We start from the raw sequence: 144,179 nt of genomic DNA, 5'->3' as shown, positions 1-144,179 counted from the left end.
TGTTTCCTTCTTATTGTTCCAGTTTTCATCCTGACTGGTCACGTCCTGATGAAGAAATCAGGTTCTTGGTGAATCTGTTCTGTGCAGCAGCAGAGAGAGAACAGCAGACAGGAGAGAAGACACTGGAGCTGTTATCATCAGTGTGCAGTGAAGAAATGTTTAATGAGATATGCATGGATGATGATGATGATGATGATGATGATGATGATGATGATGATGATGATGAGGAACATCAGCGTAATTTCCTACTGGATCTGTACTCTCAGGTGAAGGATTGTGAAACTAAAACAAGCAGGAGAGTCCTTCCAGCATTACAGTCAGTTTTCCAGTCACCTACAGTCTGGTTCATAGACCTGTCAGAGAGAAAGGCCTCCATCCTGCTGGAAGTGCTGAAACTCCAATCAGAGAAGAGAGAAGTGGAGCTGACAGGCTGCTCAGATGAAGAGAGTGAAGTGAGGAGTTTCCTACAGTGTCTGCCTTATATCTCAAAGCTCAGGTACTTCACATGACTTACAGTTAAGGAGTTGTATAGCTGTATACCTTCAAACAATGAAGTGAGGGATTCTTCAGCCATCTTTTTAGGAGAAGAGTCCCCTTATTCTAATATATGACTTGATCGCCATGTTAAGGAGATACAGTGTATATCACTAATGCACAGATCTCTTTGTACCACTGACATGGGATCATAACAAAATGTTTTCCTCTCATTCCGATTTATCTCCCAGATTTAAAAGTTAACACAATATTATTTGGTCTTATGAAGATGTTGGTGGAGAGCATTGTATTCCACATTGGTCTAAAATCTTCCATAGGTGTTCAGCTGGGTTGAGATCTGGTGACTGTAAAGGTCCGAGCATTTTATTCACATCATTTTCATCCTCACCAAAGCATTCAGTGAGCCCTGGTGAACAGAAGCATCTGCATTTGATATGTTTCTCCACTTTTTATTCAGGTTTTTCCTTTAATTTGTCCCCCGTCCGTAGTATTCACAGAGAACATGGGTTGGAAGTATATGAAATATGTTGTGAGATAAATTGCTTTCCTAGTTTTTGGGAACCTCAGGGACTCTGATATTAAAAGATTTACACACAAAAGAGTCAAACCACCTTCTCTCAGATATGTGGTAGTTTATTTATAATATTTACACACATAATAAACAAAGAGAAATATGAAAATGTGATGAAATGTTAAATATGTGACATTGACAGGATAACCATGTCTCTTCAATAAGGGCTAAATTGCTCAGAATAGTAATGGCAGCCATCTTGGCAGCTTAAAAAGTTCATTGTTCAAAAATAAAAACAAAATGTTCATTAATTAAGAAAAATAAGCACTGCTACATTTACACAGCTGCAAAAATACAGTCATTGCTTTTTTACCTCATGATTAATTATTCTTACTGACTATGATGTAAATTCTACCAACTCTATAGTGAGCAGCAAATTAAGATTTCAGACACTTATGAATGATCATTTTGTGTCTCCACTGACAGATGTAATGTAGCATAACAGTAATTTATACGTCTTCCATCTCAGAGGTAAAGCATGCTGGGATGATATTTTAATTATTATACATAATGTGAACTCTAGATTTAGTTTTTTCACTATTTAGATTTATAAATTCTAAATATATTTTACATTTTAATTACTTAAAGTGAATATAACCTGTAGGTAGCAAATATGCAGTGATTTCACACACAGGATTGGTGTTTGTGTTGTGAGGCAGTAATAGTTCAAAAATGATTTATATTATTTCCTGATTAATTAAGTGTTTTTAATTTAATTTAATTTTATACAGGACAGCCATGTACAAGATAGAGTCCATCAGTAGTGTGTGTTTGTAGTTATGTAGCTGAGATCAAATCCTCACAAAATGTTTCCTTCTTATTGTTCCAGTTTTCATCCTGACTGGTCACGTCCTGATGAAGAAATCATGTTCTTGGTGAATCTGTTCTGTGCAGCAGCAGAGAGAGAACAGCAGACAGGAGAGAAGACACTGGAGCTGTTATCATCAGTGTGCAGTGAAGAAATGTTTAATGAGATATGCATGGATGATGATGATGATGATGATGATGATGATGATGATGATGATGATGATGAGGAACATCAGCGTAATTTCCTACTGGATCTGTACTCTCAGGTGAAGGATTGTGAAACTAAAACAAGCAGGAGAGTCCTTCCAGCATTACTGTCAGTTTTCCAGTCACCTACAGTCTGGTCCATAAACCTGTCAGAGAGAAAGGCCTCCATCCTGCTGGAAGTGCTGAAACTCCAATCAGAGAAGAGAGAAGTGGAGCTTACAGGCTGCTCAGATGAAGAGAGTGAAGTGAGGAGTTTCCTACAGTGTCTGCCTTATATCTCAAAGCTCAGGTACTTCACATGACTTACAGTTAAGGAGTTGTATAGCTGTATACCTTCAAACAATGAAGTGAGGGATTCTTCAGCCATCTTTTTAGGAGAAGAGTCCCCTTATTCTAATATATGACTTGATCGCCATGTTAAGGAGATACAGTGTATATCACTAATGCACAGATCTCTTTGTACCACTGACATGGGATCATAACAAAATGTTTTCCTCTCATTCCGATTTATCTACCAGATTTAAAAGTTAACACAATATTATTTGGTCTTATGAAGATGGTGGTGGAGAGCATTGTATTCCACATTGGTCTAAAATCTTCCATAGGTGTTGAGCTGGGTTGAGATCTGGTGACTGTAAAGGTCCGAGCATTTTATTCACATCATTTTCATCCTCACCAAAGCATTCAGTGAGCCCTGGTGAACAGAAGCATCTGCATTTGATATGTTTCTCCACTTTTTATTCAGGTTTTTCCTTTAATTTGTCCCCCGTCTGTAGTATTGACAGAGAACATGGGTTGGAAGTATATGAAACATGTTGTGAGATAAGTTGCTTTCCTAGTTTTTGGGAACCTCAGGGACTCTGATATTAAAAGATTTACACACAAAAGAGTCAAACCACCTTCTGTCAGATATATGGTAGTTTATTTATAATATTTACACACATAATAAACAAAGAGAAATATGAAAATGTGATGAAATGTTAAATATGGGACATTGACAGGATAACCATGTCTCTTCAATAAGGGCTAAATTGCTCAGAATAACAATGGCAGCCATCTTGGCAGCTTAAAAAGTTCATTGTTCAAAAATAAAAACAAAATGTTCATTAATTAAGAAAAATAAGCACTGCTACATTTACACAGCTACATAAATACAGTCATTGCTTTTTTTACCTCATGATTAGTTATTTTTACTGACTATGATGTAAATTCTACCAACTCTATAGTGAGCAGTAAATGAAGATTTCAGACACTTATGAATGATCATTTTGTGTCTCCACTGACAGATGTAATGTAGCATAACAGTAATTTATACGTCTTCCACCTCAGAGGTAAAGCATGCTGGGATGATATTTTAACTATTATACATGATGTGGACTCTAGATTTAGTTTTTTCACTATTTAGATTTATAAATTCTAAATATATTTTACATTTTAATTACTTAAAGTGAATATAACCTGTATGTAGCAAATATGCAGTGATTTCACACACAGGATTGGTGTTTGTGTTGTGAGGCAGTAATAGTTCAAAAATGATTTATATTCCTTCCTGATTAATTAAGTGTTTTTAATTTCATAGTTTTATACAGGACAGTCATGTACAAGATAGAGTCCATCAGTATTGTGTGTTTGTAGTTATGTAGCTGAGATCAAATCCTCACAAAATGTTTCCTTCTTATTGTTCCAGTTTTGATCCTGACTGGTCAGATCCTGATAAAGAAATCAGGTTCTTGGTGAATCTGTTCTGTGCAGCAGCAGAGAGAGAACAGCAGACAGGAGAGAAGATACTGGAGCTGTTATCATCACTGTGCAGTGAAGAAATGTTTAATGAGAGATGCATGGATTATGATGATGATGATGATGAACATCAGCGTAATTTCCTACTGGATCTGTACTCTCAGGTGAAGGACTGTGAAACTAAAACAGGCAGGAGAGTCCTTCCAGCATTACAGTCACTTTTCCAGTCACCTCCAGTCTGGCCCATAAACCTGTCAGAGAGAAAGGCCTCCATCCTGCTGGAAGTGCTGAAACTCCAATCAGAGAAGAAAGAAGTGAAGCTGACAGTCTGCTCAGATGAAGAGAGTAAAGTGAGGCGTTTCCTACAGTGTCTGCCTTATATCTCAAAGCTCAGGTACTTCACATGACTTACAGTTAAGGAGTTGTATAGCTGTATACCTTCAAACAATGAAGTGAGGGATTCTTCAGCCATCTTTTTAGGAGAAGAGTCCCCTTATTCTAATATATGACTTGATCGCCATGTTAAGGAGATACAGTGTATATCACTAATGCACAGATCTCTTTGTACCACTGACATGGGATCATAACAAAATGTTTTCCTCTCATTCCGATTTATCTCCCAGATTTAAAAGTTAACACGATATTATTTGGTCTTATGAAGATGGTGGTGGAGAGCATTGTATTCCACATTGGTCCAAAATCTTCCATAGGTGTTGAGCTGGGTTGAGATCTGGTGACTGTAAAGGTCCGAGCATTTTATTCACATCATTTTCATCCTCACCAAAGCATTCAGTGAGCCCTGGTGAACAGAAGCATCTGCATTTGATATGTTTCTACACTTTTTTATTTAGGTTTTTCCTTTAATTTGTCCCCCGTCTGTAGTACTGACAGAGAACATGGGTTGGAAGTATATGAAACATGTTGTGAGATAAGTTGCTTTCCTAGTTTTTGGGAACCTCAGGGACTCTGATATTAAAAGATTTACACACAAAAGAGTCAAACCACCTTCTCTCAGATATATGGTAGTTTATTTATAATATTTACACACATAATAAACAAAGAGAAATATGAAAATGTGATGAATTGTTAAATATGGGACATTGACAGGATTAAATTACTTATAATAGTAATGGCAGCCATCTTGGCAACTTAAAAAATACATTGTTCAAAAAACAAAATGTTCCTAAATTAACAAAAAGAAGCACTGTTACATTTACACTACTGAAAAAATGGCATTATGTGATGATATTTTAACTATTATACATGATGTGGACTCTAGATTTTGTTGTTTCACTATTTATATTCATATATTCTACATATATATCACATTTTAATTACTTAAAGTGAATATAACCTGTAGGTAGCAAATATGCAGTGATTTCACACACAGGATTGGTGTTTGTGTTGTGAGGCAGTAATAGTTCAAAAATGATTTATATTCTTTCCTGATTAATTAAGTGTTTTTAATTTTATTTAATTTTATACAGGACAGCCATGTACAAGATAGAGTCCATCAGTAGTGTGTGTTTGTAGTTATGTTGCTGAGATCAAATCCTCACAAAATGTTTCCTTCTTATTGTTCCAGTTTTGATCCACAACGGTCATATCCTGATGAAGAAATCAGGTTGTTGGTGAATCTGTTCTGTGCAGCAGCAGAGAGAGAACAGCAGACAGGAGAGAAGATACTGGAGCTGTTATCATCACTGTGCAGTGAAGAAATGTTTAATGAGATATGCATGGATTATTATTATGATGATGGCCATCAGCGTAATTTTCTACTGGATCTGTGCTCTCAGGTGAAGGACTGTGAAACTAAAACAAGCAGGAGAGTCCTTCCAGCATTACAGTCAGTTTTCCAGTCACCTACAGTCTGGTCCATAAACCTGTCAGAGAGAAAGGCCTCCATCCTGCTGGAAGTGCTGAAACTCCAATCAGAGAAGAGAGAAGTGGAGCTGACAGGCTGGTCAGATGAAGAGAGTGAAGTGAGGAGTTTCCTACAGTGTCTGCCTTATATCTCACAGCTCAGGTACTTCACATGACTTACAGTTAAGGAGTTGTATAGCTGTATACCTTCAAACAATGAAGTGAGGGATTCTTCAGCCATCTTTTTAGGAGAAGAGTCCCCTTATTCTAATATATGACTTGATTGCCATGTTAAGGAGATACAGTGTATATCACTAATGCACAGATCTCTTTGTACCACTGACATGGGATCATAACAAAATGTTTTCCTCTCATTCCGATTTATCTACCAGATTTAAAAGTTAACACAATATTATTTGGTCTTATGAAGATGGTGGTGGAGAACATTGTCTTTCTCATTGGTCCAAAATCTTCCATAGGTGTTGAGCTGGGTTGAGATCTGGTGACTGTAAAGGTCCGAGCATTTTATTCACATCATTTTCATCCTCACCAAAGCATTCAGTGAGCCCTGGTGAACAGAAGCATCTGCATTTGATATGTTTCTCCACTTTTTTATTTAGGTTTTTCCTTTAATTTGTCCCCCGTCTGTAGTACTGACAGAGAACATGGGTTGGAAGTATATGAAATATGTTGTGAGATAAGTTGCTTTTCTAGTTTTTTGGAACCTCAGGGACTCTGGTATTAAAAGATTTACACACACAAAAGAGTCAAACCACCTTCTGTCAGATATATGGTAGTTTATTTATAATATTTACACACATAATAAACAAAGAGAAATATGAAAATGTGATGAATTGTTAAATATGGGACATTGACAGGATTAAATTACTTATAATAGTAATGGCAGCCATCTTGGCAGCTTAAAAAGTTCATTGTTCAAAAATAAATAAAAAAAATTCATTAATTAACAAAAATAAGCACTGCTACATTTACTCAGCTGCATAAATACAGTCATTTCTTTTTTACCTCATGATTAGTTATTCTTACTGACTATGATGTAAATTCTACCAACTCTATAGTGAGCAGCAAATTAAGATTTCAGACACTTATGAATTATCATTTTGTGTCACCACTGACAGATGTAATGTAGCATAACAGTAATTTATACGTCTTCCATCTCAGAGGTAAAGCATGCTGGGATGATATTTTAACTATTATACATAATGTGGACTCTAGATTTTGTTTTTTCACTATTTAGATTTATAAATTCTAAATATATTTTACATTTTAATTACTTAAAGTGAATATAACCTGTAGGTAGCAAATATGCAGTGATTTCACACACAGGATTGGTGTTTGTGTTGTGAGGCAGTAATAGTTCAAAAATGATTTATATTCTTTCCTGATTAATGAAGTGTTTTTAATTTCATAATTTTATACAGGACAGCCATGTACAAGATAGAGTCCATCAGTAGTGTGTGTTTGTAGTTATGTAGCTGAGATCAAATCCTCACAAAATGTTTCCTTCTTATTGTTCCAGTTTTGATCCTGACTGGTCAGATCCTGATGAAGAAATCATGTTCTTGGTGGATCTGTTCTGTGCAGCAGCAGGGAGAGAACAGCAGACAGGAAAGAAGATACTGAAGCTGTTATCATCAGTGTGCAGTGAAGAAGTGATACATGTTAATGAGAGATACATGAAACGTCATGATTATTATTATAGGTATGATAAAAAGGAACATCAGTGTAATTTCCTACTGGATCTGTGCTCTCAGATGAAGGACTGTGAAACTAAAACAGGCAGGAGAGTCCTTCCAGCATTACAGTCAGTTTTCCAGTCACCTACAGTCTGGTTCATAAACCTGTCAGAGACAACGGCCTCCATCCTGCTGGAAGTGCTGAAACTCCAATCAGAGAAGAAAGAAGTGGAGCTTACAGGCTGCTCAGATGAAGAGAGTGAAGTGAGGAGTTTCCTACAGTGTCTGCCTTATATCTCAAAGCTCAGGTACTTCACATGACTTACAGTTAAGGAGTTGTATAGCTGTATACCTTCAAACAATGAAGTGAGGGATTCTTCAGCCATCTTTTTAGGAGAAGAGTCCCCTTATTCTAATATATGACTTGATCGCCATGTTAAGGAGATACAGTGTATATCACTAATGCACAGATCTCTTTGTACCACTGACATGGGATCATAACAAAATGTTTTCCTCTCATTCCGATTTATATCCCAGATTTAAAAGTTAACACGATATTATTCGGTCTTATGAAGATGGTGGTGGAGAGCATTGTATTCCACATTGGTCCAAAATCTTCCATAGGTGTTCAACTGGGTTGAGATCTGGTGACTGTAAAGGTCCGAGCATTTTATTCACATCATTTTCATCCTCACCAAAGCATTCAGTGAGCCCTGGTGAACAGAAGCATCTGCATTTGATATGTTTCTCCACTTTTTTATTCAGGTTTTTCCTTTAATTTGTCCCCCGTCTGTAGTATTGACAGAGAACATGGGTTGGAAGTATATGAAACATGTTGTGAGATAAGTTGCTTTCCTAGTTTTTGGGAACCTCAGGGACTCTGATATTAAAAGATTTACACACACAAAAGAGTCAAACCACCTTCTGTCAGATATATGGTAGTTTATTTATAATATTTACACACATAATAAACAAAGAGAAATATGAAAATGTGATGAATTGGTAAATATGGGACATTGACAGGATAACCATGTCTCTTTAATTGGGGCTAAATTGCTCAGAATGGTAATGGCAGCCATCTTGGCAGCTTGAAAAGTTCATTGTTCAAAAATAAAAACAAAATGTTCATTAATTAAGAAAAACAAGCACTGCTACATTTACACAGCTGCAAAAATGCAGTCATTGCTTTTTTACCTCATGATTAGTTATTCTTACTGACTATGATGTAAATTCTACCAACTCTATAGTGAGCAGCAAATTAAGATTTCAGACACTTATGAATGATCATTTTGTGTCTCCACTGACAGATGTAATGTAGCATAACAGTAATTACTATGTGTTCCATCTCAGAGGTAAAGCATGCTGGGATGATATTTTAACTATTATACATGATGTGGACTCTAGATTTTGTTTTTTCAATATTTATATTCATATATTCTGCATATATTTTACATTTTAATTACTTAAAGTGAATATAACCTGTAGGTAGCAAATATGCAGTGATTTCACACACAGGATTGGTGTTTGTGTTGTGTGGCAGTAATAGCTCAAAAATGATTTATATTATTTCCTGATTAATGAAGTGTTTTTAATTTCATAATTTTATACAGGACAGCCATGTACAAGATAGAGTCCATCAGTAGTGTGTGTTTGTAGTTATGTTGCTGAGATCAAATCCTCACAAAATGTTTCCTTCTTATTGTTCCAGTTTTCCACAACGGTCATATCCTGATGAAGAAATCAGGTTCTTGGTGAATCTGTTCTGTGCAGCAGCAGAGAGAGAACAGCAGACAGGAGAGAAGATACTGGAGCTGTTATCATCACTGTGCAGTGAAGAAATGTTTAATGAGAGATGCATGGATTATGATGATGATGATGATGAACATCAGCGTAATTTCCTACTGGATCTGTACTCTCAGGTGAAGGACTGTGAAACTAAAACAGGCAGGAGAGTCCTTCCAGTATTACAGTCAGTTTTCCAGTCACCTACAGTCTGGTCCATAAACCTGTCAGAGAGAAAGGCCTCCATCCTGCTGGAAGTGCTGAAACTCCAATCAGAGAAGAAAGAAGTGGAGCTGACAGGCTGCTCAGATGAAGAGAGTGAAGTGAGGAGTTTCCTACAGTGTCTGCCTTATATCTCAAAGCTCAGGTACTTCACATGACTTACAGTTAAGGAGTTGTATAGCTGTATACCTTCAAACAATGAAGTGAGGGATTCTTCAGCCATCTTTTTAGGAGAAGAGTCCCCTTATTCTAATATATGACTTGATCGCCATGTTAAGGAGATCCAGTGTATATCACTAATGCACAGATCTCTTTGTACCACTGACATGGGATCATAACAAAATATTTTCCTCTCATTCCGATTTATCTACCAGATTTAAAAGTTAACACGATATTGTTCGGTCTTATGAAGATGGTGGTGGAGAGCATTGTCTTTCACATTGGTCCAAAATCTTCCATAGGTGTTGAGCTGGGTTGAGATCTGGTGACTGTAAAGGTCCGAGCATTTTATTCACATCATTTTCATCCTCACCAAAGCATTCAGTGAGCCCTGGTGAACAGAAGCATCTGCATTTGATATGTTTCTCCACTTTTTTATTCAGGTTTTTCCTGTAATTTGTCCCCCGTCTGTAGTATTGACAGAGAACATGGGTTGGAAGTATATGAAATATGTTGTGAGATAAGTTGCTTTCCTAGTTTTTGGGAACCTCAGTGACTCTGATATTAAAAGATTTACACACACAAAAGAGTCAAACCACCTTCTGTCAGATATATGGTAGTTTATTTATAATATTTACACACATAATAAACAAAGAGAAATATGAAAATGTGATGAATTGTTAAATATGGGACATTGACAGGATAACCATGTCTCTTTAATAAGGGCTAAATTGCTCAGAATAGTAATGGCAGCCATCTTGGCAGCTTAAAAATTTCATTGTTCATAAATAAAAACAAAATGTTCATTAATTAAGAAAAATAAGCACTGCTACATTTACATAGATGCAAAAATACAGTCATTGCTTCTTTACCTCATGATTAGTTATTCTTACTGACTATGATGTAAATTCTACCAACTCTATAGTGAGCAGTAAATGAAGATTTCAGACACTTATGAATGATCATTTTGTGTCTCCACTGACAGATGTAATGTAGCATAACAGTAATTTATACGTCTTCCATCTCAGAGGTAAAGCATGCTGGGATGATATTTTAACTATTATACATGATGTGGACTCTAGATTTAGTTTATTCACTATTTATATTCATATATTCTGCATATATTTTACATTTTAATTACTTAAAGTGAATATAACCTGTAGGTAGCAAATATGCAGTGATTTCACACACAGGATTGGTGTTTGTGTTGTGAGGCAGTAATAGTTCAAAAATGATTTATATTATTTCCTGATTAATTAAGTGTTTTTTAATTTTATTTAATTTTATACAGGACAGCCATGTACAAGATAGAGTCCATCAGTATTGTGTGTTTGTAGTTATGTAGCTGAGATCAAATCCTCACAAAATGTTTCCTTCTTATTGTTCCAGTTTTCCACGACGGTCAGATCCTGATGAAGAAATCAGGTTGTTGGTGAATCTGTTCTGTGCAGCAGCAGAGAGAGAACAGCAGACAGGAGAGAAGATACTGGAGCTGTTATCATCAGTGTGCAGTGAAGAAGTGATACATTTTAAAGAGAGATACATGAATCATCATGATTATTATTATAGGTATGATAAAAAGGAACATCAGTGTCATTTCCTACTGGATCTGTACTCCCAGATGAAGGACTGTGAAACTAAAACAGGCAGGAGAGTCCTTCCAGCATTACAGTCAGTTTTCCAGTCACCTACAGTCTGGTCCATAAACCTGTCAGAGAGAAAGGCCTCCATCCTGCTGGAAGTGCTGAAACTCCAATCAGAGAAGAAAGAAGTGGAGCTGACAGGCTGGTCAGATGAAGAGAGTGAAGTGAGGAGTTTCCTACAGTGTCTGCCTCATATCTCAAAGCTCAGGTACTTCACATGACTTACAGTTAAGGAGTTGTATAGCTGTATACCTTCAAACAATGAAGTGAGGGATTCTTCAGCCATCTTTTTAGGAGAAGAGTCCCCTTATTCTAATATATGACTTGATCGCCATGTTAAGGAGATACAGTGTATATCACTAATGCACAGATCTCTTTGTACCACTGACATGGGATCATAACAAAATATTTTCCTCTCATTCCGATTTATCTACCAGATTTAAAAGTTAACACGATATTGTTCGGTCTTATGAAGATGGTGGTGGAGAGCATTGTATTCCACATTGGTCCAAAATCTTCCATAGGTGTTGAGCTGGGTTGAGATCTGGTGATTGTAAAGGTCCGAGCATTTTATTCACATCATTTTCATCCTCACCAAAGCATTCAGTGAGCCCTGGTGAACAGAAGCATCTGCATTTGATATGTTTCTCCACTTTTTTATTCAGGTTTTTCCTTTAATTTGTCCCCCGTCTGTAGTATTGACAGAGAACATGGGTTGGAAGTATATGAAATATGTTGTCAGATACGTTGGTTTCCTAGTTTTTGGGAACCTCGGTGACTCTGATATTAAAAGATTTACACACAAAAGAGTCAAACCACCTTCTCTCAGATATATGGTAGTTTATTTATAATATTTACACACATGATGAACATAGAGAAATATGAAAATGTGATGAATTGTTAAATATGTGACATTGACAGGATAACCATGTCTCTTTAATAAGGGCTAAATTGCTCAGAATAGTAATGGCAGCCATCTTGGCAGCTTAAAAAGTTCATTGTTCAAAAATAAAAACAAAATGTTCATTAATTAAGAAAAATAAGCACTGCTACATTTACACAGCTGCAAAAATACAGTCATTGCTTTTTTACCTCATGATTAGTTATTCTTACTGACTATGATGTAAATTCTACCAACTCTATAGTGAGCAGTAAATGAAGATTTCAGACACTTATGAATGATCATTTTGTGTCACCACTGACAGATGTAATGTAGCATAACAGTAATTTAAACGTCTTCCATCTCAGAGGTAAAGCATGCTGGGATGATATTTTAACTATTATACATGATGTGGACTCTAGATTTAGTTTATTCAATATTTATATTCATATATTCTGCATATATTTTACATTTTAATTACTTAAAGTGAATATAACCTGTATGTAGCAAATATGCAGTGATTTCACACACAGGATTGGTGTTTGTGTTGTGAGGCAGTAATAGTTCAAAAATGATTTATATTCTTTCCTGATTAATAAAGTGTTTTTAATTTAGTTTAATTTTATACAGGACAGCCATGTACAAGATAGAGTCCATCAGTAGTGTGTGTTTGTAGTTATGTTGCTGAGATCAAATCCTCACAAAATGTTTCCTTCTTATTGTTCCAGTTTTCCACGACGGTCAGATCCTGATAAAGAAATCAGGTTGTTGGTGAATCTGTTCTGTGCAGCAGCAGAGAGAGAACAGCAGACAGGAGAGAAGATACTGGAGCTGTTATCATCAGTGTGCAGTTATGAAACATTCCCTTTTAAAGAAAGATACATGGATTATCAGGGTCATTTCCTACTGGGATTGTACTGTCATCTGAAGGACTATGAAACTGAAACAGGCAGGAGATTCCTTCCAGCATTACAGTCAGTTTTCCAGTCACCTACAGTCTGGTCCATAAACCTGTCAGAGAGAAAGGCCTCCATCCTGCTGGAAGTGCTGAAACTCCAATCAGAGAAGAAAGAAGTGGAGCTGACAGGCTGGTCAGATGAAGAGAGTGAAGTGAGGAGTTTCCTGCAGTGTCTGCCTTATATCTCAAAACTCAGGTACTTCACATGACTTACAGTTAAGGAGTTGTATAGCTGTATACCTTCAAACAATGAAGTGAGGGATTCTTCAGCCATCTTTTTAGGAGAAGAGTCCCCTTATTCTAATATATGACTTGATCGCCATGTTAAGGAGATACAGTGTATATCACTAATGCACAGATCTCTTTGTACCACTGACATGGGATCATAACAAAATGTTTTCCTCTCATTCCGATTTATCTACCAGGTTTAAAAGTTAACACAATATTATTCGGTCTTACGAAGATGGTGGTGGAGAGCATTGTATTCCACATTGGTCCAAAATCTTCCATAGGTGTTGAGCTGGGTTGAGATCTGGTGACTGTAAAGGTCCGAGCATTTTATTCACATCATTTTCATCCTCACCAAAGCATTCAGTGAGCCCTGGTGAACAGAAGCATCTGCATTTGATATGTTTCTCCACTTTTTTATTTAGGTTTTTCCTTTAATTTGTCCCCCGTCTGTAGTATTGACAGAGAACATGGGTTGGAAGTATATGAAATATGTTGTCAGATAAGTTGCTTTCCTAGTTTTTGGGAACCTCAGTGACTCTGATATTAAAAGATTTACACACACAAAAGAGTCAAACCACCTTCTGTCAGATATATGGTAGTTTATTTATAATATTTACACACATGATGAACATAGAGAAATATGAAAATGTGATGAATTGTTAAATATGGGACATTGACAGGATAACCATGTCTCTTCAATAAGGGCTAAATTGCTCAGAATAACAATGGCAGCCATCTTGGCAGCTTAAAAAGTTCATTGTTCAAAAATAAAAACAAAATGTTCATTAATTAAGAAAAATAAGCACTGCTACATTTACACAGCTACATAAATACAGTCATTGCTTTTTTACCTCATGATTAGTTATTCTTACTGACTATGATGTAAATTCTACCAACTCTATAGTGAGCAGTAAATGAAGATTTCAGACACTTATGAATGATCATTTTGTGTCTCCACTGACAGATGTAATGTAGCATAACAGTAATTTATACGTCTTCCACCTCAGAGGTAAAGCATGCTGGGATGATATTTTAACTATTATACATGATGTGGACTCTAGATTTAGTTTTTTCACTATTTAGATTTATAAATTCTAAATATATTTTACATTTTAATTACTTAAAGTGAATATAACCTGTAGGTAGCAAATATGCAGTGATTTCACACACAGGATTGGTGTTTGTGTTGTGAGGCAGTAATAGTTCAAAAATGATTTATATTCTTTCCTGATTAATGAAGTGTTTTTAATTTCATAGTTTTATACAGGACAGCCATGTACAAGATAGAGTCCATCAGTAGTGTGTGTTTGTAGTTATGTAGCTGAGATCAAATCCTCACAAAATGTTTCCTTCTTATTGTTCCAGTTTTCCACGATGGTCATATCCTGATAAAGAAATCAGGTTCTTGGTGAATCTGTTCTGTGCAGCAGCAGAGAGAGAACAGCAGACAGGAGAGAAGATACTGGAGCTGTTATCATCAGTGTGCAGTTATGAAACATTCCCTTTTAAAGAAAGATACATGGATTATCAGGGTCATTTCCTACTGGGATTGTACTGTCATCTGAAGGACTATGAAACTGAAACAGGCAGGAGATTCCTTCCAGCATTACAGTCAGTTTTCCAGTCACCTACAGTCTGGTCCATAAACCTGTCAGAGAGAAAGGCCTCCATCCTGCTGGAAGTGCTGAAACTCCAATCAGAGAAGAAAGAAGTGGAGCTGACAGGCTGGTCAGATGAAGAGAGTGAAGTGAGGAGTTTCCTGCAGTGTCTGCCTTATATCTCAAAACTCAGGTACTTCACATGACTTACAGTTAAGGAGTTGTATAGCTGTATACCTTCAAACAATGAAGTGAGGGATTCTTCAGCCATCTTTTTAGGAGAAGAGTCCCCTTATTCTAATATATGACTTGATCGCCATGTTAAGGAGATACAGTGTATATCACTAATGCACAGATCTCTTTGTACCACTGACATGGGATCATAACAAAATGTTTTCCTCTCATTCCGATTTATCTACCAGGTTTAAAAGTTAACACAATATTATTCGGTCTTACGAAGATGGTGGTGGAGAGCATTGTATTCCACATTGGTCCAAAATCTTCCATAGGTGTTGAGCTGGGTTGAGATCTGGTGACTGTAAAGGTCCGAGCATTTTATTCACATCATTTTCATCCTCACCAAAGCATTCAGTGAGCCCTGGTGAACAGAAGCATCTGCATTTGATATGTTTCTCCACTTTTTTATTTAGGTTTTTCCTTTAATTTGTCCCCCGTCTGTAGTATTGACAGAGAACATGGGTTGGAAGTATATGAAATATGTTGTCAGATAAGTTGCTTTCCTAGTTTTTGGGAACCTCAGTGACTCTGATATTAAAAGATTTACACACACAAAAGAGTCAAACCACCTTCTGTCAGATATATGGTAGTTTATTTATAATATTTACACACATGATGAACATAGAGAAATATGAAAATGTGATGAATTGTTAAATATGGGACATTGACAGGATAACCATGTCTCTTCAATAAGGGCTAAATTGCTCAGAATAACAATGGCAGCCATCTTGGCAGCTTAAAAAGTTCATTGTTCAAAAATAAAAACAAAATGTTCATTAATTAAGAAAAATAAGCACTGCTACATTTACACAGCTACATAAATACAGTCATTGCTTTTTTACCTCATGATTAGTTATTCTTACTGACTATGATGTAAATTCTACCAACTCTATAGTGAGCAGTAAATGAAGATTTCAGACACTTATGAATGATCATTTTGTGTCTCCACTGACAGATGTAATGTAGCATAACAGTAATTTATACGTCTTCCACCTCAGAGGTAAAGCATGCTGGGATGATATTTTAACTATTATACATGATGTGGACTCTAGATTTAGTTTTTTCACTATTTAGATTTATAAATTCTAAATATATTTTACATTTTAATTACTTAAAGTGAATATAACCTGTATGTAGCAAATATGCAGTGATTTCACACACAGGATTGGTGTTTGTGTTGTGAGGCAGTAATAGTTCAAAAATGATTTATATTCTTTCCTGATTAATGAAGTGTTTTTAATTTCATAGTTTTATACAGGACAGCCATGTACAAGATAGAGTCCATCAGTAGTGTGTGTTTGTAGTTATGTTGCTGAGATCAAATCCTCACAAAATGTTTCCTTCTTATTGTTCCAGTTTTCCTCGACGGTCAGATCCTGATAAAGAAATCAGGTTGTTGGTGAATCTGTTCTGTGCAGCAGCAGAGAGAGAACAGCAGACAGGAGAGAAGATACTGGAGCTGTTATCATCAGTGTGCAGTTATGAAACATTCCCTTTTAGAGAAAGATACATGGATTATCAGGGTCATTTCCTACTGGGATTGTACTGTCATCTGAAGGACTATGAAACTGAAACAGGCAGGAGATTCCTTCCAGCATTACAGTCAGTTTTCCAGTCACCTACAGTCTGGTCCATAAACCTGTCAGAGAGAAAGGCCTCCATCCTGCTGGAAGTGCTGAAACTCCAATCAGAGAAGAAAGAAGTGAAACTGACAGGCTGGTCAGATGAAGAGAGTGAAGTGAGGAGTTTCCTGCAGTGTCTGCCTTATATCTCAAAACTCAGGTACTTCACATGACTTACAGTTAAGGAGTTGTATAGCTGTATACCTTCAAACAATGAAGTGAGGGATTCTTCAGCCATCTTTTTAGGAGAAGAGTCCCCTTATTCTAATATATGACTTGATCGCCATGTTAAGGAGATACAGTGTATATCACTAATGCACAGATCTCTTTGTACCACTGACATGGGATCATAACAAAATGTTTTCCTCTCATTCCGATTTATCTACCAGATTTAAAAGTTAACACAATATTATTCGCTCTTATGAAGATGGTGGTGGAGAGCATTGTCTTCCACATTGGTCTAAAATCTTCCATAGGTGTTCAGCTGGGTTGAGATCTGGTGACTGTAAAGGCCCGAGCATTTTATTCACATCATTTTCATCCTCACCAAAGCATTCAGTGAGCCCTGGTGAGCAGAAGCATCTGCATTTGATATGTTTCTCCACTTTTTATTCAGGTTTTTCCTTTAATTTGTCCCCCGTCTGTAGTATTGACAGAGAACATGGGTTGGAAGTATATGAAATATGTTGTCAGATAAGTTGCTTTCCTAGTTTTTGGGAACCTCAGTGACTCTGATATTAAAAGATTTACACACACAAAAGAGTCAAATCACCTTCTCTCAGATATATGGTAGTTTATTTATAATATTTACACACATGATGAACATAGAGAAATATGAAAATGTGAAGAATTGTTAAAATGGGACATTGACAGGATAACCATGTCTCTTTAATGAGGGCTAAATTGCTCAGAATAACAATGGCAGCCATCTTGGCAGCTGAAAAAGTTAATTGTTCATAAATAAAAACAAAATGTTCATTAATTAAGAAAAATAAGCACTGCTACATTTACACAGCTGCAAAAATACAGTCATTGCTTTTTTACCTCATGATTAATTATTCTTACTGACTATGATGTAAATTCTACCAACTCTATAGTGAGCAGTAAATGAAGATTTCAGACACTTATGAATGATCATTTTGTGTCTCCACTGACAGATGTAATGTAGCATAACAGTAATTTATACGTCTTCCATCTCAGAGGTAAAGCATGCTGGGATGATATTTTAACTATTATACATGATGTGGACTCTAGATTTAGTTGTTTCACTATTTATATTCATATATTCTGCATATATTTTACATTTTAATTACTTAAAGTGAATATAACCTGTAGGTAGCAAATATGCAGTGATTTCACACACAGGATTGGTGTTTGTGTTGTGAGGCAGTAATAGTTCAAAAATGATTTATATTATTTCCTGATTAATTAAGTGTTTTTTAATTTTATTTAATTTTATACAGGACAGCCATGTACAAGATAGAGTCCATCAGTAGTGTGTGTTTGTAGTTATGTAGCTGAGATCAAATCCTCACAAAATGTTTCCTTCTTATTGTTCCAGTTTTCCTCGACGGTCAGATCCTGATGAAGAAATCAGGTTCTTGGTGAATCTGTTCTGTGCAGCAGCAGAGAGAGAACAGCAGACAGGAGAGAAGATACTGGAGCTGTTATCATCAGTGTGCAGTGAAGAAGTGATACATTTTAAAGAGAGATACATGAATCATCATGATTATTATTATAGTTATGATAAAAAGGAACATCAGTGTCATTTCCTACTGGATCTGTACTCCCAGATGAAGGACTGTGAAACTAAAACAGGCAGGAGAGTCCTTCCAGCATTACAGTCAGTTTTCCAGTCACCTACAGTCTGGTCCATAAACCTGTCAGAGAGAAAGGCCTCCATCCTGCTGGAAGTGCTGAAACTCCAATCAGAGAAGAAAGAAGTGAAGCTGACAGGCTGCTCAGATGAAGAGAGTGAAGTGAGGAGTTTCCTGCAGTGTCTGCCTTATATCTCAAAACTCAGGTACTTCACATGACTTACAGTTAAGGAGTTGTATAGCTGTATACCTTCAAACAATGAAGTGAGGGATTCTTCAGCCATCTTTTTAGGAGAAGAGTCCCCTTATTCTAATATATGACTTGATCGCCATGTTAAGGAGATAAAGTGTATATCACTTATGCACAGATCTCTTTGTACCACTGACATGTGATCATAACAAAATATTTTCCTCTCATTCCGATTTATCTACCAGATTTAAAAGTTAACACGATATTGTTCGGTCTTATGAAGATGGTGGTGGAGAGCATTGTCTTTCACATTGGTCCAAAATCTTCCATAGGTGTTGAGCTGGGTTGAGATCTGGTGACTGTAAAGGTCCGAGCATTTTATTCACATCATTTTCATCCTCACCAAAGCATTCAGTGAGCCCTGGTGAACAGAAGCATCTGCATTTGATATGTTTCTCCACTTTTTTATTCAGGTTTTTCCTTTAATTTGTCCCCCGTCTGTAGTATTGACAGAGAACATGGGTTGGAAGTATATGAAATATGTTGTCAGATACGTTGGTTTCCTAGTTTTTGGGAACCTCGGTGACTCTGATATTAAAAGATTTACACACAAAAGAGTCAAACCACCTTCTCTCAGATATATGGTAGTTTATTTATAATATTTACACACATGATGAACATAGAGAAATATGAAAATGTGATGAATTGTTAAATATGTGACATTGACAGGATAACCATGTCTCTTTAATAAGGGCTAAATTGCTCAGAATAACAATGGCAGCCATCTTGGCAGCTTAAAAAACACATTGTTGATAAATAAAAACAAAATGTTCATTAATTAAGAAAAATAAGCACTGCTACATTTACACAGCTACATAAATACAGTCATTGCTTTTTTACCTCATGATTAGTTATTCTTACTGACTATGATGTAAATTCTACCAACTCTATAGTGAGCAGTAAATGAAGATTTCAGACACTTATGAATGATCATTTTGTGTCTCCACTGACAGATGTAATGTAGCATAACAGTAATTTATACGTCTTCCATCTCAGAGGTAAAGCATGCTGGGATGATATTTTAACTATTATACATAATGTGGACTCTAGATTTAGTTTATTCACTATTTAGATTTATAAATTCTAAATATATTTTACATTTTAATTACTTAAAGTGAATATAACCTGTAGGTAGCAAATATGCAGTGATTTCACACACAGGATTGGTGTTTTTGTTGTGAGGCAGTAATAGTTCAAAAATGATTTATATTCTTTCCTGATTAATGAAGTGTTTTTAATTTCATAATTTTATACAGGACAGCCATGTACAAGATAGAGTCCATCAGTAGTGTGTGTTTGTAGTTATGTAGCTGAGATCAAATCCTCACAAAATGTTTCCTTCTTATTGTTCCAGTTTTCCACGACGGTCATATCCTGATAAAGAAATCAGGTTGTTGGTGAATCTGTTCTGTGCAGCAGCAGAGAGAGAACAGCAGACAGGAGAGAAGATACTGGAGCTGTTATCATCACTGTGCAGTTATGATGGTGATCAGGATTTCCTGCTGGATCTTTACTCTCAGGTGAAGGATTGTGAAACTGAAATAGGCAGGAGAATCCTTCCAGCATTACAGTCAGTTTTCCAGTCACCTACAGTCTGGTCCATAAACCTGTCAGAGAGAAAGGCCTCCATCCTGCTGGAAGTGCTGAAACTCCAATCAGAGAAGAAAGAAGTGGAGCTGACAGGCTGCTCAAATGAAAAGAGTGAAGTGAGGAGTTTCCTACAGTGTCTGCCTTATATCTCAAAGCTCAGGTACTTCACATGACTTACAGTTAAGGAGTTGTATAGCTGTATACCTTCAAACAATGAAGTGAGGGATTCTTCAGCCATCTTTTTAGGAGAAGAGTCCCCTTATTCTAATATATGACTTGATCGCCATGTTAAGGAGATACAGTGTATATCACTAATGCACAGATCTCTTTGTACCACTGACATGGGATCATAACAAAATGTTTTCCTCTCATTCCGATTTATCTACCAGATTTAAAAGTTAACACAATATTATTCGGTCTTACGAAGATGGTGGTGGAGAGCATTGTATTCCACATTGGTCCAAAATCTTCCATAGGTGTTGAGCTGGGTTGAGATCTGGTGACTGTAAAGGTCCGAGCATTTTATTCACATCATTTTCATCCTCACCAAAGCATTCAGTGAGCCCTGGTGAACAGAAGCATCTCCATTTGATATGTTTCTCCACTTTTTTATTCAGGTTTTTCCTTTAATTTGTCCCCCGTCTGTAGTACTGACAGAGAACATGGGTTGGAAGTATATGAAATATGTTGTGAGATAAGTTGCTTTCCTAGTTTTTGGGAACCTCAGTGACTCTGATATTAAAAGATTTACACACACAAAAGAGTCAAACCACCTTCTGTCAGATATATGGTAGTTTATTTATAATATTTACACACATGATGAACATAGAGAAATATGAAAATGTGATGAATTGTTAAATATGGGACATTGACAGGATAACCATGTCTCTTCAATAAGGGCTAAATTGCTCAGAATAACAATGGCAGCCATCTTGGCAGCTTAAAAAGTTCATTGTTCAAAAATAAAAACAAAATGTTCATTAATTAAGAAAAATAAGCACTGCTACATTTACACAGCTACATAAATACAGTCATTGCTTTTTTACCTCATGATTAGTTATTCTTACTGACTATGATGTAAATTCTACCAACTCTATAGTGAGCAGTAAATGAAGATTTCAGACACTTATGAATGATCATTTTGTGTCTCCACTGACAGATGTAATGTAGCATAACAGTAATTTATACGTCTTCCACCTCAGAGGTAAAGCATGCTGGGATGATATTTTAACTATTATACATGATGTGGACTCTAGATTTAGTTTTTTCACTATTTAGATTTATAAATTCTAAATATATTTTACATTTTAATTACTTAAAGTGAATATAACCTGTAGGTAGCAAATATGCAGTGATTTCACACACAGGATTGGTGTTTGTGTTGTGAGGCAGTAATAGTTCAAAAATGATTTATATTCTTTCCTGATTAATGAAGTGTTTTTAATTTCATAGTTTTATACAGGACAGCCATGTACAAGATAGAGTCCATCAGTAGTGTGTGTTTGTAGTTATGTTGCTGAGATCAAATCCTCACAAAATGTTTCCTTCTTATTGTTCCAGTTTTGATCCACGACGGTCATATCCTGATAAAGAAATCAGGTTGTTGGTGAATCTGTTCTGTGCAGCAGCAGAGAGAGAACAGCAGACAGGAGAGAAGATACTGGAGCTGTTATCATCACTGTGCAGTGAAGAAGTGATACATGTTAATGAGAGATACATGAAACGTCATGATTATTATTATAGGTATGATAAAAAGGAACATCAGCTTAATTTCCTACTGGATCTGTGCTCTCAGATGAAGGACTGTGAAACTAAAACAGGCAGGAGAGTCCTTCCAGCATTACAGTCAGTTTTCCAGTCACCTACAGTCTGGTCCATAAACCTGTCAGAGAGAAAGGCCTCCATCCTGCTGGAAGTGCTGAAACTCCAATCAGAGAAGAAAGAAGTGGTGCTGACAGGCTGCTCAGATGAAGAGAGTGAAGTGAGGAGTTTCCTACAGTGTCTGCCTTATATCTCAAAGCTCAGGTACTTCACATGACTTACAGTTAAGGAGTTGTATAGCTGTATACCTTCAAACAATGAAGTGAGGGATTCTTCAGCCATCTTTTTAGGAGAAGAGTCCCCTTATTCTAATATATGACTTGATCGCCATGTTAAGGAGATACAGTGTATATCACTAATGCACAGATCTCTTTGTACCACTGACATGGGATCTTAACAAAATGTTTTCCTCTCATTCCAATTTATCTCCCAGATTTAAAAGTTAACACAATATTATTCGGTCTTATGAAGATGGTGGTGGAGAGCATTGTCTTACACATTGGTCCAAAATCTTCCATAGGTGTTGAGCTGGGTTGAGATCTGGTGACTGTAAAGGTCCGAGCATTTTATTCACATCATTTTCATCCTCACCAAAGCATTCAGTGAGCCCTGGTGAACAGAAGCATCTGCATTTGATATGTTTCTCCACTTTTTTATTCAGGTTTTTCCTTTAATTTGTCCCCCGTCTGTAGTATTGACAGAGAACATGGGTTGGAAGTATATGAAATATGTTGTCAGATAAGTTGCTTTCCTAGTTTTTGGGAACCTCAGTGACTCTGATATTAAAAGATTTACACACACAAAAGAGTCAAACCACCTTCTGTCAGATATATGGTAGTTTATTTATAATATTTACACACATAATAAACAAAGAGAAATATGAAAATGTGATGAATTGTTAAATATGGGACATTGACAGGATCAAATTAGTTATAATAGTAATGGCAGTCATCTTGGCAGCTTAAAAAATACATTGTTCATAAATAAAAACAAAATGTTCATTAATTAAGAAAAACAAGCACTGCTACATTTACATAGATGCAAAAATACAGTCATTGCTTTTTTACCTCATGATTAGTTATTCTTACTGACTATGATGTAAATTCTACCAACTCTATAGTGAGCAGTAAATGAAGATTTCAGACACTTATGAATGATCATTTTGTGTCTCCACTGACAGATGTAATGTAGCATAACAGTAATTTATACGTCTTCCATCTCAGAGGTAAAGCATGCTGGGATGATATTTTAACTACTGTACATGATGTGGACTCTAGATTTAATTTTTTCAATATTTATATTCATATATTCAGCATATATTTTACATTTTAATTACTTAAAGTGAATATAACCTGTAGGTAGCAAATATGCAGTGATTTCACACACAGGATTGGTGTTTGTGTTGTGAGGCAGTAATAGTTCAAAATGATTTATATTATTTCCTGATTAATTAAGTGTTTTTAATTTTATAGTTTTATACAGGACAGCCATGTACAAGATAGAGTCCATCAATAGTGTGTGTTTGTAGTTATGTTGCTGAGATCAAATCCTCACAAAATGTTTCCTTCTTATTGTTCCAGTTTTCCTCGATGGTCAGATCTTGATAAAGAAATCAGGTTCTTGGTGAATCTGTTCTGTGCAGCAGCAGAGAGAGAACAGCAGACAGGAGAGAAGATACTGGAGCTGTTATCATCAGTGTGCAGTGAAGAAGTGTTACATGTTAATGAGAGATACATGAATCATCATGATTATCATTATAATTATGATAAAATGGAACATCAGTGTTATTTCCTACTGGGTCTGTGCTCCCAGATGAAGGACTGTGAAACTAAAACAAGCAGGAGATTCCTTCCAGCATTACAGTCAGTTTTCCAGTCACCTACAGTCTGGTTCATAAACCTGTCAAAGAGAAAGGCCTCCATCCTGCTGGAAGTGCTGAAACTCCAATCAGAGAAGAAAGAAGTGAAGCTGACAGTCTGGTCAGATGAAGAGAGTGAAGTGAGGAGTTTCCTACAGTGTCTGCCTTATATCTCAAAGCTCAGGTACTTCACATGACTTACAGTTAAGGAGTTGTATAGCTGTATACCTTCAAACAATGAAGTGAGGGATTCTTCAGCCATCTTTTTAGGAGAAGAGTCCCCTTATTCTAATATATGACTTGATCGCCATGTTAAGGAGATACAGTGTATATCACTAATGCACAGATCTCTTTGTACCACTGACATGGGATCATAACAAAATGTTTTCCTCTCATTCCGATTTATCTCCCAGATTTAAAAGTTAACACAATATTATTTGGTCTTATGAAGATGGTGGTGGAGAGCATTGTATTCCACATTGGTCTAAAATCTTCCTTAGGTGTTGAGCTGGGTTGAGATCTGGTGACTGTAAAGGTCCGAGCACTTTATCACTTTATTCACATCATTTTCATCCTCACCAAAACATTCAGTGAGCCCTGGTGAACAGAAGCATCTGCATTTGATATGTTTCTCCACTTTTTTATTCAGGTTTTTCCTTTAATTTGTCCCCCGTCTGTAGTATTGACAGAGAACATGGGTTGGAAGTATATGAAATATGTTGTGAGATAAGTTGCTCTCCTAGTTTTTTGGAACCTCAGTGACTCTGATATTAAAAGATTTACACACACAAAAGAGTCAAACCACCTTCTGTCAGATATGTGGTAGTTTATTTATAATATTTACACACATAATGAACAGAGACAAATGTGAAAATGTGATGATTTGTTAAATATGTGACATTGACAGGATAACCATGTCTCTTTAATAAGGGCTAAATTGCTCAGAATAGTAATGGCAGCCATCTTGGCAGCTTAAAAAGTTCATTGTTCAAAAATAAAAACAAAATGTTCATTAATTAAGAAAAACCAGCACTGCTACATTTACATAGATGCATAAATACAGTCATTGCTTTTTTACCTCATGATTGGTTATTCTTACTGACTATGATGTAAATTCTACCAACTCTATAGTGAGCAGTAAATGAAGATTTCAGACACTTATGAATGATCATTTTGTGTCTCCACTGACAGATGTAATGTAGCATAACAGTAATTTATACGTCTTCCACCTCAGAGGTAAAGCATGCTGGGATGATATTTTGACTACTGTACATGATGTGGACTCTAGATTTTGTTTTTTCACTTTTTATATTATATATTCTGCATATATTTTACATTTTAATTACCTGTGAATATAACCTGTATGTAGCAAATATGCAGTAATTTCACACACAGGATTGGTGTTTTTGTTGTGTGGCAGTAATAGTTCAAAAATGATTTATATTATTTCCTGATTAATAAAGTGTTTTTAATTTCACAATTTTATACAGGACAGCCATGTACAAGATAGAGTCCATCAGTAGTGTGTGTTTGTAGTTATGTAGCTGAGATCAAATCCTCACAAAATGTTTCCTTCTTATTGTTCCAGTTTTCCTCGACGGTCAGATCCTGATAAAGAAATCAGGTTGTTGGTGAATCTGTTCTGTGCAGCAGCAGAGAGAGAACAGCAGACAGGAGAGAAGATACTGGAGCTTTTATCATCAGTGTGCAGTTATGAAACATTCCCTGTCAAAGACAGCTACATGGATGATGATGATGATGATGATGATGATAAGGAATATCAGTGTAAATTCCTACTGGATGTGTGCTCTCAGATGAAGGACTGTGAAACTAAAACAGACAGGAGAGTCCTTCCAGCATTACAGTCACTTTTCCAGTCACCTACAGTCTGGTCCATAAACCTGTCAGAGAGAAAGGCCTCCATCCTGCTGGAAGTGCTGAAACTCCAATCAGAGAAGAAAGAAGTGGAGCTGACAGGCTGGTCAGATGAAGAGAGTGAAGTGAGGAGTTTCCTACAGTGTCTGCCTTATGTCTCACAGCTCTGGTAAGTCAGAAAAATACTGTATTTTTACAAATACTACATAGTTTACTTCAGATAAGGTAAAGATGAATAAAGTTTCAGTTCACTCATCATTCAACAACATACTGTTTTTACTATTTCCCCCTGCTTTATGTTCTTGTTCTGACGAAAGATATCAGACATCAGATGGTTTGTAATGCAGTTTGTCTTCTACTCTTGTACGTTTGCTTTGCTGTTTTCACAATTGATCTATAATATTGTGTTGTAGCTGTGATCCAGAGTTCTTCCAGAGTGTGTGTTCATCCATCTCTGTGAGATCCAGAGAGGAGACCCAGCAGCTGGTCTCTCTGCTGCAGCTCCTGGGGTTCAACCTGCTGTTAACAGGAAAGTTAGGCAGGAAAACCTGCAGGTCTGCAGGGAGAGTTCTCAGACTCTGTGGCTCTGAAGTGAATCTCATCCTCACACCCAGAAAGATGTCTGTCAGAGAAGCCTCGCTCCTCTTTAGACGTACAACACAACTACACAGTCTGAAGTACGTATTCATGTAATTACTGTCTCTCTTCTTTTAACACCAGTTGTCCAATTTAAATGATCAATTAGGGGTTTTCATCACATACTTGGGGACATCTGTTTCTGCATTTTCAGACTGTCCAACAACACAGCCTTGAGACTGTTTGGATGGATAAGAAGAGGGAGAGTGACCTGTCTGGCTGTTGATGAGCTTTCTCTCGTCCCTAAGACAACCCAACTATCAGAACGAGTTTTGTTGAAGGTTGTCAGTAGTTTGGCATCCGTGCTGAGACACTGGTCAGTCAGACGGTTCGACCTGACTGAGCTTAGCATCTTTGCTCAGGGTCTCACTTCACTGCTGCTTCTCGATGGCCCTCTAACAATCAAGTAAATGTCTTTCCTCAGCCTTATGAACACACACTAATTAATGAAAATGTCTAATGTATTAATACTCACCTTTTCTAAAACATATTCATTATGAAATGTGCAGACTGAATGAAGAGAGTTTGCAGCAGCTACTGGACCTCCTCCATGAAATCCAGGACAAGGACTTGACCTGTTCCTCCTTGAGTAAGGTTGGTGGAGACCTGACCTCCTGCTGTCTGAACTGGGAGCTTCTTCAGTATCTGCTTCAGCAGTCGTCAGCTCAGACCATCACTGTGAACCTGAGGAAGAACTGCTTCTTACAGGAGAGAATCACACATCTGCTTCCCTTTCTGGACAGGATTGTATTCAAAAGGTTGTCAAATTGTTTTTCCCCTTTTGTTGGACACAGATATAAAGTTGTTTTCCATTTAATAATTTGTAAATGTTCTGTTATGCCTTCTGTTTCATCATCAGTTTGTTCATTGTTTGACCAGACAGAGTGTTATTGGTAAATACACTGTATGCTTTCAGGCCCAGTCCCAGCTTTGTGTTGACTGCCATCAGAGAGATCCATAAAGCTCAAACCCGTCACATGATACCCAGTTTGCTGAGGTCATTGAATCATGTGATCAACCTGACCTGCAGAGAGCTGGACTCGGTGGACTGTGCTGCTCTGCTCTTCATCCTTCAACACAGTGACAGAGTTAAAGTAAACCTGCAGTGGACCTCCATACCAACAGAGGAAATAGAGTCCATCCTCTTTACACTGGACAAAGTCTCTCAACTCAGGTCAGACATTAGTGCTCATTTCTTAACACTGTAGCTGTATCAGTACTCTCTAACACACAGGATATCATTTATCCATCACTGATAGCGTACTGGGAGAGCACCTTAGATGTTAGAGGATACAGATGAGATAGATTACATACCTCCTATGATTGATGTATTAGACTCAGGGTGTCTTCAGAGGGCTCTGCTGTAAGCTCTGGCATCCAAAATCTGCCTTCAGTCTCTTATTGAACACTTTGCAGTACTGTTGGTTTGGTCTTTACTTAATTCATTACACAGCAGTGTAAGATCACAGCTATCAACCATATTTATTTCAGTGATGTGGTGGCAATAATGCTTCGCTGATTTGCCTAAATACTCCAACAAATGAATCATTTAAAGTATCTTTGGGAGACCCCGAGATACTCGCAGTACACTGCTTTGTTTTGGGCAACGTCTCATTCCCTGTAGACTAATCCAGGTTGTAACCAAAAGTAAGCCTTTTCTTACTTGTAAACCTGCTCAATAACACTTTAGAGTATTTATTGGACTGTTTTTTATGTTATGATTAATTAATGGTATTGAAAGAGAATTCTTTGTTTTTCATCACTCTATCAGTTATGATAACACTGTACTCTTTAATACCCTCTATCTTTTAAATGGATATTATTTGTGTGGAATATTTGTGAGTCTGCTAGTCATATTGGTATCTGAACAATGAAGTGATATGATTGTATTATTTGTGTATAATTTGTTAACTTTCTTACATTTCTGAATCAATTCTACTACCAGTGTTGACAGGAAGCTGTTGCTGAGGTTCATCCACTGCTGTGCTGCCTCTGATGACCAGCAGGGGGCAGCATCAGGCCTGCTCAGGACTCTACAGCACAGGCTGGATCTGTCCTGCTCCTCCTGTGTGGAGCTGACAGAGAAGGATCAGACTGAGCCTCTGAGTCTGACCTTTGTTGACTGCAGGGCCGTCTCCACCATCCTGAGACACAGCAGCCGCGACACACAGCTGGACCTGAGAGACTGTGAGGTGGAAGACAGCAGTCTGGACCTGCTGTTTCCTGTCCTAGACAGAGTCCGTCTCGGGTAGGGAAGAATAACCTAAACCAGAGAAGAAACTTGTTCACAGTAATGTTTCTGCATGGTAACAGTCTGCTCTTTGCTCTGTTCGTCCTGTTCAGAGCCAGTAAAGCTGTCCTCCTCCAGCTGGTGTCACTGGTTCCTGGGAGCAGTGAGAGGGACACAGTGAGACGGGGAGAGTCCCTGTGTAGAGCCCTGGGTGGAGAGCTGGACCTCAGTCACACCACACTGAATCAGAGTGCCTGTGAAGGTTTGGCCCAGATGCTGGACTTCTCTGACAGGCTGACAGAGCTGGACCTCAGTCACTGTCAGCTCACTGACCAGCTGCTGCTCACACTCATCACACATCTGCACAAAGTCCAAGTCCTGGAGTGAGTGTCAGACTGTACAGATACATGTGTTCATGTCACAAATATGTATATAATGCTGTGTCGGCTCTAGTCTAGTCAGTGGCGGAGGTAGTAACTCACAAAAACATATTGCTGACCACAACAGGCAGGTGGAGTTGGTGTGAGATTCAAAACAGACAATAAGTTTAATGAGCTGAGAGGATCACAAGACGGCTTTTCTGAAGAAAAATGTTCCTTCTTAGGGAGGCAAAAAGAGACAGTAACCCTGCTGACAGCTTACAGCACCCCAAGTTTATTATAGAGTTCCCCAAATACACTTTCAAGGGGAGATTATGTTGAATTTAGATTTCAGGAGAGACTGAAGTTCCTGTCAGTGTGTATATGAGAAGACAATTATATCTGTACAGTTAGAGGTTTGGTTCGGTTTAATTCTATCATAAAGCAACCGACACATAACACGCTTTTCCACATATTCACAAAGAAAACAATCAAATAAAAACCCAACACACAGAAACACAAAACCAACAAAATAAATCAAACTATAAACAGTATATAAAACTATTAAAGTGTTAAACATAAAACTGAAGAGTGATGACAGAGGATAAAAACACTAAAAGTTCAAATAAATCATTTCCATAGTGGTCCTGCTGACACACATCATGACAACAAAGACTGCTGCGCCCCGTTTACATTACTGATTGAAGGTGCTGACAGATTTAATTATAGTTGCTACTCATTATACTAATTGTACATATTTACTAAAATAGTAAATACATTCACCATCTCTCCTCTAATCATTTATTTAAAGAAAATGTTTTTACACCTGTTTTTTTACAGAACTTTGTACTACAGTAAACATACTGTACTTTTATAATACTGTCTTTACCTAATAATAGAATAGTTTACATTTAGTTATCTGGGTAAATAAACATGCACACAACTAGTTTGCCATTACTGTGAGTACCATGAGAAGAGCAACAATCTGGCTGCAGATAATCTGTATTCACAGCAGAATTTATTCTGATTCTCCAGAGGAAATGAAGTGTGATGATTTACTTGAAGTAAAAAATATCCTGAGATCTTTGATGGAGTTCATGATGCATCCTGAGGATGATCACTATACTCTGAATTATCTGACTGTTTAAACTTGGAATGGATGTTGAACAGCTCAGCGCTGTGAATTACAGTGTTAGATCATGCAGTAGTGTCAGAAAACTTCAATAATTAATGAAGACACTCAGCTGTGCGATCAAAATGACCGACCGACAGCGTGTACATACCTGCTACTGTATGAAGACGAGAGGTTTTTCACTGACTGAAGAAAAGACATAATCAGGTGGATTTTAGTTTTTATGATCACAGTTTTAGAGGTGTGTGTCTCTTTGTGTTTGTCTGAGCAGACAGAAATGCAAGTCAACATAATCCATTGACAAAGAGAACTTTAGTGCTTCTGCAGTGACGCCCTGACATTTACCTGTACTGCCTACATCAGCCACTGGCTCCATATTATATAATAATGTACCTTTTGTCCTCACTTTTTCTTTTTTGTTTGTGTGCATGTTACAGTCTGAGTCACAATAAGATCACAGATGCTGCGACACACAGGTTACTCCAGCTGGTCTCCATCAACCCTTCCATTGATGCTGTGCGGTAAGCAAACATTAATTAGTGCACCATTATTCATTAAGAATGTTGTAGTCGTAAGATTACAGAGAAATAATTCATAATCATTCAATCATTCATATTATTGTTGGCTGTATGAGTGACATTTGCTCTCTGCTTTGGTATTTTTCTAGACTCTTCAACAACAACATTGTGGACAGAACTCCCTTTAAGAAAGACAAGCGGTTTGAAATATGGTGAACCAGTCATCAGTGTGGTGGTAACGTGGTGATCAGGGAATAATTGTCTTCTTGTGGTCATTGGATGAAAACATGCAAAATGCTGATACAGTATGATAATCATGTATTATCAGTTGACATCAGGAATCTGACTAAATTCCTATATTACTGCAGTCCAAGTACAAATACTGTCTTCAGTAGTTTACAATATAGTGACTTTAGGTTTGACATGACGATCTCTGCCTGAAACTGTTTTCTAAATCTAATGATTAAGAAGACAGTTTATATGGAGGCCAGGAGCAGCCAGCAATACTTGATCAAATTTATCTGGAGATTATGACTCATCTCTTGTTCTTGAGGTACTAAAGATTAATCTTAATGGAGCTGATATTTATGCGTCGCCCTGTGATGATTCTCTTCATGTTTACATATCAGATTATTGTGTTGCGATCATGATTAAATATTTTTTTTTATTGTGGCAAAACAAATAGAGGCCATAAACTATTTATCTTCATGTATTTTTGTGATAATTGTCTCCTGGGATGCTCGTTTTTGCTCCAGGCGGAGATGAATGAGTCTGATGATATCTTGAAGTATTGATGCAATAAAGGTACGATCAGGATATATATCGAGATAACGGTAAATTATCTCAATAATGTGATCTTAAAAATGTAAATATAATTTTTACTTGATATTTTGAATTAGCTATTGCAAGAGATAATGTTTATTTTTTATGCCTATTCTTTTATCTTTTTTTTTTTTACTTTTCCTCTTTAAAATACCAGACTCTGTGTAAATTGCAAAAGCAGACACAGAGACTTTTGATTGTATAAAATAGGTGAAAATATGGCTCTAATGTGAGATCATGGATGTATCGTGGGACTGACAGCGTGAACAGGTGCATTGTGGGAAGCAATCTGTGACACTGTGATCTAGTTATCTTGTTATTGATGAGAGGAACGAAGCTTTCTGAAGTACTGGATCAATATGAAACAATTGCATTAAAAATGGTTCACTGTTTCATCAAGATAACGGTAAATTATCTCAAGAATGTGATCTTAAAAATGTAAATATATTTTTTACTTGATATTTTAAATTAGCTATAGCAAGAGATAATGTTTATTTTTTATGCCTATTCTTTTGTCTTTTTTTTCAGAGACTTTTGATTGTATAAAATAGGTGAAAATATGTTTTAAACTGTTTGCGGCTCAGTGACTTTGTGCCAGAAACAGATGTAGTGAGACGACTCTTGATGCAACAATGCAAAAAGAAAATGATACTCTTTTTTGTTTTTTACCTTCAAATAAAATGACTGTCCTGAAATATTGTGAAATGCACAAATGTAAATATTATCAATAAATAACTGATTAAGTCATATGTCTGTAGTTTTTTATCCTTACATTATAATTAGTCATACAATACATTATTTTTTATGTGTATATGTATTATTTATTACAGTTAAGGTAAGTATGAACTGTATGAAAAAAATATTAGTTACTATTGTAACATGAAAGGTAACAAGAAGTGCAAAGATATTTGTGTTTAAAATTATTAAATATGATCAACAAGACATATTCAAGTTGGAGTAGATCAGTAAAATACTAAAAGAACAAATGTCCTTGGATATTTATTAGTATTCTGCACAGATATTTATTCCTGCAAATCATAAAAGATACTTGACTGTAGATGAATATATTGTATGAAGCTTCCAGATGAATTACCAGCCTCTCCTTAGGATCTGAATTAAACACTTTTTATTCTCATTTTTTCATCATTAGATTTATTAGCAATAATAAAACCAGTAAGATCTTTCCAAAATATTCTAGTGTGAGAACAAATCCAAAAAAAATGAAGCAGTGTTTCAGGCAGAGCTTTACAAAATGAACAATTTACATCAACATCAGCTTTAAACTTTGTTATGTGATGTAATGTTAAGTGATAACATTTGTGAATAACCTTATACTTCACTTCTCTTTTTAGTGATTTGATATTTATGTGGTCATATCCATATACTTCCACTTTAATGAATAACAGAGTTTATTAACTGCAAAAGAACAATTTCTATTTTATTAGAAAGACATGTAAAATACATCACAGGAAGGCATCTGTTTGTATCAACCTGTCTTCACCTTGTGTGTATTCAATAGACGATCTTTGACGCTCAACTGGCTCTAACATGAGTATTATCAATGTTATTCCTTTAACAGAGAAGGTAGGTTTCCATTCCAGCACACCTATGGCAAGCAGTTTTAACATATAATTGCTAGACTGGATATTCATTGCAGATGTCCGTAAATTAATTCTTCCTAGTGAAAATGAACATTTCAGATATCCACAACGTCATTCTTCCTCGGACAAATGATGTCACTTTTGCCATTTATGTGTTTTGGGCTTCCAATTTCAGATATCCACAATTACATTTTGGATATCTAGAATGAATATTCTGGATATCTGCAATACAATTCTTACAGGGCAAAAATCTAATTTTCTTTACTGGCAGAATTAGCCCATGCTGTGTACACCATCATTGGTGAATACCAATCCAACAAAACAATACCACACTGATTTATGATGAAGAATTCAATTTATGGGACCAGTATGAGCCACTGTACATGTTCCATATGTGCACTGTTTAACCATCTCCTCTAACCATCCACATGAAAAAAATGAATTTAACACACTCAGGACTCAAAGTGTCTTGGATTTTTTACTTCTTGTTCACAATTGTTTGTACTGATATCACATATTTTTTCATACTATGTTACACATCTGACATTTATTAGGCCAGGCTGTGCATGTGATCACTGATTAATACAAATTCTAAATTAATTTATTAAATTTTCAAAAACTGGAAAGACCCAGCACCATGTGTGTCCTCTCTATTGAAAAAACTATGTTTCAGTGTGAAAGCCAGTCTTGGTAAGTAGAGTTAGAGACTCCGAAAGCAGACATGTGAAACCCCAGCAAAAGCATTCGAGGTGAGCGACACATCCACAGCTGTCTTCTCTGGTGTCTCACAAGTTCTTTACTCTGGTCCTCTGGAAACTCTGTAATAAAAGGCAATGTTTTGTTAAGTTTAAAACAGATGTCTTAAGTAAAGACTGCATAAAGAAAATAAATGACTTTGAGGTTAATCTTTCCTATTGATGGTGTTTACATCCACAGATGAACAGTGTAGGAATTGTAGTTTTTACTTGTAACAAAAGTCCTCCAATTCTAGCAGACCAAAGATCATTTGACCAACTAAAACAAACGTTATCATGATATCTAACATTTGGTGTCAAACTGTTTTCAGTCACTGACTGTCTGAAGTCTTTGGACACGGTCAGGGATGTTATCAGGCCCAGCAGCTTTATTCATATTCACTCTCAACAAGATTCTTCTCACATCCACTTTGGATACTGACAGTGGCAGGTCCTCTGGAGGTGGAGGGGACTTCACAGCTGACTCTTTGTTGAGGATATCAAACCAAGCATATAATGAGTTAAGCTCATCTGGCAATGTGGCCTCACACGTTACGGGGGTGCTCCTGCTTTTGTAGCCTGTGATGTTCTGTATCGCCTGCCACATATCTTTGGTGTTGGTGGTGTTGAGGTCTCTCTCCAGTCTCTGCTGATGTCTCTGCTTTGCCTACTTGATGCCAGCTTTCAGTCTTGCTCTGGCAATGTTGTATGTTTCCTTATCACCTGACCGAAAGACAGCTTTTTTGGCTCTGGATAGAGCCCTCACCTCTCCATTCATTCATTGGGGAGTGATTTTATTGTCTTTGTGATCACCACATCTCCAACACATTTGCTGCTTTATTATGTCACTGTTGATGTATATTTATTAAGATTGATGTGTTTCTCCTGGGTGGCGGCATCTCTGAACATGTGCCAGTCTGTGCACTCAAAGCAGTCCTGTAGAGCTGCTATATGACCTTCTTAAGTGTCAAAATATATTTTTGGATATTCAATATTACATTAAAGATATCTGGAATGGTTTTTCATTTAGGATATCTGAAATTAAAATTACGACTAGTAAGAATTGGATTGTAGATATCTGAAATGGGAGTTTTTCCTCATAAGAATTCTACTGCAGATATCCAGAATGTTCATTCTAGATATCAAAATATAATTGTGAATATGTGAAATTGAAAGCCCAATACAGATAAATGGCAAAAGTGTTCTAGAAAGAATGACGTTGTGGATATCTGAAATGTTCATTTTGACAAGGAAGAATTACAGATAAATGCAATACATATACAGTCTAGTGATTAAATGTTAAAATTGTCACCTATACTTTTTAAAGATTTTTAGATATCTTAAATGTATTTTTGACAAGTACAATCAAAGTTGTAGGTATCTTGAAATACAAGTTCTACTAGTAGGAATGTTATTGTGGATATCTTTAATTGGCTTTCTGACTAGTTAGAATACGGTTTTGACTAGGAGAAATGCTATTATGGATATCTAAAATGTAATTACAGATAGGAATGTGGTTCGATTAAATGTTAAAACGGCTTTCCATACACACCCAGTATCCAAAACCAGCGCCACACCTGTGTGACGTAAGTAGGCTTCGTATGGAGTGCTCATGTTATATTTAGTATAGGAACATCGTGTCGGGACACTTCTGGTTTGAAAGGTGGATACAGTGTGGAGAAATCTGCTTCTAGTGTAACATCACCATCATTTAGCTGCTGTACATGAGGCTTTGCGGTTGAATTTATAAAAACTTTGAGACATACAGAGAGAAAGCCTAACCCTCAGTAAGTGATGAGGAACTCAGAAACTGTGCTGCAGGCTGCAGGTGAGTATAAGGAAGAGCGTTAAATGTAGATTATGGTTGCACCGAAACTTTAGAAGGAGTTTCTGTGGGTGAAAACAGTTGTTAGGCGCTTTTTGGGGCTTAAAATGTTCAATAACGAAGCCGTATAGCGGGTTGTTAGACTGCGGTCAAGTCAGCCGCCACTCCGGAAATTACAGTCAAACTAGCCGCTACGTAATTTCCTACTGCGCGTACACTTCCGTAATTACGGTAATGAGGCTTTTCTGCTGGGAGGACACGAGTGATCCGTCAACTAAACGTGGTTTGACGTCGCTTTCATTTACTTTACAGTCGACCAACAATATTACAGTTTGATTCAAACAGTGCATTGAAAAAATGCACTATTTATTTCAGTTGTTCACCAAGGAGGCTATGACTCGGGAGAATTCTCTGTGGAATTAGAATCTACAGAGTCTTGACTTCACTCATATAGATCAACAATGTCTCATATTCAGCATATTATGAAAAGGAAACTGTTTGTTTCCAATCAGTGATTCCACTTCTCACACATCCTACAGCACCCCAGCTAGCTGTACAACAAATTCCAGAACATTTCACGGTGGACTTAAACAACAAAGGCTCATTGAAAATATTATACACAAAAATATATTCAAAATTTTAAAAAAGGACCCTAGCTAGCTGCACAACAACTTCCAGAACTTTTCTAAACCAAATGTTTGTTTTCAGTAATGTGCATCGTTACAAACCTTCCCTCTGGGATGAGAACACATCCACCTCCAGTTCGTCTCACCATTTCGATACCAGTTCCGCTGCCTCCTGTGAAGCAAAACACAAGAGGATTGATTAGTGACTGACTGCAGCGTAGTGCAATTTATTTGATGATTTATCAAGTGATATTTATTCTTGAAGTCTATTAAAATGCTGTTTCACAAGAAGCAGCATTCTCCATCCTGATAATGATTTTTTGTAGGGTTTTGGCACAAAAAATAGTTCCACTAATTAATTTTTCAAGCTAGAGCTGCAGCCAACGATTACTTTCTTTATTGGTTAATGTTTTGTCAGACCAACAGTCCAAAACCTAAAAATATTCAGTTTAATGTCATAAAAGACGAAGAAAAGCAGCGATATAGAAGCTGCAACTAGCATTTATTGTTAAGAAAAACAGTGAGCAATTGATTATTTTTTGTCGATTAATCAACTCATTGTTGGTGCAGGTATTAGGGATGTTCCCGAATCTGAATATGATTTTGATGAAGCTCAGTTGATGTGTTTTAGTTTAGTTTATTATTTAAGTTCAAAAGCTACAATCCTGCAGTGAATCTACCTTTCTATCTTTAATTTCACTTTACTTAGACAAAAGTATGTTTTAGACCCTAAAAATGATGTTTTCTGTGTATCATCCATCACCCATCAGAGTGAATATCATAATCAATGAAAAAATCAGACATGTCCTGCACACCAGCTGCTGATGAAACATGGATTAAGAACTTTAAAGTTGATCCAGGGCTGATTTTTGGTGTGCAGTGGCGTTTTATGTGTTAAATCTGAGCCACCTGAAGCCGTGCTCTTTGTAGTGGCTGACGTAGTGCTGCAGGTCAGCCTCTGTTAGCATGGATCTCCAGAGAATCTGGTCTGGTAGACCCACAAAAAGCCCACCTGCAACACAACACAAACAGGCCGTGTTAGCGTTTATTGAGCTGTTTATTTGTTACCTTTCTGAGAGTGAGATGTGAAATAATTATAGCACATAACTCCTCATGAGAAGCTAATCAACAGTCAAACATGAATAACGAGGGCGCTCCAACAACAATCAGTTTTATTTTTTATTTGTGAAGCAGTGAAGAACAAGAGAGGACGGTCATGACATCTCAAAATATGATTTATTTAGTTGAGCTTCAGTGTCCAGAGAATGAAAATAGAAACTCTCTTGAAGTTTGAGCCAAAATCTTTCTTTATCACAACACTCTTTGTATGTTACTGAGCTACATTATCCTGTGTGTGAATGCATATTGGGCAGACTGTAACTTCATGGTATGAAGTGTTGAGTGTGTCTTTGTTGAGACTACCACCAGGGGTCACCAAAGTGATTCCCTTCAAATGAAGCAATATCTGATTGAAATGATGGCTATTTAATTGTATTTAATGATGCATCTCTTTTAACATTCAGACCTTAATGTCTGATCTTTTTCTACAGCTAAATGCTGATTAAACGTATTTGTGCCCCTCGGTTACATCTCTCCATCTGTTTAATCCTCACTGAGGATTTTAGTTGTCATTTCCAACATAAGCAATCATTTTAAACTTCATATTAATGATCTTATATCATATTTTAAATGCAAAGGCCCTAAGATTGATTTTATTGTAAATGTAAATGTTTTCTTTTATTGAATCAGGTAAAAGTCTTGTTGAGATTAAAATCTTATTTACTTACTTACAAGGAAACTAAACTCTCACCTACGTCAGCATGTCGGCATGCTGCAGACAAACTTACTGTTTTCTGGAAGTAGAGCTGGTAGTCGAAAATGGGAACAGCTTTCATTCTCTCTGCAGGATGAACAGAAGGATCCACAGGAAACAGAGGAGTGTTCAGAGACGCTACAGCCCTTCATACACAGTAAAAAAAATCCTCTGGGGATCACTGAATATGTGTGTTTGCCCAACTGACTCTCTCAGGATAATACTGAGCCATGATCCACACCAGAACACCCCCTAGTCACGACCCACCAGGGTGACCTGAGTCATGGACTGGAAATGAGACAAGGAGAAAGGATTTAAATTTGCCTGTTGTTGTTGCACCTATATTTCATATCCAGGAGAACAAAACATGGACAATAATTTAAAGTGAGATCACCACCATATCTGCAGCAAGTTTTAAGTCTTTGCAATGAAATACTTTATATAAATGTCACTATTTTTGGTCTATGAAACACAACCAACAATTATGGACCAATTTTTGCATTGATTTCACACAAAAAGCAGTTTATGTTAAAAAACTAACATGTATTCATGTGTATTAGAGAATTTACAGAACTTTTTTATTTTCTTTACAACAATATTCTAATTTGCTGTATTGATACTGTTTTACAGTATTATAAAGCACTGTATTTTGCATTTACTTTATGACAAGAAAAGAAAAATTATCAAAAATAAAGCCCATTGAAACCTTTCCTGCTGCATTTCTATGACTCGTCAACACACTGGTAAAGTTGACTGTTTGAAAATATAGACTCAGTATTGAACCACGCAGGTTCAGAATAAACCAATGGTGGATGGTGCTACCTTACAGTATATGTCAAAGAAATTGATAATAAATGATTCAATATGCTTCAATTTTTTTTCAAATGTGCAAAATGGACTCTAAATACACAGTTTGGGGGTGACTGAGTTTGAGTGAGAAAACAGTTCATGAATTTTCAAAGATGTTGTCATTGAATGCATTTTGTGTCAAAGAAATGAAAAAGTTATTCATAGTTTAGTCCACATTGACGTCTGTTGTGCTGACTGTGTGAAGAGTTTTTCATTAGGGTGCTTCTGGGGTAAGAGTACCTGTGGTAGAACAAAACATGACCTTGTTTTTTCATAACTTTGACATGTCCCCTTCATGAAATGGATGGTCATAATTTTTTTATTTTTAATGCAAAAGTAATTAAATTTATCAATGAAGTGATTCACCACGTAATCAAAAAAGTGCATACATCATGCCTGCCCTGAAAGAAGGAGGACCAAGTTGATCCCATGTCATTTTCTACCTACTGGATGTATTTACATCGTATTTACACTGATGGTCTACAGGAAGTGTCCCTACACTCCAAAGTGACTAGAATGTCAAAATATGGTTCTATTGTGAATTTATATAAGGCCTTATTATAGGCAGAAATGTAAAACTCACTTCTAATCCTAATCCTGATCTAATAATACTGTAATCAGAACCCAATTATGCTAATAATTCATTTCAGGTAGTCACTGACATTGTCTCATCAAAAACAAGAAGAACAATTTGCCACAAAGCACTATTATTGTGATTATTCAATGAGTTTAACCCCAAAAAGTACACAAAAATGCCTGCCTTGTAACAGGGAATACCAAGTCAATCCCATGTTTTTACCCACTATATATATTTACTGTTGTGTTGTGGTTACCAACAGCACAATAACAACAACACACGGTGAGTTTGTACTTTGCACAGCTGCTCCTTAGAATATTCCTCGATGTCTGTCAGTGGAAAAATGACATAAAAATAAAATAAAATATTCCTGGGTGATGGAGGAAGTATTCACATCCTTCGCCTAAACGCATGCAAGTATTATAGCAAAATGTACTTAAAATATATAAAGTAAAAGTACTCATTATGCAGAAAAATGGGCGTTGTGAGTGTTGTAATATTATACAATCTATTAGTGATGCATTAATTAAACTTTACTGTTTTAATTGATTGAAGTACAGTACAAGCTCAGTACAAACATACACCTGGAGGTGCTGTAGACTCGCCATAAGCTTTCATGTCCAGAGCCAACACCCTGAACTCAGCTGCTGCCACAGCTGGGATCTACCAAAGACAGAGAGAGAGAGAGAGAGAAAGAGAGAGAGAGAGAGAGCCTGTTGCCAACGACAAAGAGGATTTTCCAGTTCTGCTTACTGAAGTCTTTCCTGTCTGTCTAGCAGCTCATGTGCCCTGACCAACTCTGTCTAGAGTGGGTTTTCAGTTTTGCGTCGATCATCAAAACTGATGTTAGTTCCCCCCATCCATGCTGTTCTCACTTCCTGAGGTAATGTAATGTGACTTTGGCAACCAAACACTCACACACACACAAAAATATAAATGTCACGAGTCAACAGAATTGAGGAGCCAAATGCAGACACAAGGGCACGAGGCAAGCAGGTAGGATTAATTTTTAATGTAATTATTAAATGTAAAAATTACACAGAAGTCTTGAAAGAGTGAATCTCAACAAAGAATTATTACTTATGGGTGATTTTAATGTGTACTGGGAGGATAAAACTAAGAGGAAAAACACTAAAAATGATCACAGGGAAATTCCAACTAGAACAACTAGTAAAAGGCCCTACTGGGATTGCAAAATGCTCCAGTACACAAATTGATCTGATATCTACTAACAAACCAGTAAGAATAACTAAAAGTTAGAATTTAATCACTTGCTTATCATATCATAACCTCACCCTATGTGTGAGAAAATTGACTAAAAGTAGATTTGAGACCACGGCAACTAAGCCAATGATCCTTCAATACATACCCAGAGCTAGAAGCAAGAAGAAATTACCAATGAAATTAACAGCTTGAACTGGGACGATGAACTGTCCTCTGATGACTAGGCCTGTGATACTTTTACTCACAGAATCAGTGAGTGAAAAATTTAATGTGAGGATAAAGATAAAATCAAAAAAATAAAAACAACCGTGGTTTAATGAAAATTTGTGGAAGCTAATGAAATCTAGAGATGCTGCACTAAGAAAGGCAATTAAAACTAGAAGAGACACTGACATGCTGATTTATAAAGGTTTACGGAACAAAGTTATCCAAGAACTAAGAGAAGCTAGATCTCGTTTTTATCTCAGTACTTTGAATGAACCAAAAGGCATCAATAAATTGATCTGGAAAAACATCGATAATCTCACAAGGGGGGACCCAAAACTTTTAGGAGATTTTAAACTCAAAGTACTGATCTGTATGAGAGTACGATCATTGTATATGTTATATATGGTTGTTTTGGGCTATACACATAACTTCAAGACGTCTGAAAACAGGGAATTAAAACAGTAAAAGTCCATTAATGGCTGTCGCTGTCCTTCATTTGCAGCTGCCCGAGTGCAAGTGATGAGCCAGAGGGTCCGATACACTGACTCTCGACACTGATTGGTGCGAACAAACACATGCGAAGAAACACATGTACATCAATATTCACAAAAACTTTTGCATCAACCATTTATGGTTGAGTGTGGGTGTGTAGAGGGTGGGATATGAAGCTGATCCACGTGCACACATTTCCAGGTGGACTGTGATTTATAAAGGGCAATAGGCCTATACGTGCATTCGTGTGTACGCAAGGTTTGATGAATCTAATATTTTTTAGTGCACAATGTTTTTGGCTTTTGTTCGCACGTACACTTTTAGTATGGATCCTAAGCACTGTTTTATAAATGAGACCCCAGATCTGGGGAATGTTTTGATTCCCTGCCCTATTGGGTAGCACATTCTTTACAAGGACCAAGTATCCATCTTGGAAGTAATAAACACCATTAGAATTTGACTTAAACTGTTTTGTATAACATAAGCTGCATGGTGTTTAGACTGCCCTGCAGAAACATTTCTTTGAAAACAGTCAACATAACATAATAGTTGATACAGTACAGACAAAATAATTATTTTAATTATGGTTTTATTTAAGCTTGTATTTTGTTCTGGAGATTATTGAAAGTGGGTCGGTGTGCAGAGCATACAGAAGAAAGGAGACATGGCTTGTACATCGCAGTCTGCCTTAGAGTACGTCAAGAGTGCCAGACGCCACCTTGTGGGAGAATTAAAGAGTCTCTCTGTGATTGTGGAGAACTTGTATCAGCAAGGAGTTCTCGAAGATGAAGAGGTCAGCAAAATAAAAGCAGAGACTGATGACTATGATAAAACGAGAAACATACTGGACAAAGTCATAAAAAAAGGGGAATATGCATGCTATGAGTTACTCAAGATTATTGACATGACGAGGAAGAGAACCTTAGGGAGACTATCGCTCCCTGAAAAAAAGAGTGTTACTTCTACTGGGACCAAAAAGTTTGACCTGCACTACTGGATCAGCTGCTTTTCTTTCAAAGACGACACACAAATGGATACAAACTACTTACAAGGTATTTTAAAGGAGCATTCTGATTAATAATTGTCACACTTTTTAATGACTTTTTTTACACTTATTAATGACAAATGTCTTGACTTTATATAATGCAGATGAATGTGTCTTAGTGCAAATATTTATCCACTATTGAATAATAGTGTCTAAGTGCACAGCATTCAATTCATTGTACATTTATTTACTCACTGTTATGTTTATTTTAGGCTCAATGCCATGCCACAGATATCAGGAAAAGTTGAAGTCAAAAGCACAAAAGCTATCAAATGAGTTTTGGATGGCGAGCAAAAATCTGTTTGAAGAAAACAACAAGCCTAATCTGTTGTACACTTCACTTGTATTGGACACACAAGGAAACATTTCCCCATCTAAAATAAAAAAAATAAAGAACAAGAAAAGCAAGATGAGTCGCCCTAAGAAGCTAAAGACATACATCCCTGAGGACAAACGAAGGATGTCCCCCAATGACCTGCTGAAAACAGATGAAAACATACTCTTGATTGGAAAGCCGGGAATTGGAAAGACAGCACTTTGTCATGAAATGTTGAAACTCTGGGCAGAAAGAGAGAACAAGGAGCTAGATTACATGTTTTACTTTGACATGAGAGAAACATCCCATATCACAGCAGCCACAAGCCTGGAGGATCTTCTTTTTGGGGTGTTCAGTAAACCAGATGAAGGCAAAGAAGAGGTCTTACAGGATATAGAGAAGAACTCTGACAATGTTACAATCATTTTTGATGGAATCACAGATCTCCCCTCTTCATCTGTGGTGCAGAAACTTGTAGAGAAGGACCTGCCTTATGCAAAGATCATCATAACGTGCAGACTGGATGATGACGAAGACTTCCTTTCTGGAGACTCTCTCAGAGTAGAAGTGAGAGGCTTCAGTGAACAGACCATAAAAACATACTTATCTGCAATTCTCGGTGAGGAACAGAAGAAGGTTTTGTGCAACTTGGAGTTGTTGACTCTTTGCCATGTCCCAATGTATGCTCTGATGGTAGCTGCTTGCTTTTCATCAAAGACGTCAGAAGACTCTCCACAGCCCTGCACTATAACTGAAATATACATCAAAATTGTCCGTTACCGCCTTAAAATGAACAACAAAACAAAAACCAGACATCTTAATTCCTTCATCAGCAACAAGAGGGAGGAAATACTGTCTTTGGCTCAAGTTGCTTTTCGAGCAACTGAAGGAAAAACTGTGAACTTGACAGAACTGACCTGTGAAGACAGCTGTGTCCATTCCTTCCTGAAACCACTTATCATCAACGTTGATCATACTGAATCAATAACCACATATGCATTTCTCCATTACACAATGCAGGAGTTTTTTGCAGCACTGTGGCTCTTGAAGAATCCAAAGAAAATCAAGGATGTTTTCCAGCAATGCCTCACTGAGGAGAAGAAACACATGAAACATCTGATCCCTTTCATGTGTAGATTGTTGAATGACAAGAAGTACCCTACTTTGATGAAGTGTCTGATTCCAGATCAGGAGCTCAAGAATACATCTACCTGGTTCTTCGAGGAGGTGATAACCACATTTTTACCTCGTCTATGTGACCAAGATGAGACTGATTCTGAGGACAGTAGGCTCAATGTCGACATACTGTTCTTATGCCAGTGCTTGTACGAGTCCCAGTGTCCTGAAGCATGTCTCCAGTCTCTGGAGAAACTGGACTACCGTCTTGATCTCAGTGGAGAGAGTCTTGATCCCCACCATTGCTGTGCTGTGTCCTATGTGGTCACTCAGTCGAAGGAGAGAAAAACATCGCTGAACCTTGAGGAGGCAATGGTGTCAAAACAAGGAATGACACAACTATTAAGATGCCTTAAAAATGTCCAATGGTATGTGTGAGCATGTATTTTGAGTGTGAAATTACTGCTTAGGTTAGAGCATTTCTAAGTAGCTGTGTTATCCTGAACAGGATAAATGAGTAGTATGGTACCTATGTTTTAGTATTTACATACGCAGCCTTTTTTCATGACACTTTACCATTAATTACTTTTATAACATGTAAATTGTCTCTGATTATTCTTCAAATTGTAGGTGTGACCCTTTGCCACTGCAGCTGTGGAAGATTTTCCTTCTCAGCGAGGAGCAGATGGACCACATCAGCTTACTTGGCTTGGATGGGAATCAGTTGCACCTTCCAGTTGAAGGTGACAGGAAGCTGTTTGGGAGAGCAGTAAAAGTCATGCAGAAGATTACTACGAAGGTTAATGTGTGCCTCTACTGGGACAGGGCTATTCCTGTCTGCCAAAGTCTGTGTGAGTCCCTCTTAGAGGCTTTGCCAAACATCGGCTCACTCAGGTATGAAGCTTTTGTCTTTGTGTAAAAACATTTGATATACTGTAGGCATAATCCCATGTTAAAACAGCATTTTAGGATTAAATTCCTTCTCTTTGGGTGGTTGAATTATTGGCTTTTCAAAAAAGAAACTTTTCAACAAAAAATGGTCCAACCATGTAGGTAGTATAAGCCATGTATAAGCCACAATGAGCCCCAAGATCGCAGCTGGTTTACATTCAAATCCTCACTGTTTACACACAGAGAAAAACCTAAATCTCACTGTTGTTTTTATTATTATCCTTATATGATCCAGAAGCTTCCTAATGGTTGTTTGTATATAGCTGTATGTGCTTAAATAGTAATGAGATGTACTTTTACAGTACGAATGCCCAGACAGGCAAGGCCAAATTTTGGTTCCATTAGAATTTTAGGTTGCACCAACCCTTTAATATTCAACTCACACCAGCTAAAAGGCCACAGATCCCTTATGATACAGATGATGGTGAATGATGGACTGAGAGAAGGAGTTTCCCCAAGATTACAAAATTTATTGATAACAGTAAGACCAGTAATAATTTAACAATTAAAAAAACAAACAAAAACACAACAGGAAATTTATTAAATACCAACTACTTTAAAATTGTGCAAGAGTACAAAAAATGTTGCAATAGCAATAAACTGTAGCAAGAAAATGGGATCGCTAAGGGGTGGCCGGCTGTAGCCACTGACAGTGGGAGGAGGACAAATTATGCTGGCATAGAGTACTCACCATGCCGCTGTGCCCTACACAGGCACACACACAGCAAAGCAAAACCAAAAAGAAAAAAAAAGGTAAATTGTGAAGGAAGTGCGAAAATGACCACCAAACACACTTTCATGGGGTTGAGCAGCAAAGGTGAGGAACTCTATCGCCAAACCCTCCACTGTCCAGGTGGCCACGCTTGCCGCAGGTCCTATAGCACTCACACACAGAAAACACAGGTTAAATTTGCAACAGTATAACCGTGCGGCAGCACGCTACGTTACTAGCCTCTTGGGGAAAAAGTTAAACGCCACGAGGGGCGGACAAAATGTAATAGGAGAACCTAACAGAATTGAACAAAACTAATCAAACAAAACAAAACAAAGCAAAACAAAACAGCAGTGGCAGTAGTATCTACCAAAGAAAGCAGGTTATATTAATTAACACACTGCCAAACAAATACATAATATAAGCAAACTTATCCATATTTACCTCTCCTTTGCGTATATTGTGCAATAATCAGGCAAACGACTCAACACGTGGGAGCGGGGGGTCGCTAGGGAACGGGACCTATGGCTAAAACAGTGTAAACACAGCATCGCTACCTCAACTCAACAGACTGAAACTACTACCTACCAGAGCATTCTTGCTTAACAACGAAGACCTGTCACACCAGGGGCCAAAGGAGAACAGCGGCATACTGGGTCTTTTCAGTACAGCTGATATATTAGACCAAACAAATTGGCAACCAGGAAATGGGCGGTGCTAAGGCCTGTATAGCCCCACGGAAGCCTGGGAGGGACATTTACCAGCAACACATTTAATGTTTGATACATTTGTATATTATCATGCAGTTTCAGGAGGACCTACAGAGATCCATGTTTACCGGGCCAGGAGCGATGCCATGAGACACTGGAGAGAGAAGAAAAGGACCTGTTACTGGATTTATGCCTGGAAGCAGCACTTCACAAAGGAGAAATATTTCACAATGTAGTGAATATGCTCTTCTTACTGTTTTCTGTGGACACTGACTTGAATAACATCCTTCTTGATTTTTATCAACACGTCAAGAGTAAAGATTGTTTAAGTGACATTCCAAGAATACAGCAACTTTACCAGTCACGTACAGTCTGGTCCATAAACCTGTCAGAGAGAAAGGCCTCCATCCTGCTGGAAGTGCTGAAACTCCAATCAGAGAAGAAAGAAGTGGAGCTGACAGGCTGGTCAGATGAAGAGAGTGAAGTGAGGAGTTTCGTACAGTGTCTGCCTTATATCTCACAGCTCAGGTACTTCACATGACTTTATTGAACATTTAAGGAGTTGTATAGATGTATAGCTTGAAACATTAAAGTCAGAGGTTGTTCAGCCATCTTTTTAGGAGAGAGTCCCTTTATTCTTATTAATGACTTGATCACCATGTTAAGGAGATACGGTGTATATCACTAATGCACAGCTCTCTTTGTGCCTCTGACATTGAATCATAACAAAATATTTTCCTCTCATTCCGGTTTGTCTACCAGGTTTAAATCCTCAGAAGGAACCTGGTGCTGGGTGAATCTGTTCTGTGCAGCAGCAGAGAGAGAACAGCAGACAGGAGAGAAGATACTGGAGCTGTTATTAACAGTGTGCAGTTGTGATGGTGATCAGGATTTCCTACTGGATCTGTACTCTCAGGTGAAGGACTGTGAAACTAAAACAGGCAGGAGAGTCCTTCCAGCATTACAGTCAGTTTTCCAGACACCTACAGTGTGGTCCATAAACCTGTCAGAGAGAAAGGCCTCCATCCTGCTGGAAGTGCTGAAACTCCAATCAGAGAAGAAAGAAGTGAAGCTGACAGGCTGGTCAGATGAAGAGAGTGAAGTGCGGAGTTTCCTACAGTGTCTGCCTCATATCTCACAGCTCAGGTACTTAGTGAACATTTAAGGAGACATGTTTCACAATGAGACAACTCACTGTTAGTTTTAATGTTAAGGTGATGTGTTCCACTGATCAGTCCACATAAACATTACATCACGGTGTATAAGATCAGAGATGTCATACTTCTTTATTCCATTCACCTACAATGTACTTGCTCCTAAATTACCCAGAGTTCCTTTGGGCAGAAAGTCAAAGCTCTTACAGAGCACTGCTCATCTACTATTAGTTGAGACACGTTTACTCCATCCAGCTCCTGGTTTGTTTTTAACATGAACAGCTTTGTTACTTTGACGCTGTTTTCATCAGTCATCCATCAACTCAGTAAAACATAAACAGAGACTCAACTATAATGATTTGTTCCAACAAGCCCCAGAAATGTAAACAACAGAGAGCATCGGTTCTTTCTCAGGACCAGTGATGTTCTTTTTTACTGTGATTATACAAATCTCAGCCATGAAGCAGTAGTTTCCTGCATTAAAGAATAACCACACATGACAGTTCCCCTCTCAGTACCTCAGTGTATTCATGTTGGATTTATGAGTCATCTTAAGACATTTTTAAAGTGGTTCACATTTGGAGTACTGAATCATAAAGAGATTTGGTCATGAAATGTGATAAGTCATAGATGCTGGATGTGGGCTCATTCATTGGCTACTCTGACTCTGATACATCCAATAAATAAACTGTAACTGAGTATGAAGTTTGAGTGATGAATGATCCAGAGGAGTGAATGAGAGTTTTGCTCAAGTGATTTATTATCAGTAATGAAAATACACTGCTGGTCATCAGGATGTGGTAAGTTCACCACTGGACATCCTAAATATTTCACACTAGTTCTCTATGAAGGTTCATAGAGTTTTACAGAATGGCGGATGTTATGACTTGGGGTCCAGTATTCAAGGCTTTGGAGCTAATTGACCCATAAATGATTTGGGTAACGTGTTTCTTTCCACCAGCCTGTTGGTTCAGGAGTGATATTGCCTGACTTTCCTGGTTGCTTTAACATTTTGTGAACAATTTAGTCAGTAAATGTTGTTTAAAATCTATGTACAGCCCAGCTTTGTTATTGAAATTAAAGCTTTGTTGCTTTAATTTCAGAATGATTTTTCTGTATTATTCTCATTAATGAGTATTTGTAGGCTTTTATCAGATACACTCTATATCACTAATGCACAGCTCTCTTTGTGTCACTGACATCGGATCATAACAAAATGTTTTCTTCTCGTTCCAGTTTATCTACCAGGTTTAAATCCTCAGATGAAAACTGGTTCTTGGTGAATCTGTTCTGTGCAGCAGCAGAGAGTGAACAGCAGACAGGAGAGAAGATACTGGAGCTGTTATCTTCAGTGTGCAGTTATGGAACATTCCCTGTTATAGACGGATACACCTTGGCTCAGTATAATGAACATCAGTGTCATTTCCTACTGGATCTGTACTCCCAGATGAAGGACTGTGAAACTAAAACAGTCAGGAGAGTCCTTCCAGCATTACAGTCAGTTTTCCAGTCACCTGCAGTCTGGTTCATAAACCTCTCAGAGAGAAAGGCCTCCATCCTGCTGGAAGTGCTGAAACTCCAAACAGAGAAGAAAGAAGTGAAGCTGACAGGCTGCTCGGATGTAGAGAGTGAAGTGAGGAGTTTTCTACAGTGTCTGCCTTATATCTCAAAGCTCAGGTAAGTCAGACAAATACTGCAGACCAGTGTAGAGAAAATACAGATGGTGACAATTTAAGTAAAAACCAACATGAAGTGTCTTAGTAAGGAGTCAGGCCACCATGAGCCTCCAGAACAGCTTCAGTGCTCCTTTCCAAGTCTGTGTACTCTATTGGAGAGATGAACACCATTCCCCCACAAGATATTCCCTCATTTATTTAAACAACCTTTATTTAATCAGCTCATTTCATTGAGATCATAATGCAACAGAGACCCTGAGTACAGCAGATAGAAAGAAAAACAAACATAGCCAGAAATAACGAAAGGACATATAGCATCAGAGACAATCACAGGCATCACTAAATAGATTTGAAGATGAAAGTTTCTATTATATTATTTGGTCTTAGGAAGATGGTGGTGGAGAGCATTGTCTTACAGGAGATACAGTGTATATCACTAATGCACAGCTCTCTTTGTACCACTGACATGGGATCATAACAAAATGTTTTCCTCTCATTCCGATTTATCTCCCAGATTTAAAAGTTAACACAATATTATTTGATGATGGTTATGAAGATGGTGGTGGAGAGCATTGTCTCACACATTGGTCTAAAATCTTCCATAGGTGTTCAGCTGGGTTGAGATCTGGTGACTGTAAAGGTCCGAGCATTTTATTCACATCATTTTCATCCTCACTAAAGCATTCAGTGAGCCCTGGTGAACAGAAGCATCTGCATTTGATATGTTTCTCCACTTTTTATTCAGGTTTTTCCTTTAATTTGTCCCCCGTCTGTAGTATTCATAGAGAACATGGGTTGGAAGTATATGAAATATATTGTCAGATAAATTTCTTTCCTAGTTTTTCAGGGACTCTGATATTAAAAGGTTTACACACAAAAAAGAGTCAAACCACCTTCTCTCAGATATATGGTAGTTTATTTATAATATTTACACACATAATGAACAGAGAGAAATATGAAAATGTGATGCATTGTTAAATATTGGACGTTGACAGGATAACCATGTCTCTTAATTAAGGGTTATATTATTTATAATAATGATGGCAGCCATCCTGGCAGCCTAAAAAGTTCATTGCTAATAAATAAAAACAAAATGTTCATTAATTAAGAAAAACAAGCACTGCTACATTTACACAGCTGAAAAAATGCCAGTATGTGATGGGATTTTAACTACTGCACATGATGTGGACTCTGTCCTGTAGGTAGCAAATATGCAGTGATTTCACAAACAGGATTGGTGTTTGTGTTGTGAGGCATTAGCTAATAGTTCAAAAATGATTTATAGTCTTTCCTGATTAATTAAGTGTTTTTAATTTAATTTAATTGTATACAGGACAGCCATGCACAAAATAGACATGGCTGTCCATAACTACATATATAGTGTTTGTAGTTATGTAGCTGAGATCAAATCCTCACTAAATGTTTCTTTCTTGTTCTTCCAGTTTTCATTCTCACTGGTCAGATACTGAAATCAGGTTCTTGGTGAATCTGTTCTGTGTAGCAGCAGAGAGACAGCAGCAGACAGGAGAGAAGATACTGGAGCTGTTATCAGCAGTGTGCAGTTATAGAACATTCCCTTTTAAAGACAGATACATGGGTGAATATTATGAGGAATATCAGTGTCATTTCCTACTGGATCTATACTCCCAGGTGAAGGACTGTGAAACTAAAACAGGCAGGGGAGTCCTTCCTCTTTTACAGTCAGTTTTACAGTCACCTACACTCTGGTCCATAAACCTGTCAGAGGGAAAGGCCTCCATCCTGCTGGAGGTGCTGAAACTCCAATCAGAGAAGAAAGAAGTGAAGCTGACAGGCTGCTCAGATGAAGAGAGTGAAGTGACGAGTTTCCTACAGTGTCTGCCTTATATCTCATGGCTCAGGTAAGTCACATGACTTTAGTGAACATTCAAGGAGTTGTGTTTTACAATGAGACAACTCACTGTTAGTTTTAATGTTAAAGTAATGTATTCCACTGATTAGTCCTCATAAACGTTACATCACGGTGTATAAGATCAGAGATGTCATACTTCTTTATTCCACTCACCTACAATGTATTTACTCCTAAATTACCCAGAGTTCCTTTGGGCAGGAAGTCAAAGCTCTTACAGAGTACTGCTCATCTATTACTAGCTGAGACACGTTTACTCCATCCAGCTCCTGGTTTGTTTTTAACATGAACAGTTTTGTTACTTTGAGGCTGTTTTCATCAGTCATCCATCAACTCAGTAAAAGGTAAACAGAGACTCAGTTATAATGATTTGTTCCAACAAGCTCCAGAAATGTAAACAACAGAGAGCATCAGTTCTTTCTCAGGACCAGTGATGTTCTTTTTTACTGAGACTATACAAATCTCAGTCATGAAGCAGTAGTTTCCTGCATTAAAGAATAACCACACATGACAGTTCCCCTCTCAGTACCACAGTGTGTTCATGTTGGATTTATGAGTCATCTTAAGACATTTTTAAAGTGGTTCACATTTGGAGTACTGAATCATAAAGAGATTTGGTCATGAAATGTGTTAAGTCATAAATGCTGGATGTGAAGCTCATTCATTGGCTACTCTGACTCTAATACATCCAATAAATAAACTGTAAGTGAGTATGAAGTTTGAGTGATGAATGATCCAGAGGAGTGAATGAGAGTTTTGCTCAAGTGATTTATTAGCAGTAATGAAAATACACTGCTGGTCATCAGGATGAGGTAAGTTCACCACTGGACACCCTAAATTTTTCACACTAGTTCTCTATGAAGTTTCATAGAGTTTTACAGAATAGTGGATGTTAAAACTTGTGGTCCAGTATTCAAGGCTTTGGAGCTAATTGATTCATAAATGATTTGGGTAACGTGTTTTTTTCCACCACCCTGTTGGTTCAGGAGTGATATTGCCTGATGTTCCTGGTTCCTCTAACATTTTGTGAAGAATTTTCATCAGTAAATGTTGTTTAAAATCTATGTACAGCCCAGCCTGTTAAAACCATTGTTGCTTTAATTTCAGACTGATTTTACTGTATTATTCTCATTAATGAATATTTGTAGGCTTTTATCAGATACACTCTATATCACTAATGCACAGCTCTCTTTGTGTCGCTAACATCATAACAAAATGTTTTCTTCTCGTTCCAGTTTATCTCCCAAGTTTATATCCTCAGATGAAACCTGGTTCCTGGTGAAACTGTTCTGTGCAGCAGCAGAGAGAGAACAGCAGACAGGAGAGAAGATAATGGAGCTGTTATCATCAGTGTGCAGTTGTTATGAGAGTTTCCTACTGGATCTGTACTCTCAGGTGAAGGACTGTGAAACTAAAACAGGCAGGAGAGTCCTTCCAGTATTACAGGCAGTTTTCCAGTCACCTACAGTCTGGTCCATAAACCTGTCAGAGAGAAAGGCCTCCATCCTGCTGGAAGTGCTGGCACACCAATCAGAGAAGAAAGAAGTGAAGCTGACAGGCTGGTCAGATGAAGAGAGTGAAGTGAGGAGTTTCCTACAGTGTCTGCCTCATATCTCACAGCTCAGGTACTTAGTGAACATTTAAGGAGACATGTTTCACAATGAGACAACTCACTGTTAGTTTTAATGTTAAGGTACTGTGTTTCACTGATCAGTCCACATACACATTACATCACGGTGTATAAGATCAGAGATGTCATACTTCTTTATTCCACTCACCTACAATGTACTTGCTCCTAAATTACCCAGAGTTCCTTTGGACAGAAAGTCAAAGCTCTTACAGAGTACTGCTCATCTACTATTAGCTGAGACACGTTTACTCCATCCAGCTCCTGGTTTGTTTTTAACATGAACAGTTTTGTTACTTTGACGCTGTTTTCATCAGTCATCCATCAACTCAGTAAAACATAAACAGAGACTCAACTATAATGATTTGTTCCAACAAGCTCCAGAAATGTAAACAACAGAGAGCATCAGTTCTTTCTCAGGACCAGTGATGTTCTTTTTTACTGTGATTATACAAATCTCAGCCATGAAGCAGTAGTTTCCTGCATTAAAGAATAACCACACATGACAGTTCCCCTCTCAGTACCTCAGTGTGTTCATGTTGGATTTATGAGTCATCTTAAGACATTTTTAAAGTGGTTGATGTTTGGAGTACTGAATCATAAACAGATTTGGTCATGAAATGTGATCATTCATAGATGCTGGATGTGAGGCTCATTCATTGGCTACTCTGACTCTGATACATCCAATAAATAAACTGTAACTGAGTATGAAGTTTGAGTGATGAATGATCCAGAGGAGTGAATGAGAGTTTTGCTCAAGTGATTTATTATCAGTAATGAAAATACACTGCTGGTTATCAGGATGTGGTAAGTTTACCACTGGACATCCTAAATATTTCAGACTAGTTCTCTATGAAGTTTCATAGAGTTTTACAAAATAGTGGATGTTAAAACTTGTGGTCCAGTATTCAAGGCTTTGGAGCTAATTGATTCATAAATGATTTGGTTAACGTGTTTCTTTCCACCAGCCTGTTGGTTCAGGAGTGATATTGACTGACTTTCCTGGTTTATTAAACAATTTGTGAAGAATTTAGTCAGTAAATGTCTTTTAAAATCTATCTACAGTCCAGCCTGTTAAAAGGATTGTTGCTTTAACTTCAGACTGATTTTTCTGTATTTTTCTCATTAATGAGTCTTTGTAGGCTTTTAGCAGATGCACTCTATATCACTAATGCATAGCTCTCTTTGTGTCACTGACATCAAATCATAACAAAATGTTTTCTTCTCGTTCCAGTTTATCTACCAGGTTTAAATCCTCAGATGAAACCTGGATCCTGGTGAATCTGTTCTGTGCAGCAGCAGAGAGAGAACAGCAGACAGGACAGAAGATACTGGAGCTGTTATCATCAGTGTGCAGTTATGATGGTGATCAGCATTTCCTGCTGGATCTGTACTCTCAGGTGAAAGACTGTGAAACTAAAACAGTCAGGAGAGTCCTTCCAGCATTACAGTCAGTTTTCCAGACACCTACAGTCTGGTCCATAAACTTGTCAGAGAGAAAGGCCTCCATCCTGCTGGAAGTGCTGAAACTCCAATCAGAGAAGAAAGAAGTGAAGCTTACGGGCTGGTCAGATGAAGAGAGTGAAGTGAGGAGTTTCCTACAGTGTCTGCCTTATATCTCACAGCTCAGGTACTTCATATGACTTACAGTTAAGGAGTTGTATAGCTGTATACCTTCAAACAATGAAGTGAGGGATTCTTCAGCCATCTTTTTAGGAGAAGAGTCCCCTTATTCTAATATATGACTTGATCGCCATGTTAAGGAGATACAGTGTATATCACTAATGCACAGCTCTCTTTGTACCACTAACATGGGATCATAACAAAATGTTTTCCTCTCATTCCGATTTATCTACCAGATTTAAAAGTTAACACAATATTATTTGGTCTTATGAAGATGGTGGTGGAGAGTATTGTCTTACACATTGGTCCAAAATCTTCCATAGCTGTTTAACTGGGTTGAGATCTGGTGACTGTAAAGGTCCGAGCATTTTATTCACATCATTTTCATCCTCACCAAAGCATTCAGTGAGCCCTGGTGAACAGAAGCATCTGCATTTGATATGTTTCTCGACTTTTTTTATTCAGATTTTTCCTTTAATTTGTCCCCCGTCTGTAGTATTGACAGAGAACATGGGTTGGAAGTATATGAAATATGTTGTGAGATAAGTTGCTTTCCTAGTTTTTGGGAACCTCAGTGACTCTGATATTAAAAGATTTACACACACAAAAGAGTCAAACCACCTTCCGTCAGATATATGGTAGTTTATTTATAATATTTACACACATAATGAACAAAGACAAATATGAAAATGTGATGAATTGTTAAATATGGGACATTGACAGGATAACCATGTCTATTAAGAATTATGTTATTTATAAAAGTAATGGCAGCCATCTTGGCAGTGTAAAAAGTTCATTAAAAAAGAACAAAATGTTCATAAATTAAGAAAAAGAAGCACTTACATTTACACAACTGAAAAAATGGCATTACGTGATGGGATTTTAACTATTATATATGATGTGGACTCTAGATTTAGTTGTTTCACTATTAACATTCATATATTCTACATATATTTTACATTTTAATTACTTAAAGTAAATATAACCTGTGGGTAGCAAATATGCAGTGATTTCACACACAGGATTGGTGTTTGTGTTGTGAGGCAGTAATAGTTCAAAAATAATTTATATTATTTCCTGATTAATGAAATGTTTTTTTTTAAATAATTTTATACAGGGCAGCCATGTACAAGATAGAGTCCATCAGGAGTGTGTGTTTGTAGTTATGTAGCTGAGATCAAATCCTCACAAAATGTTTCCTTCTTATTGTTGCAGTTTTCCTCGACGGTCAGATCCTGATAAAGAAATCAGGTTCTTGGTGAATCTGTTCTGTGCAGCAGCAGAAAGAGAACAGCACACAGGAGAGAAGATACTGGAGCTGATATCATCAGTGTGCAGTTATGAAACATTCCCTTTTAAAGACAATTACATGGATGATTATGTCAAGAAATATCAGTGTCATTTCCTACTGGATCTGTACTCTCAGATGAAGGATTGTGAAACTAAAACAAACAGGAGAGTCCTTCCAGCATTACAGTCAGTTTTCCAGTTACCTACAGTCTGGTCCATAAACCTGTCAGAGAGAAAGGTCTCCATCCTGCTGGAAGTACTGAAACTCCAATCAGAGAAGAAAGAAGTGAAGCTGACAGGCTGCTCATATAAAAAGAGTGAAGTGAGGAGTTTCCTACAGTGTCTGCCTTATATCTCAGGGCTCGGGTAAGTCACATGACTTTAGTGAACATTTAAGGAGTTGTGTTTCACAATGAGACAACTCACTGTTTTAATGTTAATGTAATGTGTTTCACTGATCAGTCCACATACACATTACATTACGGTGTATATGATCAGAGATGTCATACTTCTTTATTCCACTCACCTACAATGTACTTACTCCTAAATTACCCAGAGTTCCTTTGGACAGAAAGTCAAAGCTCTTACAGAGTACTGCTCATCTACTATTAGCTGAGACACGTTTGCTCCATCCAGCTCCTGGTTTGTTTTTAACATGAACAGTTTTGTTACTTTGAGGCTGTTTTCATCTGTCATCCATCAACTCAGTAAAATATAAACAGAGACTCAACTATAATGATTTGTTCCAACAAGCTCCAGAAATGTAAACAACAGAGAGCATCAGTTCTTTCTCAGGACCAGTGATGTTCTTTTTTACTGTGATTATACAAATCTCAGCCATGAAGCAGTAGTTTCCTGCATTAAAGAATAACCATACATGACAGTTCCCCTCTCAGTACCTCAGTGTGTTCATGTTGGATTTATGAGTCATCTTAAGACATTTTTAAAGTGGTTGACATTTGGAGTACTGAATCATAAAGAGATTTGGTCATGAAATGTGATCAGTCAAAGATGCTAGATGTGAGGCTCATTCATTGGCTACTCTGACTCTAATACATCCAATAAATAAACTGTAAGTGAGTATGAAGTTTGAGTGACGAATGATCCATAGGAGTGAATGAGAGTTTTGCTCAAGTGATTGATTAGCAGTAATGAAAATACACTGCTGGTCATCAGGATGTGGTAAGTTCACCACTGGACATCCTAAATATTTCACACTAGTTCTCTATGAAGTTTCATAGAGTTTTACAGAATGCTGGATGTTAAAACTTGTGGTCCAGTATTCAAGGCTTTGGAGCTAATTGATTCATAAATGATTTGGGTAACGTGTTTCTTTCCACCATCCTGGTGGTTCAGGAGTGATATTGCCTGACTTTCCTGGTTGCTTTAACATTTTGTGAAGAATTTAGTCAGTAAATGTCTTTTAAAATCCATGTACAGTCCAGCCTGTTAAAAGGATTGTTGCTTTAACTTCAGACTGATTTTTCTGTATTTTTCTCATTAATTAGTCTTTGTAGGCTTTTAGCAGATACACTGCATATCACTAATGCACAGATCTCTTTGTGTCACTGACATCAGATCATAACAAAATGTTTTCTTCTCGTTCCAGTTTTTCTAACAGGTTTCAATCCTTAGATGAAACCTGGTTCCTGGTGAATCTGTTCTGTGCAGCAGCAGAGAGAGAACAGCAGACAGGACAGAAGATACTGGAGCTGTTATCATCAGTGTGCAGTTATGATGGTGATCAGGATTTCCTACTGGATCTGTACTCTCAGGTGAAGGATTGTGAAACTAAAACAGGCAGGAGAGTCCTTCCAGCATTACAGTCAGTTTTCCAGTCACCTACAGTCTGGTCTATAGACCTGTCAGAGAGAAAGGCCTCCATCCTGCTGGAAGTGCTGAAACTCCAATTAGAGAAGAAAGAAGTGAAGCTGACAGGCTGCTCAGATGAGGAGAGTGAAGTGAGGAGTTTCCTACAGTGTCTGCCTTATATCTCACAGCTCAGGTACTTCACATGACTTTAGTGAACATTTAAGGAGTTGTGTTTCACAATGACACAACTCACTGTTAGTTTTAATGTTAAGGTAATGTGTTCCACTGATCAGTCCACATAAACATTACATCACAGTGTATAAGATCAGAGATGTCATACTTCTTTATTCCACTCACCTACAATGTACTTACTCCTAAATTACCCAGAGTTCCTTTGGACAGAAAGTCAAAGCTCTTACAGAGTACTGCTCATCTATTATTAGCTGAGACACGTTTACTCCATCCAGCTCCTGGTTTGTTTTTAACATGTACAGTTTTGTTACTTTGAGGCTGTTTTCATCTGTCATCCATCAACTCAGTAAAATGTAAACAGAGACTCAACTATAATGATTTGTTCCAACAAGCTCCAGAAATGTAAACAACAGAGAGCATCAGTTCTTTCTCAGGACCAGTGATGTTCTTTTTTACTGTGATTATACAAATCTCAGCCATGAAGCAGTAGTTTCCTGCATTAAAGAATAACCACACATGACAGTTCCCCTCTCAGTACCTCAGTGTGTTCATGTTGGATTTATGAGTCATCTTAAGACATTTTTAAAGTGGTTCACATTTGGAGTACTGAATCATAAAGAGATTTGGTCATGAAATGTGATCATTCATAGATGCTGGATGTGAGGCTCATTCATTGGCTACTCTGACTCTAATACATCCAATAAATAAACTGTAATTGAGTATGAAGTTTGAGTGATGAATGATCCAGAGGAGTGAATGAGAGTTTTGCTCAAGTGATTGATTATCAGTAATGAAAATACACTGCTGGTCATTAGGATGTGGCAAGTTCACCACTGGACATCCTAAATATTTCACACTAGTTCTCTATGAAGTTTCATAGAGTTTTACAAAATAGTGGATGTTAAAACTTGTGGTCCAGTATTCAAGGCTTTGGAGCTAATTGATTCATAAATGATTTGGGTAACGTGTTTCTTTCCACCATCCTGTTGGTTCAGGAGTGATATTGCCTGACTTTCCTGGTTTCTTAAACATTTTGTGAAGAATTTAGTCAGTAAATGTCTTTTAAAATCCATGTACAGTCCAGCCTGTTAAAAGGATTGTTGCTTTAACTTCAGACTGATTTTTCTGTATTTTTCTCATTAATTAGTCTTTGTAGGCTTTTAGCAGATACACTGCATATCACTAATGCACAGCTCTCTTTGTGTCACTGACATCAGATCATAACAAAATGTTTTCTTCTCGTTCCAGTTTATCTCCCAGGTTTAAATCCTCAGATGAAACCTGGTTCCTGGTGAATCTGTTCTGTGCAGCAGCAGAGAGAGAACAGCAGACAGGACAGAAGATACTGGAGCTGTTATCATCAGTGTGCAGTTATGATGGTGATCAGGATTTCCTACTGGATCTGTACTCTCAGGTGAAGTATTGTGAAACTGAAACAGGCAGGAGAGTCCTTCCAGCATTACAGACAGTTTTCCAGTCACCTACAGTCTGGTCTATAGACCTGTCAGAGAGAAAGGCCTCCATCCTGCTGGAAGTGCTGAAACTCCAATCAGAGAAGAAAGAAGTGGTGCTGACAGGCTGGTCAGATGAAGAGAGTGAAGTGAGGAGTTTCCTACAGTGTCTGCCTCATATCTCACAGCTCAGGTACTTCACATGACTTACAGTTAAGGAGTTGTATAGCTGTATACCTTCAAACAATGAAGTGAGGGATTCTTCAGCCATCTTTTTAGGAGAAGAGTACCCTTATTCTAATACATGACTTGATCTCCATGTTAAGGAGATAAAGTGTATATCACTAATGCACAGCTGTCTTTGTACCACTGACATGGGATCATAACAAAATGTTTTCCTCTCATTCCAATTTATCTGTCAGATTTAAAAGTTAACACGATATTATTTGGTCTTATGAAGATGGTGGTGGAGAGCATTGTCTTACACATTGGTCTAAAATCTTCCTTAGGTGTTGAGCTGGGTTGAGATCTGGTGACTGTAAAGGCCCGAGCATTTTATTCACATCATTTTCATCCTCACCAAAGAATTCAGTGAGCCCTGGTGAACAGAGGCATCTGCATTTGATATGTTTCTCGACTTTTTTATTCAGGTTTTTCCTTTAATTTGTCCCCCGTCTGTAGTATTGACAGAGAACATGGGTTGGAAGTATATGAAATATGTTGTGAGATAAGTTGCTTTCCTAGTTTTTGGGAACCTCAGTGACTCTGATATTAAAAGATTTACACACACAAAAGAGTCAAACCACCTTCCGTCAGATATATGGTAGTTTATTTATAATATTTACACACATAATGAACAGAGAGAAACATGAAAATGTGATGAAATGTTAAATATGGGACACTGAGAGGATTAAATTTCTCATAATAATAATGGCAGCCATCTTGGCAGCTTAAAAAGTTCATTGTTCAAAAAACAAAATGTTCATAAATTAAGAAAAACAAGCACTGTTACATTTACAGTACTGAAAAAATGGCATTATGTGATGGGATTTTAACTATTTTACATAATGTGGACTCTAGATTTAGTTGTTTCATTATTTATATTTATATATTATGCATATATTCTACATTTTAATTACTTAAAGTGAAAATAACCTGTAGGTAGCAAATATGCAGTGATTTCACACACAGGATTGGTGTTTGTGTTGTGAGGCAGTAATAGTTCAAAAATGATTTAATTTAATAATTTTATTCAGGACAGCCATGTACAAGATAGAGTCCATCGGTAGTGTGTGTTTGTAGTTATGTAGCTGAGATCAAATCCTCACAAAATGTTTCCTTCTTATTGTTCCAGTTTTGATCCTGACTGGTCAGATCCTGATAAAGAAATCAGGTTCTTGGTGAATCTGTTCTGTGCAGCAGCAGAGAGAGAACAGCAGACAGGAGAGAAGATACTGGAGCTGTTATCATCAGTGTACAGTTATGAAACATTCCCTTTTAAAGACAGATACATGGATTATCAGGGTCATTTCCTACTGGGTCTGTGCTCTCAGGTGAAGGACTGTGAAACTAAAACAGGCAGGAGAGTCCTTCCAGCATTACAGTCAGTTTTCCAGTCACCTACAGTCTGGTCCATAAACCTGTCAGAGAGAAAGGCCTCCATCCTGCTGGAAGTGCTGAAACTCCAATCAGAGAAGAAAGAAGTGGAGCTGACAGGCTGCTCAGATGAAGAGAGTGAAGTGAGGAGTTTCCTACAGTGTCTGCCTTATATCTCAAAGCTCAGGTACTTCACATGACTTACAGTTAAGGAGTTGTATAGCTGTATACCTTCAAACAATGAAGTGAGGGATTCTTCAGCCATCTTTTTAGGAGAAGAGTCCCCTTATTCTAATATATGACTTGATCGCCATGTTAAGGAGATACAGTGTATATCACTAATGCACAGATCTCTTTGTACCACTGACATGGGATCATAACAAAATGTTTTCCTCTCATTCCAATTTATCTCCCAGATTTAAAAGTTAACACAATATTATTTGGTCTTACGAAGATGGTGGTGGAGAGCATTGTCTTACACATTGGTCCAAAATCTTCCATAGGTGTTGAGCTGGGTTGAGATCTGGTGACTGTAAAGGTCCGAGCATTTTATTCACATCATTTTCATCCTCACCAAAGCATTCAGTGAGCCCTGGTGAACAGAAGCATCTGCATTTGATATGTTTCTCGACTTTTTTATTCAGATTTTTCCTTTAATTTGTCCCCCGTCTGTAGTATTGACAGAGAACATGGGTTGGAAGTATATGAAATATGTTGTGAGATAAGTTGCTTTCCTAGTTTTTGGGAACCTCAGTGACTCTGATATTAAAAGATTTACACACACAAAAGAGTCAAACCACCTTCTGTCAGATATATGGTTGTTTACACACATAATGAACAAAGAGAAATATGAAAATGTGATGAATTGTTGAATATGGGACACTGAGAGGATTAAATTACTTATAATGGTAATGGCAGCCATCTTGGAAGCTTAAAAAATACATTGTTCAAAAAACAAAATGTTCATAAATTAACAAAAACAAGCACTGTTACATTTACACAACTGAAAAAATGGCATTACGTGATGGGATTTGAATTATTTTACATGAAGTGGACTCTAGATTTAGTTATTTCACTATTTATATTCATATATTCTGCATATATTTTACATTTTACTTACTTAAAGTGAAAATAACCTGTAGGTAGCAAATATGCAGTGATTTCACACACAGGATTGGTGTTTGTGTTGTGAAGCAGTAATAGTTCAAAAATGATTTAATTTAATAATTTCATACAGGACAGCCATGTACAAGATAGAGTCCATCAGTATTGTGTGTTTGTAGTTATGTAGTTGAGATCAAATCCTCACAAAATGTTTCCTTCTTATTGTTCCAGTTTTGATCCTTACTGGTCAGATCCTGATAAAGAAATCAGGTTCTTGGTGAATCTGTTCTGTGCAGCAGCAGAGAGAGAACAGCAGACAGGAGAGAAGATACTGGAGCTGTTATCATCAGTGTGCAGTTATGAAATGTTTAATGAGATATATGTGGATTATTATGGTGATGATGATGAGCAACGTCAGTATAATTTCCTACTGGGTCTGTGCTCCCGGATGAAGGACTGTGAAACTAAAACAGGCAAGAGAGTCCTTCCAGCATTCCAGTCAGTTTTCCAGTCACCTACAGTCTGGTCCATAAACCTGTCAAAGAGAAAGGCCTCCATCCTGCTGGAAGTGCTGAAACTCCAATCAGAGAAGAAAGAAGTGAAGCTGACAGGCTGCTCAGATGAAGAGAGTGAAGTGAGGAGTTTCCTACAGTGTCTGCCTTATATCTCACAGCTCAGGTACTTCACATGACTTACAGTTAAGGAGTTGTATAGCTGTATACCTTCAAACAATGAAGTGAGGGATTCTTCAGCCATCTTTTTAGGAGAAGAGTCCCCTTATTCTAATATATGACTTGATCGCCATGTTAAGGAGATACAGTGTATATCACTAATGCACAGATCTCTTTGTACCACTGACATGGGATCATAACAAAATGTTTTCCTCTCATTCCAATTTATCTCCCAGATTTAAAAGTTAACACAATATTATTCGGTCTTATGAAGATGGTGGTGGAGAGCATTGTCTTACACATTGGTCCAAAATCTTCCATAGGTGTTGAGCTGGGTTGAGATCTGGTGACTGTAAAGGTCCGAGCATTTTATTCACATCATTTTCATCCTCAGCAAAGCATTCAGTGAGCCCTGGTGAACAGAAGCATCTGCATTTGATATGTTTCTCCACTTTTTATTCAGGTTTTTCCTTTAATTTGTCCTCCGTCTGTAGTATTGACAGAGAACATGGGTTGGAAGTATATGAAATATGTTGTGAGATAAGTTGCTTTCCTAGTTTTTGGGAACCTCAGTGACTCTGATATTAAAAGATTTACACACACAAAAGAGTCAAACCACCTTCTGTCAGATATATGGTAGTTTATTTATAATATTTACACACATAATAAACAAAGAGAAATATGAAAATGTGATGAATTGTTAAATATGTGACATTGACAGGATAACCATGTCTCTTCGATAAGGGCTATATTACTCAGAATAACAATGGCAGCAATCTTGGCAGCTTAAAAAGTTCATTGTTCATAAATAAAAACAAAATGTTCATTAATTAAGAAAAATAAGCACTGCTACATTTACATAGATGCAAAAATACAGTCATTGCTTTTTTACCTCATGATTAGTTATTCTTACTGACTATGATGTAAATTCTACCAACTCTATAGTGAGCAGCAAATGAAGATTTCAGACACTTATGAATTATCATTTTGTGTCTCCACAGACAGATGTAATGTAGCATAACAGTAATTTATACGTCTTCCATCTCAGAGGTAAAGCATGCTGGGATGATATTTTAACTACTGTACATGACTCTAGATATAATTTTTTCACTATTTATATTTATATATTCTGCATATATTTTACATTTTAATTACTTAAAGTGAATATAACCTGTATGTAGCAAATATGCAGTGATTTCACACACAGGATTGGTGTTTTTGTTGTGAAGCGGTAATAGTTCAAAAATGATTTAATTTCATAATTTTATACAGGACAGCCATGTACAAGATAGAGTCCATCAGTAGTGTGTGTTTGTAGTTATGTTGCTGAGATCAAATCCTCACAAAATGTTTCCTTCTTATTGTTCCAGTTTTGATCCTGACTGGTTAGATCCTGATGAAGAAATCAGGTTCTTGGTGAATCTGTTCTGTGCAGCAGCAGAGAGAGAACAGCAGACAGGAGAGAAGATACTGGAGCTGTTATCATCAGTGTGCAGTGAAGAACTATTACATTTGAATGAGAGATACATGTATTATTATTATGATGATGGACATCAGTGGCATTACCTACTCGAACTGTGCTCCCAGATGAAGTACTATAAAACTGAAGCAGTCAGGAGAGTCCTTTCAGCATTACAGTCAGTTTTACAGTTACCTACAGTCTGGTCTATAGACCTGTCAGAGAGAAAGGCCTCCATCCTGCTGGAAGTGCTGAAACTCCAATCAGAGAAGAAAGAAGTGGAGCTGACAGGCTGCTCAGATGAAGAGAGTGAAGTGAGGAGTTTCCTACAGTGTCTGCCTTATATCTCACAGCTCAGGTACTTCACATGACTTACAGTTAAGGAGTTGTATAGATGTATACCTTCAAACAATGAAGTGAGGGATTCTTCAGCCATCTTTTTAGGAGAAGAGTCCCCTTATTCTAATATATGACTTGATCGCCATGTTAAGGAGATACAGTGTATATCACTAATGCACAGATCTCTTTGTACCACTGACATGGGATCATAACAAAATGTTTTCCTCTCAATCCGATTTATCTCCCAGATTTAAAAGTTAACACAATATTATTCGGTCTTATGAAGATGGTGGTGGAGAGCATTGTATTCCACATTGGTCTAAAATCTTCCTTAGGTGTTGAGCTGGGTTGAGATCTGGTGACTGTAAAGGTCCGAGCATTTTATTCACATCATTTTCATCCTCACCAAAGCATTCAGTGAGCCCTGGTGAACACAAGCATCTGCATTTGATATGTTTCTCCACTTTTTATTCAGGTTTTTCCTTTAATTTGTCCCCCGTCTGTAGTATTGACAGAGAACATGGGTTGGAAGTATATGAAATATGTTGTGAGATAAGTTGCTTTCCTAGTTTTTGGGAACCTCAGTGACTCTGATATTAAAAGATTTACACACACAAAAGAGTCAAACCACCTTCTGTCAGATATATGGTAGTTTATTTATAATATTTACACACATAATAAACAAAGAGAAATATGAAAATGTGATGAATTGTTAAATATGGGACATTGACAGGATCAAATTACTTATAATAGTAATGGCAGTCATCTTGGCAGCTCAAAAAGTTCATTGTTCATAAATAAAAACAAAATGTTCATTAATTAAGAAAAACAAGCACTGCTACATTTACATAGATGCAAAAATACAGTCATTGCTTTTTTACCTCATGATTAGTTATTCTTACTGACTATGATGTAAATTCTACCAACTCTATAGTGAGCAGTAAATGAAGATTTCAGACACTTATGAATGATCATTTTGTGTCTCCACTGACAGATGTAATGTAGCATAACAGTAATTTATACGTCTTCCATCTCAGAGGTAAAGCATGCTGGGATGATATTTTAACTATTATACATGATGTGGACTCTAGATTTAGTTTTTTCAATATTTATATTCATACATTCTGCATATATTTTACATTTTAATTACTTAAAGTGAATATAACCTGTAGGTAGCAAATATGCAGTGATTTCACACACAGGATTGGTGTTTTTGTTGTGAGGCAGTAATAGTTCAAAAATGATTTATATTCTTTCCTGATTAATGAAGTGTTTTTAATTTAGTTTAATTTTATACAGGACAGCCATGTACAAGATAGAGTCCATCAGTAGTGTGTGTTTGTAGTTATGTAGCTGAGATCAAATCCTCACAAAATGTTTCCTTCTTATTGTTCCAGTTTTCCACGACGGTCAGATCCTGATGAAGAAATCAGGTTGTTGGTGAATCTGTTCTGTGCAGCAGCAGAGAGAGAACAGCAGACAGGAGAGAAGATAATGGAGCTGTTATCATCACTGTGTGATGAAGAAATGTTATATTTTGAAGAGAGATACATGGATGATGATGATGATAAGGAATATCAGTGTCATTTCCTACTGGATCTGTACTCTCAGATGAAAGACCATGAAACTGAAACAGTCAGGAGAGTCCTTCAAGCATTACAGTCAGTTTTCCAGTCACCTACAGTCTGGTCCATAAACCTGTCAAAGAGAAAGGCCTCCATCCTGCTGGAAGTGCTGAAACTCCAATCAGAGAAGAAAGAAGTGAAGCTGACAGGCTGCTCAGATGAAGAGAGTGAAGTGAGGAGTTTCCTACAGTGTCTGCCTTATATCTCAAAGCTCAGGTACTTCACATGACTTACAGTTAAGGAGTTGTATAGCTGTATACCTTCAAACAATGAAGTGAGGGATTCTTCAGCCATCTTTTTAGGAGAAGAGTCCCCTTATTCTAATATATGACTTGATCGCCATGTTAAGGAGATACAGTGTATATCACTAATGCACAGATCTCTTTGTACCACTGACATGGGATCATAACAAAATGTTTTCCTCTCATTCCGATTTATCTCCCAGATTTAAAAGTTAACACGATATTATTTGGTCTTATGAAGATGGTGGTGGAGAGCATTGTCTTACACATTGGTCCAAAATCTTCCATAGGTGTTGAGCTGGGTTGAGATCTGGTGACTGTAAAGGTCCGAGCATTTTATTCACATCATTTTCATCCTCACCAAAGCATTCAGTGAGCCCTGGTGAACAGAAGCATCTGCATTTGATATGTTTCTCCACTTTTTTATTCAGGTTTTTCCTTTAATTTGTCCTCCGTCTGTAGTATTGACAGAGAACATAGATTGGAAGTATATGAAATATGTTGTGAGATAAGTTGCTTTCCTAGTTTTTGGGAACCTCAGTGACTCTGATATTAAAAGATTTACACACACAAAAGAGTCAAACCACCTTCTGTCAGATATATGGTAGTTTATTTATAATATTTACACACATAATAAACAAAGAGAAATATGAAAATGTGATGAAATGTTAAATATGGGACATTGACAGGATAACCATGTGTCTTTAATAAGGGCTATATTACTCAGAATAATAATGGCAGCCATCTTGGCAGCTTAAAAAGTTCATTGTTCAAAAATAAAAACAAAATGTTCATTAATTAAGAAAAATAAGCACTGCTACATTTACACAGCTGCAAAAATACAGTCATTGCTTTTTTACCTCATGATTAGTTATTCTTACTGACTATGATGTAAATTCTACCAACTCTATAGTGAGCAGTAAATGAAGATTTCAGACACTTATGAATTATCATTTTTTGTCTCCACTGACAGATGTAATGTAGCATAACAGTAATTTATACGTCTTCCATCTCAGAGGTAAAGCATGCTGGGATGATATTTTAACTACTGTACATGATGTGGACTCTAGATTTAATTTTTTCAATATTTATATTCATATATTCTGCATATATTTTACATTTTAATTACTTAAAGTGAATATAACCTGTAGGTAGCAAATATGCAGTGTTTTCACACACAGGATTGGTGTTTGTGTTGTGAGGCAGTAATAGTTCAAAAATGATTCATATAATTTCCTGATTAATGAAGTGTTTTTAATTTAGTTTAATTTTATACAGGACAGCCATGTACAAGATAGAGTCCATCAGTAGTGTGTGTTTGTAGTTATGTTGCTGAGATCAAATCCTCACAAAATGTTTCCTTCTTATTGTTCCAGTTTTCATCCTGACTGGTCAGATCCTGATGAAGAAATCAGGTTGTTGGTGAATCTGTTCTGTGCAGCAGCAGAGAGAGAACAGCAGACAGGAGAGAAGATACTGGAGCTGTTATCATCAGTGTGCAGTTATGAAACATTCTCTTCTAGAGACAGATACATGGATTATCAGTGTCATTTCCTACTGGATCTGTACTCTCAGATGAAGGACTATGAAACTAAAACAGGCAGGAGAGTCCTTCCAGCATTACAGTCAGTTTTCCAGTCACCTACAGTCTGGTCCATAAACCTGTCAGAGAGAAAGGCCTCCATCCTGCTGGAAGTGCTGAAACTCCAATCAAAGAAGACAGAAGTGGAGCTGACAGGCTGGTCAGATGAAGAGAGTGAAGTGAGGAGTTTCCTACAGTGTCTGCCTTATATCTCACAGCTCAGGTAAGTCACATGACTTTAGTGAATATTTAAGGAGTTGTGTTTTACAATGAGACAACTCACTGTTAGTTTTAATGTTAAGGTAATGTGTTCCACTGATCAGTCCACATAAACATTACATCACGGTGTATAAGATCAGATACTTACTCCTAAATTACCCAGAGTTCCTTTGGGCAGAAAGTCAAAGCTCTGACAGAGTACTGCTCATCTACTACTAGCTGAGACACGTTTACTTCATCCAGCTCCTGGTTTGTTTTTAACATGAACAGTTTTGTTACTTTGAGGCTGTTTTTATCAGTCATCCATCACCTCAGTAAAACATAAACAGAGACTCAGCTATAATGATTTGTTCCAACAAGCTCCAGAAATGTAAACAACAGAGAGCATCAATTCTTTCTCAGGACCAGTGATGTTCTTTTTTTACTGTGATCATACAAATCTCAGCCATGAAGCAGTAGTTTCCTGCATTAAAGAATAACCACACATGACAGTTCCCCTCTCAGTACCTCAGTGTGTTCATGTTGGATTTATGAGTCATCTTAAGACATTTTTAAAGTGGTTCACATTCTGAGTACTGAATCATAAAGAGATTTGGTCATGAAATGTGATAAGTCATAGATGCTGGATGTGAGGTTCATTCATTGGCTACTCTGACTCTAATACATCCAATAAATAAACTGTAAGTGAGTATGAAGTTTGAGTGATGAATGATCCAGAGGAGTGAATGAGAGTTTTGCTCAAGTGATTTATTATCAGTAATGAAAATACACTGCTGGTCATCAGGATGTGGCAAGTTCACCACTGGGCATCCTAAATATTTCACACTAGTTCTCTATGAAGTTTCATAGAGTTTTACAGAATGGTGGATGTTAAAACTCGTGGTCCAGTATTCAAGGCTTTGGAGTTAATAGATTCATAAATGATTTGGGTAGCATGTTTCTTTCCACCACCCTGGTGGTTCAGGAGTGATATTGCCTGACTTTTCTGGTTGCTTTAAGATTTTGTGAAGAATTTTAGTCAGTAAATGTCTTTTTAAAATCTATATACAGCCCAGCCTGTAAAAACCAATGTTTCTTTAATTAGACTGATTTTACTGTATTATACTCATTGAGAATAATACAGGACTGTATAATTCTCATTGAGACTAATACAGTACGTTTTCATAATCGTTACGTTTTCATAATCGTTGGAAACCAAAATCGTAATCGAAAATTTAATTTGATTAATCGAACAGCCCTATACTCTGCATATATTTTATTTTTTAATTATTTTAAGTGAATTTAACCTGTAGGTAGCAAATATGCAGTGATTTCACACACAGGATTGGTGTTTTTGTTGTGAGGCAGTAATAGTTCAAAAATGATTTATATTCTTTCCTGATTAATTAAGTGTTTTTAATTTCATAATTTTATACAGGACAGCCATGTACAAGATAGAGTCCATCAGTAGTGTGTGTTTGTAGTTATGTAGCTGAGATCAAATCCTCACAAAATGTTTCCTTCTTATTGTTCCAGTTTTCATCCTGACTGGTCAGATCCTGATGAAGAAATCAGGTTGTTGGTGAATCTGTTCTGTGCAGCAGCAGAGAGAGAACAGCAGACAGGAGAGAAGATACTGGAGCTGTTATCATCAGTGTGCAGTTATGAAACATTCCCTTTTAAAGAAAGATACATGGATTATCAGTGTCATTTCCTACTGGATCTGTACTCTCAGGTGAAGGACTATGAAACTAAAACAGGCAGGAGAGTCCTTCCAGCATTACAGTCAGTTTTCCAGTCACCTACAGTCTGGTCTATAGACCTGTCAGAGAGAAAGGCCTCCATCCTGCTGGAAGTGCTGAAACTCCAATCAGAGAAGAAAGAAGTGGAGCTGACAGGCTGCTCAGATGAAGAGAGTGAAGTGAGGAGTTTCCTACAGTGTCTGCCTTATATCTCACAGCTCAGGTACTTCACATGACTTACAGTTAAGGAGTTGTATAGCTATATACCTTCAAACAATTTTATACAGGACAGCCATGTACAAGATATAGTCCATCAGTAGTGTGTGTTTGTTTGTTTGTTTGTTTAATTATTTATATTATATATTATGCAAATATTTTACATTTTAATTACTTAAAGTGAATATAACCTGTAGGTAGCAAATATGCAGTGATTTCACACACAGGATTGGTGTTTGTGTTGTGAGGCAGTAATAGTTCAAAAATGATTTATAGTTTTCTTGATTAATGAAGTGTTTTTAATTTCATAATTTTATACAGGACAGCCATGTACAAGATAGAGTCCATCAGTAGTGTGTGTTTGTAGTTATGTAGCTGAGATCAAATCCTCACAAAATGTTTCCTTCTTATTGTTCCAGTTTTCCTCGACAGTCAGATCCTGATGAAGAAATCAGGTTGTTGGTGAATCTGTTCTGTGCAGCAGCAGAGAGAGAACAGCAGACAGGAGAGAAGATACTGGAGCTGTTATCATCAGTGTGCAGTTATGAAACATTCCCTTTTAAAGACAGATACATGGATTATCAGGGTCATTTCCTACTGGGTCTGTACTCTCAGATGAAGGACTGTGAAACTAAAACAAACAGGAGAGTCCTTCCAGCATTACAGTCAATTTTCCAGTCACCTACAGTCTGGTCCATAAACCTGTCAAAGAGAAAGGCCTCCATCCTGCTGGAAGTGCTGAAACTCCAATCAGAGAAGAAAGAAGTGGAGCTGACAGGCTGCTCAGATGAAGAGAGTGAAGTGAGGAGTTTCCTACCGTGTCTGCCTTATATCTCAAAGCTCAGGTACTTCACATGACTTACAGTTAAGGAGTTGTATAGCTGTATACCTTCAAACAATAAAGTGAGGGATTCTTCAGCCATCTTTTTAGGAGAAGAGTCCCCTTATTCTAATATATGACTTGATCGCCATGTTAAGGAGATACAGTGTATATCACTAATGCACAGATCTCTTTGTACCACTGACATGGGATCATAACAAAATGTTTTCCTCTCATTCCGATTTATCTCCCAGATTTAAAAGTTAACACAATATTATTTGGTCTTATGAAGATGGTGTTGGAGAGCATTGTCTTCCACATTGGTCCAAAATCTTCCATAGGTGTTGAGCTGGGTTGAGATCTGGTGACTGTAAAGGTCCGAGCATTTTATTCACATCATTTTCATCCTCACCAAAGCATTCAGTGAGCCCTGGTGAACAGAAGCATCTGCATTTGATATGTTTCTCCACCTTTTATTCAGGTTTTTCCTTTAATTTGTCCTCCGTCTGTAGTATTGACAGAGAACATGGGTTGGAAGTATATGAAATATGTTGTGAGATAAGTTGCTTTCCTAGTTTTTGGGAACCTCAGTGACTCTGATATTAAAAGATTTACACACACAAAAGAGTCAAACCACCTTCCGTCAGATATATGGTAGTTTATTTATAATATTTACACACATAATGAGTAGAGAGAAATATGAAAATGTGATGAATTGTTTAATATGGGACATTGACAGGATAACCATGTCTCTTTAATAAGGGTTGTATTATTTATAATAGTCATGGCAGCCGTCTTGGCAGCTTAGAAAATACATTGTTCAAAAAACAAAATGTTCCTAAATTAACAAATAGAAGCACTGCTACATTTACACAACTGCAAAAATGGCATTACGTGATGGGATTTTAACTAATATACATGATGTGGACTCTAGATTTAGTTGTTTAATTTTTTATATCATATATTATGCAAATATTTTACATTTTAATTACTTAAAGTGAATATAACCTGTAGGTAGCAAATATGCAGTGATTTCACACACAGGATTGGTGTTTGTGTTGTGAGGCAGTAATAGTTCAAAAATGATTTATATTCTTTCCTGATTAATTAAGTGTTTTTAATTTCATAATTTTATACAGGACAGCCATGTACAAGATAGAGTCCATCAGTAGTGTGTGTTTGTAGTTATGTAGCTGAGATCAAATCCTCACAAAATGTTTCCTTCTTATTGTTCCAGTTTTCCTCGACAGTCAGATCCTGATAAAGAAATCAGGTTCTTGGTGAATCTGTTCTGTGCAGCAGCAGAGAGAGAACAGCAGACAGGAGAGAAGATACTGGAGCTGTTATCATCACTGTGCAGTTATGAAACATTCTCTTTTAGAGACAGATACATGGATTATCAGTGTTATTTCCTACTGGGTCTGTGCTCTCAGATGAAGGACTATGAAACTGAAACAGGCAGGAGAGTCCTTCCAGCATTACAGTCAGTTTTACAGTCACCTACAGTCTGGTCCATAAACCTGTCAAAGAGAAAGGCCTCCATCCTGCTGGAAGTGCTGAAACTCCAATCAGAGAAGAAAGAAGTGGTGCTGACAGGCTGCTCAGATGAAGAGAGTGAAGTGAGGAGTTTCCTACAGTGTCTGCCTTATATCTCACAGCTCAGGTACTTCACATGACTTACAGTTAAGGAGTTGTATAGCTGTATACCTTCAAACAATGAAGTGAGGGATTCTTCAGCCATCTTTTTAGGAGAAGAGTCCCCTTATTCTAATATATGACTTGATCGCCATGTTAAGGAGATACAGTGTATATCACTAATGCACAGATCTCTTTGTACCACTGACATGGGATCATAACAAAATGTTTTCCTCTCATTCCGATTTATCTACCAGATTTAAAAGTTAATATGATATTATTTGGTCTTATGAAGATGGTGGTGGAGAGCATTGTCTTCCACATTGGTCTAAAATCTTCCATAGGTGTTCAGCTGGGTTGAGATCTGGTGACTGTAAAGGTTCGAGCATTTTATTCACATCATTTTCATCCTCACCAAAGCATTCAGTGAGCCCTGGTGAACAGAAGCATCTGCATTTGATATGTTTCTCCACTTTTGTATTCAGGTTTTTACTTTAATTTGTCCCCCGTCTGTAGTATTGACAGAGAACATGGGTTGGAAGTATATGAAATATGTTGTCAGATAAGTTGCTTTCCTAGTTTTTGGGAACCTCAGTGACTCTGATATTAAAAGATTTACACACACAAAAGAGTCAAACCACCTTCTGTCAGATATATGGTAGTTTATTTATAATATTTACACACATAATAAACAAAGAGAAATATGAAAATGTGATGAATTGTTAAATATGGGACATTGACAGGATCAAATTACTTATAATAGTAATGGCAGCCATCTTGGCAGCTTAAAAAATACATTGTTCATAAATAAAAACAAAATGTTCATTAATTAAGAAAAACAAGCACTGCTATATTTACACAGCTGCAAAAATGCAGTCATTGCTTTTTTACCTCATGATTAGTTATTTTTACTGACTATGATGTAAATTCTACCAACTCTATAGTGAGCAGTAAATGAAGATTTCAGACACTTATGAATGATCATTTTGTGTCTCCACTGACAGATGTAATGTAGCATAACAGTAATTTATACGTCTTCCATCTCAGAGGTAAAGCATGCTGGGATGATATTTTAACTATTATACATGATTTGGACTCTAGATTTAGTTTTTTCAATATGTATATTCATATATTCTGCATATATTTTACATTTTAATTACTTAAAGTGAATATAACATGTAGGTAGCAAATATGCAGTGTTTTCACACACAGGATTGGTGTTTGTGTTGTGAGGCAGTAATAGTTCAAAAATGATTTATATTCTTTCCTGATTAATGAAGTGTTTTTAATTTAGTTTAATTTTATACAGGACAGCCATGTACAAGATAGAGTCCATCAGTAGTGTGTGTTTGTAGTTATGTTGCTGAGATCAAATCCTCACAAAATGTTTCCTTCTTATTGTTCCAGTTTTCCTCGACGGTCAGATCCTGATAAAGAAATCAGGTTGTTGGTGAATCTGTTCTGTGCAGCAGCAGAGAGAGAACAGCAGACAGGAGAGAAGATACTGGAGCTGTTATCATCAGTGTGCAGTGAAGAAATGTTATACTTAAAAAAGATACACATGGATGATGATGATGATAAGGAAGATCAGTGTTATTTCCTACTGGATCTGTACTCTCAGATGAAGGACTATGAAACTGAAACAGTCAGGAGAGTCTTTCCAGCATTACAGTCAGTTTTCCAGTCACCTACAGTCTGGTCCATAAACCTGTCAGAGAGAAAGGCCTCCATCCTGCTGGAAGTGCTGAAACTCCAATCAGAGAAGAAAGACGTGAAGCTGACAGGCTGCTCAGATGAAGAGAGTGAAGTGAGGAGTTTCCTACAGTGTCTGCCTTATATCTCAAAGCTCAGGTACTTCACATGACTTACAGTTAAGGAGTTGTATAGCTGTATACCTTCAAACAATGAAGTGAGGGATTCTTCAGCCATCTTTTTAGGAGAAGAGTCCCCTTATTCTAATATATGACTTGATCGCCATGTTAAGGAGATACAGTGTATATCACTAATGCACAGATCTCTTTGTACCACTGACATGGGATCATAACAAAATGTTTTCCTCTCATTCCGATTTATCTCCCAGATTTAAAAGTTAACACAATATTATTCGGTCTTATGAAGATGGTGGTGGAGAGCATTGTATTCCACATTGGTCCAAAATCTTCCATAGGTGTTGAGCTGGGTTGAGATCTGGTGACTGTAAAGGTCCGAGCATTTTATTCACATCATTTTCATCCTCACCAAAGCATTCAGTGAGCCCTGGTGAACAGAAGCATCTGCATTTGATATGTTTTTCCACTTTTTTATTCAGGTTTTTCCTTTAATTTGTCCCCCGTCTGTAGTATTGACAGAGAACATGGGTTGGAAGTATATGAAATATGTTGTGAGATAAGTTGCTTTCCTAGTTTTTGGGAACCTCAGTGACTCTGATTTTAAAAGATTTACACACACAAAAGAGTCAAACCACCTTCTGTCAGATATATGGTAGTTTATTTATAATATTTACACACATAATAAACAAAGAGAAATATGAAAATGTGAAGAATTGTTAAATATGTGACATTGACAGGATAACCATGTCTCTTTAATAAGGGCTAAATTGCTCAGAATAGTAATGGCAGCCGTCTTGGCAGCTTAAAAAGTTCATTGTCCATAAATAAAAACAAAATGTTCATTAATTAAGAAAAATAAGCACTGCTACATTTACATAGATGCAAAAATACAGTCATTGCTTTTTTACCTCATGATTAGTTATTTTTACTGACTATGATGTAAATTCTACCAACTCTATAGTGAGCAGTAAATGAAGATTTCAGACACTTATGAATGATCATTTTGTGTCTCCACTGACAGATGTAATGTAGCATAACAGTAATCTATACGTCTTCCATCTCAGAGGTAAAGCATGCTGGGATGGTATTTTAACTACTGTACATGATGTGGACTCTAGATTTAATTTTTTCAATATTTATATTCATATATTCTGCATATATTTTACATTTTAATTACTTAAAGTGAATATAACATGTAGGTAGCAAATATGCAGTGATTTCACACACAGGATTGGTGTTTGTGTTGTGAGGCAGTAATAGTTCAAAAATGATTTATATTCTTTCCTGATTAATGAAGTGTTTTTAATTTAGTTTAATTTTATACAGGACAGCCATGTACAAGATAGAGTCCATCAGTATTGTGTGTTTGTAGTTATGTTGCTGAGATCAAATCCTCACAAAATGTTTCCTTCTTATTGTTCCAGTTTTCCACGACGGTCAGATCCTGATAAAGAAATCAGGTTCTTGGTGAATCTGTTCTGTGCAGCAGCAGAGAGAGAACAGCAGACAGGAGAGAAGATACTGGAGCTGTTATCATCAGTGTGCAGTTATGAAACATTCCCTTTTAAAGACAGATACATGGATTATCAGGGTCATTTCCTACTGGGATTGTACTGTCATCTGAAGGATTATGAAACTAAAACAGGCAGGAGAGTCCTTCCAGCATTACAGTCAATTTTCCAGTCACCTACAGTCTGGTCCATAAACCTGTCAAAGAGAAAGGCCTCCATCCTGCTGGAAGTGCTGAAACTCCAATCAGAGAAGAAAGAAGTGGAGCTGACAGGCTGCTCAGATGAAGAGAGTAAAGTGAGGAGTTTCCTACAGTGTCTGCCTTATATCTCAAAGCTCAGGTACTTCACACGACTTACAGTTAAGGAGTTGTATAGCTGTATACCTTCAAACAATGAAGTGAGGGATTCTTCAGCCATCTTTTTAGGAGGAGTCCCCTTATTCTAATATATGACTTGATCGCCATGTTAAGGAGATACAGTGTATATCACTAATGCACAGATCTCTTTGTACCACTGACATGGGATCATAACAAAATGTTTTCCTCTCATTCCGATTTATCTCCCAGATTTAAAAGTTAATACGATATTATTCGGTCTTATGAAGATGGTGGTGGAGAGCATTGTCTTACACATTGGTCCAAAATCTTCCATAGGTGTTCAGCTGGGTTGAGATCTGGTGACTGTAAAGGTCCGAGCATTTTATTCACATCATTTTCATCCTCACCAAAGCATTCAGTGAGCCCTGGTGAACAGAAGCATCTGCATTTGATATGTTTCTCCACTTTTTTATTCAGGTTTTTCCTTTAATTTGTCCCCCGTCTGTAGTATTGACAGAGAACATGGGTTGGAAGTATATGAAATATGTTGTGAGATAAATTGCTTTCCTAGTTTTTGGGAACCTCAGTGACTCTGATATTAAAAGATTTACACACAAAAGAGTCATACCACCTTCTGTCAGATATATGGTAGTTTATTTATAATATTTACACACATAATGAACAAAGAGAAATATGAAAATGTGAAGAATTGTTAAATATGGGACATTGACAGGATAACCATGTCTCTTTAATAAGGGCTATATTACTCAGAATAGTAATGGCAGCCGTCTTGGCAGCTGAAAAAGTTCATTGTTCATAAATAAAAACAAAATGTTCATTAATTAAGAAAAATAAGCACTGCTACATTTACATAGATGCAAAAATACAGTCATTGCTTTTTTACCTCATGATTAGTTATTCTTACTGACTATGATGTAAATTCTACCAACTCTATAGTGAGCAGTAAATGAAGATTTCAGACACTTATGAATGATCATTTTGTGTCTCCACTGACAGATGTAATGTAGCATAACAGTAATTTATACGTCTTCCATCTCAGAGGTAAAGCATGCTGGGATGGTATTTTAACTACTGTACATGATGTGGACTCTAGATTTAGTTTTTTCACTATTTATATTCTATATTCTGCATATATTTTATATTTTAATTACTTAAAGTGAATATAACCTGTAGGTAGCAAATATGCAGTGATTTCACACACAGGATTGGTGTTTGTGTTGTGAGGCAGTAATAGTTCAAAAATGATTTATATTCTTTCCTGATTAATGAAGTGTTTTTAATTTAGTTTAATTTTATACAGGACAGCCATGTACAAGATAGAGTCCATCAGTAGTGTGTGTTTGTAGTTATGTTGCTGAGATCAAATCCTCACAAAATGTTTCCTTCTTATTGTTCCAGTTTTCATCCTCACTGGTCAGATCCTGATAAAGAAATCAGGTTCTTGGTGAATCTGTTCTGTGCAGCAGCAGAGAGAGAACAGCAGACAGGAGAGAAGATACTGGAGCTGTTATCATCAGTGTGCAGTTATGAAACATTCCCTTTTAGAGAAAGATACATGGATTATCAGTGTCATTTCCTACTGGGATTGTACTGTCATCTGAAGGATTATGAAACTAAAACAGGCAGGAGAGTCCTTCCAGCATTACAGTCAGTTTTCCAGTCACCTACAGTCTGGTCCATAAACCTGTCAAAGAGAAAGGCCTCCATCCTGCTGGAAGTGCTGAAACTCCAATCAGAGAAGAAAGAAGTGAAGCTGACAGGCTGCTCAGATGAAGAGAGTGAAGTGAGGAGTTTCCTACAGTGTCTGCCTTATATCTCAAAGCTCAGGTTTGTCAGATTAATATTGTATTTTTACAAATACTACATGGTTTACTTCAGAAAAGGTAAAGATGAATAAAGTTTCAGTTCAGTCATTATTTAACAACATACCGTATTTACTGACTATTTCCTCCTGCTGTATGTTCTTGTTCTGAATTTCATCTTTGATGAAAGACATCAGACATCAGATGGTTTGTAATGCAGTTTGTTTTCTACTCATGTACGTTTGCTTTGCTGTTTTCACAATTGATCCATAATATTGTGTTGTAGCTGTGATCCAGAGTTCTTCCAGAGTGTGTGTTCATCCATCTCTGTGAGATCCAGAGAGGAGACCCAGCAGCTGGTCTCTCTGCTGCAGCTCCTGGGGTTCAACCTGCTGTTAACAGGAAAGTTAGGCAGGAAAACCTGCAGGTCTGCAGGGAGAGTTCTCAGACTTTGTGGCTCTGAAGTGAATCTCATCCTCACACCCAGAAAGATGTCTGTCAGAGAAACCTCGCTCCTCTTTAGACGTACAACACAACTACACAGTCTGAAGTACGTATTCATCTAATTACTGTCTGTCTTCTTTTAACACCAGTTGTCCAATTTAAATGATCAATTAGGGGTTTTCATCACATATTTCAGGACATCTGTTTCTGCATTTTCAGACTGTCCAACAACACAGCCTTGAGACTGTTTGGATGGATAAGAAGAGGGAGAGTGGCCTGTCTGGCTGTTGATGAGCTTTCTCTCGTCCCTAAGACAACCCAACTATCAGAACGAGTTTTGTTGAAGGTTTTGAGTAGTTTGGCATCCGTGCTGAGACACTGGTCAGTCAGACGGTTCGACCTGACTGAGCTCAGCATCTTTGCTCAGGGTCTCACTTCACTGCTGCTTCACGATGGCCCTCTAACAATCAAGTAAATGTCTTTCCTCCACCTTATGAACACACTAATTAATGAAAATGTCTAATGTATTAATACTTACCTTTTCTAAAACATATTTATTATGAAATGTGCAGACTGAATGAAGAGAGTTTGCAGCAGCTACTGGACCTCCTCCATGAAATCCAGGATGAGGACTTGACCTGTTCCTTCTTCAGTAAGGTTGGTGGAGACCTGACCTCCTGCTGTCTGAACTGGGAGGTTCTTCAGTATCTGCTGCAGCAGTCGTCAGCTCAGACCATCACTGTGAACCTGAGGAAGAACTGCTTCTTACAGGAGAGAATCACACGTCTGCTTCCCTTTCTGGACAGGATTGTATTCAAAAGGTTGTCAAATTGTTTTTCCCCTTTTGTTGGACGTAGATATAAAGTTGTTTTCCATTTAATAATTTGTAAATGTTCTGTTATGCCTTCTGTTTCATCATCAGTTTGTTCATTGTAGGACCAGACAGAGTGTCATTGGTAAATACACTGTATGCTTTCAGGCCCAGTCCCAGCTTTGTGTTGACTGCCATCAGAGAGATCTATGAAGCTCAAACCTGTCACATGATACCCAGTTTGCTGAGGTCATTGGATCATGTGATCAACCTGACCTGCAGAGAGCTGGACTTGGTGGACTGTGCTGCTCTGCTCTTCATCCTTCAACACAGTGACAGAGTTAAAGTAAACCTGCAGTGGACCTCCATACCAACAGAGGAAATAGAGTCCATCCTCTTTACACTGGACAAAGCCTCTCAACTCAGGTCAGACATTAGTGCTCATTTCTTAACGCTGTAGCTGTATCAGCACTCTCTAACACACAGGATATCATTTATCCATCACTGGTAGCATACTGGGAGAGCACCTTAGATGTTAGAGGATACAGATGAGATAGATTACATACCTCCTATGATTGATGTATTAGACTCAGGGTGTCTTCAGAGGGCTCTGCTGTAAGCTCTAGCATCCAAAATCTGCCTTCAGTCTCTTATTGAACACTTTGCAGTACTGTTGGTTTGGTCTTTACTTAATTCATTACACAGCAGTGTAAGATCACAGCTATCAACCATATTTATTTCAGTGATGTGGTGGCAATAATGCTTCGCTGATTTGCCTAAATACTCCAACAAATGAATCATTTAAAGTATCTTTGGGAGACCCCGAGATACTCGCAGTACACTGCTTTGTTTTGGGCAACGTCTCATTCCCTGTAGACTAATCCAGGTTGTAACCAAAAGTAAGCCTTTTCTTACTTGTTAACCTGCTCAATAACACTTTAGGGTATTTATTGGACTGTTTTTTATGTTATGATTAATTAATGGTATTGAAAGAGAATTCTTTGTTTTTCATCACTCTATCAGTTATGATAACACTGTACTCTTTAATACCCTCTATCTTTTAAATGGATATTATTTGTGTGGAATATTTGTGAGTCTGCTAGTCATATTGGTATCTGAACAATGAAGTGATATGATTGTATTATTTGTGTATAATTTGTTAACTTTCTTACATTTCTGAATCAATTCTACTACCAGTGTTGACAGGAAGCTGTTGCTGAGGTTCATCCACTGCTGTGCTGCCTCTGATGACCAGCAGGGGGCAGCATCAGGCCTGCTCAGGACTCTACAGCACAGGCTGGATCTGTCCTGCTCCTCCTGTGTGGAGCTGACAGAGAAGGATCAGTCTGAGCCTCTGAGTCTGACCTTTGCTGACTGCAGGGCCGTCTCCACCATCCTGAGACACAGCAGCCGCAACACACAGTTGGACCTTAGAGACTGTGAGGTGGAAGACAGCAGTCTGGACCTGCTGTTTCCTGTCCTAGACAGAGTCCGTCTCGGGTAGGGAAGAATAACCTAAACCAGAGAAGAAACTTGTTCACAGTAATGTTTCTGCATGGTAACAGTCTGCTCTTTGCTCTGTTTGTCCTGTTCAGAGCCAGTAAAGCTGTCCTCCTCCAGCTGGTATCCCTGGTTCCTGGGAGCAGTGAGAGGGACACAGTGAGACGAGGAGAGTCCCTGTGTAGAGCCCTGGGTGGAGAGCTGGACCTCAGTCACACCACACTGAATCAGAGTGCCTGTGAAGGTTTGGCCCGGATGCTGGACTTCTCTGACGGGCTGACAGAGCTGGACCTCAGTCACTGTCAGCTCACTGACCAGCTGCTGCTCACACTCATCACACATCTGCACAAAGTCCAAGTCCTGGAGTGAGTGTCAGACTGTACAGATACATGTGTTCATGTCACAAAAATATATATAATGCTGTGTCAGCTCTAGTCTAGTCAGTGGCGGAGGTAGTAACTCACAAAAACATTGCTGACCACAACAGGCAGGTGGAGTTGGTGTGAGATTCAAAACAGACAAGAAGTTTAATGAGCTGAGAGGATTGCAAGACGGCTTTTCTGAAGAAAAATGTTCCTTCTTAGGGAGGCAAAAAGAGACAGTAACCCTGCTGACAGCTTACAGCACCCCAAGTTTATTATAGAGTTCCCCAAATACACTTTCAAGGGGAGATTATGTTGAATTTAGATTTCAGGAGAGACTGAAGTTGCTGTCTGTGTGTATATGAGAAGACAATTATATCTGTACAGTTAGAGGTTTGGTTTAGTTCTATCATAAAGCAACCGACACATAACACACCTTTCCACATATTCACAAAGAAAACAATCAAATAAAAGCCCAACACACAGAAACACAAAACCAACAAAATAAATCAAACTATAAACAGTATATAAAACTATTAAAGTTTTAAACATAAAAATGAAGAGTGATGACAGAGGATAAAAACACCAAAAGTCATTTCCATAGTGGTCCTGCTGACACAAATCATGACAACAAAGACTGCTGAACCCCGTTTACATTACTGACTGAAGGTGCTGACAGATTTAATTATAGTAGCTACTCATTATACTCATTGTACATATTTTACAGAAATTACGTGTGATGATTTACTTGAAGTAAAAAATATCCTGAGATCTTTGATGGAGTTCATGATGCATCCTGAGGATGATCACTATACAGCTCAGCGCTGTGAATTACAGTGTTAGATCATGCAGTAGTGTCAGAAAACTTCAATAATTAATGAAGATACTCAGCTGTGCGATCATGACTGACAAATGACTGACAGCGTGCACATACCTGCTACTGTATGAAGACGAGAGGTTTTTCACTGACTGAACAAAAGACATAATCAGGTGGATTTTTGTTTTTATGATCACAGTTTTAGAGGTGTGTCTCTTTGTGTTGGTCTGAGCAGACAGAAAAGCAAGTCAACATAATCCATTGACAAAGAGAACTTTAGTGCTTCTGCAGTGACGCCCTGACATTTACCTGTACTGCCTACATCAGCCACTGGCTCCATATTATATAATAATGTACCTTTTGTCCTCACTTTTTCTTTTTTGTTTGTGTGCATGTTACAGTCTGAGTCACAATAAGATCACAGATGCTGCGACACACAGGTTACTCCAGCTGGTCTCCACCAATCCTTCCATTGAAGCCGTGCGGTGAGCAAACATTAATTAGTGCACCATTATTCATTAATTATGTTGTAGTCGTAAGATTACAGAGAAATAATTCATAATCATTCAATCATTCATATTATTGTTGGCTGTATGAGTGACATTTGCTCTCTGCTTTGGTATTTTTCTAGACTCTTCAACAACAACATTGTGGACAGAACTCCCTTTAAGAAAGACAAGCAGTTTGAAATATGGTGAACCAGTCATCAGTGTGGTGGTAACATGGTGATCATTGGATGAAAACATGCAAAATGCTGATACAGTATGATAATCATGTATTATCAGTTGACATCAGGAATCTGACTAAATTCCTATATTACTGCAGTCCAAGTACAAATACTGTCTTCAGTAGTTTTACAATATAGTGACTTTAGGTTTGACATGACGATGTCTGCCTGAAACTGTTTTCTAAATCTAATGATTAAGAAGACAGTTTATATGGAGGCCAGGAGCAGCCAGCAATACTTGATCAAATTTGTCTGGAGATTATGACTCATCTCTTGTTCTTGAGGTACTTAAGATTAATCTTTATGGAACTGATATTTATGCGTCGCCCTGTGATGATCCTCTTCATGTTTACATATCAGATTATTGTGTTGCGATCATGATTAAATATTTTTTTTTATTGTGGCAAAACAAATAGAGGCCATAAACTATTTATCTTTATGTATTTTTGTGATAACTGTCTCCTGGGATGCTCGTTTTTGCTCCAGGCGGAGACGAATGACTCTGATGATATCTTGAAGTATTGATGCAATAAAGGTACGATCAGGAGATATATCGAGATAACGGTAAATTATCTCAATAATGTGATCTTAAAAATGTAAATATAATTTTTACTTGATATTTTGAATTAGCTATTGCAAGAGATAATGTTTATTTTTTATGCCTATTCTTTTATCTTTTTTTTTTTACTTTTCCTCTTTAAAATACCAGACTCAGTGTAAATTGCAAAAGCAGACACAGAGACTTTTGATTGTATAAAATAGGTGAAAATATGGCTCTAATGTGAGATCATGGATGGATCGTGAGACTGACAGCGTGAACAGGTGCATTGTGGGAAGCAATCTGTGACACTGTGATCTAGTTATCTTGTTATTGATGAGAGGAACGAAGCTTTCTGAAGTACTGGATCAATATGAAACAATTGCATTAAAAATGGTTCAGTTTCATCAAGATAACGGTAAATTATCTCAAGAATGTGATCTTAAAAATGTAAATATATTTTTTACTTGATATTTTAAATTAGCTATAGCAAGAGATAATGTTTATTTTTTATGCCTATTCTTTTGTCTTTTTTTCAGAGAATTTTGATTGTATAAAATAGGTGAAAATATGTTTTAAACTGTTTGCAGCTCAGTGACTTTGTGCCAGAAACAGATGTAGTGAGACGACTCTTGATGCAACAATGCAAAAAGAAAATAATACTCTTTTTTGTTTTTTACCTTCAAATAAAATGACTATCCTGAAATATTGTGAAATGCACAAATGTAAATATTATCAATAAATAACTGATTAAGTCATATGTCTGTAGTTTTTTATCCTTACATTATAATTAGTCATACAATACATTATTTTTTATGTGTATATGGATGATTTATTACAGTTAAGGTAAGTATGAACTGTATGAAAAATCATCTCTACTATTGTAACATGAAAGGAAACAAGAAGTGCAAAGATATTTGTGTTTAAAATTATTAAATATGATCAACAAGACATATTCAAGTTGGAGTAGATCAGTAAAATACTAAAAGAACAAATGTCCTTGGATATTTATTAGTATTCTGCACAGATGTTTCTGCCTACATATCACAAAAGACACTTGATTGCAGATGAATATATTGTATGAAGCTTCCAGATGAATTATCAGCTTCTCTTTAGGATCTGAATTAAACACTTTTTATTCTCATTCATTCATCATTAGATTTATTAGCAATAATAAAACCAGTAAGATCTTTCCAAAATATTCTAGTGTGAGAACAAATCCAAAAAAAATGAAGCAGTGTTTCAGGCAGAGCTTTACAAAATGAACAATTTACATCAACATCAGCTTTAAACTTTGTTATGTGATGTAATGTTAAGTGATAACATTTTATTAGGCCAGGCTGTGTATGTGATCACTGATTAATACAAATTCTAAATTAATTTATTAAATTTTCAATAAATGGAAAGACCCAGCACCATGTGTGTCCTTTGTACGGAAAAAACTATGTTTCAGTGTGAAAGCCAGTCTTGGTAAGTACAGTTAGAGACTCCGAAAGCAGACATGTGAAACCCCAGCAAAAGTATTCGAGGTGGGCGACACATCCACAGCTGTCTTCTCTGGTGTCTCACAAGCTCTTTACTCTGGTCCTCTGGAAACTCTGTAATAAAAGAGCAGCAGAAGGAGGAGGAGGAGGACAGGATGAAGATACTGACTGATGTCTGTGTTCTTCATTCTTTTTAAACTTCACGCAGTATTTTCATGTCAGGAATATTATTTATTTTACTGACATTTTTTTATTTCTTTCAAGTGAAATATTGTTGAAATTATATAGTGACTTTGCTGACTGTTCTGGATTTATTCTTTCTTTAATAATTCAAAAATCCCCAATTCTTTGGTAATGAAAAAGAACTGATAAGAGTATTGATAAATACTCTTATTTCATTCCACCAGTGCAGTCAACAAAGCAACATAACTCATCACTTTAACAACCATCTCTACTGTTATCAGATCAGAAATGCTGTTTAACATTCATGACTTCTGTATAAACTTGAACGGCCAACAATATTTTACACCAGTTTTAGAACATTTTACACTTCAACAGAAAGCAAACTTGAACACCAACATGCTGTATGTCAAAGCAGTATAGTAACATGTTCAGCTATGTTGTAACCAAGACCAAAGTGAGGAAACAACAGGTAAATAAAAGGCAGAGCCTCCATTTTAATTCAGTTCAGGTAGAGATATTCATTCATGTGAATGTGGACGCTGCACATTTATCTTTAAGAAAAAGAACCAGAGTCAAAGAAAAGTGTCAATAAGTTAAAACAATGAAGTTTTATTCAGTGTCGTCCATTAATTCATCATTTACCAGACTAACATTTCCTTAATGATGATAAAGTGGAATCTGACTGTGTATCAGGCTGCAGCTACATTACATTTTAAATATATTAGTTCAGCTTTAATCTGACGGGGATAAAACACAGGAGGCAGCAACTGAAGATGAAAAATATAGTTCAAGATTTAAAGAATATATAGATCAAAGACATAGAGACACGACTGTAAACTCACAGTCTGATCCAGTAATAATGTGTTTGGTGATTTGCACTTGAAAAGGCGTCGAGGTTAAAATACAGCAGATTTTAAATGTTTAGACGTCTATTTGTATCTTGTCTCAACAGCATTCAGTGACTTTATTTCAGCTACTTCAACAAATGTAGTAAATTTAAACATTGTCACTGAAATGCTGTTAAAACACGTTCAGACTATGCTCCCGATTTAAAAAAAACTCACTTTCAAACTACATTCTGCAGCTGCACCACGATCCTGCTCACTTTAACATTTTAATATATAATCTCCAATATTATAAGAATGATGTTCCATCAGTGCAACCAATCACATCATGAGTGATAGAGATCATTATAAAGCTTCATACTCATTTAAAAAAAATTAAACTGAGATTACACATTATGTGCAGTAAACATTTCAGTGCAGGAGCTGCTCTGATAAACTGACAGCTGTCTTGTGTCACAGTGTTATAACAGAAGGACATGCAGAGGTTTGATTCTGAGCTGAGGCTGAATTCACGCTGTGTAATATTTGAATATAAGAGAAAAAAACGCTGCTCAAGGAAAGACTGATGTGCATAAAAGCGATAACTTTTGTGAATCGATTCAGAATCGTAGAAAATAAGAATTGAAATTCTTCTATGAATTGATTTTTTCACCCACCCCTACTTTGTTGACTGTAAATCTACTTTCTTGTCGTTTATGGTATTTCTTGTGCACTTGTGTTCCAGTTGTGTCTCACTTAAATAACTATTTAAAACACAAACAAACAAACAAAAAGCCTTCTATCTAGTACTCTTTCTCACTGCACAGCTACTTGAGAATTTGTATCACGGCTCTTTCAGAGTTACTGTCCTCTCACGCTCGACCGTCTCGCCACACTTGTAAATCTCTTTGGATTGAAGCGACTGCCAAATGACAAAATGTACATTTGTTTTATGTATAAAAACATTCTAGTAGACTGATCCTGAAGAATTATTGGTTAAACCAGGTTTATTTCAGTAAATCAGGCTTATTTTCAGAAGATTCTGGTTCATAAAGTTTAAATAAGTCTGAACTAATAGAAACTTATTCCTCTAAAGTTCTTCCCTCACAGTTCAACTTTACTGCTGCACTGTAAACACTCGTCATCACATGAATCACATGAGCTGCATAATGATTCAGTTATTTTTCATTTTCCAAAACAGGATACAGTGTAATATTCATGACGCTCGGAGCAAATTGTTCCTGATATATAAGACAAATGTTGATGTTTGGTACAAATGTAAATTATGGACAAGTTGTCTCCTGAAAAACACAATACTGTAAGAGTCAAAGATTTCTGTGTGCAAAGTTACACCTTTATTAGCTTTAGAAACAGGCAGATTTAATGATGGAGAGATGTTATAGTTTTCCTCAAGAGAAACGGCTTTGTTTGTAACATGAGGTTGAAGACAAAGTGCATTTTTATGGTTTTATGTCCTTCATTTCTGATAAGTTCTTGTGAATGAGTATTAAAAAAAGTTAAAAATCCTCTCCAGACATGTACTAAGACATATAAAAATACTCTACTTGGAACAATAATGTGTGTCAGATATGGTTTTTCCACAAAAAAAATATATTTACCACGTTAAATCAATACTACTCAACTCTCTGTATTCATCTTTAACCTGAAGTGTTCTTTAAGGAAATCTGATCACAGAACAGCAGCTCTGAACTTTGGACTGAAAAAACTGGATCAAAATCAAATATTAACAGACTTTATAAATCTTTATCAGTTGGATCATAAAGTCTGATGTGTGTCTTTTATTCCAACAAGGAAATAAAAAGTGCTCAGATGGCATTAATGCAGTCTGTTGTATCTCTGTGATGTGTGCAAAACGGGACAAATAAATTGTTTGTGGAAAAGATGAAGATAAAATTATAATATAGCTGTTTGTTTATTTAAAAATCAGATCTAATCATTTTATTTGGAGAGAAATAGCTTCTTGTGTGCTGTAGACTGTGACTGTATTATTCTACAGAGAGGTTGGTGGAGAGAGAGCACTGCACGAAAGATTCATGTCATTCCTCCTTCGCTTACCCTCTCTCTCTTTTTTCTGTCTGTTTTGTTCGGATCTCATTTTCCTCCTTGTGTTTAGAAATATTGAATTAAGAATGAAGATGAGACAAAAGAAAACAACAAGGGAGGATGAAAGGAAAGAAAAAATGGATAGAAGAAAGGAAAAGCACACTCATATGCACATAAGCAGTATTTACTTTACTACTAAACAGAGCAAATCAGCAGGAAGAAAAGACTTTCCAGTTTCCAATTCACAAATCAAACAAGCGCTCATTAAAACCTCGTCGTCTCCAGTCGTCCCACAACTCACTCCAACAAATTCCACTTCATGGAAACACACACATTTCACCCCGAGACAGAAACCAAACGTCATCCTATGATTCATTTCCATTCAAATAACACAAATCCAAGAGAGTCTTATTAATGATCGCAGTGAATGTAGCCCACAGATTCCTTCATCCATTTATCAGTGTGAGGATGAGTGTGTGTGTGTGTGTTTCTTTTTACATGCATGCATACGTTACGCCCATAGAGTGGTTGCCTTGGCAACGGTAAACTACAGCGCTGCTAATCAGCTGTTCGGGCTCTAACCGTCTACATTCTATTAACCGTTAGAAACAAACTGAAAATAAACGTTATTAACCGTTAGAAGAAAATTAATAAAACAAAGAAATATAAACTATAAAACACTCTAACATTAAATCTTATAAATACATATATATCAGTGGAGTCAAGCAAACGTTACATCTGACTCCCTTTGACGTTTTGACAGGTGTAATTTGATGATAACCATCATCGTAAACGGCAAGCTAGCGCCAACTCGTCCCAGTTTAGGACACCAAGCTAGCGCCAACTCGTCCCAGTTTAGGACACCAAGCTAGCGCAAAGACCGCTGACAAACTACAAACTACACGCTACAATACATAACAGTACATTAAATAGAAAAACTGATAAACTGTATAAATGTTTACATGACATTTACACACCTGAAAGAACAGATGGAAAAAAGAGTGTGAGTCTGCTGATCCTCCGTGGCTTTACTGATTATACGTTAACTGCCAACTGAAGAATGCAGCGCAGGCTCACAGCTTATAAACCCCCAGCTGATCTCCTGCCTTTTACACTCCAAATAGAAATATATGAAATTGAATGGAGGGTCTGTTAACGTGTAAAATAGCAAGTTCAACATACCTAGGATATCTTTTAGTTATCTGGCTTCACTGAACCTAACATTGTCCATCCAGATAAATAGAAATATATGAAATTGAATGGAGGGTCTGTTAACGTGTAAAATAAAGTGCAAATATATAAAACAAAATAACACAAGTAAGTTGGCAATTGCATGTTAATATCCTATGTGCCACACATATGTCAATAGAAGTCCTAGACTCAATTATTCCACTAAGGAGACAGTGCATAGTAGCATCTCTCTCTCTCACACACACAAACCTGAATACACTCACCCATAACAGGAAATGGTTTACTGACTGCTGTGTGTGACTGACATGCTGAGTGCAGACTGCAGCATAGTGTCCTGCTCTCCTTATTCTTCTACAGAAGGACGACACACTTAATGAGTTGTCCTAACACACACAGAGGTGCACATTCACACTCACACACTTGTACTTCCATACTTGTGAGGACTCGCAGTAACCTGAAACATTCCCTATAGCTTCTTATCTTAACCTTGTCCCAACTCATTGCCTACCCCAGACCCTTAACCTGACCCTTACCCAATTCTAACCTTCACACTAAACCAGATCTTAAAGAGCCCCTTTAAGAAGGGAAGGGCAGACAAAATATCCTCACTTTCCAAAAATGTCTTTATTTTCAAGCTCTAAAGCTCAACTGGGTCTTTTAGGAGACACTGAATGTGCTGCAGCTGCTTGTTTTGGTTTTTTCGGGTCATGAATGTGATACAGACGATGTTTGTGCTGCAAGAAATCTGACGTCAAAGTGAATCCAATACAAGATGTTTTACTAATAACATTTTAATCCAATCTTTTAAGCAGTCTGACCTCATCTGATCAAAACAACATAAAGTTGTCAATAAAGTTTCTATAAATATATAAATAATCTATAAATATATTGAATCCTACTTGCTGTAGCTGTGCTGATCTAGATGTTAGCCTGACCTCTGACCTCTCTGGGTTGCAGCGAGTGAGAAGACATTCCCTCCAATAAACTTAAGACTGTTTCTCCAACCAAATAAACTTCATGAGGTCACATTATTGATAAAGATAAATGACATATTATTAAACTCAATTATCATTTACATTTTCACAGGAAAAATACATGAATGAATACATTATAATATAAAATAACAATAAACTAGAAAAGGTGTAACTTTCTGTGAGAAATGTGAGTGTGCTTGCTTTAGCTGACAGATGGTGTTTCAGTTCATTACCAAGAGCCCCAAACTCTTCCAATGAACCAGCTTCAATAGTCAGGACAGCGCCTCGGTAAAGGGTGACGGCAGGAGCATTTTTAATCAGCCAGCGGGAAAGTTAATCACTGAGCTAATTGAGCTGGGGAACTTTTTATTGTGACACAACAGACCACTGACCCACATCACCGCCCTGGTGATCACACGCTTTCCTGTGGAGAGTCAGATTAGCCGTATACCTGTGTGAGGGAGCGACATCATACAGAAAAAAGAAAGATACTTTGATATTTTAATTACTAAAAACAGCTAAATTGAATAGATGCTGCACATTTCATAAAGATGCTGCACATTCTTACATTTGAATGAAGTTTGTAGGTAAAAGCACGTGAGACTAGTTAGTGAGAGTCTGATTTGATAAAAATAATACAGAACAACCCCATAGAAAACCCTGTAGAATAACACACACACACACACACACAGAAAGAACTGCTTTGTGTTTCAAGAGTTAATACTCTGTACTGTACTATAGTGAATTAACAGAACAACTAAAAACATGCAGCTCGTTAACCTTCATCATTTAAAAAGCTCTGATTTGCACTTTTTCTTTTTCACATTCTATCTTTTATCTCCTCACACAAACACACAAATACACACTTTTTGAATCTCTGGCCTGTGACACACACACACGAAACATCAATATTTCTGTCAACTTGGTTAGAGTGAATCAAAACTGCAGTTCATATAATAGGAACATAGACATCCCTCTTCATCATTTCTTGAATTCAGGGTGAATTGACACAGAACCAACAAGAATATGACAAACTGGCCCTTTTCAAATAACACACAAAATCCTACAAAATATTATTATACTGTATGTATCCTTAACGCTAACTTAACACATATCTCACCAGAGAAGGAGAATGAACTATTCTGACCTTGAGGGTGGTGTTTCAGCTTTTTAAAGTCTCTGTTTAGGTTGATAGTATGAATTTTCTTTCCATCTGTTCTAACAGTAAGATGGTCCAGTTGCCAGCAAACTTCCTGCAATCTGTAGACAGGAATGTACAGATCCCAATATTGGTAGTATGTAGATTTGATTAGATTGATTTAATCCAGGAGTTATTAATGGACTATAAAAAACATTACAATGAAAATCCCACTTCTGTGTGTGATTGTACCTGTTGGTCTTGGAGGGGTTGTACTCGTAAGATCCGCCAACGGCTTTCTGCATTCTCTCTGAATTAATCCGCCAAAGTTTTAGGGAGTGGTCCATCACACATGACATCATTTATTCACCCAAGAGATCAAAATCCTGCAGTTGGATGAAAAAAACAACAACAACACATCTTAAATGCCATCTAGTTTTTCTGTGTTAGTGGATTATTCTTCAGATGGCAGCTGTGATTAGATGTTACTCACAGCACTCAGGACTTCATCTTGATGACCTTCAACGCCTCCAAATATCTCCACTAATGTGTCTGTCTGTTTGTTCATAGACGAAGGGCCTGATCTGAGGAAACAGTCGCACAATATCACTGCCAGATAGTTTACACATTTCTGTATTTATGTGATCAGTGAAGCTTATGAGACACCAGAGATACAGAGTCAAATGGACTGTTTGTTCATCAGCACAGTTTTACTGAAAACTGAACAAAAACTGGAGAGATATTTATTTTCCTCTTTACAGCTTAATTAATTGATCACTTGCAGCTGTTGGTGGTGACAGTGAGGCAGCAGCAGCACAGCTGAAGTTTCACCTCCTTCCAGCTTCCCAAATGCGTAAAGCTGCTTTTCCTCCGTCACATATAATTTTACTCTGACCTCTAGAAACTTGTAACAGCATTTTTCATTAGTTTTAACTGATTGAAAAAACTAAATAATCCAGAGGACTCAGTAAAATCTGAACACACAGACATAATACACACATTTTTAGATTCAGCGTGACTTACACTCCCCGATGATATCATCATATGTGATGTGCATCGCGAATAAATGTCCGTAAATCTGCTTAGAAATTAAAAAAAGTCGCTCCCCATAAGTTTTCTTCAGTATCAAGTAATCCAGTGATGTCTGTAGATTCATGGCTACAATGCAAACTGATAATAAAAAGGAAATGATAATAACTAAATCGGGATACTTTTGATGGCGCCATTTTGTCAACATGTAAACAAATATAGGCTAAAAAAAACGGGGTTCAACTTGTAGCTCACAGCTAACTCGCTGAATCCATGGCAACGCTTTACTTCCTGTTTATATCCCCCTAAAGCATTATGGGAAATGTTGTTCCACAACTGAGAGCATGATTATCCTTCAAATCAGTGATGTGTAAGTCTGTCTGTTGTGAATTAGAGCTATTGGCTGGTGTTTGGTACCGACTGGTATCTCTCAGAATAACTTGACAGCAAAGAGCAGCCAATAGCAGATAAACTGTTCAGTAGTAGCCTGCTTTCACCAGCAGATGGCAGCGTTATTCTATTGCTGTGATTGACTGACCTGCTGCATGTAAACTCCTTCTGCTTCCTTGTGTACATGTAGTCAGAGATGTACCTGCACAGGTGACTCAACAGTCAACAAGTCTCAACAGTATGCCTGTATGAAGACTCTGTACATATGAAATGAATGAGGTGGACAATAAATCTAATGTGTTTATTTTGTACGATAAAGAATGAATTCTTCAATAACTAACACTCACCAATGTTAAATCTTTGCTTTAAAAGTCAAATAGCACTGAACTGTAGGAAGTAAAGATGTTTTAATATGTTTTAATGCTGTTAAAAGATGCTGAAAATGAAAATAAAAAGTGTCTTTACATTATGAAGGTGCCCTTTCAATGACACTGTGTACAGCTGAAGAAAGACTGAACTAAAAGTGTGTACAAGAGAGTCATTTCTGTGGTGCATTCACGTGCTAGTGTGATAAAATCGACATTAGGGCGTTCAGGATTGCATCTTTTCAGAACAGTCAAAAGTTAAAGTGACCTTTAACTACCTTTAGAGTTTAAAAGTTAAAAAGGAAAATACAAATTTGGTCGCTTCATCAAATAAAAAGGCTGCTGTTCTTCAGCCGAGTGTCAAAACTCAGAAGACACAAGTTACTACAACACCTGAAAGCACCACAGAAAAAAACATCAGCTATCACAGAGCAGTCTTATAAGTTTTATATTATCAGCACTACTACTGCTAAATGTTTTGCATTTTTACACAAAAAAAACCTGAAACAACTTATGCAATGATGAAACAATGATGCTGGTTGAAACACTGACAGTCGATATGAACAGGAACATGTTCAGGGGCTGTAATCTCTTCTGCAATAATACAAGATGAAAAACTCAAAAGACAGCAGACTCATTAATGCACTTACTGTAATAATGCAAATGTTTACACCAAGAGCTGAGATTGAACAAGCTGTGGAGAGAAAGTTTAGTCCTGGGTGCATCCAGCAGCTGGTGGACATTCAAAACACCTGAATAGTCAAAAGAAATACACTGAAAATCCAGAAGTGGAGAACAAATAAGCTTTATTTACCACCAGCAGGCCTGAATTATATCAGTCTTTATATCTGACAACTTGGAAACAGGTGAGACAGGCTGTGGATGTCAGGAGGTGTGTGTTAATAACAGCAATAATACAATCGATTACACAATTCATCAAAAAAACAACAAAGATGTAGTGAAACTTTGCACTAATATGAATGACACTTGACCTCACCTGCAGGCTGATTGCTGCATTATTTGCTGAAAGATATAAAGAAATATGCACTGACTCAGTACCATGTCTTTCTTACACGGGAATAACATCAACATAAAATAGACACAGCGGTCTACAACACTACAAGGCCTATTCAAATATAAAATAGACACAGCGGTTTGTCTAATCAAACACAAAGCAGACAGTCTACAACACCACAGGCAGTGACACAGACAGGTGCCGAGATGCGGAAAACATGGAGTCAAACAACACATTAATCTCACATTATGACTGATTTCTTCATAACCAACATTTAAGTTAAGAAAGAGACTAATTATGGATGTTTGTATCTTTGTTGAGGTCTGAAAAGGTGAAAACGTTCAGTATTTCCCAAGAAAAGAGCAGCGCAATTAGAGAAAAATCTGAATAAATGAACAGAAATTGCTCTTTTTTTGTATGATACTTTTTTATCATCTTGTGACCTCAAACATTTATCAAGGTTAACTAAATTAAGTGTGAAACTAAGCACTAATACTAGCAGTGGTGTGGTCAGAGGACAAGTCAGACAGGTCATTATAAAGAAATAAGGTATACTGGAGGATAACATGTCATTTTATCAAAACAGAGTGTTTCATAGTGGTGTAATACAACAAACCACATTACATTCAATTAGAAAACTCTAAGATGGCATCTAGACAGCATATTTATGTTCTCATCAAAAAGAAACAATGCACATATCATACTGTAGATACATGACTCACACATATTTCTTTATGTATATTCTTTATGAGTTTTTGTTCATGTCATAAAGTATCACTGCATGTATCAAATACACGACTTACTCACTCTTGTTTTCTGCAGGAATGAATTCTCACAAGCAACAAGCAGCTTCTGCACAGGCTCATTCTCAAACCACACAGTCAACAGGTGACTGAACCACTTAGAAATGCTAAACTGGGGAAATCCACCTTATTCAAAGCCTCGGCGGGCTTGTCAGTCCCAGTACAAGATCCAGTTCATTATATAACTTAACCATAAGTTATGGAAGTGACATGTTTCACTCACCAAGTGTTGTCGCTGCTCAGCCTGCTGTAGTTTAGTGTAAATTAGTCCATTTGTGTTTTCCACCATCCTCCATAGAACAAAATAATCCCAACAGGTTAACCAACTTTGTACATATCACGGTCCCTTTTTAAAACTTCATCCTCCTCTCCTTCATGGTGCCACTTTGTCTTTGTCGATGTTTATGTCCCGCTCAACACACAGCAAAGTGAGGTTGGATAGTCTGGCCGTTAGCCGCTGTCAGGCTAGTAGTGCTAGCAATAACGTTAGCTTGATGATCCGCTTTTCTTACTCTCTTTGCGCTCTTTGCGTTTTAATGCAGCCGATTTGTACTTTACCTCCTACCTAGATTAAAAAAACACACACAAACATCACCTTGATCGTTAACTTGACAGTGTGCGACAACATGACGCATTCACGGACACACAGGCTGCTGGCTTTTAAAACTCCCGGCAGCCAAATAGAGTGGCAGGGGCCCGATTAAGGGGGTACTCAGGGGGTGGAATCAACGACAATACAAACATACAAGACGAGAACCTCTTGGCAGTGGTGGGGGCTCGTCTCTCATCTGCAGAAGACACGACGTGGTCTGAGTCTGACTTTTTATTATTCGCTACTATCAACACACAAACTTTATTCAAAATATTCAACTAAACAACAAAAAGTTAGCAGTTGACAGCTAGCTAGTTGTTATATCCAAAGATGATATTTCCTCTTCTATTCTTGCTGATTAATGCTGTTACCTCTCCTTTAAAGTCCTTTCTGAAGATTATTTGAAGGTTATTTTTCAAAATGTTCCACTTTTTAGGTCCAAGTTTGAGATGTATTCAGGAGCTCATTTTGGTGCAGCTACTCTCTCTCATACAACTTTCTTTTTCAGATGTCAGATGAGTTGTTAACAGCTCCACCAAATAGTGATTTTTACCTCTAAACTTCTCACATGGTTTCATTTCAATAAATGTTCAAATGATCCAATATTTCACTAAAAATCAAAGATTAGAGAAAAAGTCCAAAACCTGAAAACAGATTTGTGTATCAGAACTTTGTTTTTTCTTCTTTCCTCTCCCATTAATCATCTCACGACCCCTCAGATCTATCTGGTGACCCTTTGGAGGGGCCCGACCCCTAGGTTGGGAACCACTGGACTAAACTAGCTAACTGTTAACAGGGTTCAATGTTAATCTTTTGTTCTAATTGATTTATTTATTAGCGGTTATTAAATAACAACAAAGACTGAAGTTAATTGTCATGTTTAATCTTTATTTAATTAAATGAAACAGAACAAACACACAGAGTCTCATAGATGTGAAGCAACAAACATTCTTGCATATCAGAAATGTTATGACTCATCTCCTATATTTCACTGAACACTAATTTCTTTTGATCAGCCCAGTTTCTTTCATATAATGAAATAGACTCACTAACCTGATGGCAAATACATTTTTAGACTCATTTCTTCCACTTCAAGCTTCCTGATTTCCCTCTTTAATGTTTCACCTTCTCAAGAGTATTTATGACGGTGAAAAATTACATGCTGCACTGATTCCTCTATTTGACAGATCTCACATAATCCTGAGGGATGTTTGTTTCACGCATCACACTACTAGCCTACTCAATATTATATATTGATATATAATATACGTCAATATTCTCTGATATGTACAATCCTGTAAATTAACGGTTATAGTGTCAAGTGATTCTGCAATAATCTGCAGTGTCACTCTGGTTTCAACAGATACAGATGGTCACATGTCTGACAGTAAAGAGACATTTAAAACTTATACACATTTAAAACATATATACAACTTATATACAAAGGCAGGAAAGTCTTTCTAAACAAGCCTCTGCTGGAGATGATCCACATGGACCAAAATCCAGACTGAGACTCAGGTCCAGGAGGAGGGTGGAGGAGGTGGTTGAGTGGAGGAGTCTGGGTGTGTCTGCAGAGACTGTGTAGAAGGACAGAGCAGCAGCAGAGCAGTCCAGATACACTGATGATACTCTGTCAGATCCAGAGGAAAACACAGGGATGATGGTGGACTTGACTTTGTGTGTGACAGTGGAGCTGTTCTCAGACCAGTTCAGACTGCAGCACTGAGACTCATCTGCACTTCTTCTGATTCCTCTGTCAGTCACTGCTGGATGAAGCTCTCCTCTCCACTCTACCTCCCAGTAACATGGCCCAGTCAGAGTCTCTCTGCCGGCAAACTCCATTTCATCATCAGTTATGACCTGATGGTTTCTCTGAACAGACATCAGCTTCATTCCTGCAGGGACAGTCAAAGTACAGGACCAGGACCAGGACCAGGACCTGGAAGATGAAGTACTTGTGTTCAATAACCAGCTAAGAGCTTATAGAGGTGACAAGAACAGGACCAAAATATAAATGCTGCAAGATTTAAACTGCACCCACAGAGCAGCAGCAGGAGCTCTGATTTAGAGCTAATTGTTTGAATGCTGTTGACATCTTAAAATGTCTAGTTTTGTCCAAAACTCAAAGATATTCAGTTTACAATGATAGAAAAAAGCAAAGAAGAAGAAAATCTGAGACATTAGAGAGGCAGCAACAAGGTAATATTTGGCTTTTTTTGACATCAGACCACATCTTATGTTTCTATAAGTTCAGAATAAATTCATGTCAATGTGTCTCAGATGTTCAGAGCAGCTCTCAGCTCTGAAGAACATCAGGAATCTGTATATTACTTTGTGATTCAGTCACATCAGGTTCTCTGACCTCAGAGGGAAAAGTCAAAATGTTGTTTTTTGTCAAGTAAGCCGCTTTATGGATGACAATGTCAGTATATCTCAACAACCATTAGATGGGTTAGAAGATAACTCCTACTGACTTTAGTGATTATCAAACCTTTCCTCTAGTGCCACCATCAGGTCTGTGGTTCAGACTGGGGCCGAACAATGTGCTATAAAAATATTTTTTGAAGCTTGGGGATAATCCACAATTTTAATTATTTTTTTCTGGAAAAATTAAAATGACTTTTCTTCAAAATGATGCAAGACTGGAACAAGATTGAAATGTTATATTTTTAGGACTTTGTCTGCAAGACAGTTGATCAAGAATAATATCTCAAGAATATCTCAGTGATGTCTGTCATTATCGAGTCCTCTGTCAGACAGATCTGCTGTCTGTATGCAGACAAGCTGAAACATGTCAAATTGATATGATGTGATATAAAAACATTTCTCTGTCTGGCTGTGATGTCATGTTTGTCTCTAACTGTGACTGACCTTCTGCTGCTGAGCCGATGTTTCACAACTTCATCACCAGATCATTCCTGCTGATTTTCTTTAAAGTACTCTTCATCACCGTCACAGCTCCAGCAAATCCATATTTCTGCACCATCAGATCCACCACGTCCCGCATCGCTGCCTCCTCCAGCTGGCTCACGTTGATGGGTTCAATGTCATCCACCTTTTCCTCCTTCAGGTGCCACTTGAAGGTCTTGAATTCATCATCTTTTAAATGCTCCAGAATGTTGAGGAGGTCCATCTTCTTCATCTCGGCTGTCTGGTAAAATCAGAGAACATTGATAAGAGAACAGCTGTGTTTCTGTCTGTCTGCCTGTAGAATGTTTTCCTTTTAAAACGAAAATGATCGCTGTCCACATGAGTGTTTCAGCACCATTTCAGAAATAATCTCTGTCCATATCAACACACCTGAAAACACATATCACATGACCATTAACATACACTGGGCCAGTGTAAACATTGATAAAAAAGTAGGAAAGTCAGTAAATCAGTGTGCAGTGATGTATAAATGAATGTGGGTGATTGTTACAGTATCTGTTGTCCACAGCTGTTTCTACTGTATGAAAAGCTTCTCCTTCACTTCATTAAATCCCTGCAGCATCTGAAGTCAGCAGGACTGATAACTTTACTTTAGCTTTTTAACTTTTAACTGTGATTGGCACATTGCACTGCTGCACACACATGAACTAAATGTGCGCATAGAGACCTACCATGCTGCAGTTGGCATTTATTGTTCAAATTCGAGGGTGCAAAATATTAAACTGAGGGTGCAATGCATGCTTTACACCCTTGTAAAAACCGGCCCTACATCATCATTGTCAAAAGTCTCCATTTCCACCCATCCAGACTAAAATGCAATCCTCTAGTTTTCAAACTAAAACAGAGTCAGCAGCAATTTTCAAAAGTTTATGTTTTAGGGGTTTGAAAACACCGAGTAGTGTGGATTCAAGGTGTAAATATAGCAAAAGTTATGCGCTTTAAAACGAAAACGTATTAGTGTGGATGCAGCCTTAGTCTTCTGCTTTCACCACTAACCTGTTAGTTGTGGTTCAGTGAACTCTGGGGCCTGTTTCAGAAAGCAGGCTTAACAAACTCTGAGTCTAACTCTGAAATCTGAGTTGATTAAGCCCGAGATAGGGAACTCAAGAGTTTTTGATTTCAGAACAGCTGATTAGAGTCAGTTTTTTTTGGTCTGAGTATGTTCATTCTGAGTTAAGCGCGTACATGATGAATGAAAAAAGACATCATCATCAATGGAGCTCCGATACTACAATTCACCATGGCAACAGGTAAATAAAGGCAGAGCCTCCATTTTAATCAAGTGGACGTAGAGATATTAATGCATGTGTATGCAGACAGTGCACATTTATCTTCAAAAAAAGAGCCTGAGTCAGAGTGCTAAAAAGTGTCAATAAGTTAACAGTTTTATTCAGTGTCGTCCATTAATTCATCATTTACCAGACTTGCATTTCCTTAATGATGATAAAGTGGAATCTGACTGTGTATCAGGCTGCAGCTACATTACATTTTAAATATATTAGTTCAGCTTTAATCTGACGGGGATAAAACACAGGAGGCAGCAACTGAAGATGAAAAATATAGTTCAAGATTTAAAGAATATATAGATCAAAGACATAGAGACATGACTGTAAACTCACAGTCTGATCCAGTAACAATGTGTTTGATTTGCACTTGAAAAGGCGTCAAGGTTAAAGTACAGTAGTAATAGTAAAGTAGTAAGACTTTTAGACGTCTATTTGTATCTTGTCTCAACAGCTTTCTTGATGCTGTTTGATCCTGTTCAATCAGAAATATTAACATATAATCTCCAATATTATAGGAATAATGTTCCATCAGTGCAACCAATCACATCATGAGTGATAGAGATAAATATCCATTGATCCTACGTGTCCAAAGCTTCACACCGATTTTTTTAGATTTAAACTGAGATTACACATTATGTGCAGTAAACATTTCAGTGCAGGAGCTGCTCTGATAAACTGACAGCTGTCTTGTGTCACAGTGTTATAACAGAAGGACATGCAGAGGTTTGATTCTGAGCTGAGGCTGAATTCACACTGTGGTATATTTGAACGTGACAGCAAAACCCGCTGTTCAAATAAATGACTGATGTGCATAAAAGCAGTAATTTTAGAAAGTCCAGAGTAACTAAACTAATATCCAACCAGGATTTAGATTCTGACAGACAATAAACCTGCACTAATTAACGCACTTCGATACACGCTTTGATACAGACTGAATGAATGAGGAAATGAAACTCTAAGAGGGAGGAGACAGAGAGAAACTCAGTGTTTGTTGAAGAAAACCTGCCAGCAAGCAGGTTAGCTTCACAGAGTCAGTTACCGTGGTAACTACTCCGAGTTTAAGCTAGCTCTCTTTCTGGAACTGAAAACCCAGAGTTTCCCTCATCTCAGGATTAACAAACTCCCACTTTCTTTTTGTTGGTAATAAAAAGAACTTTAGAGAGGTAGGTTTATACATGCAGGCTGGATGCTGCTTTTTAATGTCAACTTCCAAGAGTGTTTACCTGTGCTGAGACGATGTCCCCTGCTGGGAGAGTCCTCTGTAGATTTTCCCTTCTTGGACCTGGAAGATAACCAGAGAAAAGACTGTTGTTTAATCACCCAACAGTCACTTTTAAACTGAGACCGTTTGGAAATGATGAACATTTAAACAAGATCTCCACAAGGCAGGAGACGGGGAGTGGCTATCCAGGTAGCCGGCAATTCAGAAACAACTTCTTTACAAAAAAAAAATGTCAAAGAAAAATCCTCATTTAAGACATTAGATGTAAGAGTCTGCAAAAAAATCAATCCATAAAGCATAAAGCATAAAGATAATTGATCTGTGATGTTTGAGAAACTGTCGTCGTTTATAACGATGATGTATTTCAAGAATCCTCGAACACTCTTCTAACCATCTGGATGAAAACATTTAATCCACTGAATGATAAAAAAGACTTTCAACCATTTTCCCAAATTTCAACTAAGCCTCCTATCCAGGTAGCCATCTTTGTTTTGATTTAGAAAGGAAATGGGTTAAAAATCTTTTCCATCATTCAGCGGACCAAATATTTTTTCATCCAGATAGATGTACCTAAATACATCTTTTTGCTTTCTTAAAAAGTGGATCTTTGATTCATTATTAGAGCAATAATGTCTGGTGGAGGTGAAGTGCTGCTGCAGCAGAGTGAAAGCTTTACCTCTCAGATACACAACACGTTTCCACACTTGTGACCTCTCCTGGTCTTGGACCATCAAAGTCACTTTCTCTGGGTTTGTAGAGAGGAAAACCTCAAATGTTGGGTGGAAATTTGATCCATACGTTGGGCAAAATTCCTCATGCTGAAAACCAGTAGCAAAGCATCATTTTCATACCTGTTGTAAAAAATTTTATATAGTACTCTGATCCTGAATCTATTTTCCAAAATTGTACATATAATAATTAACTTTGTAATCATAAGAAGTGTATCAGAACTGACTCACCTCAGGCTGTATTGTGGATGCCTCAGGTTCACAGTGAACACTGTAACTTTGACCACTTCTGAGCTTACATTTGGAAGAGATCTCGATGTACTGAGCTTCTCCTTGTTGGCCTTCAACCTTCGGTGACAGGGCATTTTTATTATGGCGTTTATTCTCAGATAGGTAGACAATGACTTCTCTGCACTATTCATATTCTGTTATTGTACATACTGGACATTTATAGACAAATCTTAATGAGTTGTGTGTGGAAGTAAACAAGTCTCCATCACTGTGGTGGCAGCGTATAACACTGTAATGTTTATAAAGGTTTTCCCTTTTTATCTGTCCAGGAGATCCTGAAGAAGCAGTTCTACGTTGAAAACATAGATAAAGTTATATAATTAGAACAAGAAGTTTCTTGTAAAAATGTAATTCTGAGAAAATATCTCAGAATAACATGAAAAATATCTTGTTAAAAAAGAAAAGTTTACAACAAGAAACTGAGCAAATAAATTTGTCATGGTGGCAGCAACACGCTACCACACGGTGGTGGTATCTGAAGTGACACTATGGCAGACAAGAACGCACTCTAGAGATAACTCTACACGAAAGAGCAACCTGAAGATTTCCAGTTCATATTGGGCAATCATACTTTCTTACCATGGCTCAAGAAGGTTTGATAACAGGTATAGAGGAGTGAGGCGTGGCTGACTGTTGAGTCTGTTGTGGAGGTTTAAAACATAATTCAGGCTGATGGTAAGCACATAATGTATGAAAGATAGTTTTACCTCTGTCAAAGGAATGTTGTCCTGCAGCAGAAATACATTGAGTTTTTGAAGACATTCGTCCATAGGTCGGAGGAACAGCAGAACCTGGCCACTGATTGGTAGCGTGATGTTCAGAAACCTCTTAACAACATCCCAGACCAGGCCAAAGGCAGAGAAGTGAGGGACGTTCACAACCACATGAGTGTCTGTAATCTCCAACGGTTGCAAGATGCTCATTCCATCATCAGTGATGTGGACGACAGACAGCACACCTTCAGGGAGTGGAGCTGTGAAAACACAGATTTATTTTAGTAACAAGAATTAAACAGTTTCCCCGGTCGGGCAATTTATCCAACACAGCTGTCAGTGTTGGTGGGTTGGAAGCCTGTTTGTGCCGGTGCACTAACAGGCTTCTTGTTGTTTTATTGTTATTTTAATAAAACTCACAAAGCACAATAATCAGCTCACCATCCATGGTTTCACAGTGTGGCAGATGGAGCTGACTGACAGCACCGTCAGGACTCTGGATGTTGAACAGCGGCCCTGCAGCCATCTTGCCAGCTGGTTGTAGGCGACTGTCATCCCATTGGACAGTCCTGTACAGCAGCTCCGCCTTCTGAGCCATATCAAACACCAGTCTAGTCAAAGAACACCTGAACACACCTGGACCAGGACACTTGAACCTGTAGGACACAGAGGAGCTGATTACACAAACACAAACTCATCCAGCTTTTTTCCTGGTTTGAATGAATAAAAACGAAAGAATGAATTTGCTTGAAGAAAACGTGCTGATACTGCTGCAGTGCTTAAAAAGGTGTAAACCAAACTGAACTGCTGGACAAGATGTGAGTGAAGCAGCAGCTGCAGGAGTATGAAGAGTATGAAAAGTCTTAAAAGTGATGTGTAATCACTAAAAGGAGTTGAAACAACAGTTGAGTCTGAACTGTCTGAAAGAGGTGACGAGGTTGAAGGTTGAAATATTCTGCATCTCATGTTTTGGTTACCTGTATGAAATGTTTGCAGACTCAGTCAGCACTTTGGGTGTGAAGTCCTAAAATGGAGAAAGTGACAACATAAGTTACAGAAACTGACCTCGCTCTCACAGTCATACAGCTGACAGGATCCTCACTCCTTCAGTTTCTACTCCACTTGCACTCTTTACTGTTTTTTCATCATTTTATTATCACTAGTCCACATGCATAAATGATCAGTTGCTCAGTGACTTTACATTCTCCAGTGAAATGATCCTGCAGGAATACACTGGACAGCAGCTGTTGGTTTCACAGATGAGGAGGTAGAAATGAATTAGAAGGAGTTTCTGATGGAGGAGGAAGGAGTGAAGAGTGATTGGAGAGGAAAAGAGGGCTTGAAGGTAATACAGGTCGCAGGAAATCATGTTTGGAGTTTAGACATAAGGAGTATTAACCTATGGAGCAACCTGAGTCTGATCAATAACAAATAAATAAACATGTTAAAGTGAAAAATGGTCATTTGTATTGACTCTACCTTCCAGTGATTTGTCCCAGTCAGATTCTCTCCAGCAAGCTGCTGCTGCTGCTGCTTCAACCTCTCTGGATCATCAGGATTCAGCGGATCTTCTCTGTTGTCCTCGGACACATCAAGGGTTGTGTTGGATGTGGATGAATCTGGTGGGAGATTAGAGCCATCGGATGTGGAAAAAGAGACACACAGCAGATGTTAAACTCACTTCTGGATACCCTTGTGGCCCAGTGGGCTAGGACACATACAGAAAGCTGTAACACAAAGTCTCAGTTTAAGGCTGGATAGAGACTTTCTCCACATGTCTCCTGTTAGTGTCTACTGGAAAACCCTCCAATAAAGTGGAAATGGCAAAGAAATACTGTAAAAAGTTTCAGACCAAGCACAGTCATGTTTTAGTCAAGACCAAAGTCAAACAAAAACTTTACCCAAAAACCAAATTTAAATGTACAAAGTCTCCATTAAGTATGTTTTTATTCTATTATTTCGATCATTGCAGTGGGAAAAACTGTTTTGTTTTGCACAAACCATCAACAAAACAATTTAAATTATCACTTCATGTCTTTGGACATTTGAACATAAAGAGAAAATCCAAACCAACAAAGAAATTACTGAAATTCAAACTGAAGACCTTCTTCCAGTGAGGCAACACATCATCTTCCCCAACAGTCAAAATAGATCAGAAATGAATGTCTATTATAGTTCCCCAGAGTGCAAGGTGATGTCTTGTTTTGTTTTGTCAGACCAACAGACCAAAACCCCAAAATATTGCATTCACAATGATATAAAACAGAGAAAATGGCTCAGTCCAAAATTAATAAAATCCGCCTACTAGCACCTCTAATGCTCACTGATTAACACATTATATCTCATTTGTTTAATCTGTACAAAAATCTCCCACTGTATGGGGAGTTTTCAGATTTTATGTTAAGATAAGCTAAGCTAACTGACTGTTGGCTTTAGCTTTGTGTGTACTGTACAGACATGAGAGACATATATATCTGAACATCTAACTCTGTCATATTTTTAAAAAACGTCAAACCCTGCTTTAAAGACTGTGTTATCACAATGGTTCCTGAGGCACAGTGCAACTGAATGTTGGAAATTTCCAAGACTAGCTTGAGACTGATATTAGGGCTCTGACAAAGATGGATCCGGCACTTTTTAAGGCTATGTTCAGACCTTCAGACATTAGCTCCGTGTGGAAAAATGCAGCCCTCTAATTCATCTGAATGAAGCCAGTCCGGCAATACAGTGAGCTCCAGAAACACAATGCAGGCTCGTCCAGCAAAAAAGTTGAACCTGGCTCGACTATCGCTGCACCGAAACATTATGTCATCCAGCAAGAAGCTGTGTTGACAAATCACATACATGGAAACACACAAAAGATAAAAAGCTTCCACCATGATAACTTTCCAGGGATGTAAAATCCTGTCTGAGTATTACAAACCGCGGTGTAGCATTTTGATGTCTGATAAACCTTCAAACATGTGATTGGACTTTTGGGAAGGTCTTTCCTGTCTCACCTGTACCTTAACATCACACCACCAACACAGCCTCCCGTGTTGTTTTAACTTAGGGCTATTTTCACTCTGAATCCCTGATAAGTGAGTGAACGCACCATGGTGCATTCAAAGTGGAATAAAAACCGATGGGCAGAACTTAGTCAGAAACAGACTTCACAGGGATCCACAGACACAATCTAAACTAGTCTTTAGATGTGAATTTTGTCACGTCATAATCGCACTTTGAACTGGTCACAGTCCGAACACTCACATCCTTCATGTCTGTCAGGTGTAGCGCTGCTTCGTCTGTCCTCCACCCTGTAGGAATAAATACAAACACAGCAGTTATCTGGACTATTCTGGTCTCATGAAGAGGGTTCAAATAATCAGACTATCTCTTCACTGAAGATAACTCAACACAACCACCAAGCTCTTAATCATCTGCTGGACTTTCCAATCCAGCTATGAGTTAATTTACATGAAGTGGGCACTTGTGGTGCATCCCAAAGCACAAACATTGCTGAGCAATATTAATATTTACACCCCAAGTTTTTGGCAAATATATATTACCCAGAAAATTTCTTGGAAGGGAAAATCAAGTTCCCTTTTCAGGTAAATATATGATTGAGAGATGCAAATGTTCCTGTTCACATTAAGGTAAATTACAAAACTGCATTTCTGCTTTCAGTAGAAACAGTCTCTTACTTTAAGTCTGAAGGTCCAGCTTCATCACTGAAGTCTGTAGGAAAATGTTTGGACACACAGATGGATGTTGGAGACTCTGATTTGTCTTCTTCCTCCACACAACCTCTCATCTTCTGGATTCCAGTCAATGTGACAGTATGACCTTTAGAATCGGAGAACCTAGACACAAACATACACTAATATATTTCAGTCAGATACTGTGTGTTGATCAACATCTTATCTGCTTTTGAAATATCATTTGACAAATAAAAATGGAGGCTGTCATTGAAAATATTTGGAGGAAACAAAATAAGTGATGTACAGATATAAAGATGTGATTCCTGGACTTCAGCAGAGGTTCTGGTCTGTATAAAGACTACATGGTTACTAAACGTAATGATGGTTCTGTGAAATCAGAGCCAGTGATTTGCAGGCTTCAGTCAGACTGATCTTAGAGCTCTGACAAAGATGAACTGATCAATTCTTTAGTGTTGAAATGAGAGAACAAACACTTTCAGATCAGATTTGATGGTACGACAGTTGGATGAATGAGGACCACTGTCTCTATACATCTTGTAAGGCTGTCAGCTGTAATCCAGCTTTATTTCCTGCAGACATGAACAACAACAACAACAGTCGTCTTCACATCGACTCAAACACGTGATCACAACAAGCTTCTGGCTGATCTGATTGGCTGACTGTTCTCTCTCTCTCTGTCGTTGTGTCCGATCCTGAAGCCTGTCACCGTTCTCCTCTCACAGTTTCAAGCCACTGAGAAGGTTGGAGGTTCACCAGGAAATACTGGATCTTTGCTTTGATACTAACTGTGTTTAATACAAAACTGCTGAAACCAGCACGGACTGACTCCAACTCTCTACTGACCTCAGAGTCTCCAGTCTACAGTCTGGACTCTTCTTAAGATCAGACAGCAGCTTCTGGTCTGAAGAACTCAAGGAGTTTCCTCTCAGATCCAGCTCTCTCAGATGGGAGGGGTTGGACTTCAGAGCTGAGACCAGAGAAGCACAGCTGATCTCTGACAACCTGCACCACCACAATCTGAATAAAGAAGAAATCATGTAGCGTTAGAAGCAGATTATTGTGTTTGAAATCACTCAATGTTTCATAATCTGTTCAGAGCTGAAGAAGGTTTAGAATGAACAAGTTTAGAAAATGGAAACTCCAAACACCTGAACCCAACAGGATGCAGGTTAAAAACTGTCAAATACAAACAGTGAAAAAGAGCTTCATTAATATTAATGACAACATGCTGCTACTTCAATAAACACACAGTGACTTAACAGTGAATTAGCCAGTGCAGCTTTTTCATCTTATATTAAATATGAAGACCAAAAAGATGCTCAGTGTGGATCAGTATAAAGTCTATGTGGTCACAGATGTTTTAATGTTATCAAAATTGATTTAAAATAAAGATCTGAATGTTTGAAAGTTTGTATCCACTCTGCTGAGGAAACTCATGGACTTCAAGTGGGACTTCATTTAAGATGGTGAGATTACTCAATCCCATTACTCGCTTCTATTTATCAAAACACCAGCTGGTCTCATTCGTCTAATTCTTTCTCCCTCTCAATCTCTCTCACACACACACACACACACACACACACACACACACACACACACACACACACACACAGTCAGAGGGCTACCAAGGCTGGATTGGGAGAACTGGTGTTTTTGACTGGGCTGTAAGTCATTAACTAACTCACTCCCCTGCCATCGCCCAATACTTGGACTTCTGCACTTAACCGTGTTCCTTGTTAGAGCCTGACATACAGTTCATATTTGGACATGATGTAACATGTCTGCTGCTGTTCATTATATTTTCATTTATATTTCAACTGTTTTTGACAGACAGCATTATATTGACAAAACATCTTTTATTTATGTAATGTTCATCTTTTTATTTGTACCACTGATATGCCTTAAGGCTGGACAATATCTCCAGTATATTCAGATGTTACATGATATAGAGCCAGATATTATCTGAGAGTTTGCTTGTAATTCTGTGATGTAGCTCAGTTGTCTGTAACTGTTGCTGCTCCACAAAGCAAGGTGTAGGAGCCATTTATGTTGATTGTTGGCATGTCATTTGTTTAGTTATAACTTGCAGTATTATTTTGGACACTGGGTGGCTGTCATTAGATGCAAAGGGTTGTATATCTAGGGGCATAGGTGACAGGAAACGGGAGGCACAGGCAGGTGGAGCACATACAGTTCTTACCAGATCGGGAACAGACGCACACTACAGCTGGCAGGACAGAAACCCGGTATGTTCATGACATGTACAAAGACTTCAATAAAACAACAAACTAAACGGCAGCCAACGGACTGGAAAATCTGTTTTTGAATCTGCGTAAGATCACTCCTAACCTAACCTACCTGTGTATTAATGGCAAACTGGAAAAACAGGAAAAGAAAGGACATCGAAAAATGAAAATTGCCATTACACCTAAGTAAGAACTGTCTCTCCGAGTGAAATTGGAGCTTGTGATTCATTCAGACGGACTGAGCATTGTCTCGCGGAACAACAAAGAGGACGCCGCCATTACCAAACCAGGTGGACATCTTCGTCACCTGCGCTTACCTGACGGTGATTGAAAACCGCAAACTGAGTGAGTACATGCAAGCATTAAGCTTTATTGGAGAAGCTATATGCAAAGCTGTTTTGGAAGACGGCTATTATAATGGAGTTGGTTGACTGAAGACTGAAAGCTATGATCGCACATCGATCAGCTGTTTGAAACATTGTGCCGGCAGCATTCGGCTTTCGTCAACAAGTCTTAAAGGGACAGTGAACAAATATGTCTGTTGTTAAGTCTGATGCTCAGTCACAAGATGACGATGTTGAAAAGGAAAAAAGAGTTATCAAACACACTGCCAAAGGCTTGGAATTGTTCATTGCAAATTGTCAGAAGACAAGAAACAGGAAATGTAAACAAGCTAACAAGTTGATGGAAATGCTGAAAGAGCTCATGAAATCAAAGGAAAATGCAAGAGAAGTACAATCTAATTTGTTTCAATTAATCAAGCTCTGTGATGAAGCCAAGGAAAACCATGAACTTTACAAAGTGTAGTAAATTCAGATGACATTGGACCTGATGACAGCGTTTCAAATGCCTCAAAACCTAAATCAAAGCACAAATCCAGTTCTTCATCACGTGCATCTTCAACATCCTCTACTCGCATCAAAGCTCAAGCAGAAAAGGCTGCTCTCATGGAACGTGTTGCTGCCCTGAAGAAAAAACATGAGCTTGAGGCACAAGAAGAACAATTGAAAAGAAAGAAAGAGCAACTGGAACTAGAAACTGAACTGGCAGCAACCAATGCAAAAATCAACATACTTGAGGCCCTGGGATCAAGAAGCAGCTCTAGAGTTTCTGATGGGATGAACTCTTATTTGAGAAAAGGAACTGCTCAAAATGAAACATCAGCTAAATTAAATCCACACGCAAATGAATATTTACCAGATCAAGTGCAGCAAAGACAGAATGTGTTGATTGAAACTAACTCTTCTTCCCAGCAACAGGTTGTTAGACCAAAAGAAACAGCTCACGGACCATCTGTTTGACCTCATGATACAACCCATCTAATACAATATTCTCCTCAAAGGCAAAATGTACAGAGTCGTATGCAGGGGTATGTTCGCACTACACCCCCTGTATTGAATGATGGCAATCAAGGTGATATGTGTAACCTAATACAGAGGCAAAATGACATCACTGCTCTCCTGGCTCAACAAAGTCTCTCTTCTACTTTACCACCAAGAGTCATTCCTGTTTATGATGGTGATCCTTTACAGTACGAAGTTTTCCGCAGGGCATTTGAGAGAGGAGTGGAAAAAAAGTGTGATGACTACAGTGACTGCTTGCATTTCCTAGAGCAATATACAAGAGGGCATCCAAAAGACTTAGTCCGCAGCTGTCAACATCTGCCCCCAGCCCAGGGCTATCAAAGAGCAAAAGATCTGCTCAAAGAACATTTTGGTAATGAACATAAGATTGCCACTGCATATATGGACAAAGCATTTGCCTGGTCAGTGATCAAATCAGAGGATGTGGAAGCATTGCAAGCATTCTCACTGTTCCTTAGAGGTTGTTGCACTGCAATGGAACATCTCACCTATATGGAGGAAATTAATGTTGCTTCCAGTATGAAGACCATCCTTCTGAAACTGCCTTACAGGCTCAGAGACAAGTGGAGAAGTAGAGCATGTCAGTTACAGGAGCAGCGTGGACATCGAGCTAGATTTTCTGACCTGGTAGACTTCATAGAGAGACAAGTGAAGATACTATCAGATCCACTTTTTGGAAACATTCAGGATGCTAAGCCAGCTGCAACTGTCAAAAGCTCTACTAAAACAAGAGAAAAGTCAAGACCTAGAGGAAGCAGTTTTGCAACAGCTGTAACACCTGTAAAAACATCAGTACAAGAAAATGTGACAACAAATGGAATGAAAGGAAATGTACCTACTACCAATTCTCAAAGTTCTTGTTTGTTCTGCAACAAGAGTGGTCACACACTGGGGCGGTGTCCACAGATCTTTTTGGATCATGGAAGTACATCTACCTTTTGCACAGAAAGCTTGATGAGAAGGCTGAACATAACAGGGCAAAGGACCAATATTCTTTTACGTACCATGAACCAAGTGAAGCCTGTGACCAATCATCATATCTCAGGTTTGGAAATATCTAGTCTGGACAAAGACTATTTCATTCAAATATCTGATGTGTTCACACATAAAACCATGCCTGTTTCCCAGCTCGACATTCCCAGACAAGAAGATCTGACACAATGGCCTTACTTGAAGGATATCAGGATTCATGAAATAGACTCTGGCATTGACCCACTCATCAGGACAAATGCTTCAAAGGTATTAGAACCTTGGGAGCTGGTCAACAGCCAAGGGGATGGACCATATGCTGTGAGGACCCTACTGGGGTGGGTCATCTATGATCCCCTGAGAGGAGACAAAAGCATAAGGGATGAAAATGGCTGCCCTGCTGCTGCTGTCAATCAAATATCCATTGTAAACTTGGAGGAGCTACTGGTCAAACAGTACAATCGTGACTTCAGTGAAGGAACCAGCAAGGAAACAGAGGAAATGTCTAGGGAAGATGTAAAATTCTTGGACATTGTGAATCGCTCAGCAAAAGTGACAGATGGACACTACTGCCTAGACTTACCTTTCACACAAGAAAAGCCCAGCATGCCAAATAACCGTTGCATTGCAGTGCAGCACATCCAGAGCCTGAAACGCAAGTTTGCCAAGAATAAGAAATTTCATGATGAATATACATCTTTCCTCACAGAAATGATTGTCAATGGTTATGCTGAGGTGGTACCAGTTGACCAGCTGAATCGAAGCGATGGAGAACTCTGGTACATCCCACATCACGGAGTGCATCACTCAAAGAAAGGAACCTTAAGGGTAGTGTTTGACTGTGGTGCAGTCTTTAAAGGAACATCTCTTAACTGCCAATTGCTGCAGGGTCCAGACCTTACCAACTCACTCATTGGAGTTCTCATCAGATTCAGACAAGAGCCGGTTGCTTTGATGGCTGACATCAAAGCAATGTTTCATCAAGTCAGAGTATCAGAAAAGCATGTTGACTATCTGCGATTCCTGTGGTGGCCCGATGGTGATGTGCAGCAAGATCTTGTTGAATACCGGATGAAAGTACATCTCTTTGGAGCCGTGTCGTCACCAAGTTGTGCAAACTTTGCATTAAGGAAGACTGCTGATGACAACAAAGGTCACTTTCCATCAGAGGTAACAAACACAGTAAAGAACAACTTCTATGTAGATGATTGTTTGAAATCCCTGCCTTCGGAACAGGAAGCAGTTCAAATGGTAAGAGACCTGACTGCTCTCTGCAAAATGGGAGGATTCATGCTGTCAAAGTGGATCAGCAACAGCCGTGCTGTGTTGGCATCCATTCCCCAAGAAAACCGAACCAAAGAGAATAAGGAGTTGGACTTGGACAAAGACAATCTGCCAATGGAAAGAGCCCTGGGATTGCACTGGTGTGTTGAAACAGATGTCTTCAAGTTCAAAATTGCTGCACAGGAACGACCATACACCAGACGTGGCATCTTGTCCGTAGTCAGCTCTATATACGACCCCTTAGGATTTGTAGCACCATTTACTCTGCCAGCCAAACTGATTATGCAGGAGCTCTGTAAGAAAAAACTTGGATGGGATGAAAACATACCCCAAACCTTCTTGCATCGGTGGACAGGATGGCTAGCAGACCTTAACAAGATGGCAGAGTTTAAAGTAGACTGGTGCATGAAGCCCACAAGCTTTGGTCAAATCAGATTTGCACAGCTACACCACTTTTCAGACGCCAGTGAAAGTGGCTATGGTACTGCCTCATATATAAGACTGGAAAACTATAACAGAGAAGCGCATGTTGCATTCATAATAGGAAAATCCAGAGTGGCACCATTGAAACAAATAACGATTCCCCGAATGGAGCTCACAGCTGCAGTCCTAGCTGTCAAAGTTGACACAATGCTGCGAAAGGAATTACAGCTTCAACTGGACAAATCCATCTTCTGGACCGATAGCACAACGGTGCTTAAATACATCAACAACGAAACCAAACGCTTCCAAACATTTGTAGCAAACAGGACCTCTTTTATAAGGGATGCTACTGATGTATCACAATGGAGATATGTTAACACAAAGGAAAATCCTGCAGATGAAGCCTCTAGGGGACTAACAGCAGACCGCTTCTTGAGCTGCAAAAGATGGATCCAGGGACCAGATTTTCTCTGTAAGCCAGACAGAGAATGGCCAAAGCCTCACTTGGAATCTGCAATCTCTGCTAATGATCCAGAAATCAAACAAGACATCACAATAAATGTTATTGTCCAGAGTCCATCGAACCCCACAAACTCTCTGATCAACTATTTCTCATCATGGAGGAATCTGAAGATTGCTGTAGCTTGGCTTCTTAAAGTAAAGACAACACTCCTGCAGCTGGCTCGAATGAGAAAAGAGAGCCAGGCTGCTGGGAGTAGCTTTGAAAAAGATCCTGGCAAGCTAAAAGAAAAGGTTGAAAAAGAGATGCAAGTCTATAAAACAACACTCTGTGGACAGTGTTTATGTCCTGAAGATCTTATCCAAGCAGAAAGCGCCATCATCTCTTTCAGCCAAAGACAAAGATTCAAAGAAGAGCTTCTTGTACTAGAAGCTGGTAAACATGGCGTAAGAAGAAGCAGTCATTTGTACAAACTGGATCCAGTGTTGGATGATGGACCTCTGAGAGTAGGTGGTCGCCTGAATAGACTAGCGATGCCAGAAGAGGCCAAGCATCCAATTATTCTCTCAAAGGACTTACACATATCCAAACTATTGTTACGACATATTCATGAACAACTTGGACATGGAGGAAGAAATTATATGCTGTCTCGCCTCCGTAAAAAATACTGGATTATCAAAGCTAACTCTGCCGCAAGAAAGGTCATTACAGACTGTGTTGTGTGTAAATGACAGCAGGGCAGAGTTGGAGAACAAAAAATGGCAGACTTGCCCCTGGAGAGGATTCTAGCAGACAAGCCTATAGAGATCAAGAGAGGATGAAGTCTTGTGAAAAGGTATGGTGTAATCTTCACCTGCATGGCAAGCAGGGCAGTACATCTTGAAGTTGCATATACACTTGACACAGACTCCTGCATCCATGCATTACAGAGATTCATCTGTCGACGAGGTCAAGTTATGTCTTTATGGTCAAAGGTGAAAAGAAGCTTTGCTCCAGGTGACATTGTTGTGGTGGTTGATTCTACTGCACCACGAGGCTCATGGCTAATGGGCAGAATACTGGAAACTAAACCAGATACACAAGGACTTGTGCGCACAGTTCGACTTCAGACGAAGAGCAGCATCTTGGAAAGACCAATAACAAAGATATGTCTGCTCCAAGAAGCCGAGACCTAAACGGCAAGAAAAAAAAGAAAAAAAAAGGGAAGATTGAAGAATCAGTAAAGAAGAAATGCCAACACATAGTACATGCATTTTTTGAAAATTGTATATATAATGTATAATGGATATGGCACCTTTTTTATTATTTATTGGTAATTGTTTTGTTATATACTTAAAACAATTAGGGGCCGGTATGTAGGAGCCATTTATGTTGATTGTTGGCATGTCATTTGTTTAGTTATAACTTGCAGTATTATTTTGGACACTGGGTGGCGGTCATTAGATGCAAAGGGTTGTATATCTAGGGGCATAGGTGACAGGAAACGGGAGGCACAGGCAGGTGGAGCACATACAGTTCTTACCAGATCGGGAACAGACGCACACTACAACTGGCAGGACAGAAACCCGATATGTTCATGACATGTACAAAGACTTCAATAAAACAACAAACTAAACGGCAGCCAACGGACTGGAAAATCTGTTTTTGAATCTGCGTAAGATCACTCCTAACCTAACCTACCTGTGTATTAATGGCAAACTGGAAAAACAGAAATTGCCATTACACAAGGTTAGTAAGTTTACCACATGACTTTAAAAATGGTAAAACTGCTGAAATTTGCTTTGTTATCATGAACTTGAATTGTCAATCATAATTGAATCATATCCAAATAGCTCATTCAAATGTTGCTTTACAGATTCAAAACACTATCATGATGATGTCATCTTTTCACACTTATCTGCCTAACTTTCTAATCCTGCTTTGTGGAACAGTCCTCTGGTTAAAAGCTGCTTAACAGCAAATGATGCAGTTTTATTCAACTGAACTCTTCTGTTCTGGTCACCTGCTTTGGTTTTCTAAACACTGTTTCATATTTTGAAATATATTCTTAGTCAAAAAAGGTGATACTGTATAGTTGATCATGTCAATATTTCTGAGCCTAAGTGCCTTGTACTACTATTTCCATCAAAAAGCCAAAGACAATTTGAGAGAGAACGCTCTGTTTCAGCTTTTTGTTTAACATGCAATTGTTCTGCATGTGAACTTTCCAACTTTATATTCAAATAAAAAGTCAAGTGCAATAAGAAGCTGTGTTTTTTTCTCTTACATTGTAATTACATGATTGAAATATCAGTGATTTAGCTCTGTTCTTCATTCCTAAAGAACATTTTGTTCTGGTTTGCATTATGTGCTTGTAGCCAGCTTTGGACACAGATTTTATGAAGAATGATAACCAGGTCTATTAAAACCTTTTTCTTAACAAAAGTGTCTTTAATTGTATGTATTGTGACTATTCCTATGTGTTTAACCTGCTAAGTCAGTATTAATTTAGGTTAAAAAATAGGTTTATTAAAATGTTTGTAAAAAAAATACAAACTAAATAGTTCAATCAAACAAATCTGTCAACTGTAAGATACTGTAAAAGAAAAAAACAGTTATATTAATAAAGCAATGAAAAACCAGATCATACTGTATTTTTCATTAACATCACGAAACCGTAAACTTTAGTAACAGTAAAAAAATGTTACAGTTGTTTTTACAGTAACTTAATGGCAACCCTGCTGCCAGTTGTTGAATGTTTTTACAGGAAGTTTTAACAGTGTGTGTGTAGAGGTGTGTGTGTTTCTACTGTAGCAGCCTGGTGTCATCAGGAGATTTAATGAAGGTAAACACAGTGAACGGTGGTGCGTAACGGCACTGCGCTCTGGCGCAGCACTTCTCAGAGGCTACAGATTTATCAACATATCAGTCCTGCTGACTTCAGATGTTGCAGAGATTTAATGAAGTGAAGGAGAAGCTTTTCATACAGTATAAACAGCTGTGGACAACAGATACTGTAACAATCAGCCACATTCATTTATACATCACTGCACTGATTTACTGACTTTCCTGCTTTAACCACATTAAACCTTATTTTCTGTGCACATGTTGGTTGGAGAGTGTTTAACTGAAATAAACGATTTATATTTGAAGCATTAATCTGTTGTTGCAGCACGTCTGCATCCAGTAGACTATTTAGTATGAAACACAGGCGCCTGATACTGTATCAGTAGCCTATGTGACGCTCACAAAAACAAAGGGATTTTATGAGGATGACGTATGACTGCAGCGTTCTACTATAGTCATACGTCATTGTTCAGTTTTAACAACAGCTGACATTTTTGATCTTTCAGCACAAAATGAAGTTATTTGTCCACAAATATTTGGTGAACATTGTGGCTAATCAACATGGTCAGAAAATGACTCAGAAAAATATGAAATATTTCAAAAATGCCAAAATACACTGGAGGGAGGCTTTAAATAGTATTTAAATGTTTGAAAACAACATTTGAATGTGTAAATCTGAAGGAGATTTTACCTGATAAAAATCATCCTTATGTCTGCAGTTTAGTGTCACCACAACTTTCACATCATATTAATCTCAGCACACAAGTAAGAAATGGTGTCTGACCTCAGAGTCTCCAGTCTACAGTGTGGACTCTCCAGAAAATCAAACCACAGATTCCTTTCTGAACCGTCCCGACTGTAGTTGTCACTCAGCTCCAGCTCTCTCAGATGGGAGGGGTTGGACTTCAGAGCTGAGAGCAGAGAAGCACAGCTGATCTCTGACAACCAGCAGTTCTTCAATCTGAATAAAGAAGAAATCATGTAGCGTTAGAAGCAGATTACATGGGTGCAAGAGCTCCGTCTACAGACGGATTTCCATCAAAAGTGAATTATTTGTTCCGTCATAGTCTGTTTATTTTTACCACTAATACAAAAAAGATTTTACTCTGCCACCACATTTCTGTTTTTTTCACTTTGTAAACGATTAAACGGCGAGGGAAAGAGACGTTGGTTGTTCCAGACATCAACGCTTATTCCAGCTTCCTGCGGTTGTTTATGCATCGATTTATACGTCTGTTTTCTCCAAAATAATCAAAGGTATGGCAGTTTTATTTAATGTGCACTTATTTCTCTGTAGGGATGGGTACCGAAACCCGGTATTAAACGAGCCCCGAGGATAAATGATTAAAGACTGTAGTATTGATAAGCTCCGATGTTACCGGTTCTTTTATCAGCACTTTTTAATGTTTTGGTGTAATTTATTCTCAAACTGCAGCCTCTCTTCCACACACACACACACACACACACACACACACACACACAGTCAGAGGGATACCAAGGCTGGACTGGGAGAACTGGTGTCTTTGACTGGGCCATAAGTCATTAACTAACTCACTCCCCTGCCATCGCCCAATACTTGGACTTCTGCACTTAACCGTGTTCCTTGTTAGAGCCTGACATACAGTTCATATTTGGACATGATGTAACATGTCTGCTGCTGTTCATTATATTTTCATTTATATTTCAACTGTTTTTGACAGACAGCATTATATTGACAAAACATCTTTTATTTATGTAATGTTCATCTTTTTATTTGTACCACTGATATGCCTTAAGGCTGGACAATATCTCCAGTATATTCAGATGTTACATGATATAGAGCCAGATATTATCTGAGAGTTTGCTTGTAATTCTGTGATGTAGCTCAGTTGTCTGTAACTGTTGCTGCTCCACAAAGCAAGGTTAGTAAGTTTACCACATGACTTTAAAAATGCTAAAACTGCTGAAATTTGCTTTGTTATCATGAACTTGAATTGTCAATCATAATTGAATCATATCCAAATAGCTCATTCAAATGTTGCTTTACAGATTCAAAACACTATCATGATGATGTCATCTTTTCACACTTATCTGCCTAACTTTCTAATCCTGCTTTGTGGAACAGTCCTCTGGTTAAAAGCTGCTTAACAGCAAATGATGCAGTTTTATTCAACTGAACTCTTCTGTTCTGGTCACCTGCTTTGGTTTTCTAAACACTCTTTCATATTTTGAAATATATTGTTAGTCAAAAAAGGTGATACTGTATAGTTGATCATGTCAATATTTCTGAGCCTAAGTGCCTTGTACTACTATTTCCATCAAAAAGCCAAAGACAGTTTGAGAGAGAACGCTCTGTTTCAGCTTTTTGTTTAACATGCAATTGTTCTGCATGTGAACTTTCCAACTTTATATTCAAATAAAAAGTCAAGTGCAATAAGAATCTGTGTTTTTTTCTCTTACATTGTAATTACATGATTGAAATATCAGTGATTTAGCTCTGTTCTTCATTCCTAAAGAACATTTTGTTCTGGTTTGCATTATGTGCTTGTAGCCAGCTTTGGACAGAGATTTTATGAAGAATGACAACCAGGTCTATTAAAACCTTTTTCTTAACAAAAGTGCCTTTAATTGTATGTATTGTGACTATTTCTATGTGTTTAACCTGCTAAGTCAGTATTGATTTAGGTTAAAAAATATGTTTATCAAAATGTTTGTAAAAAAATACAAACTAAATAGTTCAATCAAACAAATCTGTCAACTGTAAGATACTGTAAAAGAAAAAAAAAACAGTTATATTAATAAAGCAATGAAAAACCAGATCATACTGTATTTTTCATTAACAGCACGAAACCGTAAACTTTAGTAACAGTAAAAAAATGTTAATTTTACAGTAACTTAATGGCAACCCTGCTGCCAGTTGTTGAATGTTTTTACAGGAAGTTTTAACAGTGTGTGTGTAGAGTTGTGTGTGTTTCTACTGTAGCAGCCTGGTGTCATCAGGAGATTTAATGAAGGTAAACACAGTGAACGGTGGTGCGTAACGGCACTGCGCTCTGGCGCAGCACTTCTCAGAGGCTGCAGATTTATCAACATATCAGTCCTGCTGACTTCAGATGCTGCAGGGATTTAATGAAGTGAAGGAGAAGCTTTTCATACAGTATAAACAGCTGTGGACAACAGATACTGTAACAATCACCCACATTCATTTATACATCACTGCACACTGATTTACTGACTTTCCTGCTTTAACCACATTAAACCTTATTTTCTGTGCACATGTTGGTTGGAGAGTGTCTAACTGAAATAAATGATTTATATTTGAAGCATTAATCTGTTGTTGCAGCACGTCTGCATCCAGTAGACTATTTAGTATGAAACACAGGCGCCTGATACTGTATCAGTAGCCTATGTGACGCTCACAAAAACAAAGGGATTTTATGAGGATGACGTATGACTGCAGCGTTCTACTATAGTCATACATCATTGTTCAGTTTTAACAACAGCTGACATTTTTGATCTTTCAGCACAAAATGAAGTTATTTGTCCACAAATATTTGGTGAACATTGTGGCTAATCAACATGGTCAGAAAATGACTCAGAAAAATATGAAATATCTCAAAAATGCCAAAATACACTGGAGGGAGGCTTTAAATAGTATTTAAATGTTTGAAAACAACATTTGAATGTGTAAATCTGAAGGAGATTTTACCTCATAAAAATCATCCTTATGTCTGCAGTTTAGTGTCACCACAACTTTCACATCATATTAATCTCAGCACACAAGTAAGAAATGGTGTCTGACCTCAGAGTCTCCAGTCTACAGTGTGGACTCTCCAGAAAATCAAACTGCAGATTCCTTTCTGAACCGTCCCGACTGTAGTTGTCACTCAGCTCCAGCTCTCTCAGATGGGAGGGGTTGGACTTCAGAGCTGAGAGCAGAGAAGCACAGCTGATCTCTGACAACCTGCAGCTCTTCAATCTGAATAAAGAAGAAATCATGTAGCGTTAGAAGCAGATTACATGGGTGCAAGAGCTCCGTCTACAGATGGATTTCCATCAAAAGTGAATTATTTGTTCCATCATAGTCTGTTTATTTTTACCACTAACACAAAAAAGATTTTACTCTGCCACCACATTTCTGCTTTTTTCACTTTGTAAACGATTAAACGGCGAGGGAAAGAGACGTTGGTTGTTCCAGACATCAACGCTTGTTCCAGCTTCCTGCGGTTGTTTATGCATCGATTTATACGTCTGTTTTCTCCAAAATAATCAAAGGTATGGCAGTTTTATTTAATGTGCACTTATTTCTCTCTAGGGATGGGTACCGAAACCCGGTATTAAACGAGCCCCGAGGATAAATGATTAAAGACTGTAGTATTGATAAGCTCCGATGTTACCGGTTCTTTTATCAGCACTTTTTAATGTTTTGGTGTAATTTATTCTCAAACTGCAGCCTCTCCTCCACACACACACACACACACACACACACACACACACACACACACACACACACAAACACAAAGACACACACACACAAACACACAGAGACACACAAACATACACACACACAGACACACACACACACACACACACACACACACACACACACACACACACACACACACACACACACACACACAAACACACACAACAACACACAGACACACACACACAAACACACACACACACACACACACAGAAACACACACACACAGCAAAGTCAGTGAACAGCAGATCACATGTGAAGTGAAGATTACTCGAGTTGACGACAACTACGCTCGTTACTTCTTAAGTGCAATAACACCTTAGCGAGTAAAAAGCCAATACTCTATCAATACACCTGATCAACAAGCATAAACATGTAGAAAAGTCATATTTTCAACTGCTCTGTCCGCAGTCTCTCATCCACCGCTGCTATGTTTTACACAACCACAGCGCGCTAGCTCGGCTAATAGCTAATTGTTAGCAACAAGCTAAAACTAAAGCTGTCTGTATGTAGTCTAACTGTTTAGCTTAGTTTGCCACCAATCTTCAAATTTGGCTCATTCTTGTAAACTCAGCTGCTGGCTGAGACAAAGCAGCCTCTCCTCTCTACCAGCGGTACCTGCAGCAGTCAATCACATCAGCAGCAGAGGGAGGAGGAGGAGGACAGGAGGAAGGACTGATACTGACTGATGTCTGTCTTCTTCTTTCTTTCTAAACTTCACTCAGTATTTTCATGTCAGGAATATTATTTATTTTATTGACATTTTACATTTGTTTCCAGAGATATTATTGAGTTTATAAAGTGACTTTGCTGTTGTAAACATGACTGTTGCTGCTCTAGAAACAATGTTTAGTTTTATTTATAATATAAATGAATTCTAATCTTGTTCTGAATTTATTCTTTTTGAAAATAATTTATTCTTTTAAAATGGACTTATTTAGTATTGATAAGGAACCAAACCGATAAGGAGGATCAATAAGACTATTGATTATCAGTGTTCAGTCACATATGTTAACATGAAAAGTTTAAAGTTGATAAAGATAATAAGTTCAGATATTTGTGTTATTTTTATTCTAAAATATAGTTGAATAGTTAAAATAAGTAGGCCTACAAGTGTTTTGTCAGTAAGGAGAGAAATAGCATACTTTATGAAGGTCAAATATTTTATTTTATGCTTTTCATGTATAAATTGGTACCTTTGCCAGGAATAAAAATCATGACCAGAATGCACCAAATTGCATCATTTTAAAAAAAGATTTTCCAGGGGGGCCATGCCTCCAGACCCCCCGAGGTGACTTCATGCCTTGGCGCTCGTCGTTGGACACCAGTAGAAAAAAGTTCAGTCAAAAAAAAAAAAATTTCTCACCGGCATCCATGAGATTATTGTGTTTGAAATCATTCAATGTTTCATAATCTGTTCAGAGCTGAAGAAGGTTTAGAATGAACAAGTTTAGAAAATGGAAACTCCAAACACCTGAACCCAACAGGATGCAGGTTAAAAACTGTCAAATACAAACAGTGAAAAAGAGCTTCATTAATATTAATGACAACATGCTGCTACTTCAATAAACACACAGTGACTTAACAGTGAATTAGACAGTGCAGCTTTTTCATCTTATATTAAATATGAAGACCAAAAAGATGCTCAGTGTGGATCAGTATAAAGTCTATGTGGTCACAGATGTTTTAATGTTATCAAAATTGATTTAAAAAGATCTGAAAGTTTGAAAGTATGTTTTTAAATTGTTAACTATGGGTTAAAATTAAATAACTAAAGCTCCACTCCAGCCAGCGTTACTTTCTGTTTAACGGCACTGCGCTCTGGCGCAGCACTTCTCAGAGGCTGCAGATTTATCAACATATCAGTCCTGCTGACTTCAGATGCTGCAGAGATTTAATGAAGTGAAGGAGAAGCTTTTCATACAGTATAAACAGCTGTGGACAACAGATACTGTAACAATCAGCCACATTCATTTATACATCACTGCACACTCATTTACTGACTTTCCTGCTTTAACCACATTAAACCTTATTTTCTGTGCACATGTTGGTTGGAGAGTGTTTAACTGAAATAAATGATTTATATTTGAAGCATTAATCTGTTGTTGCAGCACGTCTGCATCCAGTAAACTATTTAGTATGAAACACAGGCGCCTGATACTGTATCAGTAGCCTATGTGACACTCACAAAAACAAAGGGATTTTATGAGGATGACGTATGACTGCAGCGTTCTACTATAGTCATACGTCATTGTTCAGTTTTAACAACAGCTGACATTTTTGATCTTTCAGCACAAAATGAAGTTATTTGTCCACAAATATTTGGTGAACATTGTGGCTAATCAACATGGTCAGAAAATGACTCAGAAAAATATGAAATATCTCAAAAATGCCAAAATACACTGGAGGGAGGCTTTAAATAGTATTTAAATGTTTGAAAACAACATTTGAATGTGTAAATCTGAAGGAGATTTTACCTGATAAAAATCATCCTTATGTCTGCAGTTTAGTGTCACCACAACTTTCACATCATATTAATCTCAGCACACAAGTAAGAAATGGTGTCTGACCTCAGAGTCTCCAGTCTACAGTATGGACTCTCCAGAAAATCAAACTGCAGATTTGTTGTTGAACCGTTGAGACTGTAGTTGTCACTCAGATTCAGCTCTCTCAGATGGGAGGGGTTGGACTTCAGAGCTGAGAGCAGAGAAGCACAGCTGATCTCTGACAACCAGCAGCTCCTCAATCTGAATAAAGAAGAAATCATGTAGCGTTAGAAGCAGATTACATGGGTGCAAGAGCTCCGTCTACAGACGGATTTCCATCAAAAGTGAATTATTCGTTCCATCATAGTCTGTTTATTTTTACCACTAACACAAAAAAGATTTTACTCTGCCACCACATTTCTGCTTTTTTCACTTTGTAAACGATTAAACGGCGAGGGAAAGAGACGTTGGTTGTTCCAGCTTCCTGCGGTTGTTTATGCATCGATTTATACGTCTGTTTTCTCCAAAATAATCAAAGGTATGGCAGTTTTATTTAATGTGCACTTATTTCTCTGTAGGGATGGGTACCGAAACCCGGTATTAAACGAGCCCCGAGGATAAATGATTAAAGACTGTAGTATTGATAAGCTCCGGTGTTACCGGTTCTTTTATCAGCACTTTTTAATGTTTTGGTGTAATTTATTCTCAAACTGCAGCCTCTCCTCCACACACACACACACACACACACACACACACACACACACACACAAACACCGACACACACACACACACAAACACACACACACACACAAACACACACACACAGACACAGCAAAGTCAGTGAACAGCAGATCACATGTGAAGTGAAGATTACTCGAGTTGACGACAACTACGCTTGTTACTTCTTAAGTGCAATAACACCTTAGCGAGTAAAAAGCCAATACTCTATCAATACACCTGATCAACAAGCATAAACATGTAGAAAAGTGATATTTTCAACTGCTCTGTCCGCAGTCTCTCATCCACCGCTGCTATGTTTTACACAACCACAGCGCGCTAGCTCGGCTAATAGCTAATTGTTAGCAACAAGCTAAAACTAAAGCTGTCTGTATGTAGTCTAACTGTTTAGCTTAGTTTGCCACCAATCTTCAAATTTGGCTCATTCTTGTAAACTCAGCTGCTGGCTGAGACAAAGCAGCCTCTCCTCTCTACCAGCGGTACCTGCAGCAGTCAATCACATCAGCAGCAGAGGGAGGAGGAGGAGGACAGGAGGAAGGACTGATACTGACTGATGTCTGTCTTCTTCTTTCTTTCTAAACTTCACTCAGTATTTTCATGTCAGGAATATTATTTATTTTATTGACATTTTACATTTGTTTCCAGAGATATTATTGAGTTTATAAAGTGACTTTGCTGTTGTAAACATGACTGTTGCTGCTCTAGAAACAATGTTTAGTTTTATTTATAATATAAATGAATTCTAATCTTGTTCTGAATTTATTCTTTTTGAAAATAATTTATTCTTTTAAAATGGACTTATTTAGTATTGATAAGGAACCAAACCGATAAGGAGGATCAATAAGACTATTGATTATCAGTGTTCAGTCACATATGTTAACATGAAAAGTTTAAAGTTGATAAAGATAATAAGTTCAGATATTTGTGTTATTTTTATTCTAAAATATAGTTGAATAGTTAAAATAAGTAGGCCTACAAGTGTTTTGTCAGTAAGGAGAGAAATAGCATACTTTATGAAGGTCAAATATTTTATTTTATCCTTTTCATGTATAAATTGGTGCCTTTGCCAGGAATAAAAATCATGACCAGAATGCACCAAATTGCATCATTTAAAAAAAAGATTTTGCAGGGGGCCATGCCTCCAGACCCCCCGAGGTGACTTCATGCCTTGGCGCTCGTCGTTGGACACCAGTAGAAAAAAGTTAAGTCAAACAAAAAAAATATTTCTCACCAGCATCCATGAGATTATTGTGTTTGAAATCATTCAATGTTTCATAATCTGTTCAGAGCTGAAGAAGGTTTAGAATGAACAAGTTTAGAAAATGGAAACTCCAAACACCTGAACCCAACAGGATGCAGGTTAAAAACTGTCAAATACAAACAGTGAAAAAGAGCTTCATTAATATTAATGACAACATGCTGCTACTTCAATAAACACACAGTGACTTAACAGTGAATTAGACAGTGCAGCTTTTTCATCTTATATGAAATATGAAGACCAAAAAGATGCTCAGTGTGGATCAGTATAAAGTCTATGTGGTCACAGATGTTTTAATGTTATCAAAATTGATTTAAAACAAAGATCTGAATGTTTGAAAGTATGTTTTTAAATTGTTAACTATGGGTTAAAATTAAATAACTAAAGCTCCACTCCAGCCAGTGTTACTTTCTGTTTAACGGCACTGCGCTCTGGCGCAGCACTTCTCAGAGGCTGCAGATTTATCAACATATCAGTCCTGCTGACTTCAGATGCTGCAGAGATTTAATGAAGTGAAGGAGAAGCTTTTCATACAGTATAAACAGCTGTGGACAACAGATACTGTAACAATCAGCCACATTCATTTATACATCACTGCACACTGATTTACTGACTTTCCTGCTTTAACCACATTAAACCTTATTATCTGTGCACATGTTGGTTGGAGAGTGTTTAACTGAAATAAAAGATTTATATTTGAAGCATTAATCTGTTGTTGCAGCACGTCTGCATCCAGTAGACTATTTAGTATGAAACACAGGCGCCTGATACTGTATCAGTAGCCTATGTGATGCTCACAAAAACAAAGGGATTTTATGAGGATGACGTATGACTGCAGCGTTCTACTATAGTCATACGTCATTGTTCAGTTTTAACAACAGCTGACATTTTTGATCTTTCAGCACAAAATGAAGTTATTTGTCCACAAATATTTGGTGAACATTGTGGCTAATCAACATTGTCAGAAAATGACTCAGAAAAATATGAAATATCTCAAAAATGCCAAAATACACTGGAGGGAGGCTTTAAATAGTATTTAAATGTTTGAAAACAACATTTGAATGTGTAAATCTGAAGGAGATTTTACCTCATAAAAATCATCCTTATGTCTGCAGTTTAGTGTCACCACAACTTTCACATCATATTAATCTCAGCACACAAGTAAGAAATGGTGTCTGACCTCAGAGTCTCCAGTCTACAGTGTGGACTCTCCAGAAAATCAAACTGCAGATTCCTTTCTGAATGGTACCAACTGTAGTCTTCACTCAGCTCCAGCTCTCTCAGATGGGAGGGGTTGGACTTCAGAGCTGAGAGCAGAGAAGCACAGCTGATCTCTGACAACCAGCAGTTCTTCAATCTGAATAAAGAAGAAATCATGTAGCGTTAGAAGCAGATTACATGGGTGCAAGAGCTCCGTCTACAGACGGATTTCCATCAAAAGTGAATTATTTGTTCCATCATAGTCTGTTTATTTTTACCACTAACACAAAAAAGATTTTACTCTGCCACCACATTTCTGCTTTTTTCACTTTGTAAACGATTAAACGGCGAGGGAAAGAGACGTTGGTTGTTCCAGACATCAACGCTTGTTCCAGCTTCCTGCGGTTGTTTATGCATCGATTTATACGTCTGTTTTCTCCAAAATAATCAAAGGTATGGCAGTTTTATTTAATGTGCACTTATTTCTCTGTAGGGATGGGTACCGAAACCCGGTATTAAACGAGCCCCGAGGATAAATGATTAAAGACTGTAGTATTGATAAGCTCCGATGTTACCGGTTCTTTTATCAGCACTTTTTAATGTTTTGTTGTAATTTATTCTCAAACTGCAGCCTCTCCTCCACACACACACACACACACACACAAACACACACACACACACACACACACACACACACACAGACAAACACACAGACATGCACACACACACACACACACACACACACACACACACACACACACACACACAGTCAGAGGGATACCAAGGCTGGACTGGGAGAACTGGTGTCTTTGACTGGGCCATAAGTCATTAACTAACTCACTCCCCTGCCATCGCCCAATACTTGGACTTCTGCACTTAACCGTGTTCCTTGTTAGAGCCTGACATACAGTTCATATTTGGACATGATGGAACATGTCTGCTGCTGTTCATTATATTTTCATTTATATTTCAACTGTTTTTGACAGACAGCATTATATTGACAAAACATCTTTTATTTATGTAAGGTTCATCTTTTTATTTGTACCACTGATGTGCCTTAAGGCTGGACAATATCTCCAGTATATTCAGATGTTACATGATATAGAGCCAGATATTATCTGAGAGTTTGCTTGTAATTCTGTGATGTAGCTCAGTTGTCTGTAACTGTTGCTGCTCCACAAAGCAAGGTTAGTAAGTTTACCACATGACTTTAAAAATGCTAAAACTGCTGAAATTTGCTTTGTTATCATGAACTTGAATTGTCAATCATAATTGAATCATATCCAAATAGCTCATTCAAATGTTGCTTTACAGATTCAAAACACTATCATAATGATGTCATCTTTTCACACTTATCTGCCTAACTTTCTAATCCTGCTTTGTGGAACAGTCCTCTGGTTAAAAGCTGCTTAACAGCAAATGATGTAGTTTTATTCAACTGAACTCTTCTGTTCTGGTCACCTGCTTTGGTTTTCTAAACACTCTTTCATATTTTGAAATATATTCTTAGTCAAAAAGGTGATACTATATAGTTGATCATGTCAATATTTCTGAGCCTAAGTGCCTTGTACTACTATTTCCATCAAAAAGCCAAAGACAGTTTGAGAGAGAACGCTCTGTTTCAGCTTTTTGTTTAACATGCAATTGTTCTGCATGTGAACTTTCCAACTTTATATTCAAATAAAAAGTCAAGTGCAATAAGAAGCTGTGTTTTTTTCTCTTACATTGTAATTACATGATTGAAATATCAGTGATTTAGCTCTGTTCTTCATTCCTAAAGAACATTTTGTTCTGGTTTGCATTATGTGCTTGTAGCCAGCTTTGGACACAGATTTTATGAAGAATGACAACCAGGTCTATTAAAACCTTTTTCTTAACAAAAGTGTCTTTAATTGTATGTATTATGACTATTCCTATGTGTTTAACCTGCTAAGTCAGTATTCATTTAGGTTAAAAAAAGGTTTATTAAAATGTTTGTAAAAAAGATACAAACTAAATAGTTCAATCAAACAAATCTGTCAACTGTAAGATACTGTAAAAGAAAAAAAAAACAGTTATATTAATAAAGCAATGAAAAACCAGATCATACTGTATTTTTCATTAACAGCACGAAACCGTAAACTTTAGTAACAGTAAAAAAATATTAATTTTACAGTAACTTAATGGCAACCCTGCTGCCAGTTGTTGAATGTTTTTACAGGAAGTTTTAACAGTGTGTGTGTAGAGGTGTGTGTGTTTCTACTGTAGCAGCCTGGTGTCATCAGGAGATTTAATGAAGGTAAACACAGTGAACGGTGGTGCGTAACGGCACTGCGCTCTGGCGCAGCACTTCTCAGAGGCTGCAGATTTATCAACATATCAGTCCTGCTGACTTCAGATGCTGCAGGGATTTAATGAAGTGAAGGAGAAGCTTTTCATACAGTATAAACAGCTGTGGACAACAGATACTGTAACAATCAGCCACATTCATTTATACATCACTGCACACTGATTTACTGACTTTCCTGCTTTAACCACATTAAACCTTATTTTCTGTGCACATGTTGGTTGGAGAGTGTTTAACTGAAATAAATGATTTATACTTGAAGCATTAATCTGTTGTTGCAGCACGTCTGCATCCAGTAGACTATTTAGTATGAAACACAGGCGCCTGATACTGTATCAGTAGCCTATGTGACGCTCACAAAAACAAAGGGATTTTATGAGGATGACGTATGACTGCAGCGTTCTACTATAGTCATACGTCATTGTTCAGTTTTAACAACAGCTGACATTTTTGATCTTTCAGCACAAAATGAAGTTATTTGTCCACAAATATTTGGTGAACATTGTGGCTAATCAACATGGTCAGAAAATGACTCAGAAAAATATGAAATATCTCAAAAATGCCAAAATACACTGGAGGGAGGCTTTAAATAGTATTTAAATGTTTGAAAACAACATTTGAATGTGTAAATCTGAAGGAGATTTTACCTGATAAAAATCATCCTTATGTCTGCAGTTTAGTGTCACCACAACTTTCACATCATATTAATCTCAGCACACAAGTAAGAAATGGTGTCTGACCTCAGAGTCTCCAGTCTACAGTCTGGACTCTCCAGAAAATCAAACTGCAGATTCCTTTCTGAACCGTCCCGACTGTAGTTGTCACTCAGCTCCAGCTCTCTCAGATGGGAGGGGTTGGACTTCAGAGCTGAGACCAGAGAAGCACAGCTGATCTCTGACAACCTGCAGCTCTTCAATCTGAATAAAGAAGAAATCATGTAGCGTTAGAAGCAGATTACATGGGTGCAAGAGCTCCGTCAACAGACGGATTTCCATCAAAAGTGAATTATTTGTTCCATCATAGTCTGTTTATTTTTACCGCTAACACAAAAAAGATTTTACTCTGCCACCACATTTCTGCTTTTTTCACTTTGTAAACGATTAAACGGCGAGGGAAAGAGACGTTGGTTGTTCCAGACATCAACGCTTGTTCCAGCTTCCTGCGGTTGTTTATGCATCGATTTATACGTCTGTTTTCTCCAAAATAATCAAAGGTATGGCAGTTTTATTTAATGTGCACTTATTTCTCTGTAGGGATGGGTACCGAAACCCGGTATTAAACGAGCCCCGAGGATAAATGATTAAAGACTGTAGTATTGATAAGCTCCGATGTTACCGGTTCTTTTATCAGCACTTTTTAATGTTTTGGTGTAATTTATTCTCAAACTGCAGCCTCTCCTCCACACACACACACAGACACACAGACACACACACACACACACAGACACACACACACACACACACACACACACACACACACATACCCACACGCACACACACAGACACTCACACACAAACACACAGACACGCACACAAACAGACACTCACACACAAACACACAGACACACGCGCACACACACACACACACACACACACACACAGACACACACACGCATGCACACACACACACACACAAACAGACACACACACACACAAACACACTCAGACACACACAAACACAAAGACACACACACACAAACAAACACAAACAGACACACACACACACACACACAAACACACAGACACGCACACACACAAACACACACACACAAAAACACACACAAAGACACACACACACAAACAAACACAAACAGACACACACACACACACACACACAAACACACAGACACGCACACACACAAACACACACACACAAAAACACACACAAACACACACACCAACACACAAACACAAACACAAAGACACACACAAACACACGCACACACAAACACAAACAGACACACACACAGCAAAGTCAGTGAACAGCAGATCACATGTGAAGTGAAGATTACTCGAGTTGACGACAACTACGCTCGTTACTTCTTAAGTGCAATAACACCTTAGCGAGTAAAAAGCCAATACTCTATCAATACACCTGATCAACAAGCATAAACATGTAGAAAAGTCATATTTTCAACTGCTCTGTCCGCAGTCTCTCATCCACCGCTGCTATGTTTTACACAACCACAGCGCGCTAGCTCGGCTAATCGCTAATTGTTAGCAGCAAGCTAAAACTAAAGCTGTCTGTATGTAGTCTAACTGTTTAGCTTAGTTTGCCACCAATCTTCAAATTTGGCTCATTCTTGTAAACTCAGCTGCTGGCTGAGACAATGCAGCCTCTCCTCTCTACCAGCGGTACCTGCAGCAGTCAATCACATCAGCAGCAGAGGGAGGAGGAGGAGGACAGGAGGAAGGACTGATACTGACTGATGTCTGTCTTCTTCTTTCTTTCTAAACTTCACTCAGTATTTTCATGTCAGGAATATTATTTATTTTATTGACATTTTACATTTGTTTCCAGAGATATTATTGAGTTTATAAAGTGACTTTGCTGTTGTAAACATGACTGTTGCTGCTCTAGAAACAATGTTTACTTATATTTATAATATAAATAAATTCTAATCCTGTTCTGAATTTATTCTTTTATAAAACAATTATTTTTTTAAAAAAAGCAATTATTTAGTATTGATAAAGAACCAAACCAATAAGGAGGATCAATAAGACTACTGATTGTCATGTTAACATGAAAGTAACAAGAATTTTAACTTTTTTCTTTTACTGACTGATGTAGATTCTGGTTGCCTTTAAAGTTGATAAAGATAATAAGTTCAGATATTTGTGTTATTTTTATTCTAAAATATAGTTGAATAGTTAAAATAAGTAGGCCTACAAGTGTTTTGTCAGTAAGGAGAGAAATAGCATACTTTATGAAGGTCAAATATTTTATTTTATCCTTTTCATGTATAAATTGGTGCCTTTGTCAGGAATAAAAATCATGACCAGAATGCACCAAATTGCATCATTTAAAACAAAATATTTTCCAGGGGGGCCATGCCTCCAGACCCCCGAGGTGACTTCACACTTTGGTGCTCGTCATTGGACACCAGTAGAAAAAAGTTCAGTCAAAAAAAAAATTCTCACCGGCATCCATGAGATTATTGTGTTTGAAATCATTCAATGTTTCATAATCTGTTCAGAGCTGAAGAAGGTTTAGAATGAACAAGTTTAGAAAATGGAAACTCCAAACACCTGAACCCAACAGGATGCAGGTTAAAAACTGTCAAATACAAACAGTGAAAAAGAGCTTCATTAATATTAATGACAACATGCTGCTACTTCAATAAACACACAGTGACTTAACAGTGAATTAGACAGTGCAGCTTTTTCATCTTATATTAAATATGAAGACCAAAAAGATGCTCAGTGTGGATCAGTATAAAGTCTATGTGGTCACAGATGTTTTAATGTTATCAAAATTGATTTAAAACAAAGATCTGAATGTTTGAAAGTATGTTTTTAAATTGTTAACTATGGGTTAAAATTAAATAACTAAAGCTCCACTCCAGCCAGCGTTACTTTCTGTTTAACGGCACTGCGCTCTGGCGCAGCACTTCTCAGAGGCTGCAGATTTATCAACATATCAGTCCTGCTGACTTCAGATGCTGCAGGGATTTAATGAAGTGAAGGAGAAGCTTTTCATACAGTATAAACAGCTGTGGACAACAGATACTGTAACAATCAGCCACATTCATTTATACATCACTGCACACTGATTTACTGACTTTCCTGCTTTAACCACATTAAACCTTATTTTCTGTGCACATGTTGGTTGGAGAGTGTCTAACTGAAATAAATGATTTATATTTGAAGCATTAATCTGTTGTTGCAGCACGTCTGCATCCAGTAGACTATTTAGTATGAAACACAGGCGCCTGATACTGTATCAGTAGCCTATGTGACGCTCACAAAAACAAAGGGATTTTATGAGGATGACGTATGACTGCAGCGTTCTACTATAGTCATACGTCATTGTTCAGTTTTAACAACAGCTGACATTTTTGATATTTCAGCACAAAATGAAGTTATTTGTCCACAAATATTTGGTGAACATTGTGGCTAATCAACATGGTCAGAAAATGACTCAGAAAAATATGAAATATCTCAAAAATGCCAAAATACACTGGAGGGAGGCTTTAAATAGTATTTAAATGTTTGAAAACAACATTTGAATGTGTAAATCTGAAGGAGATTTTACCTCATAAAAATCATCCTTATGTCTGCAGTTTAGTGTCACCACAACTTTCACATCATATTAATCTCAGCACACAAGTAAGAAATGGTGTCTGACCTCAGAGTCTCCAGTCTACAGTCTGGACTCTCCAGAAAATCAAACTGCAGATTCCTTTCTGAACCGTCCCAACTGTAGTTGTCAGTCAGATCCAGCTCTCTCAGATGGGAGGGGTTGGACTTCAGAGCTGAGAGCAGAGAAGCACAGCTGATCTCTGACAACCAGCAGTTCTTCAATCTGAATAAAGAAGAAATCATGTAGCGTTAGAAGCAGATTACATGGGTGCAAGAGCTCCGTCTACAGACGGATTTCCATCAAAAGTGAATTATTTGTTCCATCATAGTCTGTTTATTTTTACCACTAACACAAAAAAGATTTTACTCTGCCACCACATTTCTGCTTTTTTCACTTTGTAAACGATTAAACGGCGAGGGAAAGAGACGTTGGTTGTTCCAGACATCAACGCTTGTTCCAGCTTCCTGCGGTTGTTTATGCATCGATTTATACGTCTGTTTTCTCCAAAATAATCAAAGGTATGGCAGTTTTATTTAATGTGCACTTATTTCTCTGTAGGGATGGGTACCGAAACCCGGTATTAAACGAGCCCCGAGGATAAATGATTAAAGACTGTAGTATTGATAAGCTCCGATGTTACCGGTTCTTTTATCAGCACTTTTTAATGTTTTGTTGTAATTTATTCTCAAACTGCAGCCTCTCCTCCACACACACACACACACACACACACACACACACACACACACACACAAAAACACACACACACAAACTCACAGACACACAACACACAGACACACAAACACACACACACACACAAACACACACACAAACACACAAAGACACACACACGCACACACACAAACACACACACAGACACAGAGACATACACACACACAAACACACACACCAACACACAGACACACACACACAAACAGACACACACACACACACACAGAAACACACACACAGAGCAAAGTCAGTGAACAGCAGATCACATGTGAAGTGAAGATTACTCGAGTTGACGACAACTACGCTCGTTACTTCTTAAGTGCAATAACACCTTAGCGAGTAAAAAGCCAATACTCTATCAATACACCTGATCAACAAGCATAAACATGTAGAAAAGTCATATTTTCAACTGCTCTGTCCGCAGTCTCTCATCCACCGCTGCTATGTTTTACACAACCACAGCGCGCTAGCTCGGCTAATCGCTAATTGTTAGCAACAAGCTAAAACTAAAGCTGTCTGTATGTAGTCTGACTGTTTAGCTTAGTTTGCCACCAATCTTCAAATTTGGCTCATTCTTGTAAACTCAGCTGCTGGCTGAGACAAAGCAGCCTCTCCTCTCTACCAGCGGTACCTGCAGCAGTCAATCACATCAGCAGCAGAGGGAGGAGGAGGAGGACAGGAGGAAGGACTGATACTGACTGATGTCTGTCTTCTTCTTTCTTTCTAAACTTCACTCAGTATTTTCATGTCAGGAATATTATTTATTTTATTGACATTTTACATTTGTTTCCAGAGATATTATTGAGTTTATAAAGTGACTTTGCTGTTGTAAACATGACTGTTGCTGCTCTAGAAACAATGTTTACTTATATTTATAATATAAATAAATTCTAATCCTGTTCTGAATTTATTCTTTTATAAAACAATTATTTTTTTAAAAAAGCAATTATTTAGTATTGATAAAGAACCAAACCAATAAGGAGGATCAATAAGACTACTGATTGTCATGTTAACATGAAAGTAACAAGAATTTTAACTTTTTTCTTTTACTGACTGATGTAGATTCTGGTTGCCTTTAAAGTTGATAAAGATAATAAGTTCAGATATTTGTGTTATTTTTATTCTAAAATATAGTTGAATAGTTAAAATAAGTAGGCCTACAAGTGTTTTGTCAGTAAGGAGAGAAATAGCATACTTTATGAAGGTCAAATATTTTATTTTATCCTTTTCATGTATAAATTGGTGCCTTTGCCAGGAATAAAAATCATGACCAGAATGCACCAAATTGCATCATTTAAAACAAAATATTTTCCAGGGGGGCCATGCCTCCAGACCCCCGAGGTGACTTCACACTTTGGTGCTCGTCATTGGACACCAGTAGAAAAAAGTTCAGTCAAAAAAAAATTTCTCACCGGCATCCATGAGATTATTGTGTTTGAAATCATTCAATGTTTCATAATCTGTTCAGAGCTGAAGAAGGTTTAGAATGAACAAGTTTAGAAAATGGAAACTCCAAACACCTGAACCCAACAGGATGCAGGTTAAAAACTGTCAAATACAAACAGTGAAAAAGAGCTTCATTAATATTAATGACAACATGCTGCTACTTCAATAAACACACAGTGACTTAACAGTGAATTAGACAGTGCAGCTTTTTCATCTTATATTAAATATGAAGACCAAAAAGATGCTCAGTGTGGATCAGTATAAAGTCTATGTGGTCACAGATGTTTTAATGTTATCAAAATTGATTTAAAACAAAGATCTGAATGTTTGAAAGTATGTTTTTAAATTGTTAACTATGGGTTAAAATTAAATAACTAAAGCTCCACTCCAGCCAGTGTTACTTTCTGTTTAACGGCACTGCGCTCTGGCGCAGCACTTCTCAGAGGCTGCAGATTTATCAACATATCAGTCCTGCTGACTTCAGATGCTGCAGGGATTTAATGAAGTGAAGGAGAAGCTTTCCATACAGTAGAAACAGCTGTGGACAACAGATACTGTAACAATCAGCCACATTCATTTATACATCACTGCACACTGATTTACTGACTTTCCTGCTTTAACCACATTAAACCTTATTTTCTGTGCACATGTTGGTTGGAGAGTGTCTAACTGAAATAAATGATTTATATTTGAAGCATTAATCTGTTGTTGCAGCACGTCTGCATCCAGTAGACTATTTAGTATGAAACACAGGCGCCTGATACTGTATCAGTAGCCTATGTGACGCTCACAAAAACAAAGGGATTTTATGAGGATGACGTATGACTGCAGCGTTCTACTATAGTCATACGTCATTGTTCAGTTTTAACAACAGCTGACATTTTTGATCTTTCAGCACAAAATGAAGTTATTTGTCCACAAATATTTGGTGAACATTGTGGCTAATCAACATGGTCAGAAAATGACTCAGAAAAATATGAAATATCTCAAAAATGCCAAAATACACTGGAGGGAGGCTTTAAATAGTATTTAAATGTTTGAAAACAACATTTGAATGTGTAAATCTGAAGGAGATTTTACCTCACAAAAATCATCCTCATGTCTGCAGTTTAGTGTCACCACAACTTTCACATCATATTAATCTCAGCACACAAGTAAGAAATGGTGTCTGACCTCAGAGTCTCCAGTCTACAGTCTGGACTCTCCAGAAAATCAAACTGCAGATTCCTTTCTGAACTGTCCCAACTGGAGTTTCCACTCAGCTCCAGCTCTCTCAGATGGGAGGGGTTGGACTTCAGAGCTGAGAGCAGAGAAGCACAGCTGATCTCTGACAAACTGCAGCTCTTCAATCTGAATAAAGAAGAAATCATGTAGCGTTAGAAGCAGATTACATGGGTGCAAGAGCTCCGTCTACAGACGGATTTCCATCAAAAGTGAATTATTTGTTCCATCATAGTCTGTTTATTTTTACCACTAACACAAAAAAGATTTTACTCTGCCACCACATTTCTGCTTTTTTCACTTTGTAAACGATTAAACGGCGAGGGAAAGAGATGTTGGTTGTTCCAGACATCAACGCTTGTTCCAGCTTCCTGCGGTTGTTTATGCATCGATTTATACGTCTGTTTTCTCCAAAATAATCAAAGGTATGGCAGTTTTATTTAATGTGCACTTATTTCTCTGTACGGATGGGTACCGAAACCCGGTATTAAACGAGCCCCGAGGATAAATGATTAAAGACTGTAGTATTGATAAGCTCCGATGTTACCGGTTCTTTTATCAGCACTTTTTAATATTTTGTTGTAATTTATTCTCAAACTGCAGCCTCTCCTCCACACACACACACACACACACACACACACAAAAACACACACACACACACAGACACAAACACACACACACAAACACACACCAACACACAAACACAAAGACACACACAAACACACGCACACACAAACACAAACAGACACACACACACAGCAAAGTCAGTGAACAGCAGATCACATGTGAAGTGAAGATTACTCGAGTTGACGACAACTACGCTCGTTACTTCTTAAGTGCAATAACACCTTAGCGAGTAAAAAGCCAATACTCTATCAATACACCTGATCAACAAGCATAAACATGTAGAAAAGTCATATTTTCAACTGCTCTGTCCGCAGTCTCTCATCCACCGCTGCTATGTTTTACACAACCACAGCGCGCTAGCTCGGCTAATAGCTAATTGTTAGCAACAAGCTAAAACTAAAGCTGTCTGTATGTAGTCTAACTGTTTAGCTTAGTTTGCCACCAATCTTCAAATTTGGCTCATTCTTGTAAACTCAGCTGCTGGCTGAGACAAAGCAGCCTCTCCTCTCTACCAGCGGTACCTGCAGCAGTCAATCACATCAGCAGCAGAGGGAGGAGGAGGAGGACAGGAGGAAGGACTGATACTGACTGATGTCTGTCTTCTTCTTTCTTTCTAAACTTCACTCAGTATTTTCATGTCAGGAATATTATTTATTTTATTGACATTTTACATTTGTTTCCAGAGATATTATTGAGTTTATAAAGTGACTTTGCTGTTGTAAACATGACTGTTGCTGCTCTAGAAACAATGTTTACTTATATTTATAATATAAATAAATTCTAATCCTGTTCTGAATTTATTCTTTTATAAAACAATTATTTAAAAAAAAAAAAGCAATTATTTAGTATTGATAAAGAACCAAACCAATAAGGAGGATCAATAAGACTACTGATTGTCATGTTAACATGAAAGTAACAAGAATTTTAACTTTTTTCTTTTACTGACTGATGTAGATTCTGGTTGCCTTTAAAGTTGATAAAGATAATAAGTTCAGATATTTGTGTTATTTTTATTCTAAAATATAGTTGAATAGTTAAAATAAGTAGGCCTACAAGTGTTTTGTCAGTAAGGAGAGAAATAGCATACTTTATGAAGGTCAAATATTTTATTTTATCCTTTTCATGTATAAATTGGTGCCTTTGCCAGAAATAAAAATCATGACCAGAATGCACCAAATTGCATCATTTAAAACAAAATATTTTCCAGGGGGGCCATGCCTCCAGACCCCCGAGGTGACTTCACACTTTGGTGCTCGTCATTGGACACCAGTAGAAAAAAGTTCAGTCAAAAAAAAAATTCTCACCGGCATCCATGAGATTATTGTGTTTGAAATCATTCAATGTTTCATAATCTGTTCAGAGCTGAAGAAGGTTTAGAATGAACAAGTTTAGAAAATGGAAACTCCAAACACCTGAACCCAACAGGATGCAGGTTAAAAACTGTCAAATACAAACAGTGAAAAAGAGCTTCATTAATATTAATGACAACATGCTGCTACTTCAATAAACACACAGTGACTTAACAGTGAATTAGACAGTGCAGCTTTTTCATCTTATATTAAATATGAAGACCAAAAAGATGCTCAGTGTGGATCAGTATAAAGTCTATGTGGTCACAGATGTTTTAATGTTATCAAAATTGATTTAAAACAAAGATCTGAATGTTTGAAAGTATGTTTTTAAATTGTTAACTATGGGTTAAAATTAAATAACTAAAGCTCCACTCCAGCCAGTGTTACTTTCTGTTTAACGGCACTGCGCTCTGGCGCAGCACTTCTCAGAGGCTGCAGATTTATCAACATATCAGTCCTGCTGACTTCAGATGCTGCAGGGATTTAATGAAGTGAAGGAGAAGCTTTTCATACAGTAGAAACAGCTGTGGACAACAGATACTGTAACAATCAGCCACATTCATTTATACATCACTGCACACTGATTTACTGACTTTCCTGCTTTAACCACATTAAACCTTATTTTCTGTGCACATGTTGGTTGGAGAGTGTCTAACTGAAATAAATGATTTATATTTGAAGCATTAATCTGTTGTTGCAGCACGTCTGCATCCAGTAGACTATTTAGTATGAAACACAGGCGCCTGATACTGTATCAGTAGCCTATGTGACGCTCACAAAAACAAAGGGATTTTATGAGGATGACGTATGACTGCAGCGTTCTACTATAGTCATACGTCATTGTTCAGTTTTAACAAAAGCTGACATTTTTGATATTTCAGCACAAAATGAAGTTATTTGTCCACAAATATTTGGTGAACATTGTGGCTAATCAACATGGTCAGAAAATGACTCAGAAAAATATGAAATATCTCAAAAATGCCAAAATACACTGGAGGGAGGCTTTAAATAGTATTTAAATGTTTGAAAACAACATTTGAATGTGTAAATCTGAAGGAGATTTTACCTCATAAAAATCATCCTTATGTCTGCAGTTTAGTGTCACCACAACTTTCACATCATATTAATCTCAGCACACAAGTAAGAAATGGTGTCTGACCTCAGAGTCTCCAGTCTACAGTGTGGACTCTCCAGAAAATCAAACTGCAGATTCCTTTCTGAACCGTCCCAACTGTAGTTGTCAGTCAGATCCAGCTCTCTCAGATGGGAGGGGTTGGACTTCAGAGCTGAGAGCAGAGAAGCACAGCTGATCTCTGACAACCAGCAGTTCTTCAATCTGAATAAAGAAGAAATCATGTAGCGTTAGAAGCAGATTACATGGGTGCAAGAGCTCCGTCTACAGACGGATTTCCATCAAAAGTGAATTATTTGTTCCATCATAGTCTGTTTATTTTTACCACTAACACAAAAAAGATTTTACTCTGCCACCACATTTCTGCTTTTTTCACTTTGTAAACGATTAAACGGCGAGGGAAAGAGACGTTGGTTGTTCCAGACATCAACGCTTGTTCCAGCTTCCTGCGGTTGTTTATGCATCGATTTATACGTCTGTTTTCTCCAAAATAATCAAAGGTATGGCAGTTTTATTTAATGTGCACTTATTTCTCTGTAGGGATGGGTACCGAAACCCGGTATTAAACGAGCCCCGAGGATAAATGATTAAAGACTGTAGTATTGATAAGCTCCGATGTTACCGGTTCTTTTATCAGCACTTTTTAATGTTTTGTTGTAATTTATTCTCAAACTGCAGCCTCTCCTCCACACACACACACACACACACACACACACACACACACACACACACACAAAAACACACACACACAAACTCACAGACACACAACACACAGACACACAAACACACACACACACACAAACACACACACAAACACACAAAGACACACACACGCACACACACAAACACACACACACAGACACAGAGACATACACACACACAAACACACACACCAACACACAGACACACACACACAAACAGACACACACACACACACACAGAAACACACACACAGAGCAAAGTCAGTGAACAGCAGATCACATGTGAAGTGAAGATTACTCGAGTTGACGACAACTACGCTCGTTACTTCTTAAGTGCAATAACACCTTAGCGAGTAAAAAGCCAATACTCTATCAATACACCTGATCAACAAGCATAAACATGTAGAAAAGTCATATTTTCAACTGCTCTGTCCGCAGTCTCTCATCCACCGCTGCTATGTTTTACACAACCACAGCGCGCTAGCTCGGCTAATCGCTAATTGTTAGCAACAAGCTAAAACTAAAGCTGTCTGTATGTGGTCTAACTGTTGAACTTAGTTTGCCACCAATCTTCAAATTTGGCTCATTCTTGTAAACTCAGCTGCTGGCTGAGACAAAGCAGCCTCTCCTCTCTACCAGCGGTACCTGCAGCAGTCAATCACATCAGCAGCAGAGGGAGGAGGAGGAGGACAGGAGGAAGGACTGATACTGACTGATGTCTGTCTTCTTCTTTCTTTCTAAACTTCACTCAGTATTTTCATGTCAGGAATATTATTTATTTTATTGACATTTTACATTTGTTTCCAGAGATATTATTGAGTTTATAAAGTGACTTTGCTGTTGTAAACATGACTGTTGCTGCTCTAGAAACAATGTTTACTTATATTTATAATATAAATAAATTCTAATCCTGTTCTGAATTTATTCTTTTATAAAACAATTATTTTTTTAAAAAAGCAATTATTTAGTATTGATAAAGAACCAAACCAATAAGGAGGATCAATAAGACTACTGATTGTCATGTTAACATGAAAGTAACAAGAATTTTAACTTTTTTCTTTTACTGACTGATGTAGATTCTGGTTGCCTTTAAAGTTGATAAAGATAATAAGTTCAGATATTTGTGTTATTTTTATTCTAAAATATAGTTGAATAGTTAAAATAAGTAGGCCTACAAGTGTTTTGTCAGTAAGGAGAGAAATAGCATACTTTATGAAGGTCAAATATTTTATTTTATCCTTTTCATGTATAAATTGGTGCCTTTGCCAGGAATAAAAATCATGACCAGAATGCACCAAATTGCATCATTTAAAACAAAATATTTTCCAGGGGGGCCATGCCTCCAGACCCCCGAGGTGACTTCACACTTTGGTGCTCGTCATTGGACACCAGTAGAAAAAAGTTCAGTCAAAAAAAAATTTCTCACCGGCATCCATGAGATTATTGTGTTTGAAATCATTCAATGTTTCATAATCTGTTCAGAGCTGAAGAAGGTTTAGAATGAACAAGTTTAGAAAATGGAAACTCCAAACACCTGAACCCAACAGGATGCAGGTTAAAAACTGTCAAATACAAACAGTGAAAAAGAGCTTCATTAATATTAATGACAACATGCTGCTACTTCAATAAACACACAGTGACTTAACAGTGAATTAGACAGTGCAGCTTTTTCATCTTATATTAAATATGAAGACCAAAAAGATGCTCAGTGTGGATCAGTATAAAGTCTATGTGGTCACAGATGTTTTAATGTTATCAAAATTGATTTAAAACAAAGATCTGAATGTTTGAAAGTATGTTTTTAAATTGTTAACTATGGGTTAAAATTAAATAACTAAAGCTCCACTCCAGCCAGTGTTACTTTCTGTTTAACGGCACTGCGCTCTGGCGCAGCACTTCTCAGAGGCTGCAGATTTATCAACATATCAGTCCTGCTGACTTCAGATGCTGCAGGGATTTAATGAAGTGAAGGAGAAGCTTTTCATACAGTAGAAACAGCTGTGGACAACAGATACTGTAACAATCAGCCACATTCATTTATACATCACTGCACACTGATTTACTGACTTTCCTGCTTTAACCACATTAAACCTTATTTTCTGTGCACATGTTGGTTGGAGAGTGTCTAACTGAAATAAATGATTTATATTTGAAGCATTAATCTGTTGTTGCAGCACGTCTGCATCCAGTAGACTATTTAGTATGAAACACAGGCGCCTGATACTGTATCAGTAGCCTATGTGACGCTCACAAAAACAAAGGGATTTTATGAGGATGACGTATGACTGCAGCGTTCTACTATAGTCATACGTCATTGTTCAGTTTTAACAACAGCTGACATTTTTGATCTTTCAGCACAAAATGAAGTTATTTGTCCACAAATATTTGGTGAACATTGTGGCTAATCAACATGGTCAGAAAATGACTCAGAAAAATATGAAATATCTCAAAAATGCCAAAATACACTGGAGGGAGGCTTTAAATAGTATTTAAATGTTTGAAAACAACATTTGAATGTGTAAATCTGAAGGAGATTTTACCTCACAAAAATCATCCTCATGTCTGCAGTTTAGTGTCACCACAACTTTCACATCATATTAATCTCAGCACACAAGTAAGAAATGGTGTCTGACCTCAGAGTCTCCAGTCTACAGTCTGGACTCTCCAGAAAATCAAACTGCAGATTCCTTTCTGAACTGTCCCAACTGGAGTTTCCACTCAGCTCCAGCTCTCTCAGATGGGAGGGGTTGGACTTCAGAGCTGAGAGCAGAGAAGCACAGCTGATCTCTGACAAACTGCAGCTCTTCAATCTGAATAAAGAAGAAATCATGTAGCGTTAGAAGCAGATTACATGGGTGCAAGAGCTCCGTCTACAGACGGATTTCCATCAAAAGTGAATTATTTGTTCCATCATAGTCTGTTTATTTTTACCACTAACACAAAAAAGATTTTACTCTGCCACCACATTTCTGCTTTTTTCACTTTGTAAACGATTAAACGGCGAGGGAAAGAGATGTTGGTTGTTCCAGACATCAACGCTTGTTCCAGCTTCCTGCGGTTGTTTATGCATCGATTTATACGTCTGTTTTCTCCAAAATAATCAAAGGTATGGCAGTTTTATTTAATGTGCACTTATTTCTCTGTACGGATGGGTACCGAAACCCGGTATTAAACGAGCCCCGAGGATAAATGATTAAAGACTGTAGTATTGATAAGCTCCGATGTTACCGGTTCTTTTATCAGCACTTTTTAATATTTTGTTGTAATTTATTCTCAAACTGCAGCCTCTCCTCCACACACACACACACACACACACACACACACACACACACACACACACAAACACAAAGACACACACACACACACACACATGCACACACACACAAACACAAAGACACACACACACACACACACACACACACACACACACGCACACACACACAAACAGACACAGACACACGCAAACACACACACAGACACACACGCACAAACTCACAGACACAAAGACACAGACACACACACACACAGACACACACAAACACAAACACACACAAAAACACACACACACACACAGACACAAACACACACACACAAACACACACCAACACACAAACACATAGACACACACAAACACACGCACACACAAACACAAACAGACACACACACACACACACACACAAACACACACACAGCAAAGTCAGTGAACAGCAGATCACATGTGAAGTGAAGATTACTCGAGTTGACGACAACTACGCTCGTTACTTCTTAAGTGCAATAACACCTTAGCGAGTAAAAAGCCAATACTCTATCAATACACCTGATCAACAAGCATAAACATGTAGAAAAGTCATATTTTCAACTGCTCTGTCCGCAGTCTCTCATCCACCGCTGCTATGTTTTACACAACCACAGCGCGCTAGCTCGGCTAATCGCTAATTGTTAGCAACAAGCTAAAACTAAAGCTGTCTGTATGTAGTCTAACTGTTTAGCTTAGTTTGCCACCAATCTTCAAATGTGGCTCATTCTTGTAAACTCAGCTGCTGGCTGAGACAAAGCAGCCTCTCCTCTCTACCAGCGGTACCTGCAGCAGTCAATCACATCAGCAGCAGAGGGAGGAGGAGGAGGACAGGAGGAAGGACTGATACTGACTGATGTCTGTCTTCTTCTTTCTTTCTAAACTTCACTCAGTATTTTCATGTCAGGAATATTATTTATTTTATTGACATTTTACATTTGTTTCCAGAGATATTATTGAGTTTATAAAGTGACTTTGCTGTTGTAAACATGACTGTTGCTGCTCTAGAAACAATGTTTACTTATATTTATAATATAAATAAATTCTAATCCTGTTCTGAATTTATTCTTTTATAAAACAATTATTTTTAAAAAAAAGCAATTATTTAGTATTGATAAAGAACCAAACCAATAAGGAGGATCAATAAGACTACTGATTGTCATGTTAACATAAAAGTAACAAGAATTTTAACTTTTTTCTTTTACTGACTGATGTAGATTCTGGTTGCCTTTAAAGTTGATAAAGATAATAAGTTCAGATATTTGTGTTATTTTTATTCTAAAATATAGTTGAATAGTTAAAATAAGTAGGCCTACAAGTGTTTTGTCAGTAAGGAGAGAAATAGCATACTTTATGAAGGTCAAATATT

General features: G+C 37.6%; 4 protein-coding genes and 2 long non-coding RNA genes across 14 annotated transcripts; 3 read left to right on the top strand and 3 right to left on the bottom strand.

Moving 5' to 3' along the window:
* The first annotated feature begins 25,787 nt into the window (after positions 1–25,787).
* On the top strand, positions 25,788–32,321 carry LOC121892416. The gene is made up of 9 exons (XM_042405454.1): positions 25,788–25,847; positions 26,085–26,089; positions 26,334–26,453; positions 27,066–27,314; positions 27,473–27,730; positions 28,502–28,804; positions 28,900–29,169; positions 30,715–30,798; positions 30,945–32,321. The coding sequence occupies exons 1-9, from the start codon at positions 25,788–25,790 to the stop codon at positions 31,009–31,011; spliced, it is 1,416 nt and encodes a 471-aa protein (XP_042261388.1). The 3' UTR covers positions 31,012–32,321.
* A 23,683-nt stretch (positions 32,322–56,004) lies between these two features.
* Positions 56,005–83,794, top strand: LOC121891849. The gene is made up of 9 exons (XM_042404482.1): positions 56,005–56,039; positions 78,124–78,387; positions 78,501–78,752; positions 78,854–79,102; positions 79,261–79,518; positions 80,290–80,592; positions 80,688–80,957; positions 82,173–82,256; positions 82,403–83,794. Exons 2-9 carry the CDS (start codon positions 78,329–78,331, stop codon positions 82,467–82,469), a joined length of 1,542 nt encoding a protein of 513 aa, XP_042260416.1. The 5' UTR covers positions 56,005–56,039; positions 78,124–78,328; the 3' UTR covers positions 82,470–83,794.
* On the top strand, positions 70,705–72,102 carry LOC121891886. The gene is made up of 2 exons (XR_006094207.1): positions 70,705–70,747; positions 71,960–72,102. It is a non-coding gene; the product is annotated as an uncharacterized LOC121891886 (long non-coding RNA).
* A 5,846-nt stretch (positions 83,795–89,640) lies between the features above and the next one.
* On the bottom strand, positions 89,641–94,737 carry LOC121891877. Of its 9 annotated transcripts, XR_006094196.1 has the most exons (7): positions 94,720–94,734; positions 93,676–93,701; positions 93,329–93,430; positions 91,388–91,478; positions 91,147–91,280; positions 90,904–91,016; positions 89,645–90,180 (listed from the first exon to the last, which is right to left on the bottom strand). It is a non-coding gene; the product is annotated as an uncharacterized LOC121891877 (long non-coding RNA). The 9 variants fall into 9 exon arrangements; XR_006094193.1 differs by having other exon boundaries at positions 89,641–90,180; positions 93,329–93,701; XR_006094194.1 differs by lacking the exons at positions 93,329–93,430; positions 93,676–93,701; positions 94,720–94,734 and adding exons at positions 92,462–92,570; positions 92,661–92,675 and having other exon boundaries at positions 89,646–90,180.
* A 1,218-nt stretch (positions 94,738–95,955) lies between these two features.
* LOC121892415 (NACHT, LRR and PYD domains-containing protein 1b allele 2-like) lies at positions 95,956–106,052 on the bottom strand. Its single transcript, XM_042405453.1, has 11 exons — positions 105,943–106,052; positions 105,509–105,555; positions 103,739–103,878; positions 103,237–103,283; positions 102,701–102,915; positions 102,254–102,519; positions 101,487–101,603; positions 101,204–101,345; positions 100,529–100,587; positions 97,960–98,239; positions 95,956–97,027 (listed from the first exon to the last, which is right to left on the bottom strand). Exons 1-10 carry the CDS (start codon positions 106,050–106,052, stop codon positions 97,982–97,984), a joined length of 1,401 nt encoding a protein of 466 aa, XP_042261387.1. The 3' UTR covers positions 95,956–97,027; positions 97,960–97,981.
* A 10,436-nt stretch (positions 106,053–116,488) lies between these two features.
* On the bottom strand, positions 116,489–131,155 carry LOC121892414 (NACHT, LRR and PYD domains-containing protein 12-like). Its single transcript, XM_042405452.1, has 4 exons — positions 131,146–131,155; positions 128,746–128,872; positions 119,291–119,490; positions 116,489–116,493 (listed from the first exon to the last, which is right to left on the bottom strand). Exons 1-4 carry the CDS (start codon positions 131,153–131,155, stop codon positions 116,489–116,491), a joined length of 342 nt encoding a protein of 113 aa, XP_042261386.1.
* Positions 131,156–144,179: the final 13,024 nt, after the last annotated feature.

Source organism: Thunnus maccoyii, chromosome 24 (genome assembly GCF_910596095.1).
Source record: "Thunnus maccoyii chromosome 24, fThuMac1.1, whole genome shotgun sequence".
Lineage (NCBI taxonomy): Eukaryota > Metazoa > Chordata > Actinopteri > Scombriformes > Scombridae > Thunnus > Thunnus maccoyii.
This window is presented reverse-complemented; position numbering and strand designations above follow the sequence as displayed.

What these genes read in the sequence shown, in the direction of transcription:
- LOC121892416 (XM_042405454.1), top strand. Translation starts at nt 25,788, where the DNA reads ATGGATGATGATGATGATGATGATGATGATAAGGAATATCAGTGTAAA. An exon ending in AACCTGCTGTTAACAGGAAA is followed by an intron (nt 26,454 to 27,065) that starts GTTAGGCAGGAA and finishes TGAAATGTGCAG; the next exon opens with ACTGAATGAAGAGAGTTTGC. An exon ending in CCTTCCATTGATGCTGTGCG is followed by an intron (nt 30,799 to 30,944) that starts GTAAGCAAACAT and finishes GTATTTTTCTAG; the next exon opens with ACTCTTCAACAACAACATTG.
- LOC121891849 (XM_042404482.1), top strand. Translation starts at nt 78,329, where the DNA reads ATGTCTGTCAGAGAAACCTCGCTCCTCTTTAGACGTACAACACAACTA. An exon ending in GACAGGATTGTATTCAAAAG is followed by an intron (nt 79,103 to 79,260) that starts GTTGTCAAATTG and finishes GTATGCTTTCAG; the next exon opens with GCCCAGTCCCAGCTTTGTGT. An exon ending in CACAAAGTCCAAGTCCTGGA is followed by an intron (nt 80,958 to 82,172) that starts GTGAGTGTCAGA and finishes TGCATGTTACAG; the next exon opens with TCTGAGTCACAATAAGATCA.
- LOC121892415 (XM_042405453.1), bottom strand. Translation starts at nt 106,052, where the DNA reads ATGAGAGGTTGTGTGGAGGAAGAAGACAAATCAGAGTCTCCAACATCC. An exon ending in ACCTGACAGACATGAAGGAT is followed by an intron (nt 103,879 to 105,508) that starts GTGAGTGTTCGG and finishes ATCTCCCACCAG; the next exon opens with ATTCATCCACATCCAACACA. An exon ending in CATCCACAATACAGCCTGAG is followed by an intron (nt 101,346 to 101,486) that starts GTGAGTCAGTTC and finishes ACTGGTTTTCAG; the next exon opens with CATGAGGAATTTTGCCCAAC.
- LOC121892414 (XM_042405452.1), bottom strand. An exon ending in TGTAGACTGGAGACTCTGAG is followed by an intron (nt 119,491 to 128,745) that starts GTCAGACACCAT and finishes TTCTTTATTCAG; the next exon opens with ATTGAAGAGCTGCAGGTTGT.